Here is a 144,179-nt window from a genome sequence, read left to right as displayed (position 1 = left end):
AGAGACTTGTAATTTATATGCCCCAATCTACAGTGCCAAATTTCAAAATTAATGGATAAGCATTGCTAAGCTTTATGCTTAACCATCATCCAATCTACAAAGAAACACTTATTTCTCATTTCAACAATGAAAAGTTCCTTACTCGAGGAATCAAGGATGGTGCAAGCTTTGTTTTTAAACAACAAAACATATCCAGCTTCAATCAATTACCCACATAAAGTAGATTTTGAGCAACTTTAGTATAAACATAACATTAGAAATTGATTTCATACTTACAAGTGTAAGCACCGCAACTGTTCCTATCCCTTGAATCTACAGGTTGAGCCCATATCCAATCTCAACTTGAGATTTATAACTCTTGCCCAAGGTAATAAAATTCTCCTCTTTCTCGGTCTTATGATTCTAACATGTGCTATCAATAAGCCATGCATGCTTCCTACTTAAAACTTCAGGTTTCCTTGCCATGAATAGAAACTCATCAACTATCTTCTATTATTCAACACCAGCAACCTTCTCCTCAGGTCTTTCTCCACATGTTTTAATTGATGGTATTTAACATTTGGACGATACCAATAATATTTTTCAAGATGTGTTTTTTTTTTTTATAATGAGAACAAAAAGGATACTTAGCTCTTAGCTTGCCTTGTTTTCCATCTCTAGATATCTTGTCCTTGTCTTTCTTATTTAGGTCATTCTTTTTATATCTGTAATTTATTTCTCTTTTTTCAAAGCCGTGAAAGCTCCTTCTATCATGTTATCTTGCTTTAGAGCTCGTCTTTGTTCTTGTGCTTAGAGAGCATTGACTAGCTTTGTGACAATGAGGCACAAGATGTCCTTGGACTCTTCAAGTGAGGATACCTTAACTTCAAACTTATCTAGTAAACTTACTAGACCTTTGTTGACAATCTTTCTTTTAGGAAGGTCTTCCACAAAAAGCCTTAGCTGATTCACAACTTTCATTACCTTATCAGAATACTCATTAATTCTCATTGTCTTTTATTTTTAAGACTTCAAATTCTCTCAATAGATTAAGTACTTGTATCTATCGAGTTTTATCACTCTCGTGAAATTCTTTTTGCAACTTGCCCAAGCCTCTTTAAGGTTCTTGCAAGTCATTTTCTTGGTAAATATAGAGTTAGATACAACAGAGTGGATGCATGAGAGTGTCTTGAATCTCTTGGTGACTTCTTCACTATACTGCTTCAATTGAGCTATTTTAAGATTGGCATTTCTTTGAACTAGAGGGTCTCCACCCACTTTCACAACTTCCCAAAGGTCAAATGCAAAAAGGTAAGCTTTCATCTTCACTACCCAAATTAGGGTAGCTTTCTCCGTTAAACACTGGTTGAAGCCATAGATTTTCTTGCAAAGGTTCTTCTAATGGAATATATGAGACAGCAAGGTTAGGTATAAAAAAAAATGATTTCAGAAGTCCCTTAAGAACAAGTGAAATGCTCTAATACCATGTTCAAAAGATGAGTTAAAAATAAAAGCACATTGAAACTTAATCAAACCAAGAGAAAAACATAAAGATAAAGATTGCACATACTATTTGTAACACCTCGTGTCCTGAAACTGTAGTTAATACAACTTTAAGGACAAGATTAAGACCAATTAAGTCAATTAAGGAGTTTAGGAGTGGTGAAGGAGGAAAGGAATATTTTGAAATAAAATACTTCATACGTAATAAAATAATAATAAAATAATAATATTTTATTAAAGTCATAGCTATGGAGTGAAAAAGAGCAATGGAGCTAAACCGAGACAAATTAAAATGTTTTGGAACCTCAGAAGCCAAATGAAAAATTTTGGAATCAAATAACATTTTATTAATAAAATGATATTAAAATATTTCTATTGTGAGTGATGGACAAACTCACATAATTTATGCATTGAACCTAAGTGGGGGTGTTATAATACAATTTTGTTGATTTGATGAATAAAATATTATTTTATTCATTCTAGAGTATTATTTTAATAAGGGAAATTTTAATGATATAAGTATTAATAAAAGTATATGTGAGTTTGGAAGAATAAAGACATGGAGAATTAATTGAGAAAATGAGGATATGTGGGATAATGAAATGTGCATGTGGATTCACTATTACATGCAAATTATTGCATGCAAAAAAGAGAAGGTAGTGGGGCACATATTGGACCCCCCCACCATGTGACATAAAGAGAAGAATAGGAACAAAACCTATTGCATGTAATAAGATTGGTGTATTGGGTGGCCAAATGAGGAAAGAAAGATATGGGATGCATGTGTCTTGAATAGTTTAATGAATGACCAAGTAAAACATTAAGTAAAGGTTATGCATGAAATGTGATTGGATGAATAAGGCGCTGCATGAAACAAAGTATGAAGGGAGAAAGGATGAGGTAGTGAGGGTGGTGGATGGAGGAGACAAATGAAGATAGATATTGGGCCAATAAACAAGGGAGAAAAGTGGTGCATGAAAATTGAGTGGGTGATGAGTTGGTCCAATGAGAAGTAAGGAATAAAAGAAAGAAGAGAAAGGTGGGGAAAGGCTTGGAAAACCCATGCCTTTGAGAGGAAAAAAAAAAGAATCGATTTCAAAAGCTTCACCCGAGAAGAAAGAAAAAAGAAAGAAAGAAGAAAGAAGGAATGAGAAGGAAGAAGAAGAGAAAAAGAAAGAAGGGATCGGCTTTGGAGAGGTTTTCTCCCATACACCATTGTTAAAGCTTGAAGAAAAATTGATGGTTCGGCTTAGTGATTCAAGGGTGATGAAGGTAAAAGCTATCATTTTGCTTGAATGCATGTCTTGTGAACTAGTTGTGATGTGAGATTATGCTTGTGGTAGTAAGGATCTTCAAGGATTCAAAGAACCAAGTGCATGAATGTGGGTTAATCTTAGAAGTATGGTGGTTTAAAGCAAGACAAATGATGGGTAAATGTTTTTAACCTTGAGTTCATTAGTGGAAAAGAAAAATAAAATGTGTATTGATGATTTGTGCCTGTGGCAGCAATGGTGATCAAGGATGTGAGGAGTTATTGAGTTGCATGTGGTATTGAAGGTAAAATTGGAAGGTAAGCATGCAATGTGGGCATGCTATGTTATATTGAATTTAGTTAGTTGAAAGTTTATGGATTGCATGTTAGATTATTGTGAACAATAAGAATGAATAATGTGAATTTAGATTAAAGATTCGTTGGTTAAGGTGCTGCCCATATATGTGTACAATTGAATATATACACGAAAGTAGAGATAATGAGAGAGGTGGGCTATAGTGAGGAATTCTTTAAAATAAAGTGAACTAAGAATATGGTATATAGGGCAACAAATATGAGCTGAATTGTGATGACGTTTACTAAATATATTAAGTTTAATTCGTTGCTAGGAAGTGTATAAGTGAAGAAAGATTGTCGTGATGGTGCATCAGAGGAAGTGACGAGTCACCAGTAAGCAAAATTAACTAGAGACGCATCCGAATCAGTGGCGAAGTAGCATCTCGCCATTGTGAGGTGAGTAGGGGGTGTCTATCTCAAAAGTTTTACAAATTATATAATGATATACGTATAATAAACATTGCCAATTTTCTTTAAATGCAATGATGGATAACATGAGTTGTTAGCTCTAGTAGGTGATTTCTAAATTGATTTGCAATCGGATTGTACTTGCAATTGTGGATAACATATGTTGGTAAAATGCTAGGCACTTGTGAATGCCATGCTTTTAGAAACATTTTGTGTATATATAAGCTATATATGTTAAGGGTTTTAGAAAGCGAGAAACAAGCTCTTTATCACGATTTATGTTAAAACATGCCTTACTTGTTTTTATGATCTGCATTCATGAATAAGCTTTATGTTCACCATGCTTTGATTTAATATTTAAACCTCATGCAAAGGTTTTACATCATGAATTCTTACAAATGGATTTATAATGTTGCAATGATTTGTTTTTGGAGTAGACTTAAAATAAGCTTTTGAAAACCCAATTTGGTTATAAAAGGTTTGATCAAACTAATAGATTCGAGAGTTGGTCGAATGTCACATTGAAATAGTGTGACCCTTGTGCATAAGTGAGCTCTAGTTAGAGAACCTTTGGGTCTTCGATGGGCTATTAGACGTGGCTAAGCCACAGTCTATGATATATACGTGGCGAGGCCACCGGTTGATATACGTGGCTAGGCCACAAGTTGATATACATAGTTACGACCACATAATTTCTTTGATGTTGGCCAACATCGTTGAGATTACCATAACTGTGGGAATCTGATGGAGAGGGGCCTCTTGGATATTATTATGTGAAGTGGGTTCGCAAGTTGATTACCTACTCGAGAGTGATATCTTTTTGGGTTTTCAAATACGTATTCTTTCGTATGATGAGAAATACCAGTTTTTCCACAGTTCCCTTATTTATACGATGGTTTTGTGTTTAATACCTCGAGTATGAGTTCGTTTATGTGCTTGTGTATAAACATTGACATTGCTTGATTTTACGGGAGCATGCGTGGTTGTGTTAGTCTGATTTTGAGTAAAGGACATCAAATGATTTCAATGGTAGAAATCTTTTAATTGCACCGATTTTAATATATTACTGAAATGGTTACTTTACATCACAATTCTTTGGTATATATGTAAGGCACAAATGTTCTAGTTGATTTTAAATGGCTTATATATTCATACGCTTTTAATATTCAAAATTTCTATCATTGGCTTGTTTCCCATCTACACCCTGCTCACAGAACCGATGATTGCTGAGTCTATGAGACTCACCCCCTTATCTTCCCCTTTTTGCAGATAAGTGATTAGCTCGCGTGTATTGCCTCAACACATTTTGACTCGTTGCAACGTAGATAATGGCATCTCTTAGACTTCCACTCTGAGTTGCTCCGCTACATAAAGGTCATGTTTTTGTAGGATGGTTGGATGTATTAAAATTAGTTTATCAAAATTGTATCACTGAACAACTTTGATGTCGTGTACTGAATGCTAAGTGTGATGTTTGAATGTATTTTGAAATTTGCTAGATTTGGATATTGATATCTAATTGCCGATTTTAATTAAAGTTTCTTATTCGGTTTAAGTAAACGATCATATTTTATATAAGTTGGTAGAATTTTTAATAGTCTTCACAAAGCGGAACGTTATAAGGAAATCCAAGTCGTTTAATATACGCACTAAAATGTCCGATTTAGTTAACAAAAATCTCAACTAAGGTTTGTTCGAGATTTGGTTGGTTCTCTCACAAGTCTCGAACTCTAATAATGATTGAGAAGTAGTCGTTACACTATTTTTCACTGAGTCTTTTTATCACACAGTTACGGAAGGGAGATAGTACAATTAAAAAAGACCAATGCATGACTAAATAATAAAACCACCAATAACCATTTGACAATAGCATGATATTAGTGGCTGAAATCTTAGTATTCATAACTCAACATTGTAAAACCACATTGCTAAACTAATTTAATGCTGAAAAGAAAAACAACTGAAAAGTAAGCAAAGCATAAACTGCTATTTTAAACAAGTCACATGTTGTTCCTCATGACTTCATTTTCAACCCATTCAAAGCATTATTGTGCGATCCTCCGTTGATGTTGAGATATATTTCAGTTTCAACACACTATTGTAATTAGGCTTGAACCTTATCTTCAAGCTGATGCAATGCAAATAATGATGTTCTAACTGTGAGATGAAAAGCCTTTAAAAATGTTTTGTAACAACCATTCAGACGAATACTCTTGAATTTAAATCTAAAGAATTGTGGGGTTGAATTTTGTGCTTATTGTTTAATTTTTTTTGTAACAAAGAAAATGAAAATAAAAATAGGCAACTGGTGTCCACTCATCAAAGTTCAACCATTCTAGCATAGCATGATGATCTAGCCAACTATAACAAGAGAAAAAGGTAAAAGTGAATGATTTCTTGAAGAACATTATATGAATTTTTGGAAAACAACATAACAGAATGAAGAAGAAGAAAATAGAACTTTTGGGGTAGAAAACAATTCTTTATATATTGATCAGAATATTCCACCCATACAATGATTACAAAAGAAGGCTATATACTCATCATAAACAACTTTCCAAAGATTTAGCCTAGGGAAAATAAAAGAAACAAAGTTGGATAGCAAAGCACAGAAAATGAGACATGGTTTTTTGTGCAATAATGGCTACTCAAAATGAAAGAGAAATAAGGTCGTTGGCTTATACAGACAAGGACCAAAACGACAGTCAAGTTGAGTGTTTGAAGGAAAGAAAAAAACACTAAGCAAACAACACCACCAATTGTCATATGCTTCTATAACTAAAATTTAAAAAAACAGCACATAAAACTCTTGTTTCATAAACTCAAAAACTAAAGACCTATGCGGCACCGTTTTACACAGCCTGAACTCTTTTTCAACTTGTTTAACTTTCTGTTACTTCCCACCATTCTTCTGAAGTGAAATTTCCAGATTAAAGGTCACTATTTCAACATTCCCCCATGACCTATGCTTTGGCAGACAGCAGGACAAGTATTGAGAGTTTCGAATCTTTCTCTAGATAAAGCTTTTGTTAATATATAAGTTAGTTAAACCTCAGTGTTACAGTACCTGAGTTTGATCTCTTACTCATTGACAGCCTCTCTTAAAGCATGATATTTCACTTTACTATGCTTAGTTTGCCCATGATGAACTAGCTCTTTGGCTATCACTATTGTAGTTATTTATTGAGCTTCTACAATAGATTGCCACAACACTTTTCTTATTCAAATGCCATGAGAACACAACACTATTGAATGAAAAATAGAAACCAGCAGTACTTTTTAAATCATCAAGTGACCCAGCCTAGTCACTGTCACTATATCTAACAAGATCTCCATTATCATGCTTCATGTATTTTAAACCAAAATCAGTAGTACCTTTGACATACCTGAGGATTTTTTTTGCTACTGTAAAGTGCAGTGTAAAGCTTGCTTGCATGAATCAAGATTGTAGGTATGTAACATACATCAAATCCAGTCTTCTAACTGTTAGATAGAGTAATGAGCTTATCGTACTTCTCTAAGTGAGAGCATTTTCTTCAAAAGAACCATCATCTATGCTAAACTTGTCTCCTGATGCTAGTGGAGTACTCACTACCCTACAGGAGAACATATTAAATTTCTTTAATAGATCCTTTGCATACTTAGTTTGATGCACACAAACTCCCTCACTGGTTTGAAAAACTTCCATTCCCAGAAAATAAGTCATCAATCCCAAGTCTGTCATCTCAAACACATTAATTATCTAACTTTTGAATTCTTGCAATACATTATCATTTGGTCTAGTAATTAAAAGATCATCAACACACAAAGCAACAATCAATGCATCAGTATTAACTGACAATCTCACATATAAAGTTGATTCATTCACACTTTTCAGAAAGCCTTAACCTATGAAATAAACATTTACCCTGCCATACAAAGCCCTAGGTGCGTGCCTACTTAAGACCATATAGTGCCTTAACCAATTTATAGACTTTATTCTCTAACCCTGGTTCTTCATACCCTTCAGGTTATTCAACAAAAATGGTTCTTCATACCCTTCAGGTTATTCAACAAAAATGTCCTCTATCAGATAAACATTTAAAAAAATAGACTTTACATCTAAATGGTATATCTTCCATCTTTCTTTGCAGCTAGAGCTGTTAGCATTCTAATAGTGTCGTGTCTTGCAACAAAAGCAAAAGTCTCCAGGTAGTCAACTCCATAAATTTATGCATACCCTTTAACCACCAATCTAGCTTTATACTTATTTATAAAGCCATCAGGGTTTAGTTTGGTCCTAATATCCACGTAACTCCTATTACATTGTGATTGAATATCTGTCCACAAGCAACCAAGTATCATTATTCTTGATCATAATTATTTCAGCATCCATGGCCCTTTTGTAGTTCTCATCAACCTCTATTTTTGCATAATTGGTAGGATCAGTAATTGCCACGTTGCATCTATTATAAATGTCCTCTAAGGCCCTGGTTCCTCTCACAACTTTACTTTCATCTTCAATATCAGATGAATCATCACTGTCAAATTGTAGCTAATCATCATTAATGCCATGTAAAGTATTCAAACTCTCAACTGACTTCTTTTCCCGATTCCAGTATTGATTCTCATAAAAATTCACATATCTATAGATAATAACTTTGTTTGATTCTAGGTCATACAATCTATAACCTTTTGACTATTCACTATAGCCAATATGTGAAGTAATAACAGTTTTTGAACCAAACTTAGGTATTTTCTCTTTTGGAATTCGAGCATAGCACACACAACCATAAACTTTGAAATGAGAGATAGAAGGTTTATGATCATACCACATTTCAAAAGGAGTTTTAAGTGTCAATGCCTTTTTAATTATCCTATTTTGGATATAGTTAGCAATATTAATTACTTTAATCTATAACTTCTTAGGTAAAGTACTCTGAAAAAACAAACATCTAGCCATATCTCCAATTATTATGTTCTTTCTTTTTACCTTACCATTTTGCTAAAGATTATAAGTGATAGTTAGCTGATGATGTATTTCAAATGTTGCTAAGAAGTTCTCAAATTCATTAGCAGTATACTCTAACCCATTGTCAGTCCTTAGGGTCTTAATTCCTAAGCTAGTAAAGTTCTCAACTTGTGCCTTGTACTTAGTAAAGCTTTTCAATGCCTCTAACTTATGCTTCAAAAAATAAATCCAGCGAATGTGAGAATTCATCAATGAATAGAATATAATACTTGCTACCACTCAATAAAGGGGTCTTCATAACACCACTTATATCAGTATGAATTAATTTTAACTTCTATGTAGCCTTCCACTTAATTTCCTTTGGAAAGAGTTTCCTGGTTTGTTTTCCAAATTGGCAAGCCTGGCACAGTTTCTCTAGTTTGATAATACCAGGAAAACCCATTACCATCTCATTTTAAGACATTGTTAACAGTGAAGTATAATTCACATGTTCAACCCTCTTATGCCAAAGTTCCGAGGCATCACTTTCACTGTAAAAGGCTTGATGATCATTATCCAACAAAGTCATTGGATAAAATTTATTTCTCATCTTAAATGTCAGTAGCTTAACACTAATGGGATCAAATATAGTGCATTGTCTATTCTTAAACAATATGGCATAATCATTATCATTCAATTGGCTTATATTGAATAGATTCTTATCAGCTTTAGGTACATAGTACACTTCATGAATGTACTTAATACCAGATGCAATTTCAACTCCTACTGTGCCTATTTCAAGTGTTTTCATATACAGACCATTTCCAATTTTCACAAGAGCCTTAAATTTTCTATCAAGCTGAATGAAAGATTTGCATTACTTGTCAAATGGTTTGAGCAACCACTATCAATAAGCCAGGTGCTCTTGTTTGCTAAACCATCATCCAATTTAGCCATAAACAACGCCGCATCTGACTCACCAACCTCTTCAATCACCACAACTTTGCCCTCAGCTTCCTATTTTTTAACCTTACACACCTTCTCCACATGTCCAAGTTGGTTATAGGTTTGACACTTCACATTTGGCCTGTATCAACAATACTTTGGAGTATGATTGGTTGTCTTACAATGTGTGCAAGAAGAAAGTTTGTCTTGGTTCTTTCCCTACTTCACTACACTTGATATGGTACCCTTGCTACTATTCTTCTTTACATCATCTACCTTGACCCTTTAAGCCCTTAGTTTTAGCAACCAAGGCATTTTCAGCAGGATCTTCATGTTTAAGAGCTTTCCTCTGCTCAAAAGCTAGCAAAGTATAAATCAATTCTTTCACTGAGATTTTTGCCAAATCTTTAGAATCCTCTAAAGAGGATACTTTTGACTCAAACCTATTGGGAATACTAACCAAGATCTTGTTAATAATTTTTTGATCAGTAACTTCTTGTCCCAACATTTTGAGTTGATTGACAAGCTTCAACAGCTTGTCTGTGTACTCCTAAATGTTCTCCTCTTCCTTAATCTTTATAAGCTCAAATTATGTGGAAAAATTCTGCATAACTTTGGTTCGATTGCATCCTTGGTATCCTTCCTTCAAACTATCCTAGATGAGTTTAAGATCTTTAGATTCATGATCTTGCCAAAAGTATGGTGTCTGACACAACTAATTGTAAACAAACAAAGCTTTGTAACACTTTGCAACCTCCTCTGAATGTTGTTTGATTTGAGCTATCATTGCGTTAGCATGCCTCTGAACAAGTAGTTCACTAGTCTCCACAACCTTCCACAAATCAAACACCTTAAGGTATGAATGCATTTTTATTGTCTAGAAAAGGTAGTTAACACTAGTAAAATAGGGGGTACCTACATTGAAACCAACTATAGCCATACTAATTGAAGAAAGCTTTGAGCACAAAAGGATTTACAAGCCCCTTGAGATAGTCAACTTTGATACCATGAAAGATTCCTTGAAGAACGCTATATGAATTTCTTGAAAATAGCATAGCAAAATGAAGAAAAAGAAGAAAACAATTCTCTATATATATTGATAAAAAAATTCCACCCATTCAGTGGTTACAAAATAAGGTTATATACTCATCATAAACAACTTTCCAAAGATTTAGCCTAGGGAAAATATAAGAAACAAAGTTGGACAGCAAACTACAGAAAACGAGACATGGTTTTCTGTGCAATAACAGCTTCTTAAAATGAAAGAGAAAGAAGGTCATTGGCCTATACAGATAAGGACCAAAACAATGCTCAAGTTGAGCGTTTGAAAGAAAGAAAAAAAAAACAATGAGCAATTAACACCACCAATTGTCGTATGCTTTTATAACTAAAATTGAAAAAAAAATGACAGATAAGACTCCTGTCTTATAAACTCAAAAAATAAAGACTTGTGTGGCACCGTTTTGCACAGCGCTAAACTCTTCTTCAACCTGTTTAACTTTCTTTTGCTTCCTGTCATTCTTCTAAAGTTAAATTTCCAAATTAAAGGTCACTATTTCGACAAAAAGGACCAATATTACTAGCATGGGAAGAGCTATATATTGATTTCAAAGAACAATTGAAGAGCTCAAAGATAAATAAAAGACTTGACAATCATACACCAGTAAGTATGCCAAGCTCAATTGTGGTGAGTATACCACAAACAATTTAGGTTGCAAGGAAAGAAAATGATGAATTTATAGTAAGGAATGAAAAATCTTCAAACCATTCTTCACTGACTATTTCCTTCTGGCATATCAAAAAAAGTAGGAGAAATCCAAATTGACAATGACAAAATTTACTACTGGCTTTGGCGACAAGCACAAGATGTTGCACATTGCTCTTCCTAAGTATATACATTATTACATTACAGAATATATGAAATCTGAAATAGATTTAGTTTTGTCAATAACCTTGGGCTTAGAGTAGTTTATCTCCTTCAAACTAAGGATTAGAATTGCTATCATTGTATGTTATGCTAGTCTTGCCAAATTTCATTGAACATTTGCTCACGCGTAAATTCAACACAATGTTGTGGGATATGTATTGGTATATGCCCTTGAGCCAATTGGATTGGTTAAGAAATATATATATATATATATAGTCATTTAATGCATATTTAATTGCATAATTTTATGTGATAAAGGTTTTCCTTCATGTTAGTGCAATAATAAAGAGTTATTAAATACTAATTAGATGAAGCCCATGGAATATAAAAGCCTTGCAAGGGAATTGTAAAATTGTTACAATTATAAGATCACTATGCATCAAAGTCATATTCCTAAAATTATTCCTGGTCATCGTATTGTCAAGATAGGGCATTGACAATGCTCAAAGACTGGTACATGTTCAGCATCCTTACTTGGGAAGTAAGCAATCGATCTCATAGATTGAAGTATATGGGATACTTGGGGATAACGTGTAGGTGCTTGTTAAAGAACAAGTTCACTGAACATGACTCGCTATGAGAACTCTATTTGGTATTTCATTCAAGTGTCTATGGAAAATATTCTCATGTGATAGTCATGCAACTAGTCCTTAGACTTGAGACACCAGGTCATCTTATATGGGAAATGACATACTTTGATTTCACCCCTATGAGTTTAGAGGTGACCAAATGCCTAAACAGGGTGTTTTTGGATATGCCATGAAACATGCAAAGGTGAATGAGTGGTCAAGAGAAGATTCATCACCCCAAGTGATATGAGGGGATGTATCTCACTTGTTCTCAATTCTTGATTAACTTGTATAAAGTCTTTGACCAAAGCATGATGAATTTGAGGAAAGTTAGTTTCCTAAATTTATAAGATTAGTCATGAATTATGGGAACTAATATGGAATGTTATAAGTAGACACTGAGTCATGCTTAATGACATATCCGGGATATTTGATGAAAGGACCGTATTGCACTAAGAGGCTTATCACTGAAGGGCTTTGTCAAATTCTTTAATTGACTCTCTAACATTCGGGTGGTCATGATGTATTGCTAGATGCCGCTCATGATCTATAAATATAAATTAATTATCAAATTGATATTTGATTATGATTTATATTTATTGCCAACATGTTAGAAGCCTAATGGGTCACACACATTAAGTGACATGATTGAGATTTAATAAGGATAATTAATTAAGTTGGACTTAATTAAAAAAGACCAAAATAAAGTGAAAAATTAATTAAGTTTTCAGAGACTTAATTAAATTAAAATACAACTGTTGTATTTAGGTTACAAACTAGTTTGGCTTTATAAATATATTATATTAGCAAACTAGAACTATAAGCCTAAAAAAAACCACTTCTCAGTTGTTTCATAAAATAAGAAAAGAAAAATAGTTTTCTTTCTCTGACAAAAATAAGATTCAGCAAGAATTTTTTATCTTTTTGTTTTAGAAACAATACTTGCTAGCACAAGTAAAAATCTTACTTTTGATAAGGTCTTATTCAGTCACTGTGTGGATTACTGTTAGAGGCCAAAAACTTGAGTGGTTAAAGATATGTAACTCTTAAACTTATGAGTGTTCATTATTAATCAAAAAGTTACATGAAAACACAAACATTGATCCTATAGAATTCGACTTTTTCTCTTATTAAATATTATTTTATTTTTTCGCTGCATTACTATTTTAATTATTAATTATTTTCATATTTGATCATGAGGTCGAATCCCAACAATATGTATATGTTCTTCTTCAAATTACAGAAATTCAAAATTAACCCTTTTGTGTTATTGTTCCATTCAAAAGACAATCTTCACTGACTAAATTATTACTTATTTGCAACAAAATGCAGCAAAGATTCAAATTGATGAATAAACTGCTGATTCTATCACAGTCAATAGACTCGCAGTCAACTCACTTTATTACAATCCAATTCACACACGAACATAAGCATATCATATAACAATCCAAACTTACAACATCCTATATAATATAACATCTCTGCCCAGTTCCAATTATTCTGGAATGAAGGGATATCTTAGTCCAGGCATCAAAACTAACATGGAACAGTCCCGAATTAGAAGGGCACACCCTTCAACTTTTATTTAATTCCCATCACTATAAGCTACATGTAGACCAGGATTCCTAGGCTTATCTAATTGTATGCGCCGCGGCCAGTAGTGTTGTAGTCCCCAAGAAGAAACCTACGTCCTGCAATATAAAATGATGTAAGGATCATGTAATCTATATGTATAAACACTTTGTAGTTATGATCTTTGTGATTGATGCAATTGGTTAGCCCCTTTGTCAAAATTTGATTATATCATATTTTTACAAACTGCTTGCAAAGTGTTTTTAAGTCTAGAAAATTAATAAAAGTTTGGTCGTTAAAATTCGGTACTAACAACATAAAAAAAACTAATTACTTCAAATAAATATGGTTCTGAACGAACCGAATTGAACTTCTGGTGTTGGATCAGGGAGAATGGCCGTGGCCAGGTCAGAGGACATGAGGAGCAAGATTGCAATGAAAACAGCCATTACCATGACTTGGGTGAATGAAGACAGGGTGTTTCTTGCCATACTAATTTCGGAGAAATTAATGGATCGATATAGCTGGGAATCACTTACAGAACTATATCTAGACAAATTACTATATATGGTGTGGATCTTTTTTATTCGAGCTAAGTATTTATAGTGAAAATGAGGACCCATTCACGACAGTGATAACAAGAAACAATATACATTTCTTAGGAAAAATAATATAATTTGATAGTTTGACAGTCACACAGTCGAGCAACTTCTTTCTGTAATTCAAATTTGGATTCATTGTTTCAATGTATTTTTACTCAGTTTAGAAATGATTGGTGGTAAAAAAAAAAAATGCACAATTGGTGAGTTGAAGTGAGAAATGGCACCTGCTCAAATGAACCAACCAGGTGTAGAGACAGATAAAGTAATTTACCTACTATAATGGGAATGATTACAACAAACCTAAATTATATAGCAAGTTGATATTATTTGTACTTTGAAAACGGAATGGGTCAATCACTCCCCAAGTACAACCTGAAACATTGATCCTCACTGGTGCCGTGAATCTAGATTGTTGGTATTAATTTAATTAGTTAGAAGGGTCAATAAAAGAATAAAACACGCCATTAGATTTGTTTGATCCTTTCCACATTCACCAACGAGTATTTCATCCAAAGGATGAGTTTCTATCTCACACTCTGTGGAGCTAATTATCTGATGAAGTGAATCACATTGCCGTTGGAAAGAAAAGATATATAGATACGATTTTACTTTGTGCCATTGCTAGGTTTCAGTGTTCATTTTAGAATATGTTAAACTTGTACAAGCCATTGATAGGCGACTAACCGCAGAAACCAAATCAATTGACCAACGGTGACCTTTCATAGATCAGCTTTTTCAAAGTCTCCCTTCAATACAGAAATGGGATAGGATGCCTACTTTCAGACTTTCTTTTCCCCACATGGAATTTCATACTCAACCAATTAATTCACGATAAGGGCTCTATATCCTCTTTTTGCCTGACTAATCTTTGATAATCTGATGTCATTTTGAGCTCTAAACTTAACTCTGAAGCCATGCATACTCAAATATTGAGTCTTATTTGTATATCAAAAAATAAAATAAATTGAGTCGTTGATCATTATTTTTAAGTTATTATTCAAATCTAGAATTTCAAAGTTAAGGTAACTGATCCCACTGAAATATAGGCAACTCCATCCCGGAGAAACTTTGTTTAAAAAGTCTCAAGAATTTTCCACTATCATATGGGATTTTATGTCTAACAATTGTCATCTCTGTCTTTTAATTAATTTATTTAATTCGGTACTACTTTGATCCAAGCTGGTAATTAAAAGTTATTGTATGTTGATGGCAACAACACATGGTTTCAGACCTTCAGCCAACCTTCATTACTAGTTTTAGTAGGCGCTGAAGTGATAGAAATGCAAACAAGAGAAGTTGGTAGTCAATCAAAGCTCAAGAATGAATACCTTTATTTAGCATATTGATCATACAATAAGAGCATATTCTCGATACCTTATCTGTCTATCTCTAGCATGGCATTTACATAGACCTGAAACGCAAGCACATGCGTCCGCCGTCCATGGCTCTGATTGCAAGCATTTACAAGAAGGAGAATAGTATAGTTCCAACCCGTAGCCCATACACATGCTAGATATTCATTTTATTCAACTATCTTATTTTCTTATTTAATTTAATGCATCCATAAGATAACTAGCACTTAGTTGTACCCTCCTCTGCCAGTTGTATTGTAGGTAGATAGAAGAGCCCTTCGTCCTGCAAAAGAAAATGATGCTGATCAAATTAGTAAACACCTACTATATAAATATACATGGTTGCCTTTCCTGTTTCCACTTAAAAGAAAGCAAAAGCTGCATAAGATAAAATCATCACCCAATTTTTTTTTTTTTTTTACATGATCATTGAGAGGGCAGGAGCAATGATGAAACAAGGTCCAACCTTCATCTCACACGAGAACCTGTGGCCAAGTCTATAAAAATCTGTTTGTTGTCAAAGACTATAACTCCTTTTTTATTGGTCCTTCTAAGTTAAGTGGTCTTTTTGACAATTACAAACCTCACTTATCCAAGAAGAGAGAAAAGACAATTATACAACCTCTAATAGAAGTTGCAATGAATAAGCTGGCAAGAATATACTGATGCACAGAGATTTTAGAATATCAAATTGATCACAAGCAGGTTAGTGTCCCATTATTTTGGGACTAGCAAAATAAGAAGTATGGCTAAAGGCAAATGAAAACTTGTAGAAAATGGCAGTTTCTGACAAACCAAGTTTAAGTTGATATGCTGCATTATCCAGCAAAGCAGTAGCCACCTCTGAGGAAACAAGCAGAAGAACTGCAACAAGAAGCAGCATCAGAATGAGCTCGATGGTCTTAGGGAGAAACATTTTGTTAAATCCTAGAGAATTGAGGAAGAAAACGGTAATTGGCAATGAAGAATATCTTAGTGAGGAGCTTTGGTTCAGACCAAGTATTTATAACCAAAACTTAGAGAACCAGTTGGCATCAGTAGAGTTGAATTCAGGGAAGTTAGCACGTCAAGTTTATGTTTCATTAAGGCTATTGTTGACAATCTGTCAAACAAATTTTATCCTTGAAATGCCGGTCAAGAAACTCCATTTGCTCCCACATGAATTCTATACCCACCACGGCCTTGCCTTCTGGATCACTTTGTTTTACTGGGTCAAAACAGTTGCCCTTAATTTCTGATATCCAATAATTGATCTCCTGTTAAAGCATGGAAATAACGTATGCGGCTTGTAAATGATATTTTTGCAAATGAATTATCATGCAGACACCATATTGTTCGGGACTTACTCAGTAATTTTATTTTCTTTTAATTTCATGTTTATTCTACTTATTATTATTATTTTTTGCTCTTTATTATTAGGCCTTATCTTGTTCTTAACAAATAATTTGCCAATGACCCTGGTCAGACGGTCCATGAAAACAGTCTGGGCTTTGGGCTACTAAGCCCACAAACAGCTAAAAATATAAGGAAACAATGCACAATCGGATCAAACAACACAAAAAATCAAAACAAATCAAAAAAAAAAAAGGAGGAAAGTCTCCTATTGCCGAATTTCCAGAAAAACATTCCCTTTCCAAATTTTCTCCACAATCACGAAAATCACTCAAGAAAAAAATCGAATAAAATCGAATCGAATCGAATCAAGCTAATCTAAAGGGATTTGTAATTACATTAAAGATCTTGAAAAACGATCTATAAAAACCTAGAACACACCAACACAAAAGGGAATTCATTCGATAGAGAAAGAAAGAAATAAGCAACTTAAGCAAACACAACCATTCTCAAGCCTAGAAATCAAAAAAAAAAAAAGGTTCTCTTTGGGATTCTCAGTTTGAGAGTGGGTTTCGGCTTAGGAGTTTTGGCAACTTTGGGTGAGGTTCTAATCTATATCTGGGAGTGCCTTTGTGGGTTGGTGTTACGGGAAAAGGAGTTGTGAGTGCCATTTGGTACCTCTGGCAGCAAGGAGGGTGACCAGATAAGGGCGTCGGAAAAGAGATCTTAGAGAAGAGGGAGAGCGAAGAGCGAGGCGGCGACGTGTAGAGGGAGGAGGAAGAAGAAATCGGGCTACGGTTTGTTTAAAAAAGAGAGCTTTTAAACCTGTATAAAACGACGTCGTGTCGGAGAAGGAAAGAAACAAGCTGCTGAACGAAAAAAAGAAATCTGGATGTTTCCTTCATGAAAACCAAACGGCTTTCTTTTAAACAAGCATGTTACTTGCTTCTTTTCCATCGTTTACGGCAATCAAAAACATCATGTTGCCTCCCCAATCTGATTCTATTTGTTCATCCAGTTCAAAATTTGGAAATGTGCTTATCACCAACTTATAACTTGAGATCAAGGGGAATAGATTAAAATAAGAGAATGAAGAACTCAAGAGAAAAATGAAAAGATTGATAGGTGAAGCTAGCAAAGATAAAAAAAAAAATTGCATATGGAGAAAGAGGCATGGAAAGACATGTTTGAGGGACTAGGAAGCACCTTTGAATCAGTGATTGTTGAGCTTAATATGCTACAAAAAGAAAGTGAATATTTGAGGAACAAAAGGATGCTCTCCAATCTTCTAGTCATGTTTTGAGGCATAAGCTACACATCCAACGAAGAGCTAACCAACTTCTCTTAAGAGAATGTGAGCAACTTGAACAAACCATTCGAGGACTTTAAAGGCATATGACTTAGTCAAGAAAGAAATGTCAATGGCTACAAGCATTCGTAAGAATAAGGAATACAAGTGAGGAGTGACGACGTGAATTTTTTAATAAACAAGCCCAAGGGAAGCATCTTGTGAGACAAATCACCAAGGCAATTTTCATGGCAAGAGACATGGCTGATAAGGTGGAAATCCTCAAAGGGAAAGTCTAGCAACCAAAAGCATATGGACAATATTTGCTAAACTTTTTAGACAAGGCATATGACCAATACTGACTAGTTGATCATTTTATTTAGATTGTATTAGGGATGGAAATGGCTGTAAACAATCTTTGAATTTAATAAGAGAACCTTTTCTTGTCAATATTTGTTATGTCATGAATACCTTGAAACACATTCATTCATGTATCATACCTCAAAAATCGTATCTAATTTCTAATCAACGATTTGACAACAAAAATAATACTCACAAGATTAATTTTTAGGATTCAACGCACTAGGATCTTCTTTTGCATTGACCTCTAACTCTGAGTGAGGTTCTTAATGTTTTTGTGTAGATATGATAAGAAAACTAACCTTAACTTTATATACTAAATTCTTAATTCCACTATCATAAGATTTAAAATTTCCTACACAAGTCTACAAACGTAAGCCCACATTTAATATTAGAGCCTAACCTACTTTATTAGATTATATATATTATGGATTATAATATTTTCACATTATCAAGACCAAATAAGTTTAGCTCATTTTAATAAAAAACATATGTCACTTAATCTTATTGACATGAAGTAATGTAGTAGTGTAGCAATGAATAACAACACTTCGTTAATAATCTATTTCATGTGTTGTATTCATTTGTTAGTTATTTTATTCTTTACCATATGTAGCCCAAGCTTGCAGGAGTAATACTTTATGGTTTACTTAATAAACCTATACATTTGCCTTCATGTCTCAAGATCTACTTTCTGTGTCAAAGAAATACCCTTAAGGCAATCAATTTATGCCTATTCTATGCTCAAGGCTAACACATGTCTTTAAATCTATTTACAAATGCAATATAATATTATATATATGTGTGTATGTGTGTATATATATACATATACATATGTATGTATATATACATACATATGTAAATACTTTATGACTGAATATCATTGAATAATCATCATTAATAATAAATCCTAATACATCGTCAAAGGTGTGTTCCAAACAAAATTAAGCATAAAGAATAAAATGATATCAAATCCTCCCACTAACCAAATACATTAAAGAACTCCATAATACCTATGTTATAAATATATCTTTTTAAAATTGACAAGGTATAGTCCCATGGTTAAAGGATGAGCTATCATGTCATCAATCTTAATATGCTTTGTCAAATTATCACGTTTTTTGACAAGTTTTTTAACTATCAATACTTTATCTTTATATGCTTAGCCTTTGTGATACCTCTATTGTTATTAGTGAATATAGTTGTTACATTATTACCATATTACAACTATATGAGTTTAGTAGTAAAGTCAACCATCGATAATTCTTTAATGAGATTTCTTAGCCAAACTGCTTTGTCTAATTGCTTCATAACATGCAACAAGTTTTGCTTGCATAATTAACGAAGTTCACAAGTGTATGTTCTACATTTTTCCAAGATATTGCACCATATGCCAACATAAAAATGTATCTTGATGTGGATTTCCTATCATCTAAATAGTTGACAAAGTCAAAACAAGTATAAGCTACCAACTTAAGATCTTCAACCCTTTGATAAACTAACATGCAATCCTTAGTTTTTTTTAAATATCTCATCACATTCTTTGCAGCTTTCCAATGATCTTTACAAATATTAGACAAATATCTCTCCAAAAGACTTACTACAAAAGAAATGTCAAGCCTTGTGCATAGCCAAGCATACATTAAACTTTTTATTGCCTTAGCATATGGTATTACTTTGTGACTTGATGGGATGCATGAATCTATGCATCAATTTTTCAAAATTTTTCTAAAGTCCAATTCACCCTCCCCTCTTAGACATTCTTGCCATTTATTCTTTGGGCTAACATTTCGAACAAATGGTATCATAGCTTTGGTCTTAAATTTACAAGTTTAAACACCTTAAGTAAATATCCTTGTTAGCTCCAAAATAGGGCATCTAACTCTTACAAAACCAACCTTTGAATAAAGACCTTCAGTTCTAGAGCCTCCACGTTTTTATAATGTAGATTTCTTTATTTAGAGATATAGAATGAAGTGCTTCATCATTGCCAAAAATTATCAAGCTTAGAAGCAAATTGAGGATGGTCCATAAAAAATAGAGAAAGACATGGTTGAATGGAATGAACATGATCTAGACTTGATTGAACTCAATGCCAAAGCCATGCACATTATCTTTAATGGACTTGGTGAAAGACAATATAAGGAAGTCCAAAGTTGTGAAAGTTCCAAAGAGATATGGGAAAGCCTAGATGAGCATTATGGACAACCTTTAGAAAGAGAATTAAAAGAAGATGATCTTTTGGATCAAAGTTCAGCAAGCGAAGATAAAGAGTTTAGACAATTTCAAGGCTAAACATCAAGCTATGAGGTAGGTTTTTTTCCCATAAGTCAATTGCCTTTTCAAATAATGAATTGGAAAATGTGTTTGAAGAACTGGCTTTATCAGTTCAAGATCAAAGCTTAAGTAAAAAAAAAGTAAATTTCAAAGCTTAGGATTGAAAATGAATCATTAATGGAGGAAAACAATCAGTTGAAAGTTTCTATTGAAATGCTTCAAAGAAATTATGATCGATGAAAAGAAGAAAACAGAAAATTGAAAATTATTGTGAAAAGAAAATAAAGATAAAAAATTAGAAGTAGGAAGTCTGATAGTACTTTTATTATTTAATTTATATTAAACAATACTTATTTCATGCATATATTTGTCAAGACTAACCTTCAAGGATCTAAAGAAATTTAGATATCAAAAATCAAATGAGAATCTCTGTTATAAGTGTGTTAAAGCAATGAGGAACAAACTCTTGAAAATTGGATGCCTTCTAGTCACACAAACGAAAATGGGTGAATTTTATACCAAAAGTCATTTATTTGTTTAAAATGAGGATTTTGGTTAATTGATTATACTATCTTGAATTGCATTGATTTAGCTTGATTTCTCAAAATTTATGTTTATCTTAATTAAGAAATTGATGTCTTATTATTGCTCAAATATCATGTGCATAATTGTTTGGCTACTATCCCTTAAGTCTTATTAATAAATCTTGATTATGTAAAATTAGTCAAGTGTGATACATGTTATAAATTGCATAATCTTGAAGAAAGTATTGATCTAAAATTGAATATACATTTATATTTGAATTTGAATATATCATCATGCTCATTCTTTTTTAATTCTATTGAGTTTGCTTGATTATGGAAAATTGGTTTGATAAACTTTCCTCTTTTTTTGTGAATTTGATTTCATATTATTTCTTTGAGGAACAATAATTTTTAAGCGTGACCTTGAACATAAAAGGTCTAATGTTAATGATATGATGGTAATATGAGCTTACATGTTTGATTTGCATTATTACCTATTCTAGTAGTCTATTCAAGGAAATTGAGTTTGAAGGTTGATTTTTTTACTTTCTTATGCTAAAGATTAGTTGACTATTTGAACAATTTTGATTTGCACTCTAGAACTTACTTAAATAGTTCAAAATGGTTGATAATGGGTTTAAAAGATTTGAATACATGAATTAGTACTTTAGAACAAAGATAAGTGCATATGAGTAATGTTTGCCATCCTTGAGCTTATAATGAGTTATAAATTGAACAAGCTTGTTTTATAATGAAAATACTTATTAAATTGTTCTCATAGGATGTGTATGTTTACTTGCAATCTTGAATGATCATAAGGGCATTTGTGATACATGATTATACATGATTTAGAAATGACCCTTGACATGCATAAACATGACTCATTATGCTCATTACACATTTCATAAACCATTTAAAGCATAATTGAACAAGATTGAATAACACTGAGCTTATGATTTTGCACAAAATATGTTCAACTCAAATCTTTTATGTTTCTCATGAAAAATGTCTTGGTAATTCTTCATTGATAATGTCAAGCCCAACTCTACAATATGTTTATTATGCCATTCTTACATAAGAATGCATGTTTGCTTACTTGGATACTTCAAAAATTGTTAAAGGACGACAATATACCAAATGGTACAACTAAGTTGAATTAAACCTCGAACTAGTCCAAATAGAGATTTTCAGATGAAATTGAGAATTTTAAAATCTCAGAATGACTTAAAATGGTGATTCGAAGTTCGAGGACCGATTTGGAGTCAAATTGGAATTTTCATGACCTAAGGGTAAAATGGTCATTTTGCCACCTGAGGTTAAAATTGGAATGTTGGAAAAAAATTTTGAAATATTGACTATTTAGAACATAATTTGAGTTTGAGAAGTGAAAAATTTTAATTCCGGCATTTTTCGAGCATAAGGGCAAAATTGTCATTTTGCCACCTCCAGGGCAAAATTGTAATTTTACACCACACAACACTTGTCCAGCACATGGATTTTACCCCAATATTATTATGGATAATTGAAGGATTTTATGTGGTGGAGAAAGAAAGCTTAATAGTTAAGAATTTAAAAATAAACCAATGGTAAGGTGACAAGTGTCAAGCTTTTATTTTTTTATTATTTTCCTTATAAATTAGCACAAAACCAGCCCATTTCTCATTCTTATAGCCGACCAAAGCAAGAACAAAGGAAGAAAAGGAAGAACAAAACCCTAGGTGGAAAAATTCAAGAGAAAAGTGTGAAAATTCAAGGAAACAAGTGAAAAAAAAAAAGGTAAGATTTTTCAATTAAGGTTGAGATCTCTCTTTCTTAAGCATTTTTTTCTTATTTTCCATGGTTGAATCACATGATTTCATGATGAATCACATGATTTCATGATGAATCCCATGCTGGCAGAACACTTAGAGGGAGGTTTTGATGCTTGATTTGGTTAGATTTCAATATATTTTAGTGTTTTTAGTTAGTTAGTGATTTATGGTATGAAAAGCCAACAAGAAAAATTCACTTCCTCCCATCACCCATCATTGGCCGAATTCTCCATGTAGAATATTGATGATGATTTTGATTTTATTTCAAGTGATTTGGTTAGGAATTAGTGATTTATGGTGTGAGAATCAAGCTTGAAAAATTATAGTGTTGATGCACCCACCATGGCCGAATTTTTCAAGAGAAAATGTGAGGATGATTTTGTCATATTTCAAGTTATTTAATTTGTGTTTGATGATTTGAAGTATTGGGAGAGAAATGGAATTCTTTGAAGTTGAATTGGACGTATTGACCAATTAATCGGGTGATAGATCGAGTTAGGCCAACACCGCATGTAGACTATGATCCGAACAATTCGCATTCCATATCATGCATTCATATAGAGTTTAGATTAGTTTTATAACGGTTTAGCACCAATGTGGTATATTGCTTGATTTTGCATTATGTCTAGGTGGTGAATCCTCCGAAAAAGGACAAAGAAATTGCACCCAAGGATCAATAGTCAGAGTACTCCAAAATTCAAACTCCTGATACAGTGAGTAACCTTATTATCATCTTAATTATCTAAAGTGGTTTTATTCGATTTTGTGATATTATGAAAAATAAGTTTAAATAGTAAATCTTATGTTTTATAAGCAAAATGTGATTAAATGAAATGATTTAATAAAATTGTCTTGAAATTGAAAGATGGTTTTGAAAATGGAGTAATTGGAGACTAATTGTTGTGTTATAAATCATGGTTTGAATTGAATGGCTTATGATAATACTGGCATGAATGGTTGAATTGGTAAATGTGCTGAAAATGTATGAACTGTTGATTGGCCTTGAGAGGCTGTAAAATAAAATAATTGTCATGTCATGCTGTTGAATTTTATTGAATTGGTGCGTTATAATTGGTTGCTGCAGTGGACAGGTTCCATGGACCAGCCTATTAGAGGGGCACGATAACCCTATTATATTCATACCTCAGTATGAGAGGCACGGTTGGATAACTCCTGAGGTTCAAACTTTAGAGTTCACTTCACGCCAAACCACCACATGAGGGTGAACTCAGCCAACGCCAAAGAACGGCTATGTTTTCAAAATAAAAACATGATTTATGCGTACATGACTTTTAACAGCCTTGGCAGACTCGGTTAAGATAGCCCTTGACCAAGGTATCCCTGATAACTGAGTATGAGAATGATTTTAGCATGAGCCAAACTTTTCAGGAAATCATAAGCCTCATTGTTTATTTTGGTGGAATGAATCTATTTTATCTTATTAAAATGAGTTCGAAATGCTGAGAATCATTTTTATGCTAATCTATTTTATTTGTCTCCATTTACTCAGCTTTAGATATTTTAGATGGTATTTGTTTACTCACTAAGATTATATAATCTCACCACCCTCCTTTTCACCCATTTCAGGCTCAGGATAGTCGGTAGATAGCTCACTTTGTTGAGGGCTACAATTGGACTTGCATCCTCAAAAACTGTAGGTTTACCACTTTTGATAGTTTTGATCGTTCGTGGGCCCATGTGTCACTGTAAATTAAATTTTATACTTTGGTTATCTGTATTACAATATGCATGAATTTATTTAGATTTTACACTATAAAAATTATTTACCGGTAATTCTATAATTATTGTTTTATAAGAAAATAGAATATTTTATTGAATATTTTTATTATATTCAAATAGTTATAATTTCACTTTAAATGAATGTTTTAGATATCTAAACTTATTTTTGATTATGAAACATGTGTTTTCCACTTGCATACTACATTTTTAGCTAGTTTTGAGATTTTAGTAGGAAAAATGACCAAAATGCCCCTGTGAGACAGAAATTATTTTTTTTATTGATTTAAGTTGGAAATAGCTTAAAATCTTTTAAATCATGATATTTGGCAATAGTTACTTACAGGGGAAATGAGAAACTGATATTAAAGCCTTGCAGGGTTCCGGTTGACATTCCGAGTAATGAGTGTCGATCGAGATACCGCAGCGGTTGTCACGGGCTCGTGGGGAGTACCGGGTCATGACAGATAATGACATTTTCTTGATGTGAAAATTCTCCTTGAATTGATAGTTTCTTATACAATTTGGAAAATATTTCTTGAAATGCTTGCTTGACAATAATTTGGTATAATGCTTGATAAATGAATAGTTAATGATTAAGAGTGCTTAATGATATTCAATTGATATTTAATGATATGGTCTTATTGTGAATATTTCTCCTTGAATTATTATTCTTTTTAAATGAATTGGAGAATTTTTTTGAAATCATTAACATTTCTTGGTTGACAATGCTTGATGATACTTAATGATTATGCTTAATGAAAATTGAAGATTGCTCATTGACGCTTGAAAATGATTAGGAATGATGCTTGATAACTATTGATACCTTGAACATACCTAGAAACTACCCTGCACATATATCTTGAAAATATGAATAAATGATTTATATGTTGAATATCCTTTTAATGCTCATACGTATCTAATTCCATGGACACTTGAGTAATAGATGAATATATTGAATTTCTACTTAAATACTTATTTATTCTAAGTTTATGATTTCTTTCTTAATAATTAGTCTTGCATAGACATTACGTTCTTATGTTGACGAAAGGGGGAGTTTATCATCAACATCTATCAATTTGGTATTATGAGCACTTGAGATCTTCAACAAGAAGTTATGGTGAAATTTCAACATTTGTTGTTCTCCATTATTGATAATATCCTTTTCACACCAAATTAATATTGTGCTCTATATTGCTTCTCGCTTATGCTTGAATGATGAATTGCATAATTTGTATCAAACCTAAAGCTTTCTCAATTGGCATCTAGCTTTAAGTTACATTAAACTTGATGTTACATTCTCTCACTTAAGCTTTAAATGAATCATATCTCTCTTAAATATGTTTGAGCTTTGCAAATTGATATGCTTGGTATGCTTCAAGTGGTTTCAAAATGGGGAGCTTTTATTAGAGTTTTACCAATTAATTCAATGGGCTTAAAATGATTTTGTCCCTTAAAATTGATTTTATACTTATTTACTTTTACAAAATGGGAGTTTTTACTTATATCTATCATTTGGTATATTAAGCCTTGGATTGATCTTTAAAAGTTGATAATTGATAATCATATTTTATAGAATTATTTTAGTCTCATTTTGTTCTTAAATGATAGTTAACTCCTTAATTTTTAATTAGAATTTAGTTATTTTTTAGTTGTTTTTCTAATTAGTTTGTTTTTATTGAGTTGTTTTAACTTTATGTTTATTTATTTTAATTTGGCTATTATTTATTAGTTTTTATGCTTTTGTAGGATTTAAAAGAATAAGGCTTAATTTTGAAAAGAAATGTGTTTGAAGGACTCAGAATCCTGCTCTTCTATGCTTCAGTTTTTAGGCCATAACTCTCAACCCAAAGGTTCAAATGATGCAAGTCTTAAACTATTGGAAAGCTGAGAGATAAAGCTACAAATTTCATGAAGATTACTTTGCCAAGTTCTGCCTAGAAGATAGAGAAAATCATGTTGGAAGATGATTAAATGTAATGTTACAAGAATGGCAATTTGAAGGGTGATATTTGATATTTTGGCCTCGTAACACTTCTTAGCCCATAAGTTGAGTCATTGGGCTAAACTATGTTTAGTTTAGGGAACTTTAGGTCAGAGTTATTAGTGAAGCGTGGAGAGCAAGGCTACAAATATTTGTTTTGTCTTCTTCCTTAGCTTTGTTTTCCTTGTTACTCTCAATGGTCGAACTTCATATATTTTTATTTATCTTTGCAATTATAAGTAGCTAATTTTTTTTTCTAGAATTGCAATTAAACTCACATGTAATCTAAATTTTTAATCTCTTTCTTGTTTATTCTCAATGGAATTGAATTGTTTATTCCAATTTATCTTTAATGCTTTAAATTGCTTAGTTATGAATTAAATTGATCTAAGAACTTAAAAAAAGATAGGAAAGAGAGTTTAGTGCAGACTAAAATTAGAATAGCATACGATCATATTAATTGATTTGTGTATAGGATAGGGAGATACTTATATTCCATGTGTAGCTAGAATTAGAGCTTGAACTTAATGAATATGTTTTAATTTCAATTCACATAGGGATATAGTGTTTTGATTAAAATAGATATTTTTATAAGATGAGTCAGGGGACCTTTATAAATAATTAAGAACTTTAGGTTAGCAATTTAACCCATTGAAATAAGTTAAGAAAGAGAAGCAAGATTTAAATGAAATGTGAGGGATATTGTAATTCTAGGCTTATTTCTATTGAGTTTTATCAAAATTTTTTTGCCTTGATTTTTTATTCTTGGTAATTAGTTTTGTTCATTTTAGTTTAAACAATTATTTGATTTTAAACCATTTGGATAAAATTAAATTATGCTAATTTTAATACTTGGTAAAATTTTTAAAATAATTCTTTATGGGATCGATACTCTATTTGCCATTGTACTATCTTTGTGATACGTATACTTGCGTGAGTACAAAATTAAACAACAATAGTGGAGCTAAATCTTACTGACGTTATAATTTATGTGCTTATTGAACATCTTTATGCTTACCTTCCTTGAACTTCATGAATGCTATGTACACATTTTGACTTCAAGCATTTATATCTATATATGTGGCATATTTGATTTTAATGCCTCAATACTTGGTCATAGTTGAGCGGTTAAATGGATCTATGCATGACTTGATGGCTTGTGACCTTATTGTCTATTGAACTTAATTGTCTTAATGCTCACATTTCTACACCTTTTGGAAGTTTTATTTATAGGAAGAAGATTAAAGAATATGTATGTTGTATTTCTTGAAGATCTTGAAATGAATTGTGAGATGTGTTTAGTGGCAAATGCTAAAAATGATAGCTGACTATGGCATAGAAGACTGGGACATGTAAGCATGCATACTATGTCAAAATTAATTAAGAAAAATCTAGTTGTTAGACTGCCAGATATAAAATTTGAAAATGATAAAATATGTGTTGCTTGCCAATTAGGAAAACAAGTTAGAACATCCTTTAAAACTAAGAAGATTGTGTCAACATCTAGACCTCTTGAATTACTGCACATTGATCTATTTGGTCTAATAAGTACAACTAGTCAAGGAAGAAAATCGTATGGCTTTGTAATAGTTGATGACTACTCTAGGTATACTTGGGTTTATTTTCTTGCTCATAAGAATGATGTTCTACCAACATTAATAAGTCATTGTAGGAAAGTTAAGAATGAAAAAAGACTAGCTATAGTTAGTATTAGAACTGATCATGGAGGAGAATTTGAAAGTGATGAATTTAAGAAATTTTGCAATGAAAAAGGGTTGGATCATAATTTTTCTGCACCTAGAACACCCCAGCAAAATGGAGTTGTAAAAAGGAAAAATCGAACCTTAAAAGAAATGGCTAGAACTATGCTATGTGAAAATAACCTACCAAAATATTTTTAGTCTGAGGTAGTGAACACAGTAGTGTATATACTTAATAGAGTCTCAATTAGAGCCATGATATCAAAGACTCCATATGAACTTTACAAGGGTAGAAAACCAAATATTTCACACCTTAAGAGTTTTGGTTGTAAATGTTTTTTGTTAAACAATGGAAAATAGTTCTTAGGTAAGTTTGATGCAAAGAGTGATGAGGCAATATTTTTAGGATATGTATTAAACTCAAAAGCTTATAAAGTTTTCAACAAAAGAACTTTAACTGTTGAAGAATCAATCCATGTAGTTTTTTATGAGTCCAATGCCTTACAAAATGAAATTCATGTTGATGATGATGATGTAGAGATCCTAGAAAAGCAAATGCAAGAAATGAGCTTAGAGAACAATAAGAATAATGAAGAAAGCTCACTTAGAAGAGAAAATAAAACTCCACCTCTAGAAAATTTACAAAGAACAGAAATTCAACATAGTGATCTTCCAAGGAGTTGAAGATATGCAAAAGACCATCCACAAGAACAAATCATAGGTGACATTTCTCAATGGGTTAAGACTAGGAGAGCAACAAGAGAGACTTGTGAGTTTTCAGCTTTCATATCTCAAATTGAGCCTAAGACATTTGAGGAAGTAGAAAAAGAGGAAAGTTGGATATTGGCCATGCAAGAGGAACTTGATCAATTCCAAAGAAACCATGTGTGGTTATTAGTCTCTAGGCCTTTAAACCACCCTATTGTTGGAACAAAATGGGTGTTTAGAAATAAGGTAGATGAGCAAGGAAATGTAGTTAGAAATAAAGCTAGGTTAGTAGCCCAAGGATACAACCAAGAAGAAGGAATTGACTATGATGAAACTTTTGCACCAGTTGCTAGGATTGAAACTATAAGGTTGTTGTTTGCTTTTGCATACTCTATGAATTTTAAATTGTACCAAATGGATGTAAAGAGTGCATTTTTAAATGGATTCATTCAAGAAGAAGTGTATGTTTAACAACCACCAGGATTTGAATACTATGAAAAACCAGATCATGTTTTAAACTTCATAAAGCCTTGTATGGATTGAAACAAGCTCCAAGAGCTTGGTATGAGAGGTTGTCAAAATTTTTTGTTGAGAAAGGTTATGTTAGAGGTAACATTGATACAACTTTATTTATCAAAAAATACTTAAATGATTTAATTGTTGTTCAAATTTATGTGGATGACATTGTGTTTGGTGCAACTAATGAGGCTTTATGCAAGAATTTTGCCAAAAAGATGCAAGGTGAATTTGATATGAGCATGATAGGTGAGCTGAAATACTTTCTTGGCCTTCAAATCAAACAAAGTAATATAGGAATCTTCATCAACCAAGAAAGATACACTCAAGACATGCTAAAAAAGTTCAATATGCTAAAGCTAAAATCAATTTGTACATAAATGAGTCCATCCACCAAACTTGATTTAGATGAAAAAGGAAAGGATGTTGATCAAAAGCTCTATAAAGATATGATCAGATCATTACTCTACTTAACAGCAAGCAAACCAAATATTCAGTTTAGTGTGTGTTTGTGTGCTAGATTTCAGTCACAACCTAAAGAATCACACTTAACTGCTGTTAAAAGAATTTTTAGATACCTCTTAGAAACAAAAACCTTAGGAATATGGTACTCTAGAGAATCATTATTTAATCTTGTAGGCTATTCGGATGCAGACTTTGTAGGAAGCAAAACTGATAGAAATAGCACTAGTGGAACATGACAATTTTTAGGAAGTATGCTAGTATCCTAGTCAAGTAAGAAACAAAATTCTGTAACACTCTCTACAGCTGAAGTAAAGTGTTTTTCCTTAGGTAGTTATTGTGCTCAGATTTTGTGGATCAAACAACAACTAAGAGATTTTGGAATAACAATACATAATGTACCAATTTTCTGTGATAACACAAGTGCAATCAATATATCTAAAAATCTTGTGCAGCATTTTAGGACTAAGCACATTGAGATTAGGCACCACTTTGTTAAAGACCATGTAGTGAAGGGTGATATTAAAATTGAATTTGTGAATACTTTGCATCAATTAGCTGACATCTTTACCAAACTTCTAAATGAATATAGATTTTGTAAAATTAGAAGAAATTTAAGAATGATTAATATGCAGTAGCTGTAGGTAAAATTTTTGACTCATTCACATTAAACAGAAGGCACTTAGTCAATAAAGAGCATTTTGTCTCATTAAATAATAAGACTCAGTTAAGTTAAAGCAGGAGGAATAAAATAATAGAAGAAACTGCCTACCGAGAAATAAAATAAAGAAGGAAAACCACCCAAACCAAAACTAAAATTAGGAGGCAATTTTTGAATTTTGAAGGAGGAGTTACCAATTACATTTAAATAGTGGGAGTCAGATAGTTTTTTCTTTTAGAATTAAACTGTTCACAACCTATTTTCTTTACACTCTCTCTGTGTTGAAATCAACGCTTGAAATTGAAACCCTCACCTCTCAACCTTTCGAAAACCTGAGTCCAAAATCATTCAAACTAAATGATGAAATTAGGAAAATCTCAAGGACTTTTGGAGAAGAAAAAAGGCAAACGGCCAATGGAAGAAAGTCTGGAAGCTGAAATACTGAAGAAAAAGAAGAGGATTGAGTCGCGACTTGTAAGTAAAAAATCTGAAGAATCGAAGAGCCACAAATCTAAAAAAAAGCAAATCGCACAAGAAAGGTATTACTTCATCTTCTAAATTCAAAAATAAAGTACATGAAAAGAGATTTAGGAAAATAAAGAATGCACCTATTGCTTGTGGAAAATATATTGACTAAGAAAGCTTCAATGAAATGTCTGAAATCCTAAAAAGTTTATCAAATTATTTTGAAGAGTTAAAATGGAAGGAATTCAACACATTTAGAAACTGATCATACAGTGCTAATTTAGTCAAAGAATTCTAATTAAGTATAGTTGTTGACAAGGATGAACTGGAATATCCTGTTGATTATTCTGATGAAGGTCTGAATGTGTTTTTGAATGAGAAAGAATTACTATCACTACTGCAGATTTAAGGGAACTTCTTAAAATAGAGTGTAATGAGGGAGAATTTGATTTCCTTGAGAAGTATGACCCTTCATCCCTGTGGGAAGTTATCACAAGGAAGAAGAAAAGTATTCCTCCAAGAATAATGTCGGGCTTATCACAAGTCCTCAAATAAGGATTCTACATTACTTTGTTGTTGCTAATCTTCATGGCAGGAGTGGAAGCTTGAGCTACATTAGCCTCCAAGATTTATGGCTAATGGAACATGCTTTTAGTCGTGTTGCACTTAATCTGAAAAGATTTATGATTGAAAGAATGAGGGGAGCATGCAGACTGGAGAAGATAAACTTGCCTTATGAAAATATCATCACTTCTCTAGTGCAGAAGAAAGGAATTTGAGTTCTAGATATGAAGCAGACAAGGTTAAAACCAGAGACCAAACCATTTATCTAGGAAGCTTGCCTAAAAAAGGGTACAAACTTGATGGAGAAAGATACATTAAAACCCCTAAGGCTGGTCTAGGAAAAGAATCCTCCTTACCTGCTCAACCAAAGGCAACACCTTTTCAATTCTCAAATGAAGTAATCTTTAATCTGCTAATGAGAATTGATGGGAAACTCACAGATTAAGGAGCAAGAATTCAGAAAATTGAAGAAAGGTTAACAGAAATGGAAAGCAAAATGAAAGGAAAAGAAAAAATGCCATCTGAACCAGTTTCCACAGACAATTCTGCAACTCCTAGCCTAGGTCCAGTAGGACAAGAAGCTAAAGTGCAAGCTAAAGGTCATGAACTTGAGGTGGAACAACCGAGAAAATCCCCCTCACCTAAGCCTCAAGACAAAGAAGAATCAGTACAAGGAATTGAGGTGCTTGGATCGCTTAATGAAAATCCTCCCACTGAACCCCAACCTCAACCAGAACCTTAACCATCTCCTCCACATTCTGAAGACGTTTCAATCATGGACTTTTCCATCAAATAGTTCAAGAGGAGCAAGCTAAGAAAAAGGCAGCTAAGGCAAAAGCTCAACAAGCAGCATCTGCATCAGCTCTTATTGCAGAAGGGAAACTTGAAAAAGGAAAAGCAAAAACCACTACTGCTCCCCAAGTCAAGTTCAAACCACTTGGCATGGGCAAGAAAACAATGGCAACTAAAACGAAGTTCATCAAAATGAGGAAATCATCTAGATTGGTTGAGAAAGCCAAGCCAGCACCAATCTTTTTTCCTCAAAACCCTTTTGAGATTTCATCCCCTGAACAATCCTAAAAAAAATCACCACCTTAACCCTCTTCTCAACCAAAATCCTCTCCTCAACCTCTCAATGTCAAATACTACACTGATGATGAGTCATCTTCCTCATCCTCCTCAGAAAGTTATTAGAAGCTGATGATAACAAAAAAGGGGAGAAGTATAGCAAAGACCTTAGGGGAGAAAGGAAGTAAAAACTGTCTAGGGGTAGTTTCGAAACATTAACTGTTATTTTTTGGTAATTTACTATTTATGCCATGTTGGCAATTGAACATTTAAATTTAACCTTGTTGTTTATGCTTTTGTGTGTGAAATGGGATGTTAATATGTTTATGTTACATGGCTACTGATAATTAAATATCTAACGATGTCTTACTATCTATGGTATTTTAACTGCTGCTGATAAAAATATGGTGCTATACTGATATTGGGATGGTATATTGATGCCTAATTTTTATTATGACATTGTGAATGGTGTTGGCTCCGTTAGTTTTTAATGATAATTAAACATTCTCATTTATTTGTGTCTAATGCCTTTACTTAAGTGTGCAGAAAATTAATGCATGAATTTAACAAATCAATCTTTCAAAGTAAATATTAAAAGAAAAATGTGATAAAAATAACGAGATATGACTGCCTAACAAGGAGGAAGCTCATTAGTGAAGCAAGGAAGAATGTTGGTTCACCAAGTTTCAAATTGAAGGAATGGCAAGATAAAGAGTTTGAGAAACAGAACCAACTTAGTCAACCAAGTCAATCGACGAAGTGCTTTCTGCCAGAATCTACCACCTGAAACAAAACTAACTTAGTCGACCAAGTCAGTCAACTAAGAGCTCTCTGTCTACAATTTGAACCAGAGCACTGAAAGACATATTAATGGCTAGAACTCATCCTCAACTGTTTCCAACAGACATAAAACTACCAAATTGCCATCAGAGTTGCATCTCCAAGTATAAAAAGGTATTTCAACAATTAGAAACAAGTTTTTTAGCAGTCTTGAACAAGATTTGAGCTATCAAAAGTTGAAAAAACCAGAAAATCTTCACTGCACTTGTTTGCACTTAAACGCCTATTCGTTGCTTTTGTATTTTGCACTCAATCTTGCACCATTCAGATCAACCAGTGATCATATGGACTTTCTTTTACTAATCTTCTTGTATTCTTAGAGTGAGGGTGTCACTCTAAGGGGTTATTCAAGCTTAGGATAGCTTGATTGTTGTAGGTTGTGGTTGAGCCTTGGAAAACTACTTGGGGTTTTAGTTTAACCCGTGAAAAACTAGTGTAAAAGGTTTTGGCTGAGCCTTGTAAAAGCCATTGTAAAGCTTAGTGGAAGCTTGTGAATTTCACAAGATTCTTAGTGGATTATTGGGAAAATCCTTGGTTGAATAATCAACGTAGTGGATATAGGTCTTTGACCGAACCACTCTAAATTGTTGTACATCCTGTGCTCTGTTTTTATTTTCCTAAGTTCTGAAAATTAGTTTTCAATATTGTTAAGAGCCAAATTGTGTTATTCACCCCCCTCTAACACATATTATCGGGACCAACAAGTGGTATCAGAGCTAGTTCCCTGTTATTAAGCCTTAACATCCTTAGGGTAGACACAAATGGCTCTAGAAAATTTTGTTGATGTTGAGGGTTAATGCATAAATATGCCTTCTCTATTTAATGAATCAAACTATTCTTATTGGAGCACTAGAATATCCATTTATGTTAAGGCTTATGAGTATGAGATATGAGAAGTTATTACCGATGGTTCTTTCATTCCTATGATCACTAATTCGGTCAATGGTAAGAAAACTTCCAAAGATAGAAATAAATGGACAAAAACTGAAATGAGGAGAGCACAAATCAATTCTAAGGCCATGCACACTTTTATTTGTTCACTTGATTATAGAGAATATGATAAAGTGTCCATATGCAAAAGTGCCAAGAAAATTTGGCAAAAATTAGAAAAGTTATATGGAGAAACAAAGATGCAAAAGGATGAAACGCCAAAGAAAAACAAAAAATCAAAAAAGCTAATAATGGCTGCAACATGGTCAGATAGTGATGCTTCAAGCTCAAATGTTGAAGAAGAAAAAGCTGAAGAAAGAGCAAAGCTGTGTTTGATGGCAAGGGATGATGATGAATCCAAGGTATCTTCAACCCCTTGTGATATTTCTATTGATGAACTGCAAGAAGAATATGAATCTCTCTATAATGAGTTTGAAAAACTTGCTTCAAAATATAAAAACTTGAAAAGAAAAACTGCATCTCTTGAGATTGATTTGCAAAAGATAAGGCATGACTTCAACTCTGTTTTTGAGCAAAAAAATTTTCTGCAAATTGAACTGGAACATTCAAAAACAAATTTTGAAGTTATGAAATTAGAGCTAGACAATAGAACTGAAGCTTTGCAAAATGCAATAGATGAAAATGTTGCTTTTAAGAATTTAAGTAAAGAATCACCACAAAGGAGCATAAATTTCAAAAGAAATGCAAATGACTTTTCCTCTTGATGCTATGTTTGTGATAAACTTGGTCATTTATCTTAAAACTGCTATAGAAGAAGAAACACACAGAAAATAAAAATGATTTAGGTTCCAAAAGGATCCTACATTGCTACTAACCTTCAATGACCCATCAAGGTATGGGTACTTATTAAGAAAAATTGAGAATTTGTGTTGTAGGTTGAGCTGCACTTAAAGAAGACATGTTCAAGAGCTCAACTCAAGAAGAAACAGCCTTTGTACATGGACAGTGGCTGCTCACGACACATGACAAGAGATGAAATGTTATTTGCTCAATTGGACAAAAGAAAGGGAGGTACCATATCCTTTGGTGATGATTCAAAAGGTAGAATTTATTAGTCATGTATTGTTAGTGAAGGGTCTAAAGCATAATTTATTGAGTATTAGTCAATTATGTGACAAAGGATTTAAAGATGTTTTGACTCAAACAAGTGTGAAGTAATAGATATAGGTACAAACGAAGTCTCATTTATAGGAAAAAGATTGAAAAATATTTATGTTGTCTTTCTTGAGGATCTTGAAATAAATAATGAAATATGTCTTGTTACAAATGCTGAAAATGACAGCTGGTTATGGCATAGGAGATTAGGACATGTTAGCTTGCATACCATGTCAAAATTAATCAAGAAAAATCTAGTTCTTGGGTTGCCAAATATAAAATTTGAAAACGACAACATACGTGATGCTTGCCAACTAGGAAAACAAGTTAGAGCATCTTTCAAGTTTAAGAAGATTGTGTCAACATCTAGACCTCTTGAATTGCTTCATTTTGATCTATTTGGTCCAATAAGCACAACTAGTTTAGGAGGAAAATCTTATGGTTTGTAATAGTTGATGACTATTCTAGATATACTTGGGTTTATTTTCTTGCTCATAAGAATGATACTTTATCAGCTCTCATAAGTCATTGTAGAAAAGTAGAGAATGAAAAAGGACTAGCCATAGTTAGCATAAGGAGTGATCATGGAGGAGAATTTGAAAATGATGAATTTGAAGAATTTTACAATAAAAAAAGGTTAGATCATAATTTTTCTGCACCTAGAACACCCAAGCAAAATGGAGTTGTAGAGAGGAAAAATCGAACCTTAAAAGAAATGGCTAGGATTATGCTGTGTGAGAATAACTTACCAAAATATTTTTGGGCTGAGGCAGTGAACACAGTAGCTTATATACTTAATAGAGTTTCAATAAGACCCATGATATCTAAAACACCTTATGAACTTTACAATGGTAGGAAACCAAATATTTCTCATCTTAGGAGTTTTGGTTGTAAGTGCTTTGTATTGAATAATGGAAAGCAGCTTCTAGGGAAGTTTGATGCAAAGAGTGATGAAGCAATATTTTTAGGATATGCATTAAGCTCAAAGGCTTATAGGATTTTTAACAAAAGGACCTTAACCGTTGAAGAATCAATCCATATAGTTTTTGATGAATCAAATGCTTTACAAAAGGAAATTCATGATGATGATAATGATGTAGTAATCCTTGAAAAGCAAATGAATGAAATAAGCTTAGAAAACAACAAAAATAATGAAGAAAGCTCACCTAGAAGAGAAAATAAAACTCCATCTCTACAAAATCTGCAAAGAGTAGAAAATCAGCATAATGATCTTCCAAGGAGCTGAAGATTTGTAAGAGACCACCCACAAGACCAAATAATAGGTGACATCTCACAGAAAGTTAGAACTAGGAATACAACAAGAGAAACTTATGAGTTTTCAGCTTTTATATCTCAAATTGAGCCTAAAAATTTTGAATAAGCTGCAAAATAGGAAAGTTGGATAATGGCCATGTAAAAAGAACTTGACCAATTTACAAGAAATAATGTATTGTCATTAGTACCTAGACCTTCAAATCACCCTATTGTTGGCACTAAATGGGTGTTTAGAAATAAGGTAGATGAGCAAGGAAATGTAGTTTGAAATAAAGTTAAATTAATGGCACAAGGTTACATTCAAGAGAAAGGAATAGATTATGATGAAACCTTTGCACCCGTAGCTAGAATTGAGGCCATAAGGTTGCTGTTAGCCTTTGCATGCTTTATGAATTTCAAATTGTACTAAATGGATGTAAAAAGTGCATTTTTAAATGGAATCATTCAAGAGGAAGTGTATGTTGAACAGCCACCAAGTTTTGAAGATGTTGAAAAACCTGATCATGTTTTCAAACTTCATAAAGCCTTGTATGGATTGAAACAAGCTCCTAGAGCTTGGTATGAAAGGCTTTCAAAATTTCTAGTTGAAAAAGATTACATTAGAGGCAGCATTGATACTACATTATTCATTAAAAGACACTTAAACAATTTAATTATTGTACAAATATATGTGGATGATATTGTATTTGACGCAACTAATGAGGTGTTATGCAAGAACTTTGCTAAAGAAATGCAGGGTGAATTTGAGATGAGCATGATGGGAGAGTTGAAATACTTTCTTGGTCTTCAAATTAAGCAAAGTGAGGATGGAATCTTCATCAACCAAGAAAGATACACTCAAGATATGCTCAAAAAGTTTGAGATGCTAAAACTGAAACCAATTTCCACACTAATGAGTCCATTCACAAGACTTGATCTTGATGAAAAAGGAAAGAATATAGATCAAAAACTATATAGAGGTATAATCGGTTCACTACTTTACTTAACAGTAAGCAGACCAGATATTCAGTTTAGTGTGTGTTTGTGTACTAGATTTTAGTCACAACCTAAAGAATCACACCTAACAGCTGTTAAGAGAATTTTTAGATATCTCATAGACATTCAAGGACTAGGAATATGATACTCTAGAGACTCAACTCTTAGCTTAGTTGGATATTCAGATGCTGACTTTGCTAGCAGCAAAACTGACAGGAAAAGCACTAGTGGAACATGCCAATTTTTAGGAAGCATGCTTGTGTCTTGGTCCAGCAAGAAGCAAAATTAAGTAGCTTTGTCAACAGCCGAAGCAGAGTATATATCATTAGGTAGCTGCTGTGCACAAATTCTTTGGATCAAGCAATAATTAAAAGACTATGGAATAACTATGCATAACGTACAAATATACTATGATAACACAAGTGCAATCAATATATCAAAAAACCTTATGCAGCACTTTAGGACAAAACACATTGAAATTAGACACCATTTTATTAGAGACCATGTAGTGAAAAATGATATTAAGATAGAGTTTGTGAACACTTTACATCAATTAGCAGACATTTTTACCAAACCTCTGAATGAAGATAGATTCTGTGAGATTAGAAGAAATTGAGGGATGATTAGTATGAAGGAATTATAGGAAAACCTTTGGCTCTCACATAGAAAACAGAGTGCATTCAATCAACTAAGGAAATCTTAGTTAACTAAGAGTGGTCTGACAACATTAAATAATAAGACTCAGTCTGTTTAGAGAAAGAAGAGTAAAATGAGGTAAAAATTAGGTTTACCAGGTGCAAAGAGAATGAAGAAAAACTACCAAAGGTAAATAACCAATATTTTAGAGGGAATTTTGAAGTTATTAAGAAATAAAAGTAGGGCAGTACTTAAGGGAAGGTTAACAGTTTTTCTAAGAAATAACTACTGACAACCTCTCCTTTTCTCTCCCCTAAAATCTCCTTTTCTCTCCCCTGAAAGCTGTTGCTCTAAAAACAAAAACCCAAATCATCATGTTTGCCTCTGAAACTGACTCAAACCCTAACCATTAAAAATTTCTAGAATCAAAATGGCAACAACATCTCAAAGTAAAGAAATATCAGAAAATAAGAAAAGGAAAAGGCCAATGGAGGAAGGAACAAGAACGAAAAGTCTTAAGAAGAAACAGAAAATCATGCCTGCTTCAGTGAAAAAAATATCCGAGAAACTAAGAAAAAAAGAAGTAGAAAACTGAGAAGAAGAAAGATATAGAAGCCTCACTTCACAAAGGTACTAGTTCTTTTTCTTCGAAGTTCAGGAATAAGTTGCATGAATATAGGTTCAAAAATATTGAGAATGCACCAATCTCTTGTGACAAATTTATTGATTAGAAGAGTTTTGATGAAAATGTAGAAATCCAGACTAGTTTATCTGAGTACTTTGATGAACTGAAACTAAAAGGTTATAGCACCTTTAAAAATAGGTCTTATAGTCCAAGTCTGGTTAAAGAGTTCTATTCTAGCATTGCTTTGAAAAGAAGGAATTAGTAGATTCTGATGATTATGTTGAAGATGGTTTAAATGTATATTTGAATGGAAAAGAATTTGTTGTGACTACTAAAGATTTAGGAAACCTGCTGAAAATAGAATGTAAAGAAAGTGAGTATGAGCTCCCTGAAAAATATGATCCATCCTCATTGTGGAGATTATCACCAGGAGGAAGGAAAAATATTCTTCAAAGAGTAATTCAAGTCTAATAATTAGCCCTTAGATTAGGATTTTACACTATTTCATAGCAACAAACATTCAGGGTAGAAGTGGAAGCCTTAGCTACATCAGCCTTCAAGACCTTTGGTTGATGGAACATGCCTTCAACGGGGTATTTCTGAATCTGAGAAGATATATGATTGAAAAATGAGAAATGCTTGCAGACCTGATAAGGTTAATCTGTCGTATGGGAATGTCATTACATCCCTTGTACAGAAGAAGGGAATATGGGCAAAAAGGTATGATATGGACCTGGTAAAAATCAAAGATCAAGCTATTTATTATGGTAGCTTAGTTAAAATGGGGTATGTGCTCGATGGAGAAAGGTTCATTAAGACCTCCAAGACTAGTCCAAGAAAAGAACACAACTTACATCTCAATCTAAAGAAGCCTTTTCCAGATTCTCAAATGAAGTAATTTTTAATTTGCTCATGAGGATTGATGGAAAGTTGTCTGACTAAGGAGAAAAGCTACAGAAAATTGAAGAGAAAATCAATAAGTTGGAAAACAAGCTGAAGGAGAAAAAAAAACATGCCATCTGAACCTATGGCTGCAGACAACTCTGCAACATCTAGCACTGCACCAGAACAGCAAGGTGTTGAAGGTTCAGCTGAGTCAGCAGAAAAATCTGCTCCTCATGTTGGAAGTTATGGCATTCAAGCTAAAGGTTCCACCTACAAATCTACCAGTCTTGTTCTGCAAACTGAAGACTCTCACTAAGGGGATGATCAGCTAGCCAAGACACCCTCTCCTAAACTTCAAGGCAAGAATGAATCAAAATAAGGAACTGAAGTGGTTAGTTCAAAAACAGATAAATACTAGGCTTCTCCTCCAAATTCAGAGGAAGTTTCTATTATGGATGTCTTCCACCAAATAGTTAAAGAAGGACAAGCTGAAAAAGACACTACTAGGACAAAAACTCCAAAAGATGGTGGAGATGAAGGAAAGGGAAAGAAACCTGCATCAGTTCCCAAAGTAAAGGCAAAATTCAGGAAACAAAAAGCCACTGCAGCACCACCAATTGAGGCAAAACCACCAACCAAAGGAAAGAAAACTATGGCCACCAAGATAATTTTTCTCAAGAGAAGAAAGTCTTCTAGGTTGGTAGAGAAATCCAAACCACCTCCAACCTCTTTTTCTAAAATCCAGTCCATGTTTCAAACAAGTCCTCATTAGAACCTTCCCCTAGAAAATGATCACCTCTCCAAGAACCTTCTCCTTTTCCTCTTAACCCTTTCTATGACACTGAATCCTCATCCTCTGACACCTCAAATTACTAGAAACCCCCTAGTTTGATGTTAACAAAAAGGGAGAGTAGAATTGACAGAACAAAAGGTGCAGGAGCCAGAGAATAAATAAAAAAAAATGTTAGGGTGGAAGAACCAAGAACCTAGGAAAGGAAAGAAAGCAGAGCCAGGAGCAGAAACTTAAAAAAATAGGAGATAGGAAGTAAAATAGTCCAGGGGCAATTTTAAATGTTTTTTGATTAACTGCTATTTGTGCCATAGTGGCACTTGAACACTTAAGTTTAATTCTGTTGTTTATATGGTTATCTGTGAAAAGTGAATGCTGAAATGTCTGTGTTGTTTAACTGCTACAAATTGAAGTTTGTTGATATTTTGCTATCCTGGTATTTTTACTGTCATGAACAAAATCTACTGATGCTATGCTGATATTGATTTACATATTGATAAATGATTTTCAATATGGCATTGAGAATAACTTCTATTTATAAACAGATATAGATGTTGTGTATAGAATGTCAATTGAATCATGAAGGGAATAAATAAAATCTGATGACTGTATGCTGTTGGCAGAGCTCTGCTGAATTCTTTATAAAAATTGTCAACATTCATTGTTGAAAATCATTCTAGATTTCTGCACATGTATATACACATGTATAATCTAAGTGTACAATGTCATTCTCTCTTTATGACAAGAATAAAACTTGCTGGAATAAAATGAGCATATACTTAGGGGAAGCAATTCTCATTTTTTGCAGAAAACTAAAAAGAGTAAAAAGACACTATGCTGTTAATCAAGGAATGTTTTGTCATCATCAAAAAGGGGGAGATTGTTGGCTCCATTAGTTTTTGATGATAATAAAACATTCTCATTTCTTTGTGTCAAATGCCTTTACTTAAGTGTGCAAAAAATTACTTAAATGTGTAGAAAATTAATGCATGAATTTAACAAATCAATCTTTCAAAGTAAATATTAAAAGAAAAAGGTGATAAAAATAACGAGATATGACTGCCTAATAAGGAGAAAGCTCATTAGTGAAAGAATGAAGAATGTTGGTTCACCAAGTTTCAAATTGAAGAAATGACGGGCTGAAGAGTTTGAGAAACAAAACCAACTTAGTCAACCAAGTCAATCGACTAAGTGCTCTCTATCAGAATCTATAACCTGAAACAGAACCAACTTAGTCGACCAAGTAAGTCGACTAAGAGCTCTCTGTCTGTAATTTGAACCAGAGCACTATAAGACAGACTAACAGCTAGAACTCATCCTTAACTATTTCCAACGGATATAAAACTATCAAACTGTCATCAGAGTTACATCTTCAAGTATAAAAGGGTCTTCCAACAATTAAAAACAAGTTTTTTAGTAGTCTTGAATGAGATTTGAGCTATAAAAAGTTGAAAAAACCAGAAAATCTTCACTGCACTTAAACACTTATTCTTTGCTTTTGTATTTTGCACTCAATCTTGTACCATTCATATCAACCAGTGATCATAGGTACTTTCTTTTACTAATCTTATTGTATTTTTAGAGTGAGGGTGTTACTCTAAGGGGTTATTCAAGCTTGGGATAGCTTGATTGTTGTAGGTTGTGGTTGAGCCTTGGAAAATCACTTTGGGTTTTGGTTTAGCTCGTGAAAAACTAGTGTAAAAGGTTTTGGCTAAGCATTGTAAAGGCCATTGTAAAGCTTGGTAAAAGCTTGTGAATTTCACTAGATTCTTAGTGGATTATTGGGAAAATCCTTGGTTGAAAAATCAAGGTAGTGGATATAGGTCTTGAACCGAACTACTTTAAATTACTGTGCATCTTGTACTTTGTTTTTATTTTCCTAAGTTCTGAAAATTAGTTTCCAATATTGTTAAGAGCCAAATTGTGCTATTCACCTCCCTCTAGCACATATTATCGGGACCAACAAGTGGTATCAGAGCTAGTTCCCTGTTATTAAGCCTTAACATCCTTAGGGTAGATCCAAATGGCTCTAAAAAATTTTGTTAATGTTGAGGGTCAATGCATAAATATGCCTCCTTTATTTAATGGATCAAACTATTCTTATTGGAGCGCTAGAATGTCCATTTATGTTAAAGCTTATGAGTATAAGATATGGGATGCCATTACCGATTTTCTTTTCATTCCTATGATCACTAATTCGGTCAATGGTAAGAAAACTCCCAAAAATAGAAATAAATGGACAAAAACTGAAATGAGGAGAGAACAAATCAATTCCAAGGCCATGCACACTCTCATTTGTGCACTTGATTATAAAGAATATGATAAAGTGTCCATGTACAAAAGTGCCAAGGAAATTTGACAAAAATTAGAAAGTTATATGGAGAAACAAAGATGCAAAATGATGAAACGCCAAAGAAAAATAGAAAATCGAAAAAGCCAATAGTGGCTGCAACATGGTCAGACAGTGATGCTTCAAGCTCAAATGTTGAAGAAGAAAAAGCTAAAGAAAAGCAAAGTTGTGTTTGATGGCAAGGGATAATGATGAATCCGAAGTATCTTCAACCCCTTGTGATATTTCTATTGATGAACAGCAAGAAGAATATGAATCTCTTTATAATGAGTTTGAAAAACTTGCTTCAAAATATAAAAACCTGAAAAGAAAAACTGCATCTCTTGAGACTGATTTGCAAAAGATAAGGCATGACTTCAACTCTGTTTTTGAGCAAAGAAATTTTTTGCAAATTGGACTGGAACATTCAAAAACAGATTTTGAAGTTATGAAATTAGAGCTAGACAATAGAATTGAAGCTTTGCAAAAGGCAATAGATGAAAGATTTAGATGAAATATTACTTATTATAAATGATATACTAATGTTACAATCCATAAAGATTTGGCTATCCACACAATTCTCCATGAAAGATTTTGAACACACGACTTACATTTTGGAATAAAGATCTATAGAGATAAGTCTAAGAAGTTATTTGGTCTTTCACAATCCACATACATAAACAAGGTGCTAAAACAGTTTAACATGGAAAATTTCATAAGAGAGAACTTGCCTTTTTTGCACGGCATACACTTATCCCAAGACAATTGTCCTAAAACTCAAGAGGAAAAGGATTACATGGCTAAAATATCTTATGCTTCAGCCATATGACCTATCATGTATGCCATGTTGTGCATTAAACCTGATGTATCATAAGCTCTAAGTGTCACAAGTAGATAGCAAGCTAATCTTGGTGAACGTCACTAGATAGCAATGATAAACATCCTAAAGTACTTGTGAATAACTAAGGATGTTTTCTTGGTCTATTAAGGAAGTGAACTCCAAGTTAGGGGTTTTGCAAAGGCTAGTTTTCATACCAATAAGGATGATATCAAATCACAAAGTGGATATATCTTTATTCTTAATGGAAAAGCAATTAGTTGGAAGAGTTCCAAATAGGAAACAACGATCGATTCTATAATCAAAGTTGAGTACATCTCTACGTCTAAGGCGATGAAGAAGGCCATTTGGATTTAAAAGTTCTTGACTAAACTTGGTGTAGTTCCTAGCTTTATTGACCCAATGCGTGGAGCCATTGCATAAGCAAAGGAATTAAGGTCTCATCAATGATCCAAACATGTACCACAACACTACCATGTGATCAAAGAAATCATTGGGAGAGGCGATATATAGAGCAAGTTCCCATCAAGGATAACATTGCCAATCCTCTCACTAAAGCTCTATCACAACAGAAACATGATCGCCACCTTGAAGGCATTAATATTAAATACAAGGGTGATTAGCTTTAGTGCTAGTGGGAGATATTGGAATGAGCCCAAAAGACAATCACATAAGTTATAAAGGGTATTCCTTGTTAATTAATATATTATGACATTTTATTAATACAATAAGATATATTTCTTTATCCATAAATTGCCTTGTAATTAGTTACTTTAACTTATTAAGATAAAGCCCTTGGAACAAATGTTCCTTGCAAATGAATTATAAGTGAGTTATAATTGTGAGATCCTTATGCATTAAAGCATTATTCCAAAATAGTTCCTTGCCATTGTATTATCAACACAAGGCATTGATAATGCTCAAAGGCTGACATTTGTTATTCTTTTTACTTGTCAAGTAAGTAACTAATCTCATAAGTTGAAATATAAAGATACTGGAGCTAACATATGGGTGTTTGCATATGATGCAAATTCATTAAACATGACCCACCATGAAAAGGCCATTTGGTAACTCACTCTAGTGCTTATGGAACACTTCTCATGTGTCAGCCGTGGAAGTATACCCTAGACTTGAGACACCAAATTGTATTATGTGCAGAGTGCTATACTTTAACTTTATTTCTCCGAGCCTTAAACAAGAATGCCTAAAAAGGATAAACGTTGGGTATAACATGAAGCACATTAAGACAAATGAGTGGTCATGATGAGAATCATCACCCTAAGTGATTTAGGGGACATATCCTACTTGTTCTTTGTTCACACTATCCGTGTGAAGTCTCTGGACAATGTGACTTAGAGATTAGGAAAGAGTTTCGTAAGTCTCAAATAGAACTAGTCGTGAAGCATAAAATAACTAACATAAAATGATATGAAAGTAAACATTGTACTATGCTCTCATTTCTTTTGGGATATATGTGATGAGGGAATCAATTACATTGATGGACTACAATTGAAAGGTTGTAAAAAAACCCTTTGACTCACCTAACAAATGGGTAGCCATGATGTGTTGCTAAATACTGCTTATGGTCTATAGTATTCAATTAGTGATCTTAAGGTCATTTAGATTGTACTTGAATGCTATTACCAATATGTTAGGAATCTAATAAGTCATACACAATAAGTTGCAATAAGGATTAAATTGGGAGTGTGATGATTTAAGTTGGACTTAAATCATACATTAGGTTTTAACCTTCAAGGACTTAATTAAAATTAGTTTAATTAAGTATGGGTTCAATATTATAAATAGTTATAATATTGAGGCTTTGAATAAAAAACCAAAGTTGGTTTTAACCTTGGTATAAAAAACTCATGTTTCAACCATTCTTCATGAGAGTTAAACACTCACTAAACCTAATTCACTCTAGCCGCCTCTTGATAGGAAAATTTTGAGAAGCACTATTTTCTTTAGATTCAACATAGAGTGAAAAAGATAGTGAGTGAAAAGGACAATTGGTTGTCCACATTGCTAACACATTGACGTGGTTGAGAGACTCCTTCCTTAAGAAGGATCCAATGTAATAGTGTGTGCAACCATTGGAGGCCAAGCAATTGAGCTGCTCAAGTTCTCCTTTGATTTTATTTTTATCCATTTATTCCACTGCATGTGTGATTCGATCCCACTCTTATGTTGTTATCTTTCATATCAAATCATTGCCATTGGATATGTCAAGCATACACCTAGTGTTTCAAGTGTCTATGCTTTGGAAGTATAATCCAAACCCTTCGCATGTAATTTATCACAAAATAGTGTAATTAAGGAGTGATTTGACATATGAGGACCAGGTTGTGGACATTTTAGATAAACGAGTTAAAGGCTTTGCTTTAAGGATTGCCTTGGTAAAGGTACGATGGTGTGATCAAACTAGTGAGAAGGTGACTTGGGAGTTTGAGGAAGAGCTAAGTACCCATATCTTTTTGAGACATAAAGGTATGTTATCTATTCTTGGTTTTAATTTAGGGATCGAAATGGGGGAGAATGTGGAAACCTAAATTTTTATATGATTAATTAATTAGAAAACCATCTTGGTAAATGGGAAATTGGTTGGTAAGCTCGTGACATAAATTTTACCAAACCAATTGCTTGAAAATTCACTCGTTTAGCTTGCTAAAATAAAAAAAAGAAAAAGTGCATGAAGGACTAAAGTGCAAAAACAAAAAATAAAATAAAAGAAAGGAGATAATAAAAGAAATGAGGGATAAAATGAAAGCATTATTGGTGGCTTACAATATTTAACTTTCACCAAACCAAATATTACCTTTAATGCTAATAATGTATCTCAATTTATGCATTCTTCTTCAAAATATCAATGCCAACTTGTGAAAAGAATCTTGCATTATGTTAAAAAAACTATCTCATTTGGCATTAAGCTTTTTCTCACAATCCTTTAGTACTTTATACTTACTTTGATCAGATCTCTATATACTCAACAATCTACCACAAGCTATTGTACTTTTCTTAGTGGCAACTGTATTTCTTGAAGTTCAAAGAAACAATCCATCGTTGTGAGATCTAATGCAAAAGTAGAGTATCATGCATTAACTTCCACTATTGTTGAGCTTACATGGATCTTTTATGTCCTTTTGTGACCTTGGCCTCTACATGGACAAACCACCACTTTTTCTCTATGATAATTTGTCAACCTTTCATCTTACCATCAATCCTATCTTCCACACGTGAACAAAGTGTATTGAAATTAACTATCACTTTTGTTTGCAAAAATATGACTTTAGGCTCCTTTGTCATTTAATTTGTTCGCTCGACTCATCAAATAGCTGACATCTTCATAAAAGCTCTGCCTCACAACACCTTTAAAGGTTTTCATATCAAACTTGGTCTATGGGATATTCCTATGACCAAATTGAGGAAGGGTGTTGAAGTAGATCACTCTTCATCACAAGATAACCCATTATAGAAACATAAAGATAAATGTAGCAATATAGGTACAAACAACAACCCAAAACTATAGCTCAGTAACTAATTACCTTTACATATTTGTACAATATTTGTCCCTATAATCACTCATTTTACCATTGGAAAACTTTCCAATATGATAGACTATGTACTTTATAAAAGCAGAGAGCGTCTTTGCATAAAAAACATAAAAGTAAGATATCAATTCTTATATTTTGCACTTCTTATGTTCTTTCTTATCTTTCTATTGATTTTTTCTACATCTACTTGATTAAAAATCTACAAAATTGTAGATGATATTCAAAGAAAGTGATTCTTGATGAATTAGTCTTGCCTCAAATATTAAACTTCATATGCTTGCTAGGTAAATACATCAATAACAAACTCTTTATCAAAATTAAATAATGATGTTAATCGAAGAAGAAGAAAAAGAAAGTTTTAAAAGGGAATGGGGTTGTAGAATTCTCTAATTAAGAGATGAAAACGGTGTCAATTGGACAAATGGTAGTTACCTTTATGTTAGCCTTAAAGGATTGTTTGGCTCAAAATAAAAGTTAAAAGGGCTTATTTGAACGCAATAAAAAGTATGGGGCTTGTTTACTTACTTGTGTATAGTTCAAGGACTCCTTTAGGTATTATGCCAAAATTCTACTAAGCCATCGGTACAATGTTACAATGTATAGGTTTGAGAACTCAATTGCCTGATGACAAGAAAGTTGCCACCAATCTTTTTTACTAGATGTGATTGGGCACCTAATTGAATTTATCATTTTTAATAGAAGTCTTATGCTTAACCTCATTAAAAAAGATAAGTTCTAGCTTATGGAATAGAATTAAGGTTTGGAAGTATGATTACATGCAAGAAAAGTATTAACACTCCCAGATGCCTATTCAAAGAAAATATGCCAATTAATCGTGTTTAATCTTTTTCTAGTTATAAGAAGCACAAGAATCATTCTTAATTTTTGCAAGTCCAAAATTCAACCAAACTTGGGATTTTATGCCACTTAAGGTAAATTTGAAGTCACCGTCTCTTTTTTGACAATTGGAACCAAGAGTTGGTTATAGGTATCAAGGTCACAAGTCTTATCATTGTAAAAAAAAAAAAAAAACTTGATTTGGAGATTTGAGTATGAAGTAACGAAGGAATCAAAACTTTCAACCTTTTAGAATAAACCTAGCTTTTACTATTTTACTTTGAATTAATTTGATCATGTATCAAAATCAAATAGCACACCTCAAATTTTATGTCACAAAAATGAAAATAATCAATTACTCCATCTATCCATTTCAAAATGGAATCTCTATCTTACTTTTTTAAAATAAAGTCTAAATACTATGTGTCACCCAAAAGAAGCTACGACGTGACCAAACTTAAAAGCACCTTTGGTTTTTGGTTTTCCTTTTATATATGTTATAGATTTTGAATTAATGTCTACTTTCTAAAAGTAAAATAACACTTTTCATAGTCACAATTCATTTAAGTATTAATTTTTTATGGACACTCAAACTTTATGTCACATAAAGAGTAGAATTTATAAAATAAGCAACAAAATATCTCATTCTTAAAACTTATATATCATTTAAAAAGTTGATATTCAATTTAAGACAAAAAGAAGAAGAAAATATTGATTTCAATGTTTAATTTTAGTATTTTTTTTTTTGTCATTCCATCAAACAATGTAATTCAAAAGAAACAATTTGTTAAAGCAAAATATATTGCAACAACTGAGATATTTCACAATTGACATGAAACCTACCAAAATGTCAAGCTCGAACTCAACTTGATGTATCCATTTCCATGATTTTTTAATAAGACAATAATATTTTTATATTAACATGTTAACCTTTTTAAATATAATCTTAACTATAATGAATCCTAGCTACAAACCTCTTCTACATTTAACATTTGTCTTTGGACTTTTGGAAATTTTATGAGGACATATTAGGGTTTGGACTTTTGCAGGTAAAATTGTTTGATTGGTAATTTTATGATGTCAAGAATTATTTTAGGTAATTTGCATGAGATGAAGAGCTTTTTTCGAGTTTTTAAGTTTTAAAGGGGGGACTTATTCAGGTTTTAGTCTAGATGGGAGGGTTATCTTCGATTGTGTCGCCTAGGTTCTTAGTTCTCGTCTTTTCTGGTTAGTTCATTAGGTTGTGCCACCTAGGGTTTTTAGTTCTCTTTTCTTCTTCTGGTTATTTTAGTGCTAATGGTCAGTGGGCAAGTGAGGTTTCCTGTTCTTCTTCTCTGTTTGTCTCTTTGTTTTTCTCCTTCTTTCTTTTTTCTATTTCTTTCTTTGTTCTTTTTTCCTTTCTCTTTCTCTCTTTCATTCTTCTCTTCAGTTGTGGCGGCTTATGGGTTTTCGGTTCTCCATCTGTTTGAATGCTTCTAAAATTGTCCATACCCTGAAATCATGGAATTTTTTCGAAAGATGATTGAAATCATGGAATTGAAAGGATATTCTAAGTTGCTTTATCATCTTCTTGCAATTTTTCAATAACCAAACAAGGCATTAATAGTATTAATATTTGTTTATTCTTGAAATTCTCAATTTGTTCTCATAGCCTTTTATTTTTTTATCAGGAATTGAAGTCAAACTTGGAAAACCGCACCCTTATCATTTTGACAGTGTGCGAGGAAAGCTTCACATTACTTACACTAGACTACGGCCCGTGCGTTGCACACGAGCCTTTTTTATCTATTTTTTTCTTTCTCTTTCTACCTTTCTTTTCTTTCCTTTTTCTCTTTTTTCCTATGCCTTTCACGTGGGTAAAGGAGGAATATGTTATAGATTTTCCTGGTTTAGAAATTGGAAGTTAAAAAAAAAATTTGATTTGATTTTTTGAATTTTAGTTTAGGTTTGAATTTAATTTTTTTAAAAAATAATAATTAATGTAGCAGTAATATTGATTGTAGTTTAAATGCTTTTATGAGCTGCTTTGAGGTTGTGACACTTTTTTAATGGAGTGATTGTCTGTATGGAATGGAATGAAGTTGAACCATTTATTTAGCATATATTGGTCTATGGTTTGTTAGAGTTTAGGCTTAGTTTTTTGAATTGCATGGTTGCTGAGATTGCATGTGTGTTTTGTTGATTCTACATTTTTTTCCTGGGGTTAGGTATTTTGTTTATAGTTTGTTGGTTGTTTTTTCCGTTCATTTTGTGCTTTATTTTCTTCTTTTCTTTGCTGGATACAATTTTTTATATTTATTTATGTTTCTAAATTGTAAACCCTTGGGGTTGGTACTGACATATCTATTTTTATTTGAATTTTTAGATGATTTGTCAATAAGTTCATTATATGTTTTAACACAATATTGTATATTTACATTTTTTTTCTCATAAAATATTGTAAATATCACTAACCAACATTTATCTATGCATTGTTATGCATTGTTGTTAACTATTACTTTATTACTCAATTCAAAAATGAGATATATTATCAAATTATTTAATTATTTAAATTAATTTTTAAACTATACGTATCAAACAGTAACTTCCGCAGCATAGGGCGGGCTAATAACTAGTTTAAAATTAAAGTTAGATAAAAATATATTTCTTATTAATAACATAATGTATGTGAATTTAGATTATACTATGTGATCCAAAAATCTAATCCCAAGCCATGCCCGCGCCGGAGCCCAACCCAAAACAAATTTGATTGCTTGTACTCAGCAACTCTTGATTATATTGATTTCTTGGGCAAAACCGAATCTGACTCAAAATTAAGGAAAATTGCAATTATAAACATTTTTAAAAAATCTATACATAAAAGAAGAAAAAAATCAGAATACTAAAAAATTTCATATATATATATATATATATTTCTTATTTTTTCTTTCTTTTTTCCGCTCATCCTTCTCTTTTTTACACTAAAAAGTACTAAAATACTTACTTTTTAAAAAGTCGAGATATCTCTTTTTGGGTATTAAAATGGAAAAATGTACTTTCAAATAAATTTAAAATCAATATTTGGCTACATTGAATTTAGACTTAAATCCCCGGCCTTTTCCACTACTTAAGTCGTAGAGGATATTCTCATTTTGACTAATGAGAAACCGCAGTACAGCAATGTGGACTGGGGGATTCCGATTCCGAGCGAAAGTACTTTCACCGTCGCGCGATTATGGTCGATGCATCTTCCTCATCTCTTATATAAGTCTCTGTAATAAAAATGAGAAAGAAAATGCTCGACAGTCTCTCTCCGGCGACAAAGGCTTCAATTCCTTTGAATCGGTAAAGCAAAGATTTTCCATCCTCTAGCTTCTTTTATTTTATAAATATGGTTTCTTCATGGGAATGCTTTGTTTTCAATTACGGGGTTTTAGGAACCCTAGGAACTGCTTACATTGATTTCGAATTACCTATCACTTTTCTAATAAATGGTGTTTTTTTATCTCTCTTTTTTCAGCTTTTTAGGGCCTTTAATCTTTGAATTTGCAAAGATAACATGGAGGATTCCACCGGAGAGATAAAGATTAGCAAAAAAGACCGCAAGCATCGACGGGAAAAAAATGTAACTGTACACTCTCTCTTTCTAGTTTCTCCAGAATTATCTTTTCCTTTTCAATAATTTACTTTATTTTCCCTATACCAACGGTTTATCCAATGGTTGCTTTCTATATTCAGCAATGTGTGGACCGACTGAAAGAATATTTCCAGATTGTCACGGGAATTGAGCTTCCAAAGGTATTTTTATTTTTCTTCGCTGAGATTCCGAGCTTCCGTATGCTTTTGTTACTTTGATTTTTATTCTTCGTCTTTTTTATTTTTTATTCTTTACATTTATTTTTTAAAAATAACAAAAACGTCAACCGATCATAATTTCTCTTTTTTAAGTGTTTAACCTTTTCACTTTCTATTGTTAAACAAAGGGTTGTTGGCAACAAGTGATACAATTGGTCTGGAGTAAGATTCTTGATGCCGGAAAACTGGAAAAACAAGTGAAAGTCTCAATGACACTGGAAGAATATGCTGCAAAAGCAGGACAAATAGTAAAGAGTATGCGGACTGCTGTGGAAAAAGAAAAAGTTAAATGGGATGCGTTGGAATCCTCGATGCTACCGCTGGAGCAACAGATTCTGAAACTACATTATCCACAACAAGGAGTTTGCTCAGAAGTTACACACGGTCAAGGTATGTGTAAGACACTTATTTTAGCTTGAATGCTATGTTTGATGCCTCCTTGAAGTTCAAAATCAGATTCTTTTTCTTGTAATTTGCTTGAATATTAGTTTTGCTTGTTGATGTTTATATATAATTTTTGAGCCCTGACCTTACTTAAGTGAAGTTTGTTTACATGTTTGTGTGATTTGTTTGCTGCAATTTGTCATCAAAATGGTGTTGAAATGTTGTGAGTTTGGTGGGAAATGAAGACTCAACTGCCATTTTGTTTGATGAAGTTTTGGTTTATGCATGATGCATCTCTGGTAAAATTCTTTTTAGGCTCATCCTCCTGCCAAGCAGATCCAAATGACGGACCTCAAGAAATCAAACCAAAAACCCTGAATGGTCAACATTTGATGAGGAAAAAGGTAAAGAAATCTTTTTCTTTCTCCTAGATTGTTTTTCCTTTACTTCATGAACTTTTCTTTATTGGTTGCTCTCTGTATGTAGCACGGGCAAATAGCATTGAAAGTGTTTTTCTATATGTATACGGGAATTGTCCTTCCAAAGGTAGGTTTTCATTCTTCCTCTCTTATTTCTTGTTTTCTTAATTTCTCTTTTTAAAAGTTTTAACCTTTACTTTTTATTGTGCAAACAAAGAAATGGAATAAAGCAAAAGAATTAGTAGAAATAAAGAAAAATGATGCCAAAAGAGAAGGGAAGAAAGTGAAAGCCATGATAAGGCCTCCAGAAAGTGCTGAAGTGGAACGAACAGTCCAGAGTTCACAGGCTGCTTTTGGGGTAGAAAAAATGCAAATGAATGACTGCAAAAACCTCCTACAACTGGTGAAACCAATGTTTCGAAGCCAAGTTTATCTCGACTATCACAAACAACATGGAGTTAGCTCAGAAGTTGTTATTCCTGATAAGGAGGATCAAGCTTTAGAGTTTCCTTATGGCTCTATTCAACATGGACAAAGTTCTATGATTTACAATGTACGTGCTTTTGATGAGCTAGTGTTGTCTTTCATATTAGCTGAACGTTCAAAATCAAGATTCTTGTCTACTATTTTTTTTTTTTTACCATACTTAATCATTATAGGGAATAATGCAAAAATTAACTCAATTGAGCCTTCATTCATGACATAGATACTTTCAACCAATTAAATTGTCTCTTCTCATTTATTTCACTAGTGTATCTAGTTGTAATGAACTAATTACTCCTTCATGCTCTTTGATGCATAATCTAATATTTTATTTGGTATGTATAAACCCCACTGAGTTTTACAAGGCAGATGCGTAGAAGACACTTTATCTTTATGCCCCATTGGCTTCAATGAAGATTTCTCCTTTCTGTATTGATCTGCCACAATATTATTCTAGAATTGTTATGTGATTGTTTTCTTCAACCTATCCTTTCAGTGGAATGATATGGTACTTGGAGACTTGCAAGATCTACCAGAGTCTGGGCAGATGCTTGGTAAGTGACTTTGTACTTTTAGTGATTGATTAATGGGGGTGCATTTCTTGAGACATTGAAGATGATTTTCTGAGTATTCATTTGTAGATATATATCTGTCAAAAGAAATGAAAGCAACATCTTATATGGTGTCTGTATTTCTGATAACTATTGATTTGTTAGTAAATGAAGCATAGTCTTAAGTTGGTTTACAACTTAAATTTCAAGTCTAAAGTTTAGTTGTCTTTAACATCTTATATGGGATCTGTATTTCTGATAACTATTGATTTGTTAGTAAATAAATCATAGTCTTAAATTGGTTTACACCTTAAATTTAAAGTCTAAAGTGTAGTATGGTCTTTTATGCGATGGCCTAGTTTGAATTTTTACTTGATAGGTTTACAAACAAGTTGTTATGTTAGTGAAAAAAGAAATCCATTATTGGGTCTTCTAATATCTCAACCTTTTAATGTTAAAATTTGTTTAGTTCAACATATTGATTTGTATTTTTGGCTAATAAGAAACATATAACTACTATTGATTCTACACATTGAAGATGCATCGAATGCACATATTCAGGTGAAAATAACATTCCCAACTAAATTTAAGTATGTTAGCATTGGCAAGGAAGTTTATGGCATAAGGGAGTTTTTCTTTTTTTTTTTCTTCTGTTTTGAAAAACTCTGAACTCGTTAAGTCACAACTAACTGCCCTGAATGTTTACATGATACTATCTGTTCTGGATGCTGCACTTTTAGAGTCATCGAAAGCTATTGGCTGCAGCAACGGCACCAATTCTCTTGTGGCACCTGAAGCAGCTGTGAATTTGTCATCAATGGGCAACTTCCAAGGCTGCAGGGACCTTGGGGATAATGAAAGTTTGGTTATGGAGATAAAGGAGCTGTTCCCTCAGATTGCAGATGGTGGCTTCATAGAAGTGCTCCTTGAGATGGCAAAAAGCATTCCGCAGAGACTCGAGCTAAAGGACAGTAACCAAGAATTGGAATCTATGGATATGCGGGTTTTACAGCTGGAGGAGGAAGTGGGTAAAACCTGTCAGGAGGTAGGGCCTTCCTGGCAAAACAAGTCGAAGTTCAATCAACATAAGAAGGTGCAGACCAAGGGGAAGAGAAAGCGCTCTGGTTGATTTTTTTTTTTTTTTTTCAATTAAGGGTTACAAGAAGCGGAAGTATTTTTGGACTTATAATCGCGACTTCTAATGTGTGTATTTTATAATCAGCTGGACTGATCCTTAAGTAACTTGTTGGTGTTTGATGGTTATGTATATGTTTGGGTTTTATGCTTGCATAAATAAATTTGAGCGTGTTGATTGGCAAATTTTTAGAATACATCTCCTTTCTTTTTGACATGAACAAATTCATGGCTAGACTCGGATTTCGGAGTATTTTTTATGAATGTTGCTAATTGATGGTGGAGTATGGACTGTCGAGAACTTGCGTAGTCGTAGCATTCTCATTTGTAATTGCTTTAACAGAAAACCATATACCTGGACCGCCTACACTTTGGAGAGGAGACAAAATCAAATGTAAGAAATGGATAATGGAGTCGTTTAAATGGCATAAAATTCAGAGATAACAATTGTTATATGCATTGAAAAATAAAAATTTAAATGTACCATGGCTTATCGTCATCTATGGATCATCTTATTGGTTTTAATACAAACAAAACTAGAAGAGAAGTAATTAGAAAAATAACATTATCTTTACCAATGTTGTAGCTATTACCTCTTCCTTATCTAGCCCATGAATATCACGAAGGGAGCAAAAAACCTGAGCCATTCAAATGCTTGCGCTCCAATGGTTGCACACACAGTTGTATTTGAACCTTCACAAGGAATGAGCTTTCTCAACTATGCCTTTGTGCTAGCAAGGTGGACAATACCTTGTCTTTTCCACACAATCATACTCTTTCTAGCCGAATCACAAAGTAAAAAAACTATTTGTCAAGTCACTCAAAAAAGTGTGCGGGTAAGCTTTATTATTAGTTTTCTGATAACTTAAAAACCTAACTTGTGTGTTTCACTTTATTATGAGTAGCTAAAAAGTGATATTTATATCTAGGTTAATTAACTTTTTAAATTGTAAATAAGGCCTCAATATTATAACTCCTTATAATATTAACCCAATACTTAATTAAACATTTTTAATTAAGTCATTATAAATTATAATTAACTTAAATTTACTTTATTTGCTTGCAGTTAAGGCTTTAACATTATAACAAGTTATAATATTGGTCTTATACTTAATTAAACTATTTTAATTACATCTTTAGAAGTTAAAAACCTAGTGTATGATTTAAATTCAACTTAAATCATCACACTCCCAATTTAATTCATAATGTAACTTATTGTGTGTAATCCATTAGGTTCTTAATATGTTGGCAATGAAATTGAATTATAATTTTTATTAAATTAATTAATTCAGTTCCATAGATCAAGATTGGCATCTACTAATGCATTAGGGCTACGTAATTGTAAGGAGAGTCAAATGGTTCCTTAACAACCTTTCAGTATATAGTCTATTAGTGTATTGCATTCCTTCATCATATATTTCGAAAATGATAAGAGCATGGTGCAATGTCTGCTCTTATTGGTCTCCATATTCATTCTTGAAGTTAGATCATTAGTTTTATACAGACTTATGAAACTGTTTTTATAATCTCTAAGTTGCCTTGGCTACAAACTTCAACAAGCTAATATCAACCAAGAACTGTTAGGATATGTCCCTTAAATCACTTGGGGTGATGATTCTTTTCTTGACCACTCACTTGCCTTCACATAGTTCATACTATACCCAAAAGCATCCCGTTTTAACATCCTTGGTTAGGCACTTGTAAGGATGAATCAAAGCATAGCACTCCACACATAAGACAACCTTGTGTCTCAAGTCTAAGGAGTATTGACACAACTGACACATGAGAAGTATTGCATATACACTTGAGTGAAATACCAAATGTACTTCTCATGGCGGGTCATGTTTAGTGAACTTGCTCTCTTAAGCAAACACCTGCATTCTAGTTCCAAGTATCTTTATACTTCAACCTATGAGATCTGTTTCTTACTTTCCAAGTAAGAAATATAACATGTACCAGTCTCTAGGTATCATTGATATCCAGTTTCAATGATGCATCGACCCGAAACATTTAGAGATTATGCTTTGATGTATATAGATCTCATAACTACAATCCATTACAATTCCCTTCCAAGGCATATTAGTCTCATGGATTTCATCTAATTAGTCTTATAACCCATTATAATTAACGTTTTATTGATGAAAGAAAACCTCTAATCATTCAACATGAATGATATTGTTGCATGATTAAAATCAAGCTTTAACCAATGCCAATTGGCTGCAGGGCTCATCCCAACAGTAGCAGTCGCTAGTAATTACATGTCAATCACTATGTGCACATGGCTCACTGGGTATATTGCCTCACTCTGTTAAGAGTACGTAGTAATAAGGTTTGGTGAGGACCATGACCTTTTAATATATACTGTAGGAACATATTGTGTTATAACTAGGTTGAGTGATCATGACCCTCCTAAAGCTTGTGAAACTATTACATTTTCTGTACCTTTGGAAAAATGCACTAAGAAAATCACGCAGAGTATTCATATTTCTCTTTTCTTCGGCCAAAGCCATAATTTATATTCCGTATGAGCGTACAAAGTTGAAGTTTCTCCATGCTTTTATGACAAAGTTGAATTTTCTTAATGACTTGGTTGAGGATATTAAGTGCATATATTTGTTGACTTGGTGACCTTATAGTTACATATCCATGATCATAATGATTATATTCTTGATGGATTTTGCTAACTATTATTTTTAGAGCTTGAGTGTTTAATGCTCACTCTTTTTAACCTTTTTTTATATAACAAAATGAGAAAGGAGGTTTATGAGAAAATTTAGTTTGATGCATTCATTAAGAGGGAGATTTTAAAATCATTTCAAATGCAAATTGTGCTCATAGTTTTGTCATATTAAAAAGGGGGAGATTGTTAGTTTTAAAATTATTATAGTTTTAATTATAACAAACTGATCAAACTTGCTTGAATATTATTTGAGTGATCCTTGACAAGTTCTTGAAATTATTTAACTTTCATACATTTGTTCTTACATAGTTATAAGCTTGACTTTTGAAGTTATTGAACTATACCAATAAGCTTGTATGATTTAGGTGTATGAGTGCTTATGATACCCATTCATTAAAGTCTAATTTAAAGATTAAAAGAAAATCTAGATGTATTCATTAAGGGAGAGTTTTGAATATCTTTTTTAATAATGACAAAAAAAAGAGAAGGAAGACTAAGTTAAATAGAGTTGGATAGGTCTTCATGTTTAATTTATGTGTGTGATGTTTTGTTATGGTTTTGTTGAATATTATGTGCTCGTTTTTATAAATATTCAATATATCTTGCTTAGCTACTGTAGATATTGTATATTTTGTTTAGCTATTATAGATGTTATAAATATTTTATTGCAAATCTTTAAAGAAAACTAGATACATTTACTAAAGGAGAGCAACTCATTATGCATAGAGATTTGAAGCATTCATATTGAATATAGACATTGCACTTTTGATCTAGGAGTATTTTGTCATAATAAAAAATAAGAGAGAGAGAATGTTGACTCCATGTGTTTTTTATAATAACAAAACATTCTCATTTATTAGTGTCTAATTATATTATTTAAGTGTGTAGGAGAAAGCTTAAATTCATAAATATGTTTGGCATTTGAAAGCAAGTCAAAATGCTTATTCAGTTGCAAGATGGGTTAATTGGTTAAACAAGCAAAGAAGAAAGAGCTTTAATAAAGACATATTAGTCTTAACCGATTAATACAAACCTTTAATCAATTAAAGCAATTCTAGACGTTACCCTAAGGATAGATAAAAAGTTTTTAACCGGTTAACACAAGATTTAATCAGTTAAGCGGGTGCTAGATGCAAAACAGAAACTTTTTAATCTTTTAAAGGAAAGGAGTTAACAAGTTAAAGGTTAAAGTTAAAGTGTCAAGAAGTGCCAAAATTCAAATTCAAAATATTGATGACTGTCCAAGGCACCAAACCAAGAGACTTAAAGTTGAAGAATTTTAATTGGTCAAAAGACTTATCCAAACCCTGTACTCTTCAATTTTTTTCAATTTAGTCCCTATACTCAAAATCAAAGCAATTTAGTCCCTTGATTTTGAAAATCGTGTCAATTTAGTCCCTCTCCCTAACGACATCCAATTTTGCTGTTAAAGGACGACGTCAACGATGACGTCAGTTTTGACGTGTCACTTTTTGATGATGTGGAATTGAGTGATGACGTAAAAATGCTACGTGACACTATACAATGACGTGGTAGTGCTGATGTAGCATTGACATGCTGACATGTAGATGCCACGTGGCAAATCAAAAAAAATTTAAAAAAAAAAAAAATTGTGCAACGTCATAGGGACTAAAGTGAACAAAAATATATAGTATAAGGACTAAATTGAACAAAATTGAGATGTTGAGGGACAAAATTGAAAAAAATATTTAAAAAATATAAATTTTTAAGTAGATTATTGATATGCTTATTAATAAGTCAAATATTTACGTATAAAAGATTTATAGTGTCCAAAAATATATATATAAATATTTTCTTACTTGATTATTTGATTTTAGAATATGTAAATTAATTTATCATTTTTACAAAAATTAAGTTTGAATTCCCCTTCTATAAAAAAAATTTTGAAAAAATTTCATATCTGAAGTCAAATTTAGATGAATAACTTGTATTACTTTAAAATAAAATAATATAAAATGACTAAATAAATTCTTTTTTCTTCTATTTATAATAGTATAAAAATTTGAAATTTACTTAACTTAGTTTTTAACTTGAGCTAAAGTCAAATAAGAAAAATATGTTGATTTAGTTTTTTCTTTTAAAAAAATAAAAAACGGAGATATGGAGTTAGCAATGATTATAAAAGTAATTTTTCGTTTTGACTTACTTAATTTAGACATGACAAATCTCTTATTACAATCATAGAATCTGAGCTCCACCCTTTCAATTATTTATTTGTTTTTTATGTTGTTATTTTGTTTAATATTTCAAGTTATATTTTTTAAGTTGAAATTTTCTAAATTAAATACTGCATTTATGGTTGACAAAATTGAATATAACTGTAAATATTTGTACCATTTTATTTTAATAATAAATTTTTTGTTGATTGAAATTAATAATTTAAATTTAAATTTAGTAGAATTTAATTGTGGTATTTGAATTTAAATAAAATCATTTTATAAGAAATTTTGAGTAAATTTAAATAAAAGGTAAATTGGGTTAGAGTTGAATGATTTCAAAAGAATGTGTATTTGTAAATTGTAAAAATTGTAATTAAATTAACATATTTTGCTAATTTGAGTAAATTTAAATAAAAGGTGAAATGGGTAAGAGTTGAATAATTTCAAAAAAATGTGTATTTGTAAATTGTGAAAGTTATAACTAAATTAACATATTTAGTCATTTTATATTATTTTATTGCAACATAATGCAAGTTATTTATCTAAATTTGACTTTAGGTATGAAATTTTTTTAATTTTTTTTATAGAAAGAAAATTCAAACTTAATTTTTGTAAAAATGATAAATTAATTTACAAATTCTAGAATGAAATAATTAAGGAAGAAAAAAAAAAATATATATATATATATATATTTGAACACCATAAGTTTTTTATGCTTAAATATTTAGCTTATTAATAAGCATATCAATAATATTGACTAAAAAACAATTAAAATTATGGAGAGACCTATTTTAAGAAACGCCTTATGCATGGGCCTTATTTATAAAAAGAACTTTTCTTTTTGTATGATATATATGCTAATAAAGGGATTCATCCTTGAGCTTTGGTTGACAATCACCTATTAGCGCCTATTTAAACTAGTAAGTTCCAACTTAGCTAAATAGTAATTTAATAAATAAGAATTTTATTATATTAAAATTTTTAATATTTTTCATTTACTTAAACAATCATAAAATTTAAGTATAATATTCAAAAAAACTCTTAAATTATTTAAAAAAATTTAAACAAGTCTTTATTTTTCTATTGCATTCCATCATATTATTGTACTCTTATTATATGCTAAATAAGCTATTATGATTAATCATTGCTTAATTGTTATTAATCATAATGTCACTTATCATTGTACACTCACGTGACATTAACCTGGATTTATATAACTAATAACTATTTTTTTATTTTTCTTGAATAAGTGAGATGGTATAATTGTCAAAAACTCCAATTTACTCGCAGATGAATTCTTTACCCATCACTGCATGCATTCTGGATCACTTCATATTACGGGGTCAAAATATTTGTGCTTACTTTGTTACTGCATGAGATTAAGGGATGCTGCATGGAAATGATTTATACTACGTTCGGAAACATACGAATGCATAATTCATTTTATTTGCAAATGCATAATTATCGTGTATATATAAAACAATGAACTAAAACAATCTCGTTCTTTTTGTCCAGTTCACTGTTCCCTAGGTATCATGTGTCTTCATCCAATTTTTTTGCAGGATCTCATATAATAATAAACCTAATTCTTTTAAAAGACATGAAAATTTATCATCTCATTTATAGAGTCGTAAAATACAACAAATAATACATGTTTTATGCCTGTATAACCCTCTCAACCAAAATGTGTGACCATCGTGCATCTCTATATACAATTTTCAGACTAGAATTAACCTGTTCCCACTACCAATGGAGCCGGAAACTAGCTGCTTGCATTACTGGATGCAGAAAATATGCACCTAGGGTCAATGCAGTGATGGTTAAATAGGGCAACCGAATAAATTCCCTGTAGTAATCATTGGGCAATTTTTGACGGCCATCGAGGATAGCTGCAAATGGAATGATGCTTGTTCGCTTCTTTACGACTTCAAAAGCCTCGCCATGTTGCATAGCTAGTCTCCTGTCACCATTCCAAACACCGAATAGATGATGTCCAATCAAACCAATTGAGGCTGCAAGGGCTACAGAGTTTCCAATCCAAATTGTGTGGGCCAAGCACCAGATAACCTGCCCTACCATCTGAAAAGATAGACAAGGTAAAAATTTGACACTATGAAACATAGAACAAGGAACAGCGAGTGTTCCACAAGAAGATGCCTGGAAAGTAAACAAACAAAATAATTCCACTCCATATGGACGATCCAGTGCTTAAAGCAAGACTTTTTTTCCTTTTTTCTTTTTTTTTTTTTGGTGGGGGGGTGGAGGGGGTTTGCCTTAGTTGATGCAAAACACTAAAGCAATGCTTCAAATATACATTCCTTTTCAAGGGCATGTTATACTGTGGTAAATGGCCTGTCTGGTTATATATGGCAGAAATACATCAGATAACCTTGAAGGCCAGCCTACTATCCCCTACAGTGACTAATATCTTATTATCACCTGACTTCTCACCAAATAACTATCAAGTGCACATTGCTATCAAGATAATAGTGGTGAACCTGTGGATGCCGGGTGATTCTCATGATGCCAGTTTCCCAAAGATGCATTTTAGGCTTGTCAACAGCTGCTACTTCCAATAAATTAAAGGTAGAAGGATATAGGAAAAAGAAGGAAATAAAATTTGAGAGCCACACAAGTTGATGGACTCCAGGAGCATTTTGAAGCTGCCATAACTGCACTCCATCATACCTGTGGTTGATGAAGTATACCTACAATGCAAGCAGTTGGAAAGTCAACAGTTGGAACAAGCTTCCACCATGCCTTTGAGAGGCCAAAAATTTTAAAACAAAGCTGCAACAAAATGAAAATCAACTTTAGATGAGAGTGTCTTCATTTATGATAAGAGATTTGGAACTCACAACCGTGCTAACAGCCAAGGGAAGAGATACACCAGCAAATAGAACACGATATGCACGTTTTCCCAAGAGTTTCTCACCCATGTTCCGGAAACAAGCCAAGCCACTGTGGATAGTGGCAAATATGAGGATAAGGGTCAACATTACAATCTGCAAAAGAGTGTGTTCAGAATCAAACTCATATTATCAGAGCCCTACAAAAGAAAACATCATGAATTGATATAGCAGAGCAGGTAAAGTCATACATAGCTAATGTCATCTAACAGCTGAAAGCAAGAATTAATTAGTCAGTGTCTTCTATACAGAAAAATTTAAGATAAAAGCTAATTCTAAAATACACAGCAGGATATCCGCACCTGTACTTATATTCGAAAAGAGCTTCAAAAATTCAAAAGCACATTCAGCTGATCACTTGCTAGCTGAATTTCAACATGTTGATGTTTCCTATATATGAATGGGGCACGGTTAAAGCAGTTAAGGTTATTTGAACCAATATCTTAAGTTAGATGTTCTAAAATAGAAATTTTAGGTCTAAGGAAATTTGTCAATTTCATCTGTTGATGTCCTTGGTCCATTATTCTTATCATTTAATGAAGTTTAAATATTTAGGGTAATGTGGCCATGTTTATAACATTCTATAAAAGGCCTTAGTTGCTGTCCTTTAGATCTTATGTTGAATACAATTACATGGTGGATCTTGTATGTAGTCATTTGACTTATCCCTAAATCACATGATAGAGATTTAAAAGAAAAAAAAAGGGAATGGCCTTTGAAATAAGCAATTTAATTAGATTACTACAATTGAACCACACCCATCAAGCTCTCTCCTATTCCTCCCAATTTAGGAAGATTGAATTCTTTAGAAAGGATAGAAAAAAATCATCACTCCTATAATCTTTTCTCTCTCTTCTATCCTACCAATCATAAGAATAATGTGTTTGCTCTTCCATTTTCAACATCCACTTTACATCCTTCTACTATTCTCCCTTACCAAGCACAGTGTCAGTTCAGCAAATTGCTTTAAACCACATTGATTCTTCAGACAACTTTAACTTCTCCAAAATCCAAATGTAATTGCCATTGTCCTCCTTTTCTCAAGCAAGACCAACTTAATATTCAAAATTCTAAACAACTTATATATTTCTCCGTTTGTAGGAAAGAACCATAGAAAGATGTCATTACAAGTAACTCCTTCCAAACAATATGCTCCATTTGACAAACCATCAGCTATTGCCTTTTCTTACATGATATCGTAGGTATGGCTCAATCTAGATCACATACGCCTTTTTTACCTTTCAAAAAGTAGCAATAACCTAGGACTGATTTGAGAAAGGAGACAAGCTGGAGATGCAGAAAAAGACGAAGAAGACAAAGAAAAGAGAGAGAGGGAGAGAGAGAAATGTCCAATTAATCAATCAAAACTTCTCTAGTTGAGTCCTCAATAACAGAAATCTTAGTAAGATATACTACATAAAGTTACAGAGGGAACTGGGAAATTACTAACTTCTTGTAATTGAGCTATTATTCCTAAGATAATTTCGTATAAGAACGAGACCCAACTTCAGAAAACTAAACATCCCACAATTATCCTAATAACTTAACTCAGATTAATAACAAGATCTGACGGATCCGTGAAAGCCACTCCATCACAAAAACATGTACATCCTTGCCATCATATTGCATGATCTCAGTTTTAGATCAGTTGATCTTTCTGCACTCTACCTCCAAGAGGTGTTCAAAAGAGAAAAATAATACATTCTTCCTTTTACCTTTTCTGCAACAATCCCTTTGCTCCAATATGTTAACACAATTAATTTGTATATTTTCCACTATATCAAGTTGCAGGCAATTTTCTGCTTCAGTTTTTTTTTTAAAAAAAATAATTGGGAGAGAGAAGATTCAAACCCTGTTCTTTAGGCAGGGGGATTATGCACCAACTAATGAGCCAAATGCTCGGGTTCAATTTGCTGCTTCAGTTAACGCATATTAAAATCCCTCCTTTCCCTTCCAATAACAAGAAGACTTAAACTTCCCAGTTATGTCCAATTGAGGGTTAATGTTTTGCAAAAATGGTTCACACTTCACAATAAAGTTTCTAAAAGAAATTTAATAAGTTCTTGTGTTATGTTGCGATTAGAACTCTCTGATGGTTCATAGAATCACTAATTTCATTCTTTTAGATTAAAACTCCTCCATATCTGCACTTTCAGAAATACAATGGTTGACTTCTCTATCCTAGAAACGGTACATTTATCAAAACAGCTGTAATACACAAATTTCAGAATGATAAAAGAGCTTGAATGTATATTATTCCAACATCTACCTTCAGCACATATGAAAATAAATTAAATCCCATTAGAAGTATATTCCTCTTCAGTCTAGGTGTGGATTATCAATTACTAATGAAACCATTAACCGTCCCAAAATATACCTAATCTAGAAAAACCTATCCAACTGGAGGACTGCTTGAGAGAATTGAGACCTTCTGAATTGGTACATGAACATTCTTGTGAATGAGTTCCAGCAGATAAAATTTCATGTCTACTCCTTCAAATTGTTATTGCATCTGAAATGTTGTCCCTTTAACCATATAATGTGATAGTTCCACATAAAAACGGACCTTTAACACCAGCACCAATCATTCTAGAACTTCCATTCCCAAACCAAAAGTTATAGGCCCAACTCATGCTCTGTTGAACATACATTCTTCAATAGAAATAGGATTATTATCCGGAGAATTGGAGTTTGAAACATCCAGCAGCAAGTTCATATATTTGTCACGTGTCTATGAAATAAATATGGAACTCTACAATCAACATTGAAATATTAAATAAAAATTATTAATTTAAAATTGTGGCGAGTATATAAATTTGCTTTTAGGCGTGGTGAATAAGATAATAATCCAAAAAATAATACAATTATAAATATGCATTGAACACAATATCAACATAAGCAACGTTGTAATTTATATTAAACATTTAGATGGAACAAGGACACGACCATAAATTTGTGGCAGCTAACAATAATTCAAACTAAAACAAAAATTCACCAGGACAAGTCTCCAAAACTAGGCTAAATCAGGCTAGGAAAAACTAACCTCAGGGCTGTCAGAGAGGCTTGAAACAGCATCGATAAAAGCTTTTCCAAACCCAGTTGAGTTATCAATCCAGGCAACATCGAGAACATAAAGAACAACTCCCAAGATAACAGTAAAATAAACCCAAGAAACAATGCTTTGGGTCCCCAAATTGAAGGCTGCAGAGTCCTCACCCACCAGAGGCAAGGGCTCGTCTGCGGAGGCATCGGTTTCCCCAAGGGAAGTTCGAGCAAGAACTCGAATTCTACAATAATCTGAGTGGAAAGAAGGGGCTTTAAGGAATGCTGGGTTGGTGGGTTTCTTGGGTTTTGAGGAGTGTAGATGAGAGATAGATGAGATGGGTTGAAGAGGGCGCTTTTGGGCGCTTTTGAAGAGTGGATGAGGAGAGGAAAGTAAGGAGTTTGCTACTACAAGACAAGTTGCCATCTCTCGTACCACAAAGGAAAATTAAGAGACACGACAGGGGAAGCTCGGGAAGTTGCTGGGATTACCAAAGTCAGCTCCAAACAGAAACTAATAGAAAATTGTATTTATCCTAAGCTTGTGAGACTAAGGTGGGTAGGTGGAAGAAATTAAATATTTTAATAAAAATAATATGTTTTACCATATAATTTGTTATCTTATTGTATTACTAAAACATTTAACACTAAATCCAGGCATTATTTAATTATTAAAATGCTTTTAAAACATAATTAATATTAGAATATTGTTAAAAGATTTCATGAAAATTATACTAAATGGAAAAGGTATTACCAACATAATTTTTGTCATAAGTGAATTAATTGAATTTTAATTATAATTTTTTTATAAAATTATAAAAAAATTAATTTCATACGGATGAATTTGTTTGATAAAGAAATCAAACCGAAGTGTAAAGAGGGGTAGAGGAAAGTAGTAACATATTAAAGTTGTAATAAAGTTGGGATGAATAAAGAATCACCCATCAGCTTTCTTCAGTGCCAAATTGGTCCCTCGAACGTGCTGGGCCGGCTGACCTAACTCCAGTAGGGATAATAATATGTTGTCTTAGGTGAGGGATGTGTATTAAGATCACTATATAAAGATTGGATTACTTAGGTTCAAGTGAAAAATATCATATCCAGCCTTCTCAGCAACATTTCCTTTTTCTTCTCTGTATTCATTGGTTAGAACCAAGTCATAACGTAACTATGTAGTATGATAACTGGAAACAAGTGCAGTGGAATAAAAATAAAGGGCATGTCCCAACGAAATTGGGCCTATACCCAACCTAATCCAGATTCCTCATCTTGACCTCAGCTTTGTCTTCAAATTAATAGCCCCCACCTCTGGGCCATTGAATCGTATTGGAGGCCCATGTTCTGCCAAATACTACAGCAACATATCTTGTTCAATGTTCAACAATGTATAAAAAGCATACATACTTTATTCAGCAAGATTTATTAATTTATACATTTTGATTTGATTTTCACTTTTTAACCGTTCTTAGGTAAAAAAACCCACTTAATTTTTGTTTATTTCTGTTGATAATAAACATATAAATTTATTAAAATCAAGATAGGTTCTTTACATTGTGTACTTTTGAAACATGGATGGACAAATGAAGAAATGAGGAGAGAGAAATTTTAATATTAAATTAGAAATTTTTCTCAAGTAAATGTTTTAATTCATATATCAAGCACACATAATTAAATCTTCTCTCTTTTTTTGTTGAGGTTATATTTACATTTACAAATAAAAATTTTAATCACAAACAAATAATTTTTCAATAAACATTTGTGAAAGAAAAATTAATTTTTGAAATAAGACCTTTCTAGTCACGTAAAACTCTTTTGATTAAATATAGTCAGTGAGCATGCGTAATCGCTACATTAAAACATTTCAATGTCTTTTGTTTTTACGTAATTTAAAACTTAATTGTCCTTAATTTGTATGTTAAGAAAAATACTACAAAAACCTTATATAAGCATCATGAATCATATATACACAAATCAAACCCAAAATTAAATCATCAAATAAGCTGGACCATTCTTGACGTCTCCACTCTCCACGACTACTTCTAGGGCCGGTTCCCAAAGTTTGCATGTCAATCCTGTTTTTCTTCTTCCGCCACATAAACGTCGTGTGCCAAATTACTCCAGCTCTTGCTCATTGAACACTCATTTCAGTTTCAACGTGAAGTTACTTGTGAGGGTATGGTAGAGAAATTAAGACGGCAATTTCAGAAAGGATTTGCCAAATGCCAATTCAAGCAATGGAAAAGGAGTTTTCGATGATGATATATGAAGCCTAGACGTAGGTGGAAGCTATACAAATCCTCTTGCTTTGCATCTTTCATGAAAACGACGCAAAACTTCCCCACGTGGGGAATATCGGATGCTGTCTTGAAAAAATATTTTAATCAAATCCCAATAAAGATTTGCAATCAACAGCTGCCTTTACCCAAACAATATATGTGTATCTCAGTTGATTTCACCTTCAAACTTTTCATCACATAATAATTATGCTGTAGTAGCCTAGTTTGGTTTTGTAGGGAAGTGATATATCCAGAAAAGAAATGTTGAGTGTATTTGCGGTTGTGAAAGGTGCATTGATGAAAGCGTTATCAAAGGAAGAAAGTTAAATAAGAAGGAGACTACTACTGTTGCTTCCAGCTTGTAGGAACCAGGAAGTAAACATCACCAAGCAAGAATAGTGACCACTCAAACAGCCATAAGCTTTTTTTTTTTCAAAAAAAAAATAGAGATAAGAGTGCTCAACTTTTCTCATGTGCATTGTAGCTACAATCTATAGCTACCCCTGAATTCTTACTTTTTTTTCTTAAAAAATAATACGAATCACAATTTTCACAATTTTCATTCATAATATTTTTAATGATATGTTTGTTATATTTATACATAACGTTACAATCATTTGATAAATTTATTATCTCTACTTATATATAAAATTAATACATTTCCCGTGATAAGTTAGATTTTAATTTCAAAAATTTAATATTTAATAACAACATATTAATTTCTTTTTGAGAATTTCTATAGTTAGAGAGGATTCGTTGACCAGGACATGTGATGGATTAATTAAGGAATAGTAAGAAGGACGTGTGGCAAGCATCATCCACAAATATCTGAAACCAAGGCCTTTTGTTGACTAAAATGAAAGTTAATATTACTACTTAATTACTTGGCTAAAGCTCTTTATTTTTTATTTTTTATTTTTTATTTGTTTATGGAAGTGAAAGGAAGGAAAGCATGGCACGTAGCCAATGATGCACGTGCAACTCAACATGCCCGCGACGTTACTTCATTCATCAATCCAAGTTATTTCCCCACAAGTCAAGTACACTGTATTATGTTCATATACGAACCATGCCGACATTTCTCGCTTCTTTTCTTCCGAAATTGCTGTGTATGCCACCCATGTGGTTAGAATTACGATATCCAAGAAAATAATGTCATTGAATTATGAATAAATGTTATCATCAATCATGACTAAATCAAACATCTCCATTTCCATTGATCATCATGCTGATCTTATTAGGGAAGTATGACACATATATTATCTGTTAAACAATACACGATTAATTCAATTAAACATAATTAATTTATTTAAATATAAAAAATAAGGTATTTTGTATATCTTAAATATTGGTAATCCGATAAATGAAATTAAATGAAAATTAGATATACTTAGTAATATAAATTTCTGTTACTATGATTAATTAAATATGTATAAATGTATCATATATAAGTTAAACATATCAATCCACATAAAGATAAATAATTTTTGTATCATAAATGAGCTGATACCATTATAAAACAAACACATTTATATAAAATTCAAATCCGCTTTTAACTCTGTTTTGTTTTTATATCATCTTAACTAATGATGTCCAAAATTGTGCTTTGATATATGCCTTATTTGCTTGCTCTGCAAGTATAAAAATGCATGACATGCCTACTCTATAAGTTAAGGTTGTTAATCAATTGAGACAAATATCATTTTTGTTCAAAATTTTATAAATGACTCAAAAATTACTAAAGCTTTAATATAATTAAATGAAAAATACATAGTATCATAAATTTTTTTACTATTTCACCAGTATTAAATTCCAAAAGAGTTCACGTTAACAAATTAATCCTTCTATTTAAATTCTGACATGTAATCATGCCTTTTTTATAACAAAGAAAATAATTACTAATTATTTTCTTAAATTTTTTTTATATAAAGGAAAAACAGTTGCTAAATATTGATTACATCATTCTAGACCAACTTATTTCAAATTTATCAGCACTAATAGAATTTAAGATTCCCGATGGAGGGAGGATCAAAGATATGAAGACCTATAGATAAATCTTTTTTATGTGTGGTCATCCAATTGACGTATTGATTGATTTCACAATGAACGTGAGTGATTAAACATTTTCAATTTTAATGAATCAATTTTCATAATATCCCTTAACAGGTATAAATTCAGTTCCAAAGTTCAAAATAGAGGATATATATATATATATATATATAAAATACAATGACAGCCAGGATTTGTTTTGACTTGTCAACTTCAATCACTGTCTAGGTGTGGGCAAGGTAGAAATGCCACATGATTCAATATAAAGAGCCACATACATCCACCTAGTAATGAAACTAGTTATACTACACTAAAAAAACAAAAAGAAAAAAAAAAAGAAAGAAGAAGAAGAAGAAGAAACTTACCATCACAATCACACAGCAAAAAAAACAACACACCAATGCACTTCCAACTCCCTATCTCCTCCATTTCTTGATTCTGACGGCTCGGCAACCGCCCACGTTTTTGCACCATCAACGCATACATATACAACCTACAAATCTTACAAACTTCTCCCACATGCCCCTTCCACTAAACTAGATCTCTCTCCCATAGAATTCCTTTCCCTTTTCCCCTTACATTATCACAATATTAGAGCAGTTGTTAATCTTTGGCATTTTGCTAGCTTCGGGTGTGCTTGTAACACAAAAATGTTCACAGTTTGTGACCAGATGTTGCAGTGCCCTCCTAGGCCATTGCCTATTGACAGAAAGTGGAAATCCAATGTTGAACTTGCTCCGAATTGTCCACGTTGTGCCTCTGCCAATACGAAATTCTGTTACTACAACAACTACAGCTTGTCACAGCCCAGGTACTTTTGCAAAGGTTGCAGAAGGTATTGGACTAAAGGTGGCTCTCTTAGGAATGTTCCTGTTGGTGGTGGCTGTCGCAAGAGTCGGAGAGGCAAGTTTAGCAGGGCCGAGAAAAGCGGTCATCTTTCCATGAATTATAGAAAGAATTTAAGTAGTTTTGGCAGTCACCAGGATGAGATGATTGGGGTTAGTAGTTCTCCTGATGGGGACTCAGGGAATCGACCAGAGCCTGCTAGCGGGTCGGATATTGATCTAGCAGTTGTTTTTGCTAAATTCTTGAACCAGAGCACAAATTTTGATCACCCTGAGGTTGTTACTCAAGAATTGCCTAATGAAGCTAATGAAAGGATTGATGTATGGAGTTATTTGGAACAAGATATCAACAGCCAGAATGGTTCATCGATGGAGAGCCAAAAACCAGTAGTTCCTTCAATTCCAGAATCTTTTATGCTTCAAGAAACGCCTCAAGTTAATCAACAGCAAGAAGAGAATAAAAGTATTGAGGAATTGTTGGAAACTAATCACATGAATGCATTTGGGTTACCAAATCTGTTAGCTGATGAAACGGTGCAGGATGCCTTGTGGTCTGATGATGCTGCAAGTACTACCCCAAACTTTGATTGGCAACCAGTGCTGCAGCTGCAACAGTTTGAGTCCTTTCCAGTGGATGATCAGCTAAGGATTTCTGCAAATTTGGTGATCGAAAATTGGAATTCCTTTGATCTTTCTGGGTTTGGTCTTTTTTCAAAACCTTGAAGTTTAAGGGACTTTTCCAATTTTATATTTCATATATATGCTATATTCTTTTTGATTTACTTAATTATAAGGTAGCTTTACTATTACATTCCCCCATGAATTGGCTCAGGTTACGGACATCATATTATTTTAAGAAAATATGAATAATTTTCTGATGGGAGCGCAGAAGGTTTTTTTTTTTTTTTCATTAGTTAAACGTAAAAGTTATTTATTTGTATCACTCATTTGATTCTAAAATTTTGTAATACAATCTGAAATTTAAACCAGTTCATCTTTTTCTCTTTAATCTGTCCTTTTTACTTCTTTCTTTTATGAGTCTGTTAACCTTTCTCATCCATAATTTATTGCTGGTTCCTAATGTTCAAAAGAGTTGAGGAATTTTAATGTTGCTTTGGATAGTAGCATAGATGCACTTCTCCATGAATTATTCAACACCCCAAATTTTTAATATCAAGTAAATTTCGTTATATATTTTTTTATATATTTCAAATTAAAGATGAAATTATCCCATGAATTGGTAGCAAGGAAGTAAGGAACCCATGAAATTAAGGATGACAGAGGTGGCTTAATTAACTTTCTTTAGTAACAGTTACTATTGTTACCATTAGTGATCGAATCCATTCCTTTGTGATACACCACATTTTTTCTTTCATTTTTTTATTTGTGAAAGAAAATTTTGAATTTTACTCTTTAAAATATGAAAATATAAACATTTTAAGCCATTAAATCAAACGCTGGGTAACATATATTCACCAACTTTTAGCTCCGTGTAAACTTTTTCATTTTCACTGTACTGTCATTTTTTGCTGCAATATTAAGGATAAATAAAAAAAATGTATAATATGTGTCATCATCATAGGTATAATACTTTTCAAAAAACAAATCATCATTGGTATAATGATGAACTAATGTCCTACAAAAACTAAGGACCTTCTGATCTGTGGTAATGATTATATCCTCTGCAAATGTAAGGAATTAAAAGATGGTCGCTATCACACCACGATCACATGCATGTTATGCTGTATGAGGAATTATTTAAAACGCAGCAGAGAAGAACAACACGTGGAAGTAACGTACGAGATTAGTGTACACAGCTCGGGAGGGATTAATGTTTGTACATCGCTGGCGTTGGGGGCTGAGTCCATCTCTATCAGATTGGCGATATCTTTGGAAATAGTAACAATTCTACCTTTCTGATGCGACCCATCACATGATGTTTGTCGAATATATGTTAAAGGATGATGATGATGTGATTGAGATGGTTGGAGTTCTGAATTCCAATATAAAATAAACTAATATATATAGTCACTTTAAAATTACAAATTACAAATTGAAGGAGATCCATCTAAGCTCAACCTTCTACTATATTTAAGCGTAAATACCAATTTTATGTTGTATATTTTGAATTACCAAATGAAAAGTAACATTTTCATGTCTCACCAATTATTTTCTTAAGTTATTGCCTATTTTAAAGCAGAGTATATATGCGTTGACGGTCTCGACATTTATTTCTTCTTTTAATTGGGTGTAATGTAACAAACTGTTTTCAAAGTAAAACTCTATCTGATCTCATCCACACAAACTATGTTCAGCATTCATGTCGGCTAGTATAATCCACATCATCGCCTTCCTCTCCGGAGCATATATGAATTTGATTGACTGTAAAGGGTATAAAGCCAACGTAAAGTATTACCTGCACATTGTTCTATGAAAAGATGCATTGAACGATTTCAACCTTTAAATTTTAGTTTATATTTATGTAAAAGTCAACTGTTTCTTTAATACTTATTTAATTTTGGTTTTGACTCATCTATGTCAAACTTAGTATAAGAATGTATGAGTATGACACTGAGTTTGTACTTGTACTCACCCGCATGCATTAGGAATAAGATACTAAAGTATGGAAGAGTGAGACTACAAGATTTTTTATATACATGCTTAATTAAAAGTTACTAAAACTGAAAGGTGTTAGCCTTGACTTGATGAAGTTCTCAAGGGATTGTAAGCATTCAGGCAGTAGAAAATATACCAATGACAAGTACACACTACACTATACGTTGGCATGGTATCAATATTTTCAGGTTCGGTAAAAGCAGGCACAAATTAACAGCAGAATTCCGGTAACTTTGGGAGCTAGTTCTTCTTATAAGCACCAAGCATTTCTAGAAGCTTGATTAGTCCCTCATGTGTTCCATGGGATCTTGTCAGCAACTCTGCAAAGATACAAGAAGCAAACTAGCAATATTAATTATATATACAAACCTTTTATGTGCATTTTTTTTGTTAATTTGGGGATTATATATATCAGCATTAGGAATATTCTACTCCCTAAAATTGCACAAATCAATTCCTGACTTCTGGAGAAGTTTTTTAATACATTGGAGGAGCTAGCGGAGGATATGAATTTGAGATTTCGCTCCTAAATTCAGGAATGGTGATCGAGGCAATCGTCAGTGAGGATTGGAAAAAAGATGACCTCTGTTCATAGAATGAGTTGATTGGAAAATGTTACTTACGTTCAGCTGCGAAGGGGAAGCTGTCAAAAACACTGCTTACTGCCTTCAACAGTTTCTGCAAAGTAACAAAACGATTAATGGAAATTAACAGAAATTTGTTAATTAAACAAAAGATGTCAATGATGTTCTATATACCAGCACCAAATCTCCAGGCTTCACAGGAAATTCTTCTACTCCAGTGATTTTCCTGCTTTTAACAAATATGTCATTAATCCCCTGGTTGTCAAAGAAACTCGCAAATATCGTCTGCTTATATATTACAATGTTATTTCAGATAACAGAAATTGAACCTGATAATAAGCTTTCCATCAACTTGTTGACATTCAAAGAGACTGCAACCATTAGTAAATGGTATCTCTTTGCCTTTCCACTCTGCAAGAAATTCACAGTTGAATGTCAGTTAGGAGGCTGTCCTTAATAACCAAGCTATTGTAATTATGTCAGTTCCATTACTCTAATATCAGAACAAACTCAGCTATCTCGTATCCATTTGTCTGTTTTTGAAAATTGTTGTCCATGCTTAATACAGAAACAGCCTTCTTGGTTTTGAAACCTAATTGATAGGTTGCTCAGGGGAGATGAAGTTTCATAATTCAAACCAAGCAAGACCTTACCTAGATCAAGGGTGCCATTGGACAAAAATAAAACGACTAGAATGCTCACCTAGATGCCAAGTTACACTTGCAGTTAACTTCTCGCCTTCCATCAAAGTATCAAGGACAAAATGAACATTTTGCCCCATTGCCTCCATCAAACCTTGCAGAAAGTTTATAACATTCTGAGAATATATAGCACGATCAGATTGGTCTCCTTTGAAGCATTTGGTTTGTTTTTTTATTCGCAAAAAAGAAAAGCAACACTGATTGGTTTTATCGGTATCAATCAAAAAAAAAAAAAAGTTACCGAACGTTGAAAGAGTTGAAAGAAAGACCTGTTTTCCATTAAAGGGCATGTAAAATATGAGCTCCTGAAATACACAATCATGTGAAAGAAGTTGGTCCAATTTTTGGGTGTCCTTGACATTGATGGCACTATAGAAATCCTGGATCAAGTCTAATACCGAAGGCGTGGACCACTGGGGAGCGATCCCACATGACCCATCGTCACTGCAACAGACCCTCCATTCACCTTCTTTGATCTTACTGCCATAATTCGAGTGCTTCTTGTCTCCTTCTATTGGTAGTTGTGTAAATAGGGCTTTAGAGATAGGCTGTTTTGTGACTAGATTGATGGAATGCCTGGCATTGCCTGGTTGAACAATAGACAATGGCTTGAAGTTCCTGTTTTGGCCCAGGTAAGATCCTAAAGAATATTGAACGGAAGCCATGAGAGAGAGACAGAGAGAGGAGAGAGTAAATTTTAATTGCAATTGTGAAATCTTATAAAGAATACCTATTTGCGGTATTCTAAGATTGCTAGTTAGGCAAAGAATTGATGTTTCTTTTGTTCTTGGTAAAGGCAACGGCTTTCCATGCAAAGACCACGAGGAAGACATGGTTGCATCAAGTGTTTGGGATTAAGTTATGGGCATATTTACAAGGGCGTGTTGAGAAAATGAATTTCTTGTTTAAAGCATACAGGGCCGTGGCATTGGCATTTTTGGAAGGCCGCAAAATAGAATTTATTTATAGAAGAAAGATACAAAAACTCTAACACAGGCCTAGAAATGTTGATAACTATCCACACCAAAAAACAACACTATCAAAATAAAAATAGCTACCTGAAAACCAACCCCAACCAAGAGTTAAAAACAAAAGCAAAGAAAGCAGCCCACGGCCCAAATGAAGAATCCGCTTAATCAACATTCACTTCTTTGATCAATTAATCACAAACTCCAATAATTTTTTACTAAGATCTTATCTTAAGTAAGGTCACTTAATTATTTGATTAACACTTGATTAGTTGATTAACCTTAATTGATTAATTTTATTTTAATCAAACTAATTGGATATAAATCATAATTTTTGTGTCATCTGGCAATAAAGGCCCAGGACCACATGAAGAAGGAAGAGAAATGAACTGAAATGCAAATCCACCACAGCTGTTCAAAGTTCAAGGCAAATTGCAAGCAAACCAATAATCTAATGAATAGTCCAAGTAACTAACCAATTAGCATCATCTCAATTATTGAAACTACTTGGACACTGCTGTACGAGCCATATGGCTTGTCTCATCCTAATGTTTCATGGACAAAAAATTACACCGGAACTCATTTCTTCCTATAACCCTTTTTTGACTTTGTCATTTGTTTTATGTTTCTCCCACATAATTGCCAAAAGCTCAAAAGCATATATATATTTGTGGTTAAAAACCGACATTACTGTTGAAATGTTTATGTTGAAATTATGCATCAAATGGTGCACCAGTGGCTACATACATATGATTTCATACCTCAAACCTTCCCAGTTCCACCTCGGCCCCAACCAATTTCCATGAAGTTGCATTTGATGGGCCATTTTGATCTCTTTTACTCATTTCAACTTTTCCATTCCATGGCTTCAATTATTGCCTCAGCTATATAACTGCTTGGAATTTCTGCAGAAAGCCAGATGCCTTGCCTATTGCCATGAGCATTAAAATTCTAAAGCTGCTATCGGCATGTGCTGTGCAACCAAACGTCACACTAACTCAAGTGCCACTCAACTTTCCCATCATCAGCTAGAACCAAATTGTTTCGTACTATTTGGCTCCTAACAACCTAACCCCTCTCCCTTTTTCACTTTTTAAAATCTTTTAATTATTCATGAATAATTATCTTTCTCACCAAACTACGTACCTTAATCATAAAACATGAAGAAATTATATTATCCTTTTAAACTTGGTTTAATTGATACTTTTATTATGTTAAAATGGTACGTACTATTGACATATATAGATATCAAGATTCTATACGGATGTCAATATATAGTTGAGCAGAAGTGTAACTTGATTTGTAACTCAATTAGTTTTGCAAGATACAAGTCATGATTCCCACTTTAGTTAAGGAAGTAATGTTGTTTGGTCCAATATTTGGATTGCTTAATCACTCACAACTTATAATGTAGAATTAATGAATAATTATATACAGTAGACTTCTATATATAATTTCTTCCGACAGGTTAATATTTGTCTACTGTAAATGATGGGTGATGATGGTGTGGTTATATTCAGAATGAAGAGACTTTGTGGAGGCACTGTGTTTTAATATTTTGTTACTTCCTAATGTTTGATGGATGATGGGTCAGTATCAAGAAATCCAAATGGAAAAAATGTTGCAAAAAATAAAAATGAAATCAGCCCACTAGTTACGGTTGGGGCATCATTTGCCCCCACCTTCTTTAACTTTTTCCATGCATGGGCCATAGTATCCTTAACAGTTAATCCAACTTGTTCCCATCATCTTTTTAATCTTTTCATTGGACATCTTCCCCCAAGGCCCACCCCTAATGCATAATCAATTCATTGTTCACTCTCTATTTGTTTGTTTTTTTTATATATTTTCAACAATATTCCTCCCCAGGGGACCATCTCAAGATTTTCATCTTTAACTGTTTGCCACAAGTGTCACTTGAAAGTTGGTGGTTGACAAAGATATGGGTTTAGTCTTCTCACATTATTATTCAAGTGTTTAGTTATATTTGTAAAATATAAAAAAATTATATATGGAAGGATCGATATTGTGATCCAGATGCCCTCCGATCCCTTCCATTTTAATATTTAGTATAAGATAAGTTTCTCAAAACACCTTTATGTTTTTTGTTTATAGACCGACAAACCTTTAACCTACTATTAATTTTACCTTTTTACTGTATTTGTTTCATTCATGAAAATTCCAACGAAAATAAAATTTAATTAATTATGGAAATGAGTGGGAAAAAGCAATAACAATGACATACAAAAAATTCTTTTCCTACATTGATTATATTTAAAGAGACAAAACACCTTTAAATATAAAAAAATTATTCATCATCAATTGATTTTAACTTAGAAGATTAATCGTTTATACTTATTGCTTTTTTAGTTTGATGATAGGATTTATATCTAACTAGAGTAGAGTAATTAATGTCTTAGAATTTTCATTCTAAATAATAGAAATTCTTGATGAATAGGTCCTAGTCAATATCTACATTTGTGAGAATGTTGTTGGGCAAAGATAGCGACTGAGCACATTTATTGTGTAATGGGGCATTGCATTATAACGTGCACACAATTTTCTAAAATCAAACAAAGGTGTTCATCACAAGTTGGCCGACACATTTAAATTTTAGGGCATCATTCATCTAACTCGTAGCTTTTCTATTAATCCAACAAAAATCATGATTATATTAGCTAATCAGTTCAAGCAATCCCATGTTTGCCTCTCTCTGTATATAGATATATTATAAAGGGTTCAAAATTAACCAAGCAACAGACAAAAATTTAACCACCTTAGTCGACAGTACTTACTTGCAAAGGATTCTAAAACAATGAGTTAAATCAAATGTCTTTTAGGGATAAAGTACAAAGTTGAGCAATATCTGTAGTCGCATCTTTTTCATCTTAATCTGAAACATCTTTTGCCCTTTTTGCCTGCAACCTATCATTTTATTTAATGTAATTTTTTTCCCCAATATGGAACACTTTCTTTAGATTATGATTTAATTAGTAGAGGATTTGAGCTCTATTTTCATGCACACTTTTCCTTCTTTTATGTAAATCAATCATATTTACTGACATAAATATATAACTCTCATTTGCCTATTTGTATGATAATTTAATATCTACGTGAAAAAACATCAAGTCATGTGTTACGTAAATCAGTCATATTCACTAACACATCTAGATCTTATCTCCTTGTTGTGCATGATAATCTAATATATACATGAAAGAAATCAAGGGATGTGTATCAATAGGTTAACCCGATTGATTAATATAATAGTTGTTATATTATTATAAGATTGTTATCCTACATCTTAGTAGTGAAGTTTCTTAATTTTTAAACAAGTTTATAAGGTTATAACATGTTTATTTAGATGTTAATTTATCTTTTTTTAATTTTATTCTATATAGACATGTAATAATTCTCTAAATCTTTTCACCAACAGCATACAATTTATCCACTTTTTATTAACAATTTGCATACTAATTAAATCTTTGTATAGATCATATAATATTATTACACTTGCATTCATGCAAAGTGAAAGGTATATAAGTTGTATATATATAGATAGAATTTTTTTTTTTATTTTAAGAAGAAGAAGAATGCGACTTTGATAGCATGAATAAAACACTTCTCTTAAAATATTTTTTTATAATTTCAAGATATAATAAAGTCTTTAACACACTTATCAGAATATTAAAAATAACAATATAATGACGTTATTTATATATTAAATGAACATATACATATTTCAATGTAAATAGTCATCTTCTTTCATAATATAACTATTCAAAAAGTTATATTTATTCATAACTCTTCAGTCACGTCTTTTCATTACTATGCACTCTTCATAGATAATATTTATTATTTAATTCAAAAATTAAAATAATACAAAATCATTGCTTATTAATATTTTATTCTAAGAGTCCAAATACCATCATTAACAAACTATCTAGCAACCCCCCACTAATTTGAAATGTTGGTTTTTTCTATAAAATATAATTTTTTTTCTACTTTTCACACAAGCAAATATTACATATACAAAAAGGTATCTCTCGATTTAAACTATTAATTAACAAATGCATCTTAAAACTTTAATGAAGTAGATGGTGTCCAAAGATTAAAACTCGACTCCTAGTGTTAGAATTGAAAATACACTACACGCAATATTCGTTTATATTTTTGTAAATAGTCATTCACTTTTAGCACCATAATGGCCATGTGCTTATCTTGTTCATAATAAACATTTATAAGAAAATCTCAAAATTCTTTTTGTTAAAGCCGCACCACTCCTTATGTTTATGTAGGTGGAGTTTTCATTAATGTCTCCATTGCTCTAGAGATTTTCTTTCCATAATATAATATTCAAACTCCATTAAGAGTATAAACTCAACCTCTATATGCAATTAACCACACTACCTTTAAACAAAATTTTAAGGAAAGAGTTCTATTAGTATATCATATAACAATAACTTATTTTTTATCCATTGAACGTTGTAATTGGAGGTTACTAATTAAAAGTTGGGTTCTCACTATTGGTGTATGATAGGGGTCTTAAACCCATTCCTTTTGTCTGCCACTAAAAAAACTCATTCATTTTGTAGTACTACTTACTAAATCTCTTGGTAAACCTTTTGTCAAAAGATCTGCTAAATTAATTACTTGCAAATTTAACATATGTTATGGTAATTACCTTATTAGAAATTAATTCTTTACTATAATCATGTCTTAAACTAATACGTCTAGATTTTCCATTATAAACATCACTATATGCTTTAAATATTATAGCAACACTATCACAATATAAGGAAATGGTTGGCATCAATTTTGGCCACAACTAAAATATCTAATAACAAATTTTTCAATCATTCCATTTCTTTTCCTGTTGCAGCTAAAGTTATGCACTCAAACTCCATTGTTGAATGTGAGGTACAAAATTGTTTCTTAGATGCTTTACTAATGGCACCACCTTCTAATGTAAGTATTCATCCTGAAATGGACTTATTATCATTTGCACTGGTAATCTAACTTGCATCAGAGTATCCTTTTAATACTCCTGGATAGTCTGAATAATGTAAGCCAAAATTTTTAGTTCTTTTAAGATATCCAAGAGCTCTCTTAATTGTTTTCCAACTAATTTTTATTAGGTCTACTTGTATATCTTGATAATTTGTAGATTGTAAATGCAATATCTGGCCTAGTGCAATGCATAGTATCACGGTCCACATCAACCTCTGTGAGGTATTGTTCGCTTTAGCTAGCTAGCAATCCACACCAACCCCTATGAGGTATTGTTTATTTTGGCCCACTAGCCTCACAATTTTGTCCCACAAAAGGCACCTCACAGGTTAAAGGTGGTGTAAACCCTTATATGTCAAGTATCACTTTAGTATATAGTCGATGTGAGATTCATGGCTCCCCTCTCTAAGACCAAGACATCCTCGTTTACTCCCTGTTGGGAGTTGCTCTTCTATATGAGACTTTATGGCTCTACCCGCTGAGAGCATTATCTTAATGATGTGAGATTTACATCCACACGAAGTCCGCTCTATTACCAACTGTTACGGTTCACACCAACCCTTATGAGATATTATCCACTTTGGCCCGCTAGCTTCACGGATTTGTCCTACAAAGGGTCGCACAAGTTGAAGGTGGTATGAACCCTTATTTGCTTAATATCATTCTAGTACATAACCGATGTGAGATTCATTGCTCTTCTCTCTAGGACCATGACATCTTCCTTTACTCCCTACTGAGAGTTTCTCTTCGATTTGAGACTTTGTAACTCTACCCACTGAGAACATTATCATCACAATACGAGATCAATCCATGCATGGACCATGACACATACCATACATAATACATCCAATAGCACTAGCATATTCAAGTTGTGCAATTACTTGGCCATTATTCTCATTCATTTTCATACTAGAGTTATATGAAATATTAAATTTTTTTATATTGAGATGTTTAAATTTATTTATCAATTTCTCAATATAGTGACTTTGATTAACAACATAACAATTATTATGTTTCTTAACTTTAATACACAAAATAATATCAATCTTATTCAAATATTTTATTTTAAAAACAAAGGTTAAATATTTCTTTATTTCATTTATGTAAAATATTTCTTTGTTTCATTTATGTCAATCATGCTATTGCTAAATATTAGCATATCATCAACATAAAGACATATTATTATTCCGTAATCTTCAATAAATTTTGAGTAAATGTACTTGTTAGTCCTATTATGTTTAAAATCATAAGACAATGTGGATGAGTCCAATTTCTCATGCCATTGTTTAAGAGCATGCTTTAGCCCATAAAGTGATTTAAACAATTTACAATTTTTTTCTCAGTTATGGGAAGTATAAAACCTTATATACTTTCTCCCTTAAATCACCATTTAAAAAGGTTGTTTTAACATCCATTTATTGTATATGCAACTTATAAATCGAAGTTAGTGCTATAAGTGTTCTAGTAGATTGTATTCTAACCACTAGAGCATATGTATTAAAATAGTTTATGCCTTCATTTTGTTTGAAACCTTTAACAACTAATCTTGCTTTAAAGGTTTGTAAAAAACCATCAGTATTATATTTTCTCCTAAACACCTATTTACATCCAATTGGTTAGGAACTTGAAGGTAAATCAACTAAGACCCATGTGTTGTTAGACATTATTAAGTCTATTTCATCATTTACAACTTTTTTTCAAAAGTCGCATCTCTTGAAGACATTGCTTCTAAAAGTTTTGAGGTCTTCGTCTACACTTAGTAGAATTAGTGTTTTATTCAATATATTGATTCTTTCTCCTTCAATTAGAAAAACAATTAAATTTGGAGAAACATAATCAGAATCTAAATGTTTCTCTTTTCTCAATCTATGACTTCTTCTTGGCTTAATAGATTCACTAGTTTTTTTTTTCACCAATTGTTAGAGCCATTTCAACTTGCTTTTCTTTTTCAAAATCAACAGAATTATAAACAAATTTATTTTCAAAAAAATCAACATGTACAGATTCAACTATAACATTAAAATTTAAATCAAGTAATCTATATGCTTTTGAATTTTGTGCATAACCAACAAAAATACTTTTGATGCCTGTAAGTCTTAATTTTGTCTTATAAAGATCTGTAACTTTATAATAAGCTATACACCCTAACACTTTTATAATAATTCAAATTTGTTTTATGTTATTATTCCATATTTCATATGGTGTCATAAGTAATTTCTTCAAAAGAATTCTATTACTTATATAACATGCTGTCAAAAGTGCTTCTTCTCAATTATTAAAAGAAACTTTTGCATTTAACAACATATTATTTACCATATTTGCCAAAGTTCTATTTTTTTTTTCAGTTAATCCATTATGTTAAGATGTATAAGGAGCTATTCTTTGATTAATTATTCCATTTTTCTTCACAAAATAGAGAAAATGAGTTTAAAAAATATTATCTTCTTTTATCACTTCGAAGAATTTTAATCTCTTTTTCTTTTTTTTTATTTTTAACAATAGTTTTAAATTCCTTGAATTTTTCAAATGCTTCATTTTTTGTTTTCATTAAATAAAATACCTTTTCCCTCATCTTGTTAGTAAACCATTTAATTCACGAATATCAGAATGTTCAAGTTCTAACAGTTTTGATTTTCTTTACAAATTTCACATTTTTCTAAATTATCTTTTTAACATAAAATGTAACCATGTTTTGACATAAAATTTAAAAATTAAAAATTTAAATTACATAGTCTAGCATGCCATAAATCAGAAGAACACTCAATAGTATAAGTAAAAGAATTATTCATGTCATTGGTACTAAGTTTGAACATTTCATCATAAGAATAGCATTTTCCAACAAATATATCATTTTTCAATACCACAACCTTATCGGATTCTAATACAATTTTAAAACCATTCTTATGCGCAGATACAAGATTTTTTTTTCTAATTTCAATAAGTTAATTTTTGCTCTTAGATAAATTTTAATTTAATCGTTTCTTTGCCAAGCACTTTAGCAAGATTATGATTTCCTATTAGAATTTTTTTAGTCTCTTGAGTTCTCCATAACTTTTGAGCTATCTTTTGTCATTACAAACATGAATAATAGTGTCGAAATCTAGCCACCATTTTGAACATTTTGTTACAATAGCCATGCGTACTTCGGTAACCATTCCAATATGCATTTCAGTCACCATAGTAACAAGTTTTTTGACATCACGTTCAATAAGGTTTAACTTGTTTCCAGAATCAGAAGCAGCAATCTTGTTTTCGAGATTTTCAAAATTTTTGGATTTACATTCCTTGAAAAAATACCCCTTGTTTCCACAAGGATAACACATTTTATCACTCATAAATTTCTTGGACTTCTTAAAGTCATTTTTCTAAACTCTTTCTTTTCATTTTTCTAGATACCTTTTCTTTTTCACTGACAAAGTTTACATTTGATATAAGAATGAGTGCATCTCTAGCATGATTTCTACCTCAATATGCAAATGACTTTAAAACTCTTTACAAGTAAAACTTTTTGGAGAACATAAACTTTTCTTCCTGTATCAATTCCAAGAAGGTGAAAGTTTGGACAGAATTGCTTTTACTTGAAATGAGTCAGGAATTTTGATTTTTAGTTCACTTAATTTAGAGGCTAGAATTTGTAACCCATGTACTTAATCCATAATTGATTTGGTATCAATCATGGTAAACTCAAAGTATCTCAATGCAAGGAATTTATCTGTACCTTTTTTCTCCTTTTTGTACGTTTTCACAAGTGTAGTCTAAACTTCCTTTTGTTGAAGTCTTATGTCTGAAGAGATCATACAATCAATCAGTGAGAGAATTAAGAATGTATCCATGACATATAAACTTGTCATGTTTCCATTTCTCCATGTTAACATCAGCGATGGTTGTGACAGTAGTTGTGGATGCAACAATAGTTGTTGCAGCAATGTTTCTAGAAGATGTTATTTGTGTTCTTTCCACTGACATGATCTCTTTTAGAATTGATGGTTGATCCATCTCAAGAACATAATAAATCTTCAATGTGGTTAAAAGGAATACCATCTTGTTGCTTTTTCAAGTGAAATTCGTTTCATTGAATTTATCCAATTTAATCATTTCTTGATTTTGGAAATGAATCTTCACACTTGAATTTGGCCTAGTCTCCATCACGAAATAATTGCGAAAAAAAGTTAAAAAAATACCTTAAGAATGTTAGAAAATTTTTTATTTATTTTAAGAAGAAAAAGAATACGACTTTAAAGGTGTGAATAAAACACTTTCCTTAAGGTGCTTTTTTTTAACCTTTAAGATATGATAAAGTCATTAACACCCTTATCAGAATAGTGAAAATGACAATGTAATGACATTGTTTATATAATAAACGAAGATATACGTCATTTAATGTAAACAATTGTTTTCTTTCATAATATAACTATTCAAAAAGTTATAGTTATTCATAACTCTTTAGTGACAACTTTTCATTAATAAGCACATTTCATAAATAACATTTATTATTCAATCCAAAAATTAAAATAATAAAAAATTAATTACTTATTAATATTTTAATCCAAGAGTCTAAATGCCATCATTAACAAACTATCTAGCATATATTACATAATTTAAAGCGTGCTACTAACCTTAATTTTTTTGGTACAAAATAATACTAATACATGAATATATTATTACATTATTATTATCTAACTCTTACATAGAAAATATAAAATAAAATAATAGTTTTAGTTTATTTGTAGTCCCACATTAGAAATAAAATAATAGTTTTAGTTTATTTGTAATCCCACATGAAAAAATAAGAAGGCTTTCTTCTCTAGGAATAGTTATATAAAGCCCTAGTGGGTTAAGTGTTAAGCATCAAGTTTAGTATAAAAAAAGAATATTTTCTTAAATGAGCAATGCTTATTTTCTCTAGACTCTTTTCAAAAGAGTAAGAGGTTCTATCTCGCCAAGATTGGTGTCCTCAAAATGTCCCGACGTTAGTTTGGTATCAAAGCAAGAGGATCATTACTCATTATGTAATTCATATTCTTGCTGCTGTCTGGTTTCAACTTTTCTTGTTCAAGTAATTCTGTCTTTTTTATTGTTTTGTAGTTTTATCATCATTTTTTTTGCATCACCACATCGTCATCACCAAGTCATCGCCATATCATCACTACCATAATTGTCGACCTTCATTTGAGTCAACAAAATTCTACCGAGATGCCATAATGCTTGTCAAAGAAATGTTCATGTGATCGAGATTAAGGAATTACATCGTCAAGTTCAAGAATAACAAATGTAACTAGTAAAACATGATGCTGCTCAAATCAACAACAGTAGCTCTAGTGATGAAGAGGATAATGCCAACCCTTTTCATAAAGAATCGTCCTTTGAGGAAGAAGTACCTATACATTGTTTTAGAACTTCTACTAATAGAGATTTGAGAATCAAAGTAGACATTCTTGAGTTTAAAGGAAAGCTTCACTCTAATGACTTTCTTGACTGACTCTACATAGTGGAAAGAGTTTTCGAGCTCCAAGATGTTCCTGATAAAAAACATGTGAAGCTTGGTGTAATTAGATTGAAGAAGCATGCCTCTATTTGGTAGGGAAATTTCAACGGCAACAAGAAAGAGAAGGCCACAACAATATCAAAATATGGTATAAGATGTGTCTAAAACTCAAGCATAATTTCCTTCTAGAGCACTATCAACAAGAAATTTTTATTAAATTTCATAACTTAAGGCAGAGAACAATGTTGATGAAAGAATATACAATGTTGTTCAAACAACTTCACATAAAGTGCAATGTCCATGAACCTAAAGAGTAAACTATAGCTCATTATCTTAGAGGTTTCAATGTTGAAATTGTAAATTTTATTCAATTACAATCATATTGGAATTTAAATGGTGTCATCAAATTAACATTAAAGGTCAATAAGCAATGATCATGAAAAGGCTCAATGAGTTCATCTAGACAATAAGAGTTTACCTCAAACCATGAGAGACAAATTCGGTAACCATTTTGCATCCAAAAGTAAACTTTTCCAAAACTTCAACCAATAATGATAAAAAAACTACTTTTACTTGTGCTTTTAATATCAACAAAAAGTGTTTTAAATGCCAAGGATTTGGGCATAGTGCTTCTAATTGTCCAAATTGAAAAATTATCATTTTTGTAAAAGAAAAAGTTATGGAAGAACCTAGTATAGAAAAAGTAAAGAATAAGTTAGAAATATTCAATGAAGATGAGACAGAAGAAGTTCCTGTAAACCATGGAGAAGCTCTTGTCATTCATCGTAACCTTAACAACGCTATGATTATTGAAGATGAAAGTTGGCTTCACCACAACATTTTTTATACAATGTGCATATCCCAAGAAGAAAAGGTTTGCAATGTCATTGTTGATAATGGAAGTTGTGAGAACATTGTTGCCACCTTCATGGTGGAAACGTTGAAGCTTTCAACTGAAGCACATCCTTGTCCTTACAAGTTACAATGGCTAAGAAAAAGAAATGAAGTTAAGGTAACAAAGCGTTGTTGTATTTAATTCTCTATTGAAAATAAGTATCAAGATGAAGTCTAGTGTAATGTCATTCCAATGGACGTATGCCACCTGTTGTTAGGACGCTCATGGTAATATGATCGTCGAGCTCACCACGATAGATACAAAAATATTTATTGCTTCTTCAAAGATGAAGCAAAAATTATGTTGACTCCACTAAAGCCAAAAGATCACCCAAAGAGACAAGAAAAAGATAAAGCACTCATCACTGTGTTTAACCTTAACAAAGCTTATCGTAAGTCAAGCCACTTATACTTTTTATTAGTCTATAAGGAGAATGAAGTATCTTCATCCTTATCCAAGGATGGTCAAACAGAAATGGTCAATAAAAGTTTGGAAAACTTATTGAGAAGTTTTGTGGGCAAACATATTTGCCAATGGGATCTTGTATTAGCACAAGTAGAATTCTCTTACAGCAATTCTATGAGCTAAACCGCTGAAAGATGTCCATTCGAAGTAGAGTATGGAAAATGCCTTCTTAGTCCCTTGGACTTTCCTCCATTACCAATTACTCATGAATTAGCACTAATGCTTATGAACATGCTAAGCATATCAAAAAGCTCTATGGAGAAGTCCGAAAGAAGATTATTCATCAAATTTCCAAATACCAAATGCAAGACAACAAGCACAAAAAGCCAACTAGTTTTAAAGAAGGAGACTTAATGTGGATTCACTTAAAAAAAGATCATTTTCCTAAGTCTCATGCAAAATTATCTCCTCAAGTTGATGGATCATTTCGAATCTTGGAACGTATTAATGAGAATTCTTGTAAAATTCAACTTTTTGGAGGATATAAAGTTTCTTCTTCCTTCAACATAGCTGATCTTTCTCTTTATTATGAGAAACACGAAAAAGACATGGATCATAAAGGCGATTTGTCTCCAATCTGAGGAGAATGATATAGGCTTATATTATTATATTATTATTATTTAGGTCCCACATAAAAATTATAAAATAAAATAATAATTTTATTTTATTTGTAGTCCCACATGGGAAAATAAGAAAGCTTTCTTTTTAGAAATAATTATATAAAGCCTTAGTGGGTTATGTGTTAAGTATCAAGTTGAGAATGAATAAAGAATATTTTCTTAAATAAAAAGTACTGATTCCCTCTAGATTCTTTTCAAACAAGCAATGGTTCGAACAACCAAGGTGCGAGTTTGGTCATTTTACACTTTAATGGGGTAAAGAATATTTTCTTGAATAAGCAGTACTTATTCCTTCCAGATTCTTTTTCAAAAGAGCAATGGTTCGATCAACTAAGGTGGGAGTTTGGCCATTTTGCACCTTAATGGGGTTTCTAACCTCGTGAAAAATGATGTCCTCGCAACGTCTCAACGTCAAATACGAACACAATTAAATAAAAGTAGAAAGATTCTATTTAGTCTAAAACCTCGAATTAAACAGGACATTTCCAAAACAAAACGAATAGAATAGTGACATCATAAATATTGTGAAAGTTATTACATATTCAACTTGTAAGAATGATTTTAATCCGAATTATTCAGTCGATTTTACTGTCATGGAAATTGACTTCCCAATTTGATGACAGAATGCTGGTGAATGAAAGGCTAATGAACCTTGCAAAATCAGGCAGGAAAGCATGAGTTAAAATAAATAGCGCCAAATTAATTATCTTGTTACATGTCCCAGGCAGACAATCAACCTTAACTTTTTCGACAACCATTTGCCATCATTTTAATTAGGTAGAATGAAGTTCTTAAGTCTTTCATAAAGCTCCAGAAGAAATAGCTTAAATAAATTAAAAAAAAAAAAAGAAAAAAGGAAGAGAGACAGAGGCTTGTGATTGAGTCATGTAAAGTTATAAAAATTCCATTACAGGTTGTCTATGCAAAAAGTTTTAGAGTTTTTTTCAAGTATATATAATGACGGCAAAGTGCCAAAATGAAAATGCTGTGTATAAGAAGGTTTTACAAAATGGCCAAATTTGGCATCATATTGTAGTGGTTTTGCCCTTTGTGGGAAGGTTCATGCATGGGAAAGGGGCTGGGGTATAGCCACTGTCCAATCCTTTCGAAGATCGTTGGCTTACTTTGTTGCTAAGAACTTTTTCTATCGAATGCAAAACTGATTTTGAAGCCTTACCGGTTCTCAAATGACAGCAAAAATAAGAGTTGTGGTGTCCACCTCTTTTTTTATTATTATTATTATTTCTTTGGTGTTGTTTTGTCATTTTCACACCTCAAGGACTGCCATGCAACTCAACTAAAAAAGATGAGCAATCTTTGTTTGAGAGTGTTTGGAAAGTTACAAGTAACTATCAATCACTTTGTCATATAGATATACACTCAGTACTGAAAGAAACATTTACAGTACAAATACCACTAAAGAAAAGCATGTCCAATTAATTCTGAATTTCTATCAAAGTCAATTTCTTTTCTTTTTTGTTTTTGTTTCTTTTTGCGAGTCTCTTCATCTGTATTGACTACATGTCTTGGCCACTAGTGCTTGAAATACAAGCTACACCATCTTTTTCATGTCTAGAATCTTTAAATCTTTTTATCTCATGTTTGTAAAGTCATTTTATCCAGGTTACTTAATCTGATAAATGGTCTTCAATTTGAGTTTAAGCATTGTCAAGTACTTAATCTTATCCAAAAAAAAAATCCAAAGATAGACACAGGGTCCTTATTGTTGAAGTTTTCCATTTGTAAAAGACTCATAGTGGTACAGAGCCATCGTAAAATACTTCAGCAGAACCTGTTATTTTCCAATTTCTAGGATATAAAGTAGACCACAAAAACAATTCTGAATAGAGAAGTTCCATGTACTTAACAGAGGAAAACGGCAGTAAAGTTGCACAATGACTCAAAAAGGAAAAAAGCTTTTTTACAACCCCAATCATGTAGATGAAAAAACTATAATCTAAGTTGCTTATATCCATATTGTGTTGGTGCATCAGTGCATTAGAAACCATAAACTGATCTGTCCCTCCAATCTCAGTCACTTCAGCACAACCAATGCATGTGATTTATGAAAACCGTGTAGAGGATTTTTTTTAAGGTTAAAGTAAAGATGTCACATTGTTTTCAGTAATTTTGGATAGAAGTGGGGGCATTTCATTTCAAGATCCCACTCTTGGTGATAAGAGGGAGGCTCAAAAGGAAATTGGAAACTGACTTTGCTATCTATAACTGGACGAGATAGAACAGTAGTAGAATACTAGCCTCATCATGTCAAACAATGCTATCACTATTATTCTCTTGTTTCTCAACATCTCTTTGCTTCCAGCCATCTCTGCCTTGAACCAAGAAGGCCTCTCTTTGCTTTCATGGCTTTCAACATTCAATTCTTCTTCATCTGCTGCTTTCTTCTCTTCATGGAATCCGTCCCACCAGAATCCATGCAGATGGGATTACATAAAATGTAGTGATGGATTTGTTAGTGAAATCACAATAACCTCCATCAATCTCAGTAACAGTTTTCCCACCCAGATCCTTTATTTTCAGCATCTTACTACTCTGGTCCTTTCACATGGAAATCTCACTGGAGAAATTCCACCTTCGATAGGAAACTTGTCATCACTGGTCACCCTGAACCTTAGTTTTAATGCTTTCACAGGAAATATCCCAGCTGAGATTGGAAAGTTAGCTGACTTGCAGTCATTGTCTCTGAATACAAACTTTTTACATGGTGGGATTCCAACGGAAATTGGAAACTGTTCAAAGCTTCAGCAGCTTGAACTGTTTGATAACCATCTTTCTGGAAAGATTCCTACAGAAATAGGAAAATTGGTGGCTCTGCAGATTTTCCGGGCAGGTGGGAACTCAGGTATCCAGGGTGAAATCCCAATGCAGATATCAAATTGCAAACAACTTTCTTTTCTTGGTCTAGCAGATACTGCTATTTCAGGGCAACTTCCAAGTAGTATAGGGGAACTGAAGAATCTCAAAACTCTTTCAATCTATACAAGCAATCTTAATGGTCACATCCCACCAGAAATTGGTAATTCTTCAGCTTTAGAGGACTTGTTTCTTTATGGAAACCAACTTTCTGGTCAGATTCCCGAAGAACTGGGTTTATTGAAAAATCTCAAGAGGGTGTTACTGTGGCAGAACCAGCTAAGCGGGAGAATTCCAGAATCTCTGGGCAACTGTTCGGGTATGGCTGTCATTGATTTCTCATTGAATTATCTAAGTGGTAAAGTTCCTTTGTCTCTTGCCAATTTAGTTGCATTGGAGGAGCTTCTTTTGTCTGGGAACAACATTTCTGGTAAGATACCTCCTTTTGCTGGCAACTTTTCGAGCCTAAAGCAACTGGAATTAGATAACAACAGATTTTCCGGCGAGATTCCACCAGCCATTGGACAACTAAAGGAGCTTTCTCAGTTCTTTGCCTGGCAGAATCAGCTTCATGGAAGCATACCAACTGAGCTAGCCAACTGTGAGAAACTTCAACATTTGGATCTTTCCCACAATTTCCTTACTGGTTCTGTTCCGAGTTCTCTGTTCAATTTGAAGAACTTGACCCAATTGTTGTTGATATCAAACAGACTTTCAGATGAAATTCCACAAAATATTGGTAATTGCACCAGCTTGACCCGTTTAAGGCTGGGATCAAACAGCTTTAGCGGTCATATTCCATCAGGAATTGGGCTTTTACACAGTTTGAGCTTTCTTGAATTGTCAGAAAATCAATTTACTGGAGAAATTCCTCCTGACATTGGCAACTGCACTCGTTTAGAAATGGTAGATTTGCGCGGAAATAAGCTCCAAGGTACAATTCCAGCGTCTTTTGAATTTCTTGCTGGTCTTAACGTCCTCGACCTTTCAATGAACAATATAGGAGGCACCATTCCTCAGAATTTGGGGAAGCTCACATCCTTAAACAAAATGGTAATCAGTGGAAACTACATAACAGGTTTTATCCCAAAGTCACTAGGAAATTGTAAGGATTTGCAGTTGTTGGACATTAGCAGAAATAAAATTGCTGGTTCTATCCCAGAAGAGATTGGTCGATTGCAAGGACTGGATATACTCTTCAACTTGAGTTGGAATGCTTTAACAGGACCTATTCCAGAAAGCTTTTCGAATCTCTCAAAACTGGCCAACTTAGACCTCTCTCACAACATGCTAACTGGGAGCCTGAGGGTACTAGGTGGTCTTGACAATCTTGTTTCTTTGGATGTCTCATACAATAATTTTTCAGGTATCCTTCCAGATACTAAGTTATTCCATGATCTCCCCTCCGCCGCATTTTCTGGCAATCAAGAACTCTGCATTAACAGAAGCGAGTGCCACTTGAGTGGAAATCCCCATGGCAAAAAATCAACCAGAAATCTCATCATGCGCACTCTTTTCAGTGTAGCTGTAACTATTGTAGTAGTCATTGTTGCTGTGTTTTTGTTTATCAGAGTTCATGGAGCCAAAAATGAAGATGATTTTTTGGACTGGCATTTTACCCCATTCCAAAAGCTTAACTTCTCGGTGAATGATATTTTGACGAGTCTGTCTGATTCAAACATCGTTGGAAAGGGTTGTTCGGGCATGGTTTATCGTGTTGAGACACCCACGAAGCAGGTTGTTGCAGTGAAGAAGCTATGGCCAATAAAAAAGGGTGAGTTTCCCGAGAGGGATTTGTTTTCTGCAGAAGTTCAGACTCTTGGGTCAATAAGGCATAAAAATATAGTGAGGCTACTGGGATGCTGTGATAATGGAAAAACTAGATTACTCTTGTTTGATTACATCAGTAATGGAAGTTTGGCTGGATTACTGCATGAGAACAGGGTATTCTTGGACTGGGATGCAAGATATAAGATCATACTGGGAGCTGCTCAAGGTTTAGCTTATCTTCATCATGATTGTATTCCACCAATAGTTCATCGTGATATCAAAGCCAATAACATCTTGGTGGGACCACAGTTTGAACCTTTCTTGGCGGACTTTGGTCTGGCAAAGCTAGTTGATGCTTCAGAAAGTCCGAGAGCTGCCAACATAGTTGCAGGTTCTTACGGGTACATCGCTCCTGGTGAGTACAATCAGGTTATTCAACAACCCATTATGCGACAAATCTCCCATGATTTCTTCCTATAAACCTACATTTTGTTTTCAAATTTCTTTGCAACGGATATCAGAAAGAATAAGTGACTTATTTTTCAGAAGATATATATATTTCTTAATGAGATATCTATCATATGGATTAGTTTATAGCATGAAACAGAAGTCATGTCTTTCTATCATTTTACTACTAACATGTTCCTAGCTTCGTAATCTTCCAGATTTTGAAATCTTCTGGGACATGTTCCTATTTCCATCCTGTATTCCTGTAGATTGTTAATCCTGGCATTATGACAATTTGCAGAGTATGGATACAGCATGAGGATCACAGAGAAGAGTGATGTGTACAGCTTTGGCGTGGTGCTCCTAGAGGTTTTAACAGGAATGGAACCGACCGATAACCAGATTCCAGATGGTGTCCACATTATTACTTGGATTAACACGGAAATTCGAGAAAGGAAAAAAGACTTCACAACCATTCTTGACCAGCTGCTCCTCATAAGATCAAGTACACAAATCCAAGAGATGCTTCAAGTGCTCGGGGTGGCTCTCCTATGTGTCAATCCATGTCCCGAGGAACGTCCCACTATGAAAGATGTAACAGCAATGTTGAAAGAGATCAGGCACGAGAATGAGGATTATGAGAAACCAAATCTCCTCGGAAAAGGAATAGCAAACAACCCGGAGGCTGCAGTTCATTGCTCTAGTTTCTCTAGATCATCTGAGCCTCTGATTAGTTCACCTTCTTAGTTGCCAGTCTCCAATCTTTGTGCATTAGTTCATTGGTATTTTTTGTAACCGTCATTTGTATAGGTCTCATAATATGTAGCACAACTAGGGCTCTCTATCTACTTTACCGTTAACTCAACGGCTGCTTCATTAATTTGAATGCATTTCTCAGTATTCTCATATATATTCTCTCGAAAAGCAAAGAGGAGAAGGTGAGTTTATCTTTGCTGCATAAAAAATGCACGTCAGTTGCTCACGACAATCAAAGAAACGGACAACCTGATGCATCGACCAAAGACGATGATCTTGAGGAAAAGGCATGAGCTTTGACAGAATAGAAGAGACGACGAGCTTTTCACTCACTTGTAATATACCCCTTTCCTCTCCTGCTTTCTCTTTAGGGGGGGAGTACCTAGCTTTACATGAACCCAGATGGAATCCTTCGTTTCCTGCGAAACATGTGGGGCGGTTGTCCTCATAGACTAAGCCCCAAGAAGATACAAAACATGGAACAGGAATAATGGCACTTTATAATCGGACCAACTATTTTTCATCTGTTTCCCCAAAGTAGGAACATTTACAACTGCTAAGATATGCAGGTGACCCAGCATAAAGAAGATCCAAATGCCATCAAGCTGGGTACCTATATTCCAAATGACAGGATAATATATTTATACCGAAGCTTAAAATCTTTCAATATTATCACTGTCATCTACTGTATATTTTCGAGACCAAAATGTCATCAACCGTCACCTCAACAATCAAATGGCATAGATCACGGAAAGTAAACAATAATTAAAAGTGCTACAGTACAAAAAAATCAAGCAACATGACTGCTCATCAGATAGAGTTTTCAAGTAGGGGACCAATAGGGGAAGGCTTTAGCTTTCAAGCCCATTGGGTTGTCCTTGGGGAGCTGGCCATTGAAAAGCTAAGGGTAGTGACACAATCTTGGTTGGCATGAGCCAGATAGAACATGAAATTATGGAGCTGCAAAAGGACCACCATCTCTCACAAGCTTACCCAACATCTGTTTCAGTGAAGATACAGAGACCTTAAAGCTCCATGTTCTTGAAAGGGTGCATTGCTCCTAGTCATGTGACTTCAAGCTATCTTAGGCCCACAGATGGCTTATGCTACCATATCAATCTCTAGTGGCTAAGAACGCAAGCAACCAATGACAAAAGTCTTACGTTTTATGGAACTTTTTCTTACAAGCAATCTGAACCTTATTAACCGAAATATTAAAATACTATTATTTGCAGACAGCCCATCTAGGTTCAGCCATACATTACTTTATCTTCTTATTTTCAAGCAAGAAATAACAAATTTGAGCATTTTGCTCATCTTTTTTTCTTTCAATTGGCCAATTATTGTTTATACAGGATTTCTTTGGATTTAAATCAAATGACAACAAGCAAGCGAACAGATTTCCTTTTTCTATTTTACGTAGAAGCCAAGTGTGAAAAGTTCAACTGTCTCAGGAAATCTGAGGTTCAAATTTTTTATGATCCTGGAGTTTAACGTATTCCAGCTCATCCCAGAAACATGATATAAACAAGCAAGCAAATCATAGAACTGACCCATGAACAAGAAGGAATCAACTTAATTAGAAGGGGATAACTGCCTTTTTGGTTCGAGTTTCATCTAAGAGTGTGGTAGGGCCCCATTAATCATTCAACAAACATTACAAGACACTTAGGATGTACTCTAATAAACAAGACATAATCAATCTGAAACATATCGATTATGACAGATTAACAGTGGTAATATATATGGTAGCCAGAGCACACTTCCATTTTGTAAAATAAGCAACTTCACAATGTACCAAAAAGAATATGCAACTTAACTCTAGTTGAAAACTACACCAACAACCAAATTAGTCATTCGAAATTTGTGGCATTTCTAATGCAAATGCTTAGCAGTCGCTGTAAGAAGATGCATAAATATGTCCAGAGACATTAACTGTAGGCTTAGGTTTTAGTATGGTAGAGACTTGTAAAAAAATAAACTGCCCATGCCTGAGCTACCATATGTCAACATGCTTACATTCTTGCCTGTGTTTATACATTTATCTTGCAGTATTTGCATGGTAGGGAAGTTGTAACAGTGAAGATATAACATTTAATTTGGCACCATGGTAGGATGAATGAGGATGTGAAGGGAAGATTTCATAGTTGTCAGTAGCAAAGCACCATACTATAATGACTAATTGTCAAACCCATCTCACTGCACCAGTCAATTTTTGCACCAAAACAAAAAAAACTACGATTACCTACCATATTTGCATATCTTATCTGCTGTTCCAAAGAGCTTTTTGCAAAGAAAATGATTAAATTGTCAGACTGTTGGTTAATCTTACTCTTGCACTTCTTTCAATGTCTCCCAGAAGTATGAATGCAAAACTAGAGAATGCTGTCTGATAAATCCACGATTCTTAAGGGATAAGAGTAGCCAAGAATTTAACTGCAAGTGATATTGCATGCCAACAATGATAAGCCTGACACCAGTAACCAGTAAACTTTGTAACAGCTTTTAATCCATATGTAGAGCAATTCCTATATACAAAATTACAAGTCAGATTACAATTACATGTTGAATCTTTTCATATCCACTGTGCTTTCAGGATTCCAAAGAAAGGAACCTGTTGGTTCATGGAACTTTATGACAAGAAAAATAAGTTGCACTCCAGTATTATCTATTTGCACTAAAAGGAAATGCCACTTCTCTTAGCAAATGTACACTCACAGATTATGTTCTTTAGATAACTGAATAAAATTGTTGCACACTACGAGCTTTTTAATGGGTGCCACTTTATGCTGCATCCAACACTATTAGCAAATGGGAAATAATGACTTTTAGTGTGTAACACGTCAAGTCAAACTGTTAAAAGATAAAATTAAAAAAAAATGGAAGTACTAAAGGAAGAGCGCACCTTGGTTTCTGAAATGATGGTACTGGTTGGCCACTAAGAACACGATCTATAGCAAGGCTTAAGTCCCTAGAAATCATTAAACAAGCAGATTGATTAGTAATGCAACAGGAGGAGAGGGGAGTTAAATTGTTAATTACATATTTAAGCTTAAAATTACAAAAGCCAACCTTCCAGTAACAGGAACATTATTACTTGGCCGTGAATCATCAAATTGCCCATGATATACCAGCTCAAATGGCCTCCTGCCAGCCTGTTAAAAAGGAAGAAGTTAGCAAGTTATTGTTATTATTATTCTCAAAATACTTTTACATGACTCCAAGTCTTAATCCCACCGCACAGAGTCTTCTAAGTAGATCATGTTCTGATTAATCACAAATTTTCTAACATTCAAATCTTCATGGCATGGCAGACTGCCTACTTATCATAGCCAACCTGCTTAGCGCTGGTTGCCTGTAAAGGTAATCAAGAGCAAAACCAACAATTTGTGCATTTTTGTGAGAAGATAAAATGAGTTACACAGATTGTGGTCACCTTTTTAAATAGAAAAAATTCTGGTGTACAAACTGCTCCAAAATCTCTTGCAACATCTTGAGTCTGCAGTTAAACATATTTAACTTAATCGATACAAAACTTTTAAGGAGAAAATCAATTATGAAGCAAACTAATGTTATTCAGATGCTTGAGTAATCAAAAGACAGATAAGTACACCTCAGAGAAATGTGCCAGATTTAAAGCTCGAATAAGAAAGAAAAAGATATTAAGATATTTAATATCTCCTTAATCATGTTAACATGCCAGATAATTGTGGAAACAGAAAAGAGATTTTAAAGTATTCTTTTGTAGTACGCTTTCTGTCTTATTTTCTTAGTCATATTCTTGCAGTCCTAAAGTTTTCATATTCCTTGTGGTCTCAATTGACATGTTTTATTTTAGGATAAAATACCCCCACACCCTTAAGTTTTAATCGAAATTCCAGGCAGGTCCATTAGTTTTTGAAATGGATAAGGGAGCACCAATCGATGCTCTCCTATTTTTTTTAAAATTAATAATAATAATTTTTAAAATTAATAGAGAGTAAAATTGTCATTTCAATATTACCACGCCATCAAACTAATGGAAACACTAATGGTTGACTAACGGCTAGACCTATTTGTCTGGCAAAAGATATCTTTTTGGGGCAGAATACCCATTTTGAAGACTAATGGACCCATTTGGAATTTCAATTAAAACTTAAGAGATGGGGGTATTTTACCCTTTATTTTGTTGTAAAGGGATGCCAAAGTTTCTCTCATTTAACCAATTTTATATCTGATTCACTATTGTTGCAATGAAATAACTGTAATATTTTTTAAGCTACATCAGTTAAAACAAGACCATTTGTGTTACTACTTCCAGTACAGCTACAGTTATCTGTACGCTAAAACTAATCAAGGTTTGTATTTTACAATTTTCAGACCTAATTAGTGTCTACTTATAATATTTGAAGTTGCTTTTTAAGTTTGTATAGTCTTAGAATCCCGCAGTCTGAACAGTGCTTAAACCTACTGAAAATCCTAGGGAAGATCAAAATTTTAACTACACCAGTACCAATTTAGGCAGGACATTTTGTGATTGCATGTCTATACATGGCATGAACAATAAACTACAAAAAATGTGCTTGAGATTATAAAAGAAAACAAAAAATGGCAATGAAATAACAGGCAAATTCAGCAATCTTAAATCTATAATAACGTTGAAATTTAAACAAACTGCGAATTTTATAACAATGGAAGAAGCATAGTTTTCGAGGTAAAGATAAGAGGCATATTCTAATAATGTTTCATTTTTTTATACTATTTTTATACAAAACAATTACAGAGAGAACAAAGGGTAGCAATGGCATACCTCATCATATAGGTAAGGGAAAGGATAATTATATAGTTTCGCCTCTTCTGCCATAAATTGTGGCCCATCCTGTGAACAACAGTTCATTCAGAGAAACCATACGACAGCCTCAAAGCAGCTTTATTCTCAAATTAGGGGATAAGTGGAACCTGAGGGTGAGTGGCTACAGAATTCGAAGATATTGCAACAACTGCAAGCCCTTTCTGTAACAGAGTGCAATATATATTGTAATTTTAATCTTGTACTGTCATTTATCTTTTCAAAGTTCCTTTTGCTAACAGGAAATGAAGCAGGATGCAAAGCCCAGCAAGAGGAAGAAGACTTAGCTACCTTCATATAGAAATTTGAAAGCTTCACAATATCCTTCTTAAGGTGCTTAACAAATGGGCAGTGGTTGCATACAAACATAACCTGCAAAACAACATGGTTACAATAAATCTTATGATAAATACATGTCAATATAAAGAAAACAAATGCAGTTAATCCTCAAGAATCAAGAAGCTCATTGTGGCATCTTATTGTTATAATTATTAATTATTTTGAAAATGATAGTGTAATACTTATTATTATTTATGTTTTAAAAAATATTTCATTCTGTTAAGTGGTTCAAACTTTCCTGAACCTATCTGTAAGTGGCACCATAAACCAAGTCCATTTGCTATGTTGGTTCAAACTCACAATCAATATATATATGTGTAATCATAATCATTCAACTCTAGATAACTCAACAAAACTATGACGTTTACTGTCAGATTTTCAGAATATCCCATTAGTTTAGCTAGTATAACTGCTCGTGCTTCTTTACATCAAATATGAAGGATGCACTTCACACAGGGGTATATACAAGCCAAGTTAAAAAATATATGATACTAGTAAATTTTGGTTTGTTCAAGTTTTAACTGGGACAAATATTTGCCTACAACCTTTCCTACTTGTATGAAATTGGCATTGTCCATGGGAAAAGTGTAGCCCTCTTTCATTTACTACGTCTGCCTCATTAAGAGATACTAGATTCAACAAACATGAGAATATATGGTTGTACTTCCATGTAAAAGGGTGCTAAATATAGTGAAAGGTGTAGAATAGATGGTTGTACATTAAGACACGTGAAAAAAAAAAAACAGAGTTGAGCAGGGATGTTGAAGGACTACTCTGGACAATCCACTACGTGATGTTTATTTATAAATGCACTGTTTACAAGCCCCATGACATTTACACTTTTGCCTTGTGTCAAAATCAGCAATTAAGGTTCCACCTTGGAATATGCCCTTGCCACATAGTTCACAGATTCAATTAAGTGGACCAAAAGAACTCCAGCTATTCCTAAGCAGCAGATACAGGCAGACATTCAAATCGATTTAAAAAAAAACCTCCAAAAATACCTTTTTATCCTTCTGGATTGTTACAAAAAGCCAATGTAGTAATTTTCCTATGCAAATTAACAAACCTAAATCCAACCATAGCATCATTGTCAAACTGCCATCCATGAGTCAGCACCTGAAACTGAAAGAACAGGTGCTTGTTGCAATGACTATTTGGAGCTCTTTTTTTTTTTTTTTTCTCAATCACCATAAAATATATTAAGTGAAAGAAATAGCAAGTACAATAAAGCCTGGGTTTTAACAAAAAAGAGACCCCAGGCAGCGAGATATAACCTTCTTGCAAAGGTAACTATTTGGAGATTTTACATTCTGGAAATTTAACATTCTTGAATAATTGGCTGAGTCACAATTATTTTGAACACCAAATCAAAATGCCAACACCAATGATGTTGATGCAACGATATCATAACCATGATATTGGTCATTTGTTCAACGATAATTCCTGTCACAATCAGTTTCCTTTTAAAACCAGTGATGCCACTAGGTCTTAAACTAATACTAATAAATCCTTGCATTTTCCAATTGGAACAAATCATCTCTTTTAGAAAAATAAGCAATGCCCCTTTCTAGTTTGAACCCTTATTTTGTCTTTGCTTTCCCTTGTCAAAAACCTCAGTTCTAATTATGCGCTTACTCTCATCTTGTGACAAGCATAGTGATATGGCACTGACACAATCCTTCTTCAAATAAAGCATAACACATCATAAACTGAGCCATTGCTGTATAAATAAAGAACGATGAGACAAATAATATACATTCCACCTGACAGTCACCCCATTTTCAATCATTTCAACTCTTACCTCAGTTTAACAATACCCCAATTTATGAATTAATCAAATCCAATGCACCTTTCTCCTAATGATTCACCTTAAATTTTTCTAAAACTCAATACTTTCACTATCTTATAAGAAAACAAACAGGAATTTCATATCTTATGCTATTGAAAAATGGTAACATTGAATATCCCAAAACTTAGAATGCCTTACTTTTACAAATTTCATAAAAGAAACATACTTCAACTACCTTTAATGGAAGCTCAATAGATTCCAAATAATCCAGAACAAGGGCGTAATTAGAGAATAAAACACGGATTCTTTTTGCACCCGTCCAACAAAAGAAAGAAACGAAAAGACCAAAACATAAATAAAAAAAAAAAAAAGAAAACATTGCAAGAAAAATATGAGTTATTACCAATAAAGCAGGATATGATTCAAAATCTTCCAAAGTCCAAATCTTCCCAGTTAAAGGCTCTGGCAACTGCCCTCCAAAGGAATTAAAATAATAGTAATAAAATACAGGCAAAAAGATTAATGTTTTCAACGTGTAAAATGTTTATGTTTCGATAAAAAAAAAAGAAACCTGGAAATTGGGAGCCCTGAAACCAAGGGAAACGCCTTCGGACTCAGCTCTTGCAGCTCGTATAACAAACAGCTTTTTTCTGTCGGGTTCATTGTTCCTTATCCGCACCGGCCACAAACCCAACTTCGAAGATGACAACGCCGTTACAAATGATGAAGCCTGGATAGATGCTAAACTGCGCGAGACAGACAGTAAACGTACGCCTGTTGTGGTTGCTGATACAGCTCCACCAACAGCAACCGCCATTGCTTTTTTTTTTTTTTTTTTGTTATAGAAATCTGCTCTAACGGCAAGGAAGCTAAACTGACACTGAAAAGAATATAAAAGTTAAAGCTGTCATCTTGGGTACATGACAAGGGTAATCTTGTCTTTGTGCGAAATGAAAACATGGGTTAATCCAGCTAGGTTGGGCAGGCGAGAATTAGCCCAATGTATAATTTTTGGGTAATCTTGTCTGTGTGCGACATGAAACCCATTATATACGGGCTCGTAAAGCCCTGACAGACAGTCCCTTAAGACCGTCTTGGAGGTTGTGCTACTCATAATTACCTTCGTTTTTTTCTCAAGCAAAAAAAAATTATTTTTTTAGCAAAAGTAAATATTACCATTTTAATTCCCCTTCCATAAGATAAGATGTATTAAAAATAAATAATCTTATTTCATGCCCAAATCAAGTGATGTTACAAGTTTGGTTCTAGATACAAACCATACCCAATATAAACTTTAAACATCTTCAACAAGTAATTCCTTCAAAATTTAAATCTTGTCCCCGTCAACTTTTATTTGTTGTAATTAGCACCAGAGTTTTGTGATAATGTCATCTTAACAAATTGTTTTATTTCAATTTTTTTTAAGTTGAGATTTTTTAAATAGTTTTTACCAACAAGGAATGATTACAAACACAAGTTGCAAATATAATCTTGGATGCTCTCTTAGAATATGTGAAAAGTTTTTGCTTAAAATAACATAAGTAGCATTGATTCTTAAATTAATTTTCCTATACGAATCTAATAGCATAATTTGTAGGAATATATAAATGGAGACATTAATATGGTTGCTTGATTTATAAATGATAACTCGATGAGTAAGATTAGAATATCATGCACCCTTTTATTATGTTCTTAAATCTCACATTTAAAAAAAAATTATTAAAAGGACATATATATAGTAATGGATTCATGACATGATAATTTAAATTTTTGGGTTTAAATGAGATTCTAAGTCACATATTTAAAGTTTTGCTTGGTTAGAGTGAGAACCACAATGAAGAAAAGGTGAAAAGGGTTAGCCATCACAAGGAAGAAGAGTAAAGGGTTACTTGCGGCTAGAGTGAAAGCCACCCTTAAAATAAAGGTTACTTGAAAGAGAAATACGATTATCCAGAGAGGAAGATCAGGGCTAAATCATTAAGGTAAATATTGGACTTATATATATATATATATATATATATAGATGGAGTGATAGATTTATGAGCGGATAGTTGCTTAGTGGATTCCTCGAGGCATTCAAGCACACAACACCTTTCTTTTAACGGTGAAGTAGCAATATATGATTTGTCATGTATCGAAAATACTTCTCATAAACTATGAGCAACTATTGCCTGATCTTACACGGAAGAAGTACTACAAGTGAATACAAAAAGCAAACAAATGTTGTCAGCATGTTAACACCTTAATTAATCAACCTAACACCACTTGAATGGTTATTAAGATTCTTAAAAGAAAAGGACTCACACTAATTATTTTACATCATCAAGTGGCTTATTTTATCTTCTAATTAATACAGGCGCAGCCTGTATTGTACTCTCTCTCTCTCTCCCTCTCTCTCCCTATGTATATATATATTGTTATCTAAACTATTGTGGGGGTTATTGCCCTCAAAGAATCTTATCGCATTCACACTTTGAGCTTTGTGATACACATCTTCAGAAACCATATATGTAATTATTTTTATTTTAACTCCTATATGTTTATATCTTAATCCAAGTTCTTGGAATAGCTGTCATATATGTATGATGCAAATTAATTTGGACTTTTTTTCTTTGCCACAAAAAGAATTTGGATCCTCACTGAAAATTTTCTTTTTTTTTTTTTTTTTGTGGGTTGATGTTTAAGGTTTTGGGGGTGGGGGAGGATTTAAGGTGCTCCAATTGAAGAAGGGTGTCATTTTCTAACTGTTTTCTTTTGATTATTGTTAATTTATTTGATCTCAAAAGGTATCCATTGCATTTTCACACCTGCCATATGTCAAGCATTCTCATCTACTTTTTGTGATTAAATTATAAATCAGTTTTCAACCCAGGTTTTAGGAAGATAAACATTCCACTTGATAGCTAATGTACCAGCTAGCTACAAAAGTTCTTGATTGATGACAGTTTACTATTAATTAATATCTGCAGACTTGTTCCCTGTTAATCTTACACAAAAAAAAAAAAATCACTTTAGAAATAGAGTTTATATTTAATATACTGATAATATATAATTTTTGTTATAAAGTTTTACTTTATTCTAAAAATATTTTTATTTCTCTCCAAACACCCTCTCACCCGATCTCCAAATTATCTTTTATTTCTTTACTTACATACAATGTGAAAGTTGATTGGCCTGGCTGCGAAGCAACCTCAGCTCATGAACCATGAGGTGTCTGTACAGCAGATAAATGGTTCAACCTTTGCCCTGATTTTGTTCGGCAATCAAGATTCTACTTCTCCATTGTTGTATTTCTTCATTCTTTCTCGATTTTTTGGGTTGGCTGGTTCTGCTTCTCCAACTTTGAACTTCAAGCCTACGTAAAATCCAAGAAAGAATTTCGGAAATCTACCATGATTATGTGAAGAATGAATATTTTCAATTCATTCATGATTACTAGCCTAATTCTCACTTCAACTATGGATGTATCTTAATTATAAACTATGTTTGATCCATTCAAAGTTGGCAAAGCAAGTCTTGCCATTTTAATCCTAAAAATTGATTTTTAATCTTTTGTGAGTACTTCATGAAATAAAAAGTCTTGACAGATTGATTGAAATTAAATTAAAAAAGAAATAGAATTATATTTATTTTTTATATAATTAAATTTTTTAAAAATTATAATGTTTATATTAAATTCGTAACTAGCTTAATTTACTTCTATCAAAAAATAACATTTGATATGACGATATAAATCCTTAAACATATCGAACACAAAGTCTCCTCATTTTTCCTAAAAGAAAATGACACAAGCCCTTCTTGGCTATAATGAGACTGCCTAAACCTCTTCTCAGCCTAGGCAGGTAAAGTCTACTGATTATGACCTAAGGCCAAATGCAAAATGGTGAGTAATTTTGATAGTATAATAATTAGTAGAATGCAAAAATAATTTGATAACGACCTGATGAAGTGAAACACCTTGGTTTTCGTACTAGTTAATTACTATGGTAATTTCGTAAGCATTACTTCTAGAAGAATGAGCATATTATGGATTCTGTCTATGTTTTATTTTTTTTTTCTCTTTTTTTTTTGGAATTTTCTACAATTTAATAAATGCAACATGGAGCTTTTCAAGTTTTAACTATTCCTCCTATTTTTCACTTTTCTTATTTTCCTTATTCAACATCATATAACAACTCAAAAAAAAAAAAGAAAAAGAAAAAAAATCAAAATTTGCAGCCATGACCACCTATCTGGTCACTGCACCAGATCCGACGGTCGTTCTTTTTCTCTCACTTCTCTCTGCCTCAGTCTTCAATGGGTCAATTCAAAGCTGCCAAAAAGATGGATGCATCTTCATGAACAAAAATGTTTTTTTATCGATGATTAAACTAATATTAATAATATTGTAAAATATAAAAACTAAATTTGTAGAAATTATAATAAAAGATCAAATACAATATTTTCGTATAATATAAAAATTAAATTCAAAATTTGGCAGACATTTTCAATGTATCTATATATGAAGACTACACCTGTAATAGTTTGATTATCGTGTGAATGAAGGTGCCACTAAATTCAATACAATTGATGAGTTTTTTTTTTTTTTTTTAAAGGCTGAGTTCATAACTTGAATCAAATTTCAAGCCTTACCAAATAGTGAAGGATTGAGCAAAAAGTAGGATCAATTAGCTAACAGGAAGATAGGATTTGAAGCTTATAATAAATTATGCAATTAATTTTTATATTTTGGTAAAGTAGGTGATTTAGTTTTTTCACAATAATTTGTAAAAATTAAATTTTGATAATTTTTTAAAATTAACAATGTCAATCTAATTATTAACAATATTAAATTTTTTTTGTTATTCATATTAACATATTTCTTATTAATGTGACAATGAATATGATGATCTTTTAATGATGACGTGATTTTTTTTATCTATTTCACAATATTTTTTTCACTCTTTTAAATTATGGAGTATTTTTTTTATAATTAATAGAAAAAAGATTTGAATCCTACTCTTTAGACAGGAGGATAATGCACAAACCGATGAACAAAATACTTGGGTGCATAAAAATTTAATTTTTCTCTATGTCACAACACTCTTTTTCTAAATTTTAAAAATCTATTCGTAATTTTGATTTGTTTCTTTTCTAATCCTATTTAAAACTATTAACTCACCCCAGAAATTTTATATCCACACTTATAAAATCCATATTAGTAATTGGTCAAACCATATCGACATTACTGTTACATTATTCATGAAATGTCCCATCATTATCATCATATTGTCAAATTCAATATCACATAAAAAATGTCATATCAAAATAACCAAACATTGTATCGGTATAGATGATGGAAATTTTTTAATATATTGAAGTGATATTATTAATTTTAAAAAATATAAATATTCAATTTTTACAAATTATTATACAAAAAATAAATTTACTGTTTTAATAAAATATAAAAACTAATTGTATAATTTAACCAAAATATAAAATATAAAATACTTCATCTGGATATAATTAAGAACCAAAACCATTCGGCATTGTTAGGTTACAATATTCTACTCTTAATATCTCAGTTGGTAACAATATTTGACAAAATTAAAATGCAACACTTCACCAACAATATTACGCTGATAATATTGTTGAATTTAATTTCCACCGCTGATGTTGGACAAAAGATTCCGTGGTGGAATAAAAATGCACTATTATAAGTAATGTTTGTCGTAGAATGTTGTTGACTTCTGGGAATATGTCCTTTGTTGTACTGTTACATTTGCAATCCAAGGATGCCACACTCACTTGTTGACTTTCTGACACTAATGCATATTGGTTCCAATTTTCTTTATGCATAAGAGGCAGAACTTGTTGCATCTGGATTTGGTTCAATAAATGGTTATAGATATATATATATATTCTTTGATTTAAGAAATTCATCTTTCTTCAATAAGAAGAATAAAAAAAGGTTTGCTTGTTCATAGAACTCAAACTTGACCTATTTTATATACCTTTTATTGATGGAAGTTTTTATTTTTTGATTGATCAATGCCCAGTTTTTGTTCTAGGCGCAGTGAACTGCAAATTATTTTTTGCGATGCAGTTAGAGACTTTACCGTCAATTGTTTTATGTAATTGTCCAAATTTCTCATGTCCAAATCAAGTTATTATACCACGAAAAGTCTTCTTCTAAACAAAAAAAAAAAATTTGAAATGACAAATTGGTTGTTGAATATATACATTCATTTTTCAAAAAAAAAAAATACAAGATTAAACTCCGCATTCCTCTTGAGCCTTAATTGAATGTATAAAAAGCAAAAAAAAAGAAAAAGAAAATGTAAAAGACATCTTGTACATTACTATTGAATCATTGATGAAGTCTATCTAAGATGAGATCTCTAGGCATGAATGTGTTTGATCATTATTTTCAGAAAAATTAAGGAATACAGAAGAGGTGGGTGAATTATTCAATAACCTTTATCAGAAAATTTCATCACTTGTAACCTAAGAGAAACAAGGAAAAAAAGAGTAACCTAAGAGAAACAAGAACTTAAGATTTCCTTAGAGTTTAGGCAAAGCACTGCTCAATAAGATTTGTTCCCTCACGCACCAGCACTAGAGCCTATTAGAACGTTTTAAATATTTACATAATCAAAATATTGATCTTTTACTATTGAGTGAAATAAGCTTCAAATATTCTTGAAGGATTCCATTTCTACAAGCAGGGTTTTAAATATCAGGTCTGCAAGCTATATATATATATATATATATTAACCTATAAGCTTTGATTGGAATGACGTAAGAGAAAATTAATATAAAATGTTCAACCATATCCATTAGTTGAATCATTGCTTACATAAATGTTTAATAATAGTGATTAATTAAATACATAATTAAAAAAATAGAACAGCTTAATTAAAGTTGGAAAACAGGTTCTTTAGTTCTTTTGAGATGCCTAGCCAATAAGCTATATCCATATCGAGTTAGTTGCTTACCCGAGTGAATAAACAATAGGGAAAATAAAAAACACAAATAATTATTTTTAATGAAATAAAGAAGTGAAAACTGAATGAATAAATATGGAGGAAATATCTTTAGATTTATGAATATGATTGCAAATAATTAATTAATAAACTCAATTAAAATAATTATAAACTGGGGCATCTATGAAGAAAAAGTGGCTTGCTTCCCCCCGGCGTGGTCTATGACAGAATAACAACCAACAGAAAGTGTAACTGTCAAGCTGCAGATATATATAATTCCCAGAAAAAAAAATTGCCTTTCCAAATGTTATTATGAGCTTATTTTCTCATTGAAGAGTCAACCTCTACTATCCCAATGGTACCTTAACACCATTTAATTTTAGATTTTTGGATCAACAACCATCTAAACCAACATTACCATAACAAAAGAATTTAAAAGAAAACAAAGAATTAGCAAGGAGACCTTTAAATATAGGCAACAGTATCCATATTTCCTGCTTGAAGATCCCAAGTCTTGAACTTATTGTGGTGAAAATTTTGTGTTTCTTTATGAATTGCAATTCCTAAGTTCAGATTGTATAAAAGTAAAAAATTCAAGGAATATATTATAACATATATAAATAAATAAGAAACTTAACTTAATATAATTAATTACTCACTTCAAAAAAAAAAAGAAACTAAAAACAAGTCAAGCTATTTATGTCTGTATCATTTTGAGTACCAGGGAGGGGAAAAAGGAAAAAGGAGTTCATGCTATTCTCAATCATCCTATGAATTCCAGGTTGCAGATTATTTTTGGTAGTTACAGCAACTTGCATAACACAAATTATCTATGGGAGGTCCCTAGAAATATAAAGAGTGCTACAACCCTTTTCCAATGGTACCACCCCAACAAAAAGCAAGATATATGGAAATTTCCCTTTTTCACTCTTCTCAAACCTTTTGAAGAAATGTTTGCTTTCCAAGCCCCCCAAACACTAATGCTAGTTCAACTTCTCAAGTTAAGGGCTGAGGGCTTCTCAACCTTATATTCTTCTATCTAAAGAAGACTTATGATTGAAAACATCCAACTTTCTGCCCTGCCAGTATCAAAATAATGGATATCAGCAGTCTTTTGTACTCTTTTTTTTAAAAAAAAAAAATTGGATTTTTAATGATTTCCATTTCAAAATGAGAAAATTAATTCTCTAAAACTTTCTTCGCTAGAAAAAATGTCTTAATTCCAATCATATAGTAAATGCTTGAGATTGTGGCACTACCCTAATGCTACATAAATATTCACAATTGGTATTACAAATTATTGGTGAAGTAGCATGGAGTTGGACTCCATAAATTCTCAGCAACATATACTTTATAATAGTGGTGGAGTCCAAATTTCACGTTTGAAGGGACGAAAAGTTAAAGATAATGTTTATAAGTTCAATGTTTGACAAAAATATAAAGCAACTTAGTTGAAAAAAATTCATATGAAAATTATATAAATAAATTCTAAAAATTATTCAAAAAAATCAATGTTAATAATTTATTTAAAATAATTAACTAGCATAATCATAAATAATTTAATAATGATAATAATCTCAATTTCTAGATAAACTTAACAACAAACAAAAATGAACAAATATAATAGCAAAAATTTAAATGGGAAGTAATCTCCTAAAAAATATTAAGGCTATCAATAAACAATTCAATAGGGAAGCAATTCCCTAAAATTAATCACAAAATTTAAATACAATATCAATAAACAATTCAATAAAGAAGCAATTCCAAATAAAAAACTTAATTGTTCATAAGAATCTAAGCAAAAAAAAAAAAAAAACACAAAGAATTTGTAAGAAAGCAATCAAGTAATTTCTAAATAAATAAGTAATAACTAACTTTAGGCGCTTAACCAAATTCGTGTTTTGTTACCTTCAACAAAAAATGGTTTAGACAGTAAATCCTAAATCAAAATCACAAATAAAAATTATTAAATAAAAAAATTTAAAGTTGAAAATATTAAAAATAAAATAAGTAAATAAATCAAATTTATCAAATATGATGATATGAAAATTGAGTTACTGACTAGAGATTTCTTGCACAGAGAATGCTAACATGTAAAAGAGTAAAAAAAAAAAAATTTTTTTATTTTTACAGTATTTGGTAAAAAGAAAAGAGAACAAAAGGTGATGGTTGTGAAGTTTTAGAAAAGTGAGGTTTGAGATTAATTCTATTGCAATAGGTTTTATTTTAGTCTTATTAAAATTAATTGTCGTGGACATCTCATCAAATAAAAAATTATTATTAAGATAAAATTATAAAATTTTCAAAAAATAAAAATATATTAGAAAAGCTTTAAAAGTTTTATAAAGAAGAAATTATAAAATTTAAAAAATATGAAGCTAAATTAGCCCCCCTCCCCTCCGCCTCTGCTCTATAAGTAATATTTCTGTGAAATGAATTTTTACATAAAGTTTCATATATACGGATCATAGATTTGTGGATGGCAAAGACCTTAAAATCATAGAGCTGTAAATTTGAATCCATGCTGAAACCCTGTTGACAACAGTTAGCTGCCTTAGTTCATATCAGAATTTCTGGTGTGTTTTGCTCCCCAGCCTTTTCGGTAGGGCCAAGATGATGACAAATATTCTCTCATACATCGGACAGAAAAGAAAAAAAAAAATTGTTTTAGTTCAAGGACCCACAACAGTTTTAGCTACTCATTGAGATCAAAACTCAGGCTCAAGAGTACAGTTGAGATCTTAAAACCCACCCGTCTCTTGTATACCGTAAGATCACATTCAAATAGCAGTGAGATGATAGCTCTCATAGATAACTCCAAGGTCAAATACGAAGTCACCATCAATTCTTGCAGATAAAAAAAAAATGAATATTAAACAATAATTAACAATAAAAACAACAAATAATAATAATAATAAATGGGCTTCAGGTTAGAGAAGCTACATGTTGTCCAAACCAGCCAGTATTTCTGAAGTAAGAAACGAGTTTTGTTAGTTTAATTCAATCATACATCTCTTAGAGTAAATTCTAAATTCTTAAACCTCTGAAGTCTCTGCCTACATAGTCCATAAAAAAAATTCAGGAAAGTCAGCTGTGAGCCATATAAGGTTATCTAGAATCAAGAAACAAGAATCAAGAATCAAGAGAGGAGATGGAAATTGTTAAGAGACTGAAATGAAGAGAAAAAGGGAAATGGAGAAAAGGTCAGAGTTAAGGTCGGCCATTGACGAGCTGTCCATGATAGCCAAAGTTCAGCCTGGTGATGATCTTGATGCAGCCCATATAGCACCCAAGCCTTTTCTTCATGTCTGTACCTTGATTCTTCAAGTTCTCGGTCAGTTTCTCTTCTTCTTCTTCTTCTTCTTCTCCTCTCTCTTCAGACATGTGGGTCTAAAAATATCAACTCAACTTTCTTTTCCTGCATTTTTGTTCTCTTGCAGATAAGATAGGCCCAACTATGGCTGTCCTTAGACAAGACATTCATCAGAATATCCAGGTTAAAAGTTAAACTACAGCATAATGGAAGCATCTTTCTTCTTAGATTTCCACTTAATATGCATACTTGACTTTTCTTGCATGACAAGAACGCCCTTGTGACTTTTCAACCAACCTTGCAATTCTGGCTTTATTTTTGTCGTTTCACCAATTCTTCCGTGGGCATTTCTGTCCCTGCGAGGACTTTTTTTTTTGTCATTTTCTTGATTATTTGAACATTGATGGAACTCTCTTTTTTCTTCTCTCCATTTTTAGAGATTGGAGATTCTCTGCGAATCCGATCCTACAAGATATTCAAATTTGATTGAGATGTTGAAAGAAGAAGACAGTGAAGGCAATGCAAGAAAAGGTACCAGCTGCAGTAGAGCCTTTCTCTGGCTTACCAGGTAAGCAGATTATTTTTGTAAATAACTAACAGTTCTCTAAAAATATTCCAATTTAATCATAGCTAGCGAAAAGGTTAGCAGATATGAATGAAGCTTTTCTCGAATAATTTAACTTTTTACTGTAGATTCAACTTTGCTTTCTGTGATATTATCATAAGTTAAGATAGTCTGTCTGTCACTCATGGCTGACATATCTAAGTTTAATGAAGGGTCAGGGTCTGCTATCTTTGACCTTCTCCGTTGTAGGTCTTTACTATGTTATGATTTGTCTTTTACTGACAAGCTGTTATTTTTTTTAAAAATTCTTTACCAATTTTCATTGCCCTAGTTGAAGTTTCAAAGAATTATGCTATTTGCTATGTGTGTGTCCCCAGTGTTCATGCTTTAGCAAATGTAAGTAAATAGATGTGGCTCATGCTTTAATGACATTGTTAACATGCATCATTGGCATCTGCAAAAGTAGAGATGAATACAGAGCCAAAGCTTCTCTTGGAAACTTCTTAGCTCGTATTGGTTTCAATTTCCCGAGGAAGAACTTTTATGAGCACACTTGAAGACACATAGATATACTTCTTGCTCTTGGTCTAATATCATTAGTTATGCTAATAGTTTAAGGAGATATTTAATTAAAAGCAAATAAATTTATTTTTCTTTCTTCAGGTCAATGGATTTTATGGTAGATTTGTTAAAAAGGTTGGTGAAGAATCCTGGGCAGAACATGGAACAAGCAGTTGAAGAATCCTATAATATAACTTTGAAGCCATGGCATGGATGGATTTCATCGGCTGCTTTTAAGGTATCTAAGCATTCTTTCTCCTCTGCAACAAAAATTTCCCCTCAGATCTTACTGCCTCCTGAGTCTTAATGATTTAGCAGTTCTTTTTATTGACCTAACCCACTTATTCAACAAAAAGCTTTCATTAGATGACAGGATCTGAGGCTAAATTTCTAGCTTAGGAATAATATTCCAGGACTGCCTAGAATTCTATCTTGACTGCCATTGTTTCATTGACACATGATGTAAGTCATCAAATGTCATGTTCTTAATGTAATGCTTCAGCATTCAGCAAAAGTACTATAACATTGCCTTAACTTGTATCTTGCCTTCACGTGAACTAATAGATGGAAAGTTTACAGGTGGCGCTAAAACTTGTGCCTGATAATGAAACATTCATTAGTCTCCTCATGACAAAAGATCAAACTTATGACAACCTTAGAGAGGATATGCAGACCTTAATTTCATTACTTGTTCCTATACTAGAAGAGATCCACTCTATCCTGGTGAGGAAATATATTTGTCAATATTACTCATAAATGAGTTATCCAGCTTCTAGTTCTTTGTTTAATGCTTATTTTCTTAATTGTGCAGAACTTTTACCGATTGGGTAGGTTAAAGTCTACCTGAGGAGAATATATGGGGGAAAAAGGCAAGAACAAACATATAAAGCTTGGTTTTCATATAGCATGTAGTCTTCTCCAACCCATTTTCTTTTGCTTTAAAAATACATCTGTAAATAGCCTTCTAAGTTGTAAGCAAAAATTTGCTGTAACAGCTACGTTTTCTAATGTATCTAAACATCTAATATAGAGAGGATTCCCTAAACCACTCTTCCATTCTTTGTACAAATTTTAGCATCATCAGGAAAACAACCAATTTATTTTAGCCTTGAATTGGTATTAAAATGGTACTTTGGGGGCCTAACTAAATGAAAACTAGCTGGGGCGCCTGAGGTGAAAACTGTTCAAGCACAGCATTCATTCCCAGTCTAAAGTCTTTCAAAGACAAAAGTTGGAAGTAGATTTAAGAATCACAGAATGGATGTCAATGAGTAATGGGAGCCTGGAGGTGCCACCTCTTTAGCCAACAATCATGTAAAAGAAGTCATGTACTCACCTAGGCTCAAAATAGAAAATTGGCTGTTTCTTCTCTCAGATTCCTTTTCCAAGGTAGTTATATGATTCTGCACCTTCCAAAAATAAAACATTTCTCAAGGCAGTTAAGTTCAGCATCTACATGCTTCAAACTAAGAGAGAGTTCTCAAAGGATAATCCCCCTAAATCTCTTAAACAGACGTGCAGAGTCCACTGCCTAATTTGAAAAATAAATGCAGGAATTTAAGTTATGCACATCCCCTGTATATGAGTTTCCCTTCTCTTATCTCTTGATCAATTAGTAATTGCAAAAAGAGAATGCGTAATTGTGCTCAAGGAACCTTATCCAAGGTCAACTTTTTTGCTGAGGTGGTAGCAACAGAACTTCTACTACCCATTTGGAGCTTTGTGGAAGTTTAATGTTGTTAAGGAACTCGAGAATCCAACTGAACTTTTTCAAAGATTCCCATCTGGTCCAAGCCCAAATTGGGGCCATGATTTGCAATGAGTGCGGCAACCAAACCAGCAGTGCTTGCTATGCTTGGTTCTGTGAACCACGGCTTGTCCCTTTCATCAGAGAAACCATCGAAGTGATCTGGTCCGGCTACCATTGCTCCCAAAAGTATATTTGGATTTCGATCTTGAGAGCGTAGCCATCTATTACCTTCAGCACAAGAGTGAAATTGACCATCCCAAGGAATTGATGCACTCCTATGGTGAACTTTTGTTGGATAGTGATCTCCAAAGCCAACCATGTAGCTCATCTTCCTGGGATTGTCTCCTAGAATGTAATTAACCTGTATAAATGATGAAACAATAGGCTTATGAGTACTAAAGGATTGCTTTGTTGCATGATTAGGACCTGCATACTTGTTATAGACTGATATACACTTGCCTGAGAAATGGAGAAGCTCTGCAACATTTCCAAAGAAAAACCATCACACTTGGTGCAATTACCACCAGACCTACCAAGAAGAGTAAGGTAATCTTTGTATAATTTACTCAAAAAAGATGCTGTTGCTGCAAACTGGAGTGGTTCACCATAATCAGGCCTTAGGAGGATCAATCCACCTACAATAAAGTCATGCGAGATAGAAAAGATAAAATGTCTTCAGAAGCAAGCATACATCCATTTGCATAACACACATGAAAAGATTCATCCTTTGAAAATATTTACCAGGTGTTCTATTGAAGTTTTGCTTTGAAAGATAAGAACACATAAGCTGATCAGTCATTTTGGAGGATAATCCCAATGCTTTTTCATAGGGAAATCCAAGATCATGAAAGAACCGAAGTCTTGTTAGCAAAGCCTAAAAAAAAAAAAAAATACTTGGGAATGAATTTAAAATCCATGAATGCATAAAATATAGAAATTGAACCTTAATAAAAACAGCCTAAAAGGTTTTTACTAAAATTACCGCAGTGGCAGTAAGCTTATTATTCCAATAGAAAATCCCTTTGTCAGCTATTGTTTCATTATTAGATGCTGCAGCAAAGTTTGTGGTGGCATAGTCAAGATACGTATAGTTCCCAGTGGCAAAGAACAACCAAGTTCCTCCCCAAACCAACTCATCTTTGTACCCAGATGAGTTATAAAACTTTCTTGCTTCTCCTCCACAAGCATCAATAGTCGTGTAAGTTACAGCTTTGTGAATCTTGTCTTTCTTTTCTGTAATCCCATATAACTTCTCCGCTGCTTTTGTTAATCTTTGTGAGTATTCATTCTCTTCTTTGAATACTATTGAAGCTGCTGAAAGTGCTGCAACAATTTCCCCTGCCAAATCAGAAGCCGTCTCATCACAAACTGAAACAGGTCTCTCATAGTTCATGTCTTCAGGCCTTTGCCAGCAATTTATGTCATTAGAGCCTGGATTTTGAGTGTCATTACCAGCACTTCCAACCTAAAGGCACATTCCAGAGAACAATCTCAAATCTCACCAATATACCACTATGAGTAAGATTTAAGACACTAAGGTTTAAGGCACATAATTTATAAAAAGCTTGCCTGTGAATACAAAATGGTGGGTTCAGAAGTAGCATTTGGAGCAACAAAGACCTTGAGCAAGTAGTCACTGCCCCATCTGATTACGTCTTTTATGTGCTCAAGCTCACCTATATCTTCATATTTTTGATGATATTCGATCACTGACCAACTCAACAGCGTGATGGTATAAGCTGCAGGGAAAGTAAACTTTATGTTGTTTCCAGAATCATAAAATCCACCCACAAGATCAGCACGCGTGTTTCCTGTATTCCCATCACGCAATCCTGAACTTCCTCGGAATTTTATCGGACTTTTACTTGGATAATTCCCAGCTGCAGAAAAAAATTGTACTGAGTTGTATGGACATCAATTGAAACTAATGTACAAGAACAATGATCTTAACTGTAACATAATGCACATGGATACAAATTCTTACACTTTTGTGCATCAAAGAATGTTATAGCTTGGTTAACTGCGAGGGAGAGATTCTTTGCAGATTCATGGTGATGATTTTTGCGAGGCAAAAAGTGCAGCACCAGGCCAAGTGCTAGGATAAGAAAAGCTACAGTCGACGAAATGTAAAGAAATCGCTTGTAGTGTGTTTTGTCTGTGATAACAAGCTCATAATCATAGGATTTAGAGTACGAAGAGGGAAGGGAATCATAGCCAGTTGAGGACTGTGGTAGAACTTTGAAGTCAAGTTCTATAGAGTTCCATTTGCTTGCTGAAGGAAGAAGCCTGCCTGCTTCGGATATTGTATGAACATACGTTGCAGAGTACTTATCTGCATCAGATGCTGAAGTACTTGAGCCTGTCATGGTTGAAGAAGAAGCTATTTTCCAGGAAAGGTTTTACGGAGAGAAAAGGGAAAGAAAATTGTACTGCCTCATTTTTATTTGTCTTGGCTCATCTGCATACTTCTATGTACAGTTGTTCCTTTCCAAAGTTGAGTATAGACCCTTTTCAGAGAACAGCTTGTTTCCGAAAATTGATTAATCTAGATCCCGAACAGATATAGAATTATACGGTAGTTCACTGGCAACAGCACACTGTTTTCATGCTACCATGGTGTGCCACTCTTACTATCGGACTTTTGGGATAACACTTACGATGATAGTCTTATTCCTATAAAAAAATCTAAGGTAATTACTTTACCTTTTTATCTTGATAAATTGAAATTATCAAAATTATTAGATATTAATATTATTTGATAAAATGTTATCAAAATTATCTTGATGAGATTTATCAAGTTATCTTTTTAAAAATAAAAATTTTATAAATAAGTTTAGGTGTTTTATTACTACGAGAATCTTAAACGTACAATAACAAAAAACCTCTCCTCCTTAGAGAAAAACCATTTTCCCTCTATCTCCATTGTTTAGCCAATTAGGTAGTGTGCTCAATTTTGCTGTAGTTCTCCACATCAAGTTTTGAAAATCAAAAGGTAAGTAAAGATGATGGAAATAAAATTATTTAACAATTTCTTTTAATCATTATGTTATCTTAAACGTTCCTTAAAAATTATTAGTAATATATCTCCTTACTTTAATTATTTGAGCTTAATTTTAATTGCATGAAAAGTCCATGAACATATCAGTCATTATAGCACAAGTAGAAACAGAGTCACAAACAAACAAAGTATAAGAAATTTTGATGGTAAAGAATTTATCCATTTTGACGGTGTTTCCAATGATACCATGGCATTTAGTTTTAACAGGGGAAGAGACAAGAGACATGCCCTTCATCTGGCAAGCCTCTGCCGGCAACTCTGTACAACAGCTAGAGCTGTCATCTTGTAATATGCCAATAAACAGTCATTAAGATCAATGGCACCTTCTTGTTCTTGAGTCAATTACAAACAAGTTTCAATCCTTGCATTTGTTTTTTGTTTTAAAGATTGAATTTCTCATTAGCCTTCTACTAAATGTTCCATAGTTAAAAAGGTAATTTCCTTTCCTTGGTATGTTTAGCAGGCTAGGCACGATCACAAATCCAAACTTCAAACTTGGGCTAGTATTGTAACTATTTGTTATCTAAATGAATTTGAGGCCGGGCCACCTTGATAAACAAACACAACCTTGGGCAAGGTTGGATTTGTTTTCGAGGCCTAAAAGGGGCAACCCAAAAATAGGTCCCTGTTGCTAGTCTTCCTCAACCACCCCAGTGAACAATTTCAACGTCCCAACTCCGCAGTCCAGGTATATTTATTAATCTCTCAAATTCTGGATCTAAACTTTCTACCGTCCTTTTAACTCTCTCCCTGGAACAAATAATCAAGCAGTCTCATTAAAAGGTTAAAACAAAACGCTTCCACCAATTTGCATCTTTGACAATCTTCTGCCAGGTTTTTGGTGAGTGTTCTCTTTCTACCTCTCCTTAGTTCTTCTTTCAACTCTTGGAATTCAAAGAGAAACGAAACCCCATTTCATTTATCTCCCTGAAAATTCATTTCTACTTGCCTAAGCTGCAAAAAGACTTCAGCTTTATTGATCAAGATCTTTGCTTTACATAGTTTATGCTTGACTTCGTGGAATTCAATCAAATAAGGTCACGATCTTTATTCATTAATCTGTCCATTTACCTATCTGGTTATGCTTAAAACACATAAATTTCGAAGCTTTTCAGCTGGATTTGTATTATCATGAATAACTATCCATTCGGGTCAAATAGTCCTAAGTCCTTCAATGCATATCCAAGGGGTGATTTTGATCTAGAATCAGGAACTATCAAAAGAATCAGAAGGCCTAGAAATTCATCATTTTACCCTATTAGAATGATTAAGTCCTTCGCTAACCGGCTTCATTACTATTACAAGCTACATCCACTTCTTGTTTTCTTCATTTCCTTGTCATTTGGGGTCACGATCCTCATTGTTTTATCTCTATATGAGCACCACTATAGGATGCTGAGTAATTATAGGAAGCTTGATGATGGGTTCAATATTAATTATCCCTTTGCCAAGCTTAAGAATCTTGTAATGGTTGCTGGACATTCGGTTTATACAAGTAGTAGTTGTGGGAAAGTTGATAAGGAGGATTCTTGGTTTTTGGAGTCTTATCAGAAGAATCCAGGTCAGGCTGCTACTTTTTTGGCTCACATAAAGGAAGGGATAGAAATCACGGCAAGAGATGGTGAGGCTTTGCTTTTGTTTAGTGGTGGAGAAACTCGAAAAGATGCTGGTCCTCGAAGTGAGGCGCAGAGTTATTGGACAGTTGCTGAATCCAAAGGATGGTTTGGTATGTTCACTTATTCACCCTTTTTAATTTCCTGATTATACGCTGTCCTGCCATACCTCATTTCTAGTTCGTACGTTGCCATCGTTTGAAGGATGAGATGTAAGCTTGACAACTTCTAATGAGTTTGCTGATTGTTTTCCTGGTTATTCTTCCTATAAATTTGTTACGTTTTTTATGCAATATCATGTTTACTGATTTTGTGAGCATACCTAGATTTAGTTCCAGTAAGTTCATGATTCTTTAAATCCAAATTCACAACCTTTTCATAGCACCAGTGAGAGTTCAATTATCATGATTTTCAAGGTGCGTCTTCAATCAGATATTAGTGATGAGAATAATTATGGGGCAGTTGTTTCTTTCAACAAAATGCTTGGTTTAGGTGAGTTAGTCAGAATACTAATTATACAAGAGTTTGCCTCAAATTTGGCCACATATTTATTTTGAATATATTGATACTGGTAATGTTGTTAGACTGGATTCCAGTTAAGCTACGCCTTTCAAGTTTCAACTAATAGGACATACTTATATGGGCTAGCCATTTCATGCCACTCCTGTAGAAACTCCTAATGTGTATACCTGGAACTGATGTATGTAATCAAATTCTCTCATGTGAGTGGTTAGCTTGTATTTTTTATACAATTCGGCACCTTTTGTTGGCTGTTCATGTTGTCTTGTAGAAGTCTTTACTTAGTAGATATGAGGTCTTATCAGGGAAACTCAAATTAATCTTCCTGTCTGATGTATTCACATTTCAATGTGTATGCTTCATCATTACTACGTGGATGAAAATTTGGTGGACAAGTAGTTCTAGTTTTTCATTTCTGTTGTTGATGCTGGCTGTATCATCAGTTTTAGCTATTGTGGACTGAAAAGTTAACCCAACAGCATGTTTGAAGAAGGAAAATTAATGCTAGTTCATAATTAACCTCCAGGATGTTCTAAATTTGCAACAGAAATGTTGCAAGTGAGACATGCTTATGTTGATTTGGGGCTTCTTTTCTTTCTTTTTGAAGGGAAAAATGCAAGGGCAAAGGTCCAAGCAATAATAGAAACAAGAAAGAAATTTTAATGCCTGGAATCTGTAATACTTTCCTGACTCGAGTTATCAGAAAAAGTGAGAAATGAAGCATCAAGTGTTTTCTTGCTCTTTCGTTATGCACTTGGTGCTTAAATCACTAGAGCTGTTTGTAGTACTCTCATTTTGCTTCACAAGTGGAACAACTTCTCCCCTTTTATAGTAATAAGGGATACCAGCTATATTGTATTATGAAGTAATTTCATGTTATCTTTGTGAAGTTGTTTTTTCCTTTTAGTTGTAATTCTATGTTTAAAATTATGCCTTATGGCACTAAAGAACTCCCTTGATTTCTTGATCTATAAAAAATGAGTTTGTCACTGCAATTTCCAGTTCCTAGTCAAGTTCTATGAGTTTGCTTCTGTCCTGTCTTTATTCCTTGAAATTGTTTCTGCAGCATGAATGCTTTGAATCATCTGTCTCATTTTTTATATTTGATTGTTTTTCAGGGAAGGAAGAAAGTGTGAAGTGGAGGTCACTAACAGAGGAGCATGCAAGGGATAGCTTTGAGAATCTTCTCTTTAGTGTTTGTCGGTTTCGAGAGCTTACTGGGACATACCCACACAACATAACTGTAAGCAAATCCTACTTCAACCTTTCTGAATTTTTGGATATTTCTTTCTTTTACTTCTCCCTTCCCCCTCCTCTTCTGACCTATCAGCATGTTTAGATAGAGTGAAAGAATAAACTAGAAGGTCTTCAGTGAACAGTTTCTGTTTTCTGTTAAACTAATGCTCTTACTCTTGGTACAAAATTGCTATACATAAGACTAATTATGATTTCGGTTCCATTGATAAGGTCATTGAACACAACAAAAATCACCCAGATAAGTATAATTGCAGCCACTTACAGGGAATAATACATTTAAGTTCTCCAAACACGTCAATTTTCCTGCATACATAGTCAAGTCAAGGGTATCCAATGTAGTGCTTGATGATCAAATCAGAAAGGTATTGGGTGGGTTCCTAGAACATCTTGTTGTGATTTAGAACTTAATCCAAACCACTAAGTTGCAACAGAAGACAATCAAAGTAACCGACTTCTATGTTACATGGACTTGGGTATGAATGTCGGATATGGTTATGTGTCTGCATTTTCTGACCTGCCTTTTGCTAAAAATCTCAGTCTCATGGATTTGGCTAAAAAGTGCCAAAAAATAGGATAGAGATACATGGACACTTCCTAAAATTATACTATTTGTATGGTGCCCTAAGCTGCTGAGTCCGTAACATAGACCAACTTAGAAATTAGATTGATCAACTTGAAAACTCAAAAAACAGTAAAGAGAGAACGCAAATTGTAAATGTGATTCAGAAACCTATTCCTTATGTCCATGGGCACAGAAAGAAGAAATTTACTATTAAAGAACAGAGATTGCAATTGTCAAGCTCTCTTGAAACCCCAATTACAATCTCTTGTTAGTCGCTTGGGATTTCTGCATGTTTGCCACTTCCTTGATGGTGGTTACACAACTTAACCCCAAAACTCAAGAGAAAGACCTCTTAAAATTCAAAGCTCTCCAAACTTTCTACTTATCCTATTTTCTCTGCCAAGAACCTTACTCCTAAATATTCCAAAATTGCCCTTAAAAATTGCCCTAAAGAGAAAGATCTCCTCTTGTTTTCTTCGTCTCACTTTGCTCTTCATTAAATGCAGCTTGTTTGTGCACTATGCTAACAAACACCACATACTTTATCACCAAGAGACAGAGAATACAAAGCTCCCTCACTGTTACACACTGTCACAAGCTTCACCTTCTTGCTAACTCCATGGCCTGACTGTCTCAAGGATGTGCAAACAATTCATTGGTTTTACATTCTCTCTTCGTAATCCTTGGGATAAAGAAGGATCTTACACTGCAACCTCATCACATCCTTGAGAAATTTGTTGTTAAAGTGGCAGAAATTCCATCCCCTTGAAATCAAGATTCTCAGCCTCCGCCATATTCATGTCTTGTTGACTTTTTCAATTGCTTTCCCTTTGTTGAGTTAAGGGTAATCTGGGAAAGAGAGCAATCTGGGAATGAAAAGAAATTTGTGTAAGGTGAAATGGAGATTATGGGGTGAGGTTCTGGGCTGAGAAAAAAAAAGGTGAAAGTTAGAGAGTTTTGAGTTTTAAGAGTTCTTGCTCTTGAATTTTGGAGTTTGGTTGTGTAACCACCGTCAAGAAAGTAAGAAACACATACAAATTCTAGGTGAGTGACAAGAGATTGCAAGTGAGGTTTTGGGGAGAGCTTGACCATTGTAATCTATATTCTATGATAGTGAATTTCTTCTTTGTTGTACTCATAGACATAGGGAATAGATTCCTGAATCACGTATATTATTTGTGGTCTCTCTTTACTGTTTCCTCTTTCATTTTGGGTTCCTTTAATGGTTATTGACACAGGTTGGTCAATCTAATTTTTAAGTTGGTTATTTTGATTGTCTTCCACTGCTTCTTAGTTGTTTGGATTACGGTCACAACATGTCTTCACATGGTTGAAGACATTGTTTCACATGCGTCCTTAGACATTAGTTAGAAGTATACACATTGCTCCAAATAAAAGCTTATTACATGTTCTTCCCATTTGTCAAGGAGCTGATGATGGAGGTGTCATATCAACTAATCCCAATGTGCCAAAGAATCATTTTGAGGAATAAAGAAATCATTGCTCTCTGGAAATAGTATACCTCTCAAACTTGACCTCAATATTCTGCTTACTGTGTATGCTAGTAGAGGCTCGCTCTGCACTTTGTACACGTTTGATGAGGGGGATGGAACCCCCTTGGTTTCCTCACATGTTACCCAGAAGTACTTGGCTATTTGTTTACTTTTTTAAATATGTACTTGCTAGTTCTTTATTTATAACAAGTGCTGTCTTGTCCTCCATTTTTGGAAAGAAAATTGATCCTAATCCTATTGCATTGGGACCAGGTTGTAAGTTACGATTTCAAGGAAGAGAGGTTTGCACACTTGCATCGCTCTGCCATTGGCTTTCCAGAGTCACGGTTCTTGTACACAGGCACCCCAGCTTCAACATCTTCGAAAGAAGCAGCTTTGAAAGGGGAGGCATTGGTGAGGATTCAATTTCAACAGGATCCATACGGATGTAGCGGACCACTTAAGAGGAAAAAAGTAGGCCGTGATCCCTTCCATCGGTCAATCCCTTATCCCAATGGATGCCCTGAAATTGAAGGTCTGTTTAGATATTGCGGGGCTGCTCCTTATCCAGGTTCTCTGCCATGGGCATTGTAAAATTAGCTATACCATAGTACTTCTTTTCATAGCCTATACCACACCTAGACCTCCAAAACGAGATTAAATAATTTTTCAATTACCGAATTAACGGAAAAAGAAAAGATGGATTTGTGATAAGATCGCAACCCTCTTTCTCTCTAGTTCTTCCTCATTGTTGCCACTTTAGATTGTAGGATCATAGTTGATGGAGGAATATGTCCTTTTTTTCCAGTAATCTACTGTACCACCTGACTGCATTTTTGTAGTCCACTTTGACATGGCAACCAACCCTTAATCCGAATTCCGTTCAACTCGATCTAATTAAAAAAGTATATAATTTGAATTTATCTAAATCAACTTGATTCGATTAATAACTTGAGTTGTCTGAATGTAAATTTGACTTTATTGGTGGAGTTGAACATGGCATGTCCTGTTTAGTGGATTTTAAGGTGTGTTTGTTTTAACGTAAAAGATTTTCAAGTTGTTTGGATATTGAAAATGACATTTAAATAAAAAAAAAACCAGTTGGCTTTGTAAATTTTCTTACGTTATCGAGGAGCAAATTTATTTTTCATTTGTTTATGTCAACAATAAAAAATATTTACAGTCATCGTACGGACCTTTAGATTTGTTTTGCAATAAAAGTTCAAAGGCAGTAGGATTTTTGAAAACAAGTAACATGCTTCACTCATGTGCTATTAGTAAATGTATTACGAGGTGCCTGAAACCTAGGTTGCAATTTTTTCCTTTTTAAAGAAACAAAAGCGAAAGCACAGAGTCGGCGAAGGTCATTCCCGTTTCTCTCTGCAATCACACTCCTCCGCAAACAATCCCTCTCATTTCCATACCTCCAGATTCATGTATTCATCACTGCTCTATTCCTCAAACCCAGATCCATTAAACCTAACCCACCGAAATCTTTGGTTCACGAATCGTATCCCAGTTCAGAAAGTGTATCCTCCTCTTGTCCTCCGTTCCCCTCCACAGAATGACAATTAGACATGGGTATATAAAAATGTTCACAATCTCATGCAATGGAATCAGTATGGAAAATTCTTCCAATTAATATTAGGAAATCTGGAAAGAAACACACAACAAAGTAAATGGAAAAGAAGCCTTTTTGGTCCTTGACTTCTCTTTCAACCACACTGAAATGCCCCATTAAAGCATTTGCTTATTTTTTTTGTAGTAATACTATAGGAATTACATAAAAAGATGCAGAATCCAGCAGAGCTTGTTTTATTGTTTTTCTTTTTTCTTTTTCCTTTGATCCAATGGTTGAGTTTAATAATGGGAGTCAATGCAATGGCGACCTCAAAGAGGCTTTGGTTTTGATTTACATTGCAGAATTGCGGGAGAACTTCTACCCCGTGTTCCTTAAGAAGGGACAGCTAGAAGCTGCCTCTAGAGCAGAACTATCCATGGCAGCACCCTTCAGCAGACCTCCCAGCAGTTCCCCACGATCGTAAAAGAATTCCACTCTCACAATTTTCATCTCTTCATCCACCTATTTTACATGTAATAAGTTTTAGTTCATACACAATTAGCAAGAAGGAAAGGCTAGAAATATATAAGCTAGAGTAGATACCTCAAAGATAGCCATTCCATAGAACTCTACCAATTCTCCAGTCGGGGCGTGGCCTTTGAAAGGACCTTCATTGTAACCCCAGTGCCTGAACTTGTAGACGATCTCCGGGGGCCCTGTATAAACCTTAAGAACCTCCAAGGCAAAACCTCTTGGAAACGTTGTTGTGAAAGCCCTGTGAGATGATTCTGATGTTTCCTTATCCGGATCATAACACCTGAACTCCTCCGGAAGGGAAGTTTGCAACTGCGGGTTATAGCCTCCGCCAAGCTTCTGTATCCCTTCCATGGTTAAAGCTTCCTTACCTGTACACGGATTCGAAAACAACATCCTAATGACAAGATGAATTACTAAAACTTGTAAAATGAGGACCTTGATTGAGTTTCTGGTATTACCATTTAAGCTAAAAACATATTTCTTTGTATCGATTGTTTTGAAATCTTCGAGGCGTTCCTTGTGGAAAATTTCCATTTCCCATGTCTTTACAAGGTTCTGCACCTTCTCCTCTAGTGATCCGGGAGGCCATACCTTCCGTAAACAGATTAAAGATTGGTAAGAATACATAAATAGACAAGCAAACTAAGAGGGAGAAGGGATCAGAAAGAAGGAGAGACCTTAGTCCTTTCTTCTTCAAAGAGCTTGTTCACAACATCGTAGTTTGGAGGAGCTCCATACCTCCATTTGGTGTTCTTCTCTTCTTCTTCATGCAGATAAGAACGATATTTATCTCCCTCAACATTTGAAAGTTCCATTTCCTGAAGAGTTCAAACTAGGAAGATAATTTCTTGCTTATCTGTGGTAAAGAAGGGACATGATACATATATATATATATATATATATATATATATAGGCCCAATGTTTACCTAACATGATATTTGAATAATCTTCTAGCGATCAGACCGCTGCTTGTCATGATAAGAACATGAACATCAATTCATTAAATTACGTACTACATTTTGTTTTTAAGTATCCATTCAATGCATAGACAGTTTGTCAGAAGAATAACAACGTTGTAGACTGCCAAAAATTGGTGAACATAAGATTCCGTGCTAATCTTTAATTTATTTGAAGAAAAAGAAATTCGAAACTATCAGCAAAATATATGCACATAATGTTCAATTGAATTATATTGTATTACTAAAAAAGGAGAAATTGGTAAGTGGCATGGTAAAATATGAATTTTCAATAACAACAACAACAACAGATCAGTGTGCGACAATAACCATAACGTCTTGATATTATTTAATTCTACTGATTACTAGGCTAAATGTGAAACTACTACTCATTATAGAAAGAACAACAAATACAATATATTACAAATTATAAAAAGGAAAGATTGAAGGAGATGATTAAATAGTTTTTGAAAAATACTTTAATCCGCCAACTGTTGTTTTATAGTGAAGAAAAACAAAAAATGTTTCTATTGCTCCTCTGAAGTGGTTGGGGCAAGCAATTAGACCCGGTGAAAATTGGGTGATGAAGGAACAAATGTTTGATTATTCCAATAATGCATTAGTTATAGTCATGTGGGATAGATGTTTGTTGTCGCAAAGGAGAAGTCAATTCACTCACAATTTAAAATTTTGATTCCAAAAGTGTGGAGAGAAATTCTGTATGCGCTATAGCTAGGAAATTTCTTACCCTTCATTGACATCTATTATTCTCGATCAATTTCCCTTCCGTGTGTTTGCAAGTTTAGGCCGGCTAAGACTCTTGACTTGGCACTCCATGGTTATTGGTACTTCTCATAAAACTTGCTGATTACTCTGACTGCAATTTTAAAATTTCGGCCGCTAAATTATAGGGAGCAAGAGCTAAAGACGAGCTCCACTAGTTTCTCCCTGTCCCGGTCAGCACCTTTGGTACGTACGGAGAATAGCTAAGCTATTCCCAGTTATTATTTGCTTCCCTTATTTGGTTGGCAAAATTTGATAAAAAATAATAATTCTTAAGTTTTACCTACTCTCCAGAATCAGTAAAAAGTCATTTTTAACTAAACCCAACCCCCTCCTCTTGGGTATTAACAATTTTATGTATGATGGAATAACTTTCAAAATCATTATAACCAAATCACCTCCCATAAGTTTAAAAAATGACAACCATATCCATATAAAATCATTTTTTTCTTTCTTCCTCCTCTCCCTCCTCCTCTTCCAGCTGCATTGTTCTCTTCCGCGCTTTGCCAATCGTCACCACCTCTCTCTCATCCACCGTTCCAGCTGCATTGCTTTCATCCACAGTCCATTTTTCCAGCTTCGCCTTTGATCATGTACTTGTTTGATGTAAAGGAAAATGGGTTGAACTGAATATGTTAAAGTACCTTTTTTTTGTTCAGTGTAAAAGGTTCTGGGTTTAGTTTGCTCCTGTCTTTTTTTTTTTGTTATTGGTTTAATGTCTTGGGTTTGCAACTCTCTTCATTGAACTGACCAAAATTATTAAAAGGTGCATAACATTCTGTATAACGGGTAAAAACTTCTTCCTTAGTGAGTTTTCTTTTCATCAAATATTGTATATAAAAAATATTATTTGAAAAAAAATATTAGATTTGATAATTTTGGACACAATACGTTAACACGATACGAGAAGACACGGGTTAAACAGATTTTGGATTTAATCTTAACGTGTTTCGTATCTAATCGTGTCAGACACGATAAACACGTTTACTTAATCGTGTTATCATGTTTATACGTGTATACGTGACACGTTAATTAACTTATTAAAAATTAATAGTTAAAGATTATTTTAACCTTATATAAATAGTTTTAAATAATTATTTTAATAAAATTTTTTAATTTTATAAAGATAAGAATGTAATTATTACTATTGAAAATTATGAATAATTTTTAATATAATTAATATTTGAAGGTTAGATGTTAATGCTGTATTTTATCATATTATATGATAATAAATTTTATATTTGTTATTTATATTAAATTTTATTATATTTGATGTTATTATTATTTTTGTTTTGGTATAATTATTTTTATAATTATGGATTTCAAATTTAAGTAATAAAATTATATTTAATTATAAATATTTTTATTTAATCGTGTTATTAATCGTGTCATGTCGTATATTGATACGTTTAATAAACATATTAATCATGTCGTGTCGTGTTATATGTTTGTTAAACGCATATGTGTACGTGTTTCAAATTTAAGATACGAATATTAAACGTGTAGTGTTCGTGTTAAACTTTAACGTGTTTCGTGTCTAATCGTGTCTGATATGTTTATGACACGAAAACACGAATTGTCATGTCTAGAAAATATTACTTAGATAAGTTTCTAGTAATTTTAAGAATTTTCTCGTTCCTTTTTGTCTGTGTCAAGATTGAACTTTGCATCAAAATGATATATACAATGTATTATTTCGATGAAAATAATACAATATATTATTTTGATGAAAATAAATGCTAATATAGTAAAGGTATTTTTACCTTTCTATCACTTATTCTTTTTTATTTCAAGGTTGTTTTTACCAATTAAATACTACAATAAGTTATAATAACAATTCTTACCTTATTCCTTTCATTGTGTCAATCTATATAATGACTATTTTATTTTTACAGAATAATTATTGTATTTCATTTCTACGAACCAAACTTATCTTGTATGCGCAAGAATGTTGACAGTCTGAAAATGCCATTTTCTTGGAAAACAAGAGTATATATTAGTACATATTCAGGCAATTACCCAAATCCACATATATGGATTTGAAACGAGAATTTTAGGTATTTTTGCTTTAGCTTTTCCGCAAGACTAAAAGAGTAGACAAAGTAAAAAACCAAATACCCTGAAGAAGGAGGCTCAAAAGTTGTTGATTCATTAATTTTGGCACGTTTTGCTTGACAATGATAATGACTCCTTTTCTAATGTTCAACCTAAAGTTTGCAAGCATCACTTCACGGTTGATGAAGTGAGTGATATTTGAAAATTTAAAATTGTACTTTTCTTTCCTGTAAAACCTCAATCTCACCATTAATGACAGTGTTTCAAGTTTATATTTCTGTGTTCACACTTGACCCAAGTGAGCCTAAACCCAATTTAGGGCATAGGTTGAAATCAGTTAATCATGCACTCCAAGCAATCATTGATGGGTGGAAGGGACTCACGACATTAAACCCCAACCCTTGTGAAGTTTTTTTTTTTTTTAAGTAAACTATCCCAATCTCTTAAATATTAGTCAAAGTTTTAAATGGGTGTATTAATTTTTAAAATGAATATTTTGTCTAAACAATGTAAACATTATGAACAGAGATTAAGAAAAGACTAAAATACTCTTTTTTTTTATTAATTTTAAAAATTATTATTATATTTTTGAAAAAAATTGAAACAAAAGGGAGCATTGATTAGTGCTCCCCAACTCCCCAAGAAAGGGAAAGTTTTTTTCTTAATTAATAAAAAATTAATGAAATTATATAATAGTAATTTTAAAAATTAATTAAGAATAAAATTATCTTTTTACCTTTCTCAAGTCATCAAATTGACAGAAACACTAACGGTTGACTAATAGCTGGATCTAAGTATCCAATAAAACATATTTTTTTGGGTAAAGTGTCCATTTTGAAAATTAATAGATTTTTACGTAATTTCGATTAAAATTTAGAAAGATAAGATTATTTTACTATTTGTAATATATGTGGAATAGCCATGGTAATTTTGTATATGACACAACACTATGACATGAATACTATTTAAAGTTAAGGTTTAAGGTAACAGTGAATGGTGTTTTAATCGTATTGATAGAGTTAAAACATAAAAATTTTTGTTTTAAAAAAATTATCAAATCCGCTTAACTTGCTTAAGACTTATTTAATTAATCATCTTATAGTCATAGTTAACAATATCGTACGATACATGATAGATATGGTACAATATGATATTAATAAAAAATGATACATATCAATAACTGTATTACATTTGATTAAATATAAAAAACGTATCATGTGTCGCATGATGCGTATCTTACGATATGGAGTACAATACAGTCAGTATACTTTTTATAAGCTTAATTCTAACTAATTAATAAAAAGTTATTTCTTTATTTATTTTTTTGAATTGAAATATGAAAAATTATTTTTTATGAGTTTCAATGATTTAGATTATAATAAAAATACTAAAACATCGAATACCACTTTTAATTTCAACATAATGAGTGTTTTTTAATTTTTAATTAATAAATTAATATAAAAAATATAATTTTATTTAAATATATATTATTAGGGACTATATTGAAAATTTCAATTGAAAAATAATCATCTTTTCAATTTATATTCTATAATCTTCAATTCTATTAAAAAAATATAACATTTTAAAAATTTTTCTTTATTTTACACGAATAAATGTTATTTATAATTAATTTTAAATTTTTTTACGAGACTTGATATTAAAGGATAAGATTTCGATGCACGATACTTATCTCGATTTAACAACTATGATTATAGTATATCCATATAATTTATAACTTATTTACTGTTCATTTAATTAATCATGTAAACATGTCTACTTGTCACATTTATCTGTGTAAATACTTATATAAATACATTTTTTAGATATAATATCTAAAAAAAATCTCTAAACTATTCAAAAAAATTTAAATAATTTTTTATTTTTTATTATATTCAATCAAGTCTCTATACTTTTATTTTGAACCATATTTTTTTATTTTGAAACAAATAAGTTCTTATGACTAATGATTGACTTAATCAAAATGCTACTAATCATTTTATATTACGAGGTATGTTAACAAGTTATAATTGATGATAACGTGACATGCTAATATGTCATAATTAATAATGATGTGGCATACTAATTGGTATGATAACATGACCATATGATATTTTTTACTTTTTACATCAACATCACATCAACGTCATATGAGCATAAAGCGACAAGTAGCATTTTGACTAATGACAAGTAATATTTTAACTAATGACAATTAGTCAATCTTTATTTATAAGGGCTTATTTGACTCAAAATAAAAGTATATAGATTTGATTGAACGTTATAAAATAAATGTTTATTTGAATTTTTTAAAATAGTTTAAAGGTTTTTTTGAGTATTATGTTTTTTTTATTATAATAGTTGATGATGGTAGTAGTAGATTTTACTATAATTGATGGATATTATTATTTTATTATTATTAGTTTTAAATTTAAGTAATGAAAGTAAATTTCATTTGTAATTGGATGCATCTTAATTTAATCATGTTAATCATATTAATTGTGTTTAAAATTATAATGATATTAATCATTTAATCAGGTTATAAATAGTATTTGATCATATAAAATTTAACATAACTCATTTAATAAACATGCTAAGTATGTCATGTCGTATTATAGATTTAATAAATAAATCTAATCATATATGTTCATATTTAAGATCTTGATATATTTAATTATTTATTTTATATTTATATTTATTTATATAACTATTAATATTTCATCTTATATTTATAAGACATAATTAAGATCTTTAAACACGAATCATCAGATTTAATGTGAAATCGATTAGGTTCAACTGTTAAAGGGTAAACTGCAATGGATAAGCAACCTCCGTCACGACTTGTTTGTGATGAACAGCCTGCCAAGGTTTATCTCACCCACCACGTGGAAGAGTTGCATACGATATAATAAGGATTAGTCAAAACTTTGGGAGGACTTTGGATCTAAAAAATAATTTTTCCCCTTTCAGTTTGAAAAATATGATCAAAATATTTCAGGTTGAAAATATTTAAGTAATGATCAAAATATGAAATTGAAGATAATGAATGCCTTGGTAAATAATTCTAAATTCTTTACACATATTAACGACGTGAAATAATTTTTTATCAACTATTCACTTTGTATTGTTACGAGCTAGGTGTAGGACAATTTTTTTTTATATTTATCTTATTAATAAAAATTCCTTGTTACCTTTAAAATAATAAATTTCCCAATTCAGTACGGACAAATTAAATGAACAAAGCACTTTGACGGAATAGCCTGGAGGGTGTAACCTGCTAATAATCTAATAGCAAGTTCAAATGAACCTTCACAAGATGTCTTGCTTAAGAGTTCTAGTCAAAACCAAATTCCTCCTTCAATGAACTCCTTGCTGGAGGAAAGAAAATGTGGTTCACGTTCCATTATTTAAGTACTCTGTTTGTTAATTGCCAGGAAATCATCCAGTATGAGAATTTTTATTTATATACTTTAACGTTTTAAACTTATACAATAAAATAATTCTTTTTCGTATCATAATCATCCATCTCAATATTCAAACTTAAAATGAGCCGATGTATTTGAAACAAGAAAATTGGGTAAATGTGAAATTTCATGCTCCTTTAAAAATATTCCTATTAATTTCTTTGCTCATATCTTTTATTTAGTTTTAAAGGAACCCTTCATTCATCTACCATGATTGGAGACCCTAGCTAGCTATTTAATTATATTCATTTATATCTTGCTATATTTGCTGGTAGCAATATGTTGGCCGGCAATTTTAGTACAGTTTAAGCCAGAAAAGCCAAAAATATAGCAAAAAGTATTAACTATTCTACAAAGTATAATAAATTCATATTGCCAGCATATAATTCCTGCTTTGCATTTTCAGTTAAAATTAGTAAACATTATTCAGACTATACAACTATTAATTGAACGAACTCACGTAACGAAAAGATATATAATGTACTGAAAAATCTAAAAAGGTCTTTTTTTGGCAAAAAAATTAAAAAGTTATTCAATTAGATTACAATTCTATTTAGGAGTAATTTACTTGAAGTTTTAACCGTATTAAAAAATTTTATTATCAAATGAATCTTCAGATAAGCGGAACGAGATTTATATGAAAGTGATTTGTTGAGAAGTCGGATTTTCAAATCCACAGGTTACAAAGTAGATTAATCACAAACACTAGTATTAGCATCCAGTCAATGAATTTACAATCTCCTTACATTGTCAAAATAATGAGAAAATTGTAAACTGTTCAGGTGGTGACTTTGATGGGGGAAAAGCCAACAGCATTGTTCATTAATAGTCCGGATGCAATATTGGATTAATCAAAGGTGTAAGTAGTATCATAAGATGGGATGACATAAACATATTACAGAGATACTAGTATTTTTCCGTGACTGTTGAGCTTACCATACGATTCTGCTGTTGCAGAGTAAGAGTTTTGAACTCAATCAAATTTACTACTTTCCTTGTAACTTTTAATTATCATTATCATGCAATATGTAATATGTATAGTACGATGTCACACAACACCATATAATATTAATAAAAAATTATACGTTATTTATAATTATATCACAATCTTACGATACGGAGAGGTGTATCACATGATACGATCAATACACTTCTTATAAGCTAAATTTTAATTAATTATTAACAATTTTTTTTATTATTTTTTGAGTTGAAATATGAAAAATTATATTTTAAGAATTTTAATCTTTAGATTTTAATAAAAAAAATATAAAAAGAATCGAATTCCTTTTTAATTTTAACATGATAAATGTTTTTAATTTTTAATTAATAAATTAATATGAATATATTATATTTTATTTAAAAATCTATATTATTAAAGAATATGTTGAAAGTTTAAATTAAAAAAAAATTAATAATCTTTTCAGTTTACATCTTATAATCTTTAATTTTGATAAAAAGTAATATTTTTTAATTTTTATTAATTTTAAAATTTTTTATCGTATCTTACAATATTCAAATGTTAAAAAAAAAAGATTTTGATATACGATATTATCTTGAATTTCGAAAAATTCATGGTAAAAAATGTTGATTGGGACTGGGAGGTAGGTGAAGCTGAACCCCATTGCTTCAAGGTGTAGGTATAGGTCAATCATCAAAGAAATATTCAAGATTTTAGGTGTAGAATAAAGTTTGGGTTATGTAGTGCACATCAGTTGTCCAAGGTTTACAATTGGCAGTATCCATTAAAGCACAGTTAGAAAAAGTTTGGATATGCATAAGTTTTATATTTCTATTGGTAGCTTTTGATAATTTTTTGTTCTTCCCGAAGCGGTAAGTTCAGTCCAGGTTAACTTAGGCTATTTGGTTCTGTGTTGTTTGATTCTCTCAAGATACTACTAGGCAATCTTCTGCTCTTTGGCTTATAGATTGATTGCTACTATTTGGTTCCCATAAACTTTGTATTCACTTACTTCTTCAGGAAACTGATCAATGTAGTTTATTAATTTCCAGAGACACATATTTGTTGAAGTATGGCAGACTCTGCTGCTCATGCTTCATATCAGATTGGTTTCTGCTGCTTCGGTCAAGTTTGATTCGTTTAAGTGTTGGTTTTCCACTTCAGGTTTCATATTTGCTTGCTTTGATAAGCTCTTTCAGCAGCAATTCCATGTCAGTCAAGTTTTCTGTCATTGGAGTGTTGGTTCTCAGCCTAGCTTCATATCTCTCTGCAATGCTAGATTTTTGACTCAATTGCATACCTTCGCAGAAGACTTTCGTGTATGGATGCGATGTTCTTAGTTGAGATATTTTAAGTTCAACATTATTTAAGGGGACAATATTTCAGTTATAGTGAGAGTAGTTGATGACTAAAGTGATCAACACTGACTTGCCTCTCTCTCTCTCTCTATATATATATATTGCTCAGCCAATAATGAGGATTTCGTTAATATTCTGCTTGTAGCAGCAAGGAGTCAGCCAAATAGCTGCTCCAAAAGATTACAATCGCCCAAGGCTTCCAGCTTACAGATGAGAGTAATAACACTAACTGGTTTAAAAATAATCCACTCGTGGTTCTGCATCAGATCACAAGTGCAGCAGTCTCTTTCAGTTAGCTGCTGCAAGACTTTGAGCGCATTGTGTGTGTGTGAGCTGCTGCAATCCAACAATATTGTTAGAATAAGTGAATAACGCAAGTCAATCAAAGGAGAGAGCATTTTGGAAAGATCCTTCATTTTTATTAGTCACACAGAAAATTATACATTCACCCAAACATTGGCTCATTGGATGGTGCATGATCCCTTCCCTAAAGAGCAGGTTCAAATCCTCTCTCTCAATTATAAAAAAAAAAAAAAACACAGAAAATTATACATATGCATTCAAGCAGGCTATCCTGTTTTCCTCAAGAATGGACAGCTCAAAGCCACCTGATCAGTGCCAGTACTACCCAGTTTAGCACCTTTCATAAGACCTCCAAGCAGCTCTCCACGATCAAAAAAGAACTCTATCTTCAAGATTTTCATCTGTTCATCGACCTATTTCAACAGAGAAATGCAGAATTTATTCACAGTATAGAAGAGAAAAGAACCAAGAATTATAGGAGTTAACATGTACCTCCACAGTTGATATTCCGTACAATTCTACTAGTTCCCCAGTTGCGGCATGGCCTTTGAAAGGACCCTCCATATAACCCCAGTGCCTGAACTTGTACACAATCAGTGGAGGCCCTGAATAAACCTGAATAACTTCCAGAGCAAACCCTCTTGGAAACGCTGTTGTGAAGGCAACATGAGAGGAACCTGCAGTTTCCTCTGCTGGGTTGTAGCCCCTCAAGTTCTCTGGTAAGGATGTTTGCATGAAGGAGTTATATCCTCCCCAAAGCTTTCTCTTTTCTTCCAAAGTCAAAGGTTTCCTTCCTGAATATTATGACAAAAAATCAGGGCTTCTTTCAGTTTTTTGGTCTTTGACCAATGATAAGATAAAACTAAGATGGATCTTAATGATGAAAAAGTGGAAAAGAAGTGGTGATCATACCGTTTACACTGACAGTATAGTTCTCCAGATTAATCGACTTGAAGTCCTCAAAGGATATTTTGTTGAACATTTCCATTTCCCATGTCTTGACAAGGTTCTGGACCTTTTCTTCAAGTGATCCAGGAGGCCATATCTGTCATCAACATAATGAAAAACCAGACAGTCATACTGATTAGTGACACATTGAATACATATACTGCTACACACCCATGTATATTGTACAGAGGAAAAAGAAACCTTAGTTCTGCCTTCTTCAAAGAGCTTGTTAACAACATCATAGTTAGGAGGAGTACCAAACTTCCACTTAGTGTTCTTTTCACCCTCTCCGTGTAAGTAAGAACGGTACTTGTCCTCCTGAGTGACAGAGGAAGCCATTTTCTCAGACAACAAAAATTTTAAGCAATTATTGGTTTCAAGCATACAACGGAAAACAAGGGATCTTAATAGATCAATATTTGAATAATGGTCGTTTCCTTTTAACTCTTTTTTATACGGACTAGGTTCATCTGCACTGGATAAACAAACTCCGCCATGACTTGCATGTGGTGAGCAACCAGTCAAAGTTTTTTTTTTTTTTTTATTTGAAAAGTAAAGAGTTTCATTAACAGAGGCCACAAAATGACCCTCCAATACTGTACATTTGACCAAGCAAAGTGTCTCCCTACCAGTCAAAGTTGGTAGTGGAAATTCTTGATGCCCAAGGTTCCAACCCAACTTGCATATAACAAGGATTAGTCAAATTTTTTGGAGGACTTTGGATATAAGAAAATAATATTTGCCCCTTTCATTTTGAAAAAAATGATCAAAATGTTTTACCTCCAAAATTATTTGGGTAATCAGATTATTAGTGGTTGATTATGAAACTAAAGAGAATGAATGTGCTTGTAAACAATTCAATTTCTTAATTAACGGGATAAAATATTTTCCGTAGCAATTATTCACTTTATATTGTTACAAGTTAGGAGTGATCTTGATAGGACAATCTTTTATATTTATCTTACTAATAAAAATTCTTATTCTTTACCTTTCAACACAAATAAATTCCCTAATACAGTTCTGACAAATTAATAAATGATCAAAAAACTTTGAAGGAATGGCCACTAGGGTGTAACCTGTTAATAATCTAACAGTAAGCTAATTTAAATGAACCTCGACAAAATCGAAGAAAAATTGAATAAATTGAAATTTCGTGCTGCTTCAAAAATATTTCTATTATTCTCTTTGCTGCTATCTTTTATTTTGTTTTAAAGGAACCCTTTATCCATCTATTATGATTATTATGATTGGAGTTTTTTTTTTTAGAAAAAATGAGTTTGATTAAATACCAAGGGAACCTTAGGTTACCTCCTTATATTGATTTTGCCAGGTTATGCCCCTCACAAAGGAACCAGGGGTGTACCAAAACAAAATCATATCAACAATTCATAAAAACCTCAATCCTTAAAAGTAAAAAATAAAAAATCCCTACCCTGTACAATCAGAACAATATGCAAAAGATCCCCTGTACACAGAAAGGGAGAAGCACAATCAAACTTTTCCACTACCAGCAGCCTACAAATCCCACGGGCAGGTTCGAGAAAGACAAGACAAACGCACTTTCTAACGCAAAGGAAACCAAACTTGTAGAGTGTTCCTCTTACCAACCGACTCAGCTGCTTATCTCTTCACCCGCTCTTTCACCGCTGCTTTGGTTTTCATCCCATATATTCAGCAGCCAAGGCGGCTCAATAAGTTCAAAGATTTAAAATTAAATAAAAATTTTTTAAATTAAAATTAAAAAAAAAATATTAACATTTTATTCTTCTAACGTAACGTATAGGAATTTACCGAATAGTTCGAGTCAAATCTTGAAAAAAAAGCTAAAAAGTGCGGTTTGATGAGTTTTCAAGATGTAAAATTTTTAATTAAATTTTTATAATCAAGTTTTTCTATTTTTTTTTTTCAAATGATAATATAATCAATTCATTTAATAAGATTTTATTAATTTTAGTTTTGAAAAACTTCTTTCTCCTGAAGTAACACTTACTGAAATTGTTAATTTTATTCTAAAAACAATATATATATTTAGAAAAGAGTCGAGTCTTTTTATATGATTAAATATGTCAATTAGATTGTTTTCTTACTGTATAATTTCTTTTAAAATTTTTAATTCTGAAAATAAATCGAAACCATCAATGTCAGAATAGTTGTTATATTTTAATGAACATTTGAGATTAAGATAATATTCTTTCAAATAAGGCTCACAGCTTTATGAAGATAATAAAAGAACAGATTTGTTATGTATTTTTTGAAGAAAAATTGAAATTAAAAGAAGAAAAAGCAAATAAGAAAGGAATATTTCAAAAGTAGATATTATATATTAAAAAAAAAATTAGTTTTATATATAAGAAAAAAATAACTGTTGGCAATCATTAAATGCATTGATCAAAAATAAGAAAAATAAATGAGAAAAAAATAACTGTTGGAGATAATTAAATATATATGACTGTTAGTTTATCGAAAATAAAAAAATATAGTTGATAATTAATAGCATTTTAGAAATAAAAAAGTAATAGAAAATTGAGATTTATTAGGTACATAAATAAAAAATAAATAATTTTATTAATTATTTTTTATTTTTTAATTTTTATATATTTTTAATATAATTAATTATATTATAATTATTATAAAATTATAAATTTTTTCTAAAATTGAACCTCCCAAAATTAGGAGCCTAAAGCCCTTGGGTTGCTTCACCCAAGGGCCGGCCCTGTCAGCAGCTTCACCTCTCCCCTTACTCTTGCTTTGGCCAAGTTATCCGTTTGTTGATTTGCGTCTCGGAGCACATGTTTAATTTCCCACTTAACCAGTTGTTTTTTCATTGTTTCAATGTGCAAGATCCATTTTCGTAATCTCCATGGAGTTCCTAGTGGTGTCTGTACTCACATGACAGCATTCATAGAATTGCTCTCCGCCAACAAAACATGGTTGTCCTCCCACCGTGAAGCTGAAAATAACAAGGCTTCCCTTGTTGCTAGGATTTCCGCTGAGCTTCTTAAGTTTCCGCCAAATCTTGCCTCCCTCTGCCGCCCACTTGCAACTCTATCAACATTAAATTTCATTGACCTGGCAGCCGGCTTTTCCCATTGAACCGCTACCCTGCTCTTTTTATTATTATTATTATTATTATTATTATTATTAATAACAACTCTTAAAGTTGGTGCCCTGAATGTATCCAATATCCCTCCATACTCTCGTGCCCATTTTGCATTGGCTCACATAACAATGCAAAGTTGAAACAATTCATAAACCTGATTGAGATCTCAAATTTTGCAATTAGCCACAACCTCATTCCTTGCCAACCATAAAGACCACACTAAAGCATAAAAATCCATCTTCCATACTCTAATCTCACCAACCTTACGTGAAACCCTTAACTTTAGTTTATAAATCCTTAAATGAGCTTTGGACATTTATTATACTTGATTTTGTTTATTGGTTATAATCTCTTCCATGTATTCTTTTATCTTTTGTGGCTGCCACCTTGATTAGCTATCATTGTGAAAGTAGAGATTTTTTTAAGTCTAAAAAGAGTCAAAATATATTATTTTTATAAAATAATTTATTGAAAATAAAAAATAATAATAATAGTTCCGTTATTATTTAAATAACCAAAAAAGATTTTTTTCATAACTTTTTAAATATGTTTGCTATGGTAAATGAGAGTTGCAACTTTAATTTTAATCGATTTTTTTTTATTTGTTCTTGAAATCAAAATTTAGATTTTGATTCTTTTGGAATTTTATTTTTTGAATATTTATATTGAATTCAAATGGGGAGTGTTTGCTTAATTATATTAAATATTTTAAATAAATGAAACGTAAAATACAAAAAAATAAAGACATTTATTTATATGGTATTAAAGTTAAAGACACTCAGAGTACATTCTAGACAAAATCAATCTATAGATTAAATGTAGAAAGTTTTTAAAAGGAATGGAAGAACATCTACTGATAGATCAGACTTATCTATTGATAGATAGACAAATCTAACGATAGATAGAAACCCAAAAGCTTTTTAAAAGGACCTTAAAGCCCATTTATCAATAGATGACCTTATCTATAGATAGATTTCATCAAAATCAGAAAAACAAAAATGGTAAAAATGTATTTTCACATTCTAAACTATAAATATATCACATTCTATGAGGGTTTATGACTCTCAGCCGATTTTGAAAGGTATTTTCTCAACCGTAATGCTTTCTCAACCCATTTTTTACCCAAATCACCATTTTTGAAGATTTGAGCTTGGTTTTGAGTTTTAAAAGAGAATGTGACATTTTTCATTCTTGAATCTTTAAATCTTGGACCTTTTTTGGAAAAGTATGCAATTTTATTGCTCAATGCCAAAGCTAAAAATAAGCATTTGGACTTTATAATTATATAAAAATAAAAGGAAAACTAAGAGAAACCCCATACATTTTAGATCTAGATTTAAGGACATTTAGACCCAAAAAAGCTCTCCTTTTTTTTTTTTTTTTAAATTAGCTCAAAGCTACAAAAATATCAGCAGACATCAACACATAGCCCACAATTCATATGAAACATATTATTCCATGATAGCTTGTTCGAACCACCTTAATTATCCATTATTTATTGTATAAATTGAAGCTAAGACTACTCATTACATATCTGAATGGAGACCAGAAACAATTCTTTTACTAGGTTCTTGCAATCAAACTGTAATTAAATAATACATATCCTTATAATTGTAACTTGTCCAAGCAGCAGTTAAATACTTGTAAGCCGAGCCCACAATTTTGAAAACAAATAATTGAGCCAAGAAAATCAGTGAAAGATCAAGCACACTCCAACTCCCAAATCACATAACTTAAGGCATGGCCTCAGCCCCATTGACATAAAACCGCCAAGATAAAAGTTCTGTCCAACACCCAAAAACTTGAGAATTAATTCAAATCTCATGATTTTACTTTCCTTAATATCAGTCGGATCCCGTACAATCTGTTCCAAATAACTCCAAGTCAACTTCCCATTCTTCGAGCAACTCTAATAATCATCATATGATACTTCAACAATTTGAATAAAATGAACCTCTCTTGTGATTCCATTCTTTGAAAGACCATCTGCCATGGCATTAGCCTTCCTAAAACATGCTTCACTATCCAATTTCCTAAAGACAGTTGAAAACCATCAATGTGAATTATATATTGTCTAAACGTCCAAGGGGCCTTAGAAATATTATTGCACTATAACACTGCATTTTGAGTGTCTGACTCTATCCACAAAGGCACATTATCCTTCCTTAAATATTTAATAAATAGAGCATATGCCTCTCTAATAGCCATAACCTCAGCTTGATTAGCATCACATATACCCACAGATCTAGAAAATTTTAATCTACCTATACCCATGTGATCACGAGCAATCCCACCAATGCCTACTCCCACATTACCAGCTGACGCCCAATCCACATTAAATTTTATCCAATCAAAATATGGAGCCTCCCATTGCACAGATGGCCTCTCGACTTTAATATTAGGAATAATTGAGGCAACATTTGGATTCCCATAGATGTCCTCAATTAAATCCATCATCTTTGACCATTTTGGTTTGCACCAAACAACTGTATGCATTTTAATTAAATCATAACACTACCTCATATCCTAGATCCTCCCATTAAAGACAACGTCATTGCGAAAAAACCAAATTGACCATGTGAAAGCATAAAAAGCCATCGTCCAGATCTTCCATTTGTCTTCAAAAACACAACTCAACCTCCATAGAAGGAAAAATTCTCTTGGATTGGCAGGAGATACCCAGTTCTTCCTCCAGTCAGAAAACCACAATCCTCATAATCTCCAATTCTCATTGCATGAAAATAATAGATAATTGACAGTCTCAAGACTTTTATTGCAAATTGCACATAAAGCTTTTTCCTCATTAATTAGTTTCCTTTTAACTAGTTTAGAGTTAACCGCAATTCTATCCCACATCAACTGCCACACGAACACTTCCACCCTATATGGTGCATCCCCATGCCAAATTCTCTTCCACAGCATAGAAGAATCCGAATTACAAGCTAATCGGCAGAAATATTTAGAAGAGAACCTGCCCTTTGAAGTAGCCTCCCGAATAAGCTCATTTTGAAACCGTCTCCCAGGGAATACTCTCTTAGATTATTCCATAGATTAGACCACTGCTGAAATTCGCATCCAAACAATTGTCGTCTAAGTTTTATATTCCATTGCCACACATTTTTGTCCATTGGCCATGTTCACATAACTTGCCTTTTTTATTCATAGGCAAAGCATTGTCATAACGTACGGGTCCGGGAACCCGACCGTTAGACGTGATGAAAATACTAGGAGTCGCCACCAATATTTTTTCCTAGGTGTGATTGGCCACCTATTGACTCAATTCTAATCGACGAAGTCTTAAATTAATTTTAAATCCGTCGAGAGAATCTCAAATTGGTCTACGTTTTTTTAGGACTAGGTTCGGGAGTGCAATTATGCCCTATGAAGAATCAGCACCCCCAGGACGTCCGTTCCATGAAAGGTACCATTTGATTTTAGATTATCCTATTGGGCTTTAATCTTTAAATTCATTATATTTCCTTAGCTATTATTCATTCATTTTATCTTTTATTTCGTTAAAGTATTTTATCTGATTCTAAGGTGAAATGCGAACATGAGGCATTATAAAATGCATGGCATAAGATTCAAAAAAAAATGTCGGACGAATAACCTTTTATCAAGGAAGTTCTCTTTGATCTACCCATCATACTGATGGGATCCGGGGGTATTCTCTCACCTAGGGAATTATCTGAGAGATTTACCTTCGCAAATTTGATTAATGATCCCATCATCGGGGTTATCGTACATTTTTTAAAAAAATATTTTCATGAATGTAAACCTATTACGAGCAAAAGCCTTGTTATCAAAGATGTTTCCTGAGCCCTCCCATCATATTGGTGGGACCTGAAGATATCCTTTCACTTAGAGAGCTTTTCGAGATAAACTCGCCTTCGCAAGATTTTCAGAAAATCCCATCATTGGGACTTATACTTGTGAATAGAAATATTTATATGTCATGATATGCATGATGCAATAGAAATATATGCTATGCTTGTGAAGTTTATTTTTATTATTATTTTTTTATCATTTTTTATCATTTTAAGTTTCTCTTATGTCTTCCTTGTTATTTCTTATGGATTCTATTTTTCTATACCCTTTTTTGTAATTAGATATGTTATAATTTATCTATGATTCTATGTTATTTAAGTGAACAATTTTTCTATGTAAATAATCTTTCATTCAAATCTAGTGCATGATATCTTATTTTATATATATTTTAATTCTATTTTTCTCTCTTTTTATTATCTGTCTTATTCCCTTTTCATAACACTTATTAATTTATATTTTATACCACTAGATATTTAAATTTTATATTTTAAACTTTTATTGTTTTGAATTTTCCATCATTAACTATTTGAGTTATTCATCTATTTATTTATCATAATGAGTATTGCCATTTTCACAAATTTTTATTTTTATCTTTGGACAACTTAAATATATGTCATCTATTCTTTTATGTACGCCATATTTATATTTATGTTTTGTTTAACTAATTTATTGTATAATAATTTTTATTTATTTAAAAATTACAAAATCTCGAAACCTCAAAATCGAGGCCCTCCCATCATACTAGTGGAGCCTTAATTTGGGTTCCGAACCTAGAGAAAATTAGTCCGGGATTACAACTCCTCGCGTCCCGACCAATCATCCCATCATCGGTATTGATTTTGTATTCTTTCCATGGTTAATAGTATGGTACATTAAGGCTCAATTCATGTACTATCATAACTATTAATATTGACCTAAAACAAAGGTTTTATTGTTGTGACTAATTTATTTCCTATGCCACACTATTTTAACTCTTGATAACACATATTATCTTTTTAACTATTTCTCTTATATTTTACTTTATCATTTTCTACTTTACTTGTTCATTTACTTAATTTCTATTAGTTGATTACTTATTCTTATGTCTTTTCTTTCTCTTTCTTTTCTTTTTATCTTGTTCTTTCCCTTTTATCTTGTTCTTTTCATTAGTTTTTTTTTTAAACCAATCTAATATATTACCACATTTTCCTACTATTTATTTATTTATTTATACGTTTGTAAACATGTATATTCTTCCAAATCCCAATTCTTTTTTTTCGTTTATG

At 32.6% G+C, this 144,179-nt stretch overlaps 11 protein-coding genes, 1 long non-coding RNA gene and 1 other non-coding gene across 15 annotated transcripts; 6 read left to right on the top strand and 7 right to left on the bottom strand.

The window, feature by feature from the left end:
* Window positions 1-15,340: 15,340 nt before the first annotated feature.
* Window positions 15,341-16,467, bottom strand: LOC18592561 (uncharacterized). Its single transcript, XR_001928998.2, has 2 exons — window positions 16,192-16,467; window positions 15,341-15,679 (listed from the first exon to the last, which is right to left on the bottom strand). It is a non-coding gene; the product is annotated as an uncharacterized LOC18592561 (long non-coding RNA).
* A 35,132-nt stretch (window positions 16,468-51,599) lies between these two features.
* Window positions 51,600-55,471, top strand: LOC18592560 (uncharacterized). Its single transcript, XM_007019368.3, has 9 exons — window positions 51,600-51,804; window positions 51,980-52,084; window positions 52,198-52,257; window positions 52,443-52,704; window positions 53,014-53,102; window positions 53,185-53,244; window positions 53,335-53,670; window positions 54,097-54,154; window positions 54,892-55,471. Exons 2-9 carry the CDS (start codon window positions 52,019-52,021, stop codon window positions 55,278-55,280), a joined length of 1,320 nt encoding a protein of 439 aa, XP_007019430.1. The 5' UTR covers window positions 51,600-51,804; window positions 51,980-52,018; the 3' UTR covers window positions 55,281-55,471.
* Window positions 55,472-60,089: 4,618 nt separating this feature from the next.
* On the top strand, window positions 60,090-60,182 carry LOC148761168 (small nucleolar RNA snoR8a). The gene has a single exon (XR_016028090.1). It is a non-coding gene; the product is annotated as a small nucleolar RNA snoR8a (small nucleolar RNA).
* A 1,549-nt stretch (window positions 60,183-61,731) lies between these two features.
* Z-ISO (15-cis-zeta-carotene isomerase) lies at window positions 61,732-66,611 on the bottom strand. The gene is made up of 4 exons (XM_007019367.3): window positions 66,098-66,611; window positions 63,004-63,150; window positions 62,644-62,853; window positions 61,732-62,224 (listed from the first exon to the last, which is right to left on the bottom strand). Exons 1-4 carry the CDS (start codon window positions 66,521-66,523, stop codon window positions 61,889-61,891), a joined length of 1,119 nt encoding a protein of 372 aa, XP_007019429.3. The 5' UTR covers window positions 66,524-66,611; the 3' UTR covers window positions 61,732-61,888.
* Window positions 66,612-70,948: 4,337 nt separating this feature from the next.
* Window positions 70,949-71,989, top strand: LOC18592558 (Dof-type zinc finger DNA-binding family protein). The gene has a single exon (XM_007019366.3). The coding sequence runs from the start codon at window positions 71,072-71,074 to the stop codon at window positions 71,987-71,989; it is 918 nt and encodes a 305-aa protein (XP_007019428.3). The 5' UTR covers window positions 70,949-71,071.
* A 1,953-nt stretch (window positions 71,990-73,942) lies between these two features.
* Window positions 73,943-75,882, bottom strand: LOC18592557 (uncharacterized). Its single transcript, XM_007019365.3, has 6 exons — window positions 75,437-75,882; window positions 75,169-75,283; window positions 74,796-74,877; window positions 74,641-74,692; window positions 74,506-74,560; window positions 73,943-74,202 (listed from the first exon to the last, which is right to left on the bottom strand). The coding sequence occupies exons 1-6, from the start codon at window positions 75,830-75,832 to the stop codon at window positions 74,123-74,125; spliced, it is 780 nt and encodes a 259-aa protein (XP_007019427.2). The 5' UTR covers window positions 75,833-75,882; the 3' UTR covers window positions 73,943-74,122.
* A 14,902-nt stretch (window positions 75,883-90,784) lies between these two features.
* On the top strand, window positions 90,785-94,606 carry LOC18592556 (uncharacterized). Its single transcript, XM_018126337.2, has 2 exons — window positions 90,785-93,666; window positions 94,000-94,606. Exons 1-2 carry the CDS (start codon window positions 90,873-90,875, stop codon window positions 94,443-94,445), a joined length of 3,240 nt encoding a protein of 1,079 aa, XP_017981826.2. The 5' UTR covers window positions 90,785-90,872; the 3' UTR covers window positions 94,446-94,606.
* Window positions 94,607-96,934: 2,328 nt separating this feature from the next.
* LOC18592555 (Thioredoxin superfamily protein) lies at window positions 96,935-102,293 on the bottom strand. Of its 3 annotated transcripts, XM_088808779.1 has the most exons (11): window positions 101,985-102,293; window positions 101,816-101,882; window positions 100,899-100,978; window positions 100,741-100,761; window positions 99,574-99,654; window positions 99,393-99,446; window positions 99,244-99,312; window positions 97,891-97,953; window positions 97,527-97,609; window positions 97,360-97,425; window positions 96,935-97,255 (listed from the first exon to the last, which is right to left on the bottom strand). In XM_088808779.1, exons 1-11 carry the CDS (start codon window positions 102,228-102,230, stop codon window positions 97,213-97,215), a joined length of 873 nt encoding a protein of 290 aa, XP_088664905.1. In that variant the 5' UTR covers window positions 102,231-102,293; the 3' UTR covers window positions 96,935-97,212. The 3 variants fall into 3 exon arrangements, with proteins under 3 accessions (XP_088664905.1, XP_007019422.3, XP_007019424.3); XM_007019360.3 differs by lacking the exons at window positions 100,741-100,761; window positions 100,899-100,978 and having other exon boundaries at window positions 101,817-101,882; window positions 101,985-102,291; XM_007019362.3 differs by lacking the exons at window positions 100,741-100,761; window positions 100,899-100,978; window positions 101,816-101,882 and having other exon boundaries at window positions 101,985-102,292.
* Window positions 102,294-111,297: 9,004 nt separating this feature from the next.
* Window positions 111,298-113,862, top strand: LOC18592554 (glycolipid transfer protein 3). Its single transcript, XM_007019358.3, has 6 exons — window positions 111,298-111,712; window positions 111,819-111,874; window positions 112,129-112,259; window positions 112,920-113,055; window positions 113,397-113,540; window positions 113,629-113,862. The coding sequence occupies exons 1-6, from the start codon at window positions 111,553-111,555 to the stop codon at window positions 113,662-113,664; spliced, it is 663 nt and encodes a 220-aa protein (XP_007019420.3). The 5' UTR covers window positions 111,298-111,552; the 3' UTR covers window positions 113,665-113,862.
* Window positions 113,863-114,151: 289 nt separating this feature from the next.
* Window positions 114,152-116,933, bottom strand: LOC18592553 (endoglucanase 25-like). The gene is made up of 6 exons (XM_007019357.3): window positions 116,552-116,933; window positions 116,137-116,447; window positions 115,550-116,032; window positions 115,309-115,441; window positions 115,027-115,202; window positions 114,152-114,928 (listed from the first exon to the last, which is right to left on the bottom strand). The coding sequence occupies exons 1-6, from the start codon at window positions 116,931-116,933 to the stop codon at window positions 114,557-114,559; spliced, it is 1,857 nt and encodes a 618-aa protein (XP_007019419.3). The 3' UTR covers window positions 114,152-114,556.
* Window positions 116,934-118,323: 1,390 nt separating this feature from the next.
* LOC18592552 (uncharacterized protein C57A10.07) lies at window positions 118,324-123,998 on the top strand. Its single transcript, XM_007019355.3, has 3 exons — window positions 118,324-119,351; window positions 120,876-121,000; window positions 123,343-123,998. The coding sequence occupies exons 1-3, from the start codon at window positions 118,757-118,759 to the stop codon at window positions 123,661-123,663; spliced, it is 1,041 nt and encodes a 346-aa protein (XP_007019417.3). The 5' UTR covers window positions 118,324-118,756; the 3' UTR covers window positions 123,664-123,998.
* Window positions 123,999-124,675: 677 nt separating this feature from the next.
* LOC18592551 (pathogen-related protein-like) lies at window positions 124,676-126,050 on the bottom strand. The gene is made up of 4 exons (XM_007019354.3): window positions 125,845-126,050; window positions 125,626-125,758; window positions 125,234-125,535; window positions 124,676-125,152 (listed from the first exon to the last, which is right to left on the bottom strand). The coding sequence occupies exons 1-4, from the start codon at window positions 125,980-125,982 to the stop codon at window positions 125,009-125,011; spliced, it is 717 nt and encodes a 238-aa protein (XP_007019416.3). The 5' UTR covers window positions 125,983-126,050; the 3' UTR covers window positions 124,676-125,008.
* A 9,082-nt stretch (window positions 126,051-135,132) lies between these two features.
* LOC18592550 (pathogen-related protein-like) lies at window positions 135,133-136,421 on the bottom strand. Its single transcript, XM_018125355.2, has 4 exons — window positions 136,188-136,421; window positions 135,951-136,083; window positions 135,531-135,832; window positions 135,133-135,451 (listed from the first exon to the last, which is right to left on the bottom strand). Exons 1-4 carry the CDS (start codon window positions 136,368-136,370, stop codon window positions 135,305-135,307), a joined length of 765 nt encoding a protein of 254 aa, XP_017980844.2. The 5' UTR covers window positions 136,371-136,421; the 3' UTR covers window positions 135,133-135,304.
* Between the last annotated feature and the right edge of the window lie 7,758 nt (window positions 136,422-144,179).

This window comes from Theobroma cacao, chromosome 8 (assembly GCF_053813885.1).
Source record: "Theobroma cacao isolate CCN51 chromosome 8, ASM5381388v1, whole genome shotgun sequence".
NCBI lineage: Eukaryota > Viridiplantae > Streptophyta > Magnoliopsida > Malvales > Malvaceae > Theobroma > Theobroma cacao.
This window is presented reverse-complemented; position numbering and strand designations above follow the sequence as displayed.

Coding starts and splice junctions, on each gene's coding strand:
- LOC18592551 (XM_007019354.3), bottom strand. CDS start 125,982: ATGGAACTTTCAAATGTTGAGGGAGATAAATATCGTTCTTATCTGCAT. Junction 125,759..125,844: donor TTGAAGAAGAAAGGACTAAG/GTCTCTCCTTCT, acceptor TGTTTACGGAAG/GTATGGCCTCCCGGATCACT. Junction 125,153..125,233: donor ATGGAATGGCTATCTTTGAG/GTATCTACTCTA, acceptor CATGTAAAATAG/GTGGATGAAGAGATGAAAAT.
- Z-ISO (XM_007019367.3), bottom strand. CDS start 66,523: ATGGCAACTTGTCTTGTAGTAGCAAACTCCTTACTTTCCTCTCCTCAT. Junction 62,854..63,003: donor CCTTGGCTGTTAGCACGGTT/GTGAGTTCCAAA, acceptor CTTGCATTGTAG/GTATACTTCATCAACCACAG. Junction 62,225..62,643: donor GAATCACCCGGCATCCACAG/GTTCACCACTAT, acceptor CTATCTTTTCAG/ATGGTAGGGCAGGTTATCTG.
- LOC18592553 (XM_007019357.3), bottom strand. CDS start 116,933: ATGACAGGCTCAAGTACTTCAGCATCTGATGCAGATAAGTACTCTGCA. Junction 116,033..116,136: donor CCACCATTTTGTATTCACAG/GCAAGCTTTTTA, acceptor ATGTGCCTTTAG/GTTGGAAGTGCTGGTAATGA. Junction 114,929..115,026: donor AGAGCTTCTCCATTTCTCAG/GCAAGTGTATAT, acceptor TCATTTATACAG/GTTAATTACATTCTAGGAGA.
- LOC18592558 (XM_007019366.3), top strand. CDS start 71,072: ATGTTCACAGTTTGTGACCAGATGTTGCAGTGCCCTCCTAGGCCATTG.
- LOC18592552 (XM_007019355.3), top strand. CDS start 118,757: ATGAATAACTATCCATTCGGGTCAAATAGTCCTAAGTCCTTCAATGCA. Junction 119,352..120,875: donor TGAATCCAAAGGATGGTTTG/GTATGTTCACTT, acceptor ATTGTTTTTCAG/GGAAGGAAGAAAGTGTGAAG. Junction 121,001..123,342: donor CATACCCACACAACATAACT/GTAAGCAAATCC, acceptor CATTGGGACCAG/GTTGTAAGTTACGATTTCAA.
- LOC18592554 (XM_007019358.3), top strand. CDS start 111,553: ATGAAGAGAAAAAGGGAAATGGAGAAAAGGTCAGAGTTAAGGTCGGCC. Junction 111,713..111,818: donor CTTGATTCTTCAAGTTCTCG/GTCAGTTTCTCT, acceptor GTTCTCTTGCAG/ATAAGATAGGCCCAACTATG. Junction 111,875..112,128: donor ACATTCATCAGAATATCCAG/GTTAAAAGTTAA, acceptor CTCCATTTTTAG/AGATTGGAGATTCTCTGCGA.
- LOC18592560 (XM_007019368.3), top strand. CDS start 52,019: ATGGAGGATTCCACCGGAGAGATAAAGATTAGCAAAAAAGACCGCAAG. Junction 52,085..52,197: donor AGCATCGACGGGAAAAAAAT/GTAACTGTACAC, acceptor TTCTATATTCAG/CAATGTGTGGACCGACTGAA. Junction 53,245..53,334: donor CGGGAATTGTCCTTCCAAAG/GTAGGTTTTCAT, acceptor GTGCAAACAAAG/AAATGGAATAAAGCAAAAGA.
- LOC18592556 (XM_018126337.2), top strand. CDS start 90,873: ATGTCAAACAATGCTATCACTATTATTCTCTTGTTTCTCAACATCTCT. Junction 93,667..93,999: donor TTACGGGTACATCGCTCCTG/GTGAGTACAATC, acceptor GACAATTTGCAG/AGTATGGATACAGCATGAGG.
- LOC18592555 (XM_088808779.1), bottom strand. CDS start 102,230: ATGGCGGTTGCTGTTGGTGGAGCTGTATCAGCAACCACAACAGGCGTA. Junction 101,883..101,984: donor TCAGGGCTCCCAATTTCCAG/GTTTCTTTTTTT, acceptor TTTGGAGGGCAG/TTGCCAGAGCCTTTAACTGG. Junction 97,426..97,526: donor AATGTTCCTGTTACTGGAAG/GTTGGCTTTTGT, acceptor AATGATTTCTAG/GGACTTAAGCCTTGCTATAG.
- LOC18592550 (XM_018125355.2), bottom strand. CDS start 136,370: ATGCTTGAAACCAATAATTGCTTAAAATTTTTGTTGTCTGAGAAAATG. Junction 136,084..136,187: donor TTGAAGAAGGCAGAACTAAG/GTTTCTTTTTCC, acceptor TGTTGATGACAG/ATATGGCCTCCTGGATCACT. Junction 135,452..135,530: donor ACGGAATATCAACTGTGGAG/GTACATGTTAAC, acceptor CTGTTGAAATAG/GTCGATGAACAGATGAAAAT.
- LOC18592557 (XM_007019365.3), bottom strand. CDS start 75,832: ATGGCTTCCGTTCAATATTCTTTAGGATCTTACCTGGGCCAAAACAGG. Junction 74,693..74,795: donor GATGGAAAGCTTATTATCAG/GTTCAATTTCTG, acceptor TGTTAAAAGCAG/GAAAATCACTGGAGTAGAAG. Junction 74,561..74,640: donor AGCCTGGAGATTTGGTGCTG/GTATATAGAACA, acceptor GTTACTTTGCAG/AAACTGTTGAAGGCAGTAAG.